The 121,896-nt window shown below is 57.0% G+C and overlaps 2 protein-coding genes across 3 annotated transcripts; one reads left to right on the top strand and one right to left on the bottom strand.

The window, feature by feature from the left end:
* Positions 1–46,915: 46,915 nt before the first annotated feature.
* Positions 46,916–91,934, top strand: CASTOR2 (cytosolic arginine sensor for mTORC1 subunit 2). The gene is made up of 9 exons (XM_062180025.1): positions 46,916–47,062; positions 76,082–76,152; positions 85,127–85,320; positions 85,406–85,538; positions 85,864–85,987; positions 86,481–86,594; positions 86,860–86,942; positions 87,086–87,180; positions 87,416–91,934. Exons 1-9 carry the CDS (start codon positions 46,950–46,952, stop codon positions 87,488–87,490), a joined length of 1,002 nt encoding a protein of 333 aa, XP_062036009.1. The 5' UTR covers positions 46,916–46,949; the 3' UTR covers positions 87,491–91,934.
* A 3,916-nt stretch (positions 91,935–95,850) lies between these two features.
* On the bottom strand, positions 95,851–121,510 carry RCC1L (RCC1 like). Of its 2 annotated transcripts, none has more exons than XM_062180524.1 (11): positions 121,184–121,510; positions 115,191–115,320; positions 111,323–111,451; positions 110,574–110,640; positions 109,609–109,660; positions 108,668–108,752; positions 107,279–107,460; positions 102,066–102,153; positions 101,158–101,331; positions 98,364–98,449; positions 95,851–96,529 (listed from the first exon to the last, which is right to left on the bottom strand). In XM_062180524.1, exons 1-11 carry the CDS (start codon positions 121,508–121,510, stop codon positions 96,452–96,454), a joined length of 1,398 nt encoding a protein of 465 aa, XP_062036508.1. In that variant the 3' UTR covers positions 95,851–96,451. The 2 variants fall into 2 exon arrangements, with proteins under 2 accessions (XP_062036508.1, XP_062036509.1); XM_062180525.1 differs by lacking the exon at positions 121,184–121,510 and adding an exon at positions 117,789–117,958.
* Positions 121,511–121,896: the final 386 nt, after the last annotated feature.

Genomic DNA, 121,896 nt, shown 5'->3' on the forward strand with positions numbered 1-121,896 from the left:
TGTGACACCCCCATGCCGGGGCCCAGGCCGACGGAGCAGCTCCCATTTCAAGCTGTTCTGGTCCCCGTGGTAGGAAAAGAGAAGCAGGCAAGACAGGTGCTGACTCTGATGGCCTCTGCCCCCAAGCAGGACACAAAACTGTGGCCACACCGCCCTGGCTCATCTCAAACATGAGTGGAAGTGTGGTTCTTGGGGCTCCCAGGAGGTGAGTGAGCCAGGGCTCATCCTGATGCCTACCAGGGATCAGGGAGGGGCAGAGAGAGGAGAGAGAGAAGATAAAATGCTGTGATATGGTAGGCTAATTCTCCACCTGTGGTGACCACCGGTGATGCTACTTGGAGACAAAATTTCTACAGAAATAGCCAAGTGAAAATGAGCTCACCCAATATGGCTGGCATCCTTGCTGAACCAAAGGGGAGTCTGGACACAGAGGCAGGCGTAGAAGGAAAGGGAAATGAAGAGACAGACAGAAAAGATGGCCACCTACAAACCACAGAGAGGGGCCAGGCGCTGATCCCTTCCTCACAGCCCACAGAGGGAAGCAGCCCCGCCCACACCTTACTGTCAGAAGGCAGCCCCCAGAGCTCACAGCCACTAGGTTGGTAATCTAATCTACATTGCAAATGAGGCATGAGGGTGGGGACTTGGGGGAGCAATGGACCTGCCTCTTGATGAGGGTGGTGTTGACATGGTGTATATTGTATTTATCACATCTCATCAGAGTTAGAATAAGTAAATGTTGCCACGTACATGCTACACCCTCATAGAGCTGCTTATAAAGTTGCTTTTAATTTATTGGAAAGGCAGGAAGAGAGCAAGATAGGTAGAGATGCATCTACCAGTTCACTCCCTAGATGCCCAAGGTGGACCAAAGCCAGGAGCCCAGAACTCGATCCAGGTCTCCCATGTGGGTGGTAGGGATCCAAGTCCTTGGGTAGGGACCCAAACCCACATGTCCGATACGAGATGTGACCACCCCAGTGGTATTCCCACATCTAGGGCCAAACACTCACCCCTAGAAAGTCTTTTAATATTTCACTCCAGGGCCCCTAACTCAGGTGACGTGGAGAGGCAGGGAGAACCTCCCTCCCAAGGCCATCATCTCTCCTAGCTGAACTGAAGCCCTTTAAGGGGCCGGGGAGGGGGGGGTGATCTTCTTGTACTAGAGAGGAAGAAGCAGGCTCAGAGAGGTCACTGACCACAGGCCACACAAGCCAGGAGCGGCAGAGCTGCACCTGGCCCCAGTCTGTCTGACTGTCCGCTGGCCTCAGGCCCCGTCCTATAAGACACACAGTGGCAGAGTTGCTACCATTTAGTGTCTTATCATGGACGCTGTCAGGAGGCTATAAACAAGGACAGCGCCCAGGCTTTCCACCTGCAGACACACACTCTTCAGATAGCCTCTCATCAATGCAGTTAAGAGGTTGGGGGCGGGGATCAGCACTGAGGTGTAGTAGGTTAAGCCTCCAAAGGCAGCGCAAGCATCCCACATGGGCACCAGTTCGAGTCCCAGCTATTCCACTTCCAACCCAGCTCCCTGCTGATGGTCTGGGAAAAACAGTAGAAGGTGACCCAAGTGCTTGGGCCCCTGTGCCCCCATGGGAGACCCAGAAGAAGCTCCTGGCTCCTGCTTTTGATCAGCCCAGCTCTGGCCATTGCAGCCATTTGGGGAGTGAACCAGCAGATAGAAGAACTCTCTCTGTCTCTCTCTCTTTCTGTAACTCTGCCTCTCAAATAAATACTTGAGCCATCACGGGTTCATATTAGCAGGAAGTTAGAATCGGATCCAGAGCTAGGGTTCAAACCCAGTCACTGCAATATGGGCCATCTTTTGCTGCTTTTTCCTGGGCTCATCAGCAGGGAGTTAGATCGGAAGCAGACCAACCAGGACTTGAACCGGGACTCCCATGAGGTTCTGGCACTGCCTGCAGTGGCACAACACTGACCCTCTGGGGTACATAGCAGCAGGAACTGATTAAGACATGACCCCAGGAAATGCTGACAGGGGACCAAGGAAGCAAGACCGGAGATGGTGGCCAGCCACTGAAGGGGGAGTCACCACACAGGTGGCCACTGTGGATGGCTGGGTTTCGCGCTGCTGGAGCCCATGGGAGACAGAGTAGAACACACATCTCAGCTTCTTCCAGCTGAGGGCCAAGGAGCCTGGAATACTTCCTCCTCCTGGGAGACACATTCAAACCCCAGCACTTATCAAATTGCAATCAGCTGGGGCACTTCCGGAGTGTGCCAATGGGTTGGAACAGCTGCACAGATCTGAGCATTAAGGCAACCTTAGCTTCCTCTTTTCCATTTAATTGCAGTGGGATGCAAGGTGGCCCCACTACCTGTCTTGGTGTCTGGATCCTGATATGTAAAACCAGGAGGCACGAAACCCACAAAGATCCTGGAGTACCCACCTCCGCCTCATAAAATGTCAATCCCATTCCACGGTTCAAGCACTTTACAAAACTATTGCACAGTTAGCAAGTCAGGCATGCTCCTTCCCTAAGACACGGCGATGCCACTCCTAGGTAGAAACCCACCAGAAATTACTCCAAAGGTCCACAACAAAAAGAGCATGAGACACCTTTGCCTACCACAACTGAAAAGGGGAAATGCCTAATGCCCATCGGCAGGTGAACAGATCCATCAAGTGTGAGACGCTGTGTGTGCAGAGGGCCTACCACATAGCTACAGGGGAGAGCATCACCCAGCAGATGTCAAGGTCAGATGTGTCTTCAAGTTCAGGGACCAGGCATCAATCTTTCCTCCTCCCATATTCCAGCACCCTATACAGAACAGGTGTACAGGGAGTGGTTTCGTGTGTGTGTGTGTGTGTGTCTGCCTGCAGAGCCCAGCCTGATAATCAAACAAGATCACTTCCAGCTGCCACCCTGGCCCAGGTGCCGGTCAAGGACCACAGGCTGCCTAAGCAACCAGCCAACCAGTGTGGACACCTTCTAATAACTCCCCCCCTCCCATCCCATCCAGCCTGCAGCAGCCAGCAAACGCCCATTAACCCAGCACAGCCCTGGCAGCTGAACGGCCCCAGAGATGCCCTTTGCCCAGGAGGCGGGCACGTCTCGGTCAGCTTCACAGCTCTCCAGGCACTAAATCACCCCCTACAGCCACTAGAGGTTTAACTGCCTTGTAATACATTTGTTCACGGATCAAAGTCATTGGCAGAGCTTCTAGAAGCTGACCCCCGCGCAGCAGTGGGCGGCTGGGGGTCTCCACATTCCGTCTCTCTCTGGGCAGATGGATTAGCAGCCACAGAGCACCCACCCCGGGAGAGCTTCCGGGAACCAGGCAGCCTCAAGACTCTTCTCAAAGCTCCTTGTCTCGCCTTGGCCTTGGAGTACAAATGCACCAGGGCTAAGATTTATTCACAGACAAGATTTCTCCCACCTCTCCCATTTATTTCACTGTCTCTCCTTTGTCCTGCTTGAAAAGAAAATCTCCATCAGTAGTTCTACAATACTCAGAGAGACCAAATGAAGTTAGAGGGGTCTTGGTGGTGGAGGCCTTAGCAAAGGAAATTAAGTTCACACACACACAGATAAAAATAAAAAAGCTGTGAGAAAAAGAGATGATGGGATGGGATCACAAACAACAAGACCTCTGTCCCCTCCCATTGCATTTCTTGGAGCTGGCACTGTGGCACATGGGCTAAGCCACTGCCTGTGATGTTGGCATCCCATATATCCCATATGGGCGCCGGTTTGAGTCCCTGCTGCTCCACTTCTGATCCAGCTCTCTGCTGATGCCCCTGGGAATGCATTGGAGGGTGACCCAAGTGCTTGGGCCCCTGCACCCATGTGGGAGACCTGGAAGAAGCTCCTGGCTTCAGATTGGCCCAGCCCTGACCATTTCAGCCACTTGGGGAATAAACCAGCCAATGGAAGACCTCTCTCTCTCTCTCTCTCTCTCTCTCTCTCTATATATATATATATATATATATATATATATATATATACCCTTCAAATAATTTAAGAAGAAAAACAAAAAAAAATGTTCCTTGGGACACCCACACCCCCTACAGGAGTGCCTAGGTTTGAGTCCCGGCTGCTCCGTTTCCAATCCAGCTTCCTGCAAATGTGCACCCTGGGAGGGAGCGGGGGATGGCTCAAGTACTTGAGTCCCTGCCACCCACATGGGAGACTTGGATGGAACTCCCTCTCCTGGCTTCAGCTTGGCTCAGTTCTGGCTGTTGGAGGCATTCAAGTAGTAAATCGACAGATGGAAGATAGCTCTCGCTCTCTCTCTCTCTCGCTCTCTCTCTCTCTGTCACTCTGCTTTTCAAATAAATAAAATCAGTTTTTTAAAATTCTTTTGCTGTTTGTAGTATGTGAAAGGAAACAGTGGCTTTCACCATGTCTGATGGACAGAGGAAGTTCAAGTGCATCCACTTTTCTGCCCAGAACTTCACCTGCAGTGCCTTGCTTCCTGGGGAGGATAATGTGGTTTCTTGGCTCCGTCTGCACAATCAGGCAGCTTTCTTAGCAAATGCCTCATCTCTCAGCTTTTACATATTATTTCTTATTCAGGCATTTCCAAGAGTTCTTGAGGGGAAAATGGAATTAAAAGATAAGTTTGGGGACGGCCCTGTGGTGCTGCGGGTTAACGCCCTGGCCTGAAGTGCCAGCATCCCATATGGGTGCTGGTTTGAGTCCCGGCTGATCCACTTTGATCCAGCTCTCTGCTATGGCCTGGAAAGCAGTAGAAGATGGCCCAAGTCCTTGGGCTCCTGCACTCACATGGGAGACCCAGAAGAATCTCCTGGCTCCTGGCTTCAGATTGGCATGGCTCCAGCCATTGCAGCCAATTGGGGAGTGAACCAGAAGATGGAAGACCTCTCTCTCTCTGACTCTCCTCTCTCTGTGTGTAACTTTAACTTTCAAATAAATAAATAAATCTTTTTTTTTTTTGACAGGCATAGTGGATAGTGAGAGAGAGAGACAGAGAGAAAGGTCTTCATTTTTGCCGTTGGTTCACCCTCCAATGGCCGCTGCGGCCAGCACATCTCGCTGATCCGAAGCCAGGAGCCAGGTGCTTCTCCTGGTCTCCCATGGGGTACAGGGCCCAAGGACTTGGGCCCATCCTCCGCTGCCTCCCGGGCCATAGAAGAGAGCTGGCCTGGAAGAGGAGCAACCGGGATAGAATCCGGCACCCAACCGGAACTAGAACCTGGTGTGCCGGCGCCGCAAGGCAGAGGATTAGCCTGTTGAGCCACGGCACCGGCCAATAAATAAATCTTTTTTTTAAAAGATAAGTTTATTTTGGTGCAAAAAGAAAAAGATTATTTGAAATCTGTGCATGATTTTTTTTTTTTTGGACAGGCAGAATGGACAGTGAAAGAGAGAGAGAGAGAGACAGAGAGAAAGGTCTTCCTTTTCCGTTGGTTCACCCTCCAATGGCCGCTGCAGCTGGGCACAGCGTGCTGATCCGAAGCCAGGAGCCAAGTGCCTCTCCTGGTCTCCCATGGGGTGCAGGGCCCAAGCACCTGGGCACCTGGGCCATCCTCCACTGCCTTCCCAGGCCATAGCAGAGAGCTGGAATGGAAGAGGAGCAACCGGGACAGAATCCAGCGCCCTGACCGGGACTAGAACCTGGGGTGCCGGCGCCGCAGGCGGAGGATTATCATACACATTTTCAGGAACTTTTTGAAGACAATTGTATGCATGGATTTCAAAATATTGTGCCAAAAATGAACTTACCTTTTCATTCTATCTTCCATGGATCTTATAAAAGTGCACTCGTAGGGCGTAGGAAGTGTTTGTAGCAATAAAAATTAAGATCCATTTCCCAGGGTGTAGTGAGAGAGAGGGATTTTGGTGGAGTCGCTGAACCGATACAAAGCATCCACTCTAGAAATGGATACAAGGTATTGACTGAACAGATACAAAGTATCCACTCTAGAAACAGATACACGGTGTTGACTCTGAATGGATACAAAGTATCCACTCTGGTTCATCACCAGGGGTCAATTTTCTTTTTCAATTTCTTATCTCAGTGGAAGCATCGTTTTCATAGAAGAAAAGAAACTGTTTGCCAGATTTTCTTTTGAAGGAAGGACACCAAGCAAAGAAATAAATAATTGCTGACATCGACCTGTTAATGACTTTGTGGCTCTCCAGATAAGCTTCTTAGAGAATTTTGCTTTTCCTTCCCAGCTTCTGAAGTTTAAACGAAGATGAGTCTGGTCGGCAATGCTGCAGGCTTGTCATTTCTCAGGAAAGGAAAGACATCTCCCCTCCTCACTGGAAGAGGGATCAATGTCACCACCAAGGCTCACATGTCATCAGTGTTGGCAGGTACCACTGAGTGCACCACAGAGAGGCAGCCGTCCCACTGACAGTGTCAGCTGCTGTCTCCCGTGTCCCCAGTCAGGATGTCGCATCCAACAGAAGGAGACGGCAGGGAAGAACCCTGCACGACCCAGGAATGTCACGCAGAGAATAATCTCAAGTCCCTGGCCCTCTGCCTCTCGCCTCCTGTTTACAACAGAGAAGCCCAGACCCCCTTGGCTGGAACCCTGGATGCGCAAAAATGAAAACCTAAATCTGTCTTTGAAGTGTCTGCCTCATTCACTCATTTGTTCATTCATTACTGTGTTGCTACAAAATGGCTTTGGTAAAGCTTTAGCTCCCGTGTCAATGTATGTGAACATAGGGCCCTTTAAAGAGATGGTTAAGTCAGAAATGAAGTCCAGTGGCCGGCACTATGGCATAGTAGGTAAAGGAGCTGCCTGCAGGGCGAGCATCCCATAAGGGTGCTGGTTCGAGTCCCGGCTGTTCCACTTCCAATCCAGCTCCCTGCTGATAGCCTGGGATAGCAGTAGAAGATGGCCCAAGTCCTTGGGCCCCTGCACCTGTGTGGGAGACCCGGAAGAAGCTCCTGGCTCCTGGCTTTGGACCGGCACAGCTCTGGCCATTGCAGCCATCTGGAGAGTAAACCAGCGGATGAAAGACCTTTCTGTCTTTCTCTCCCTCTCTCTATTACTCTGCCTCTCAAGTAAATAAATCTTGAAGAAGAAGAAGAAGAAGAAGAAGAAGAAGAAGAAGAAGAAGAAGAAGAAGAGAAAGTTAGAAATGAAGTCCAGTCGACTGATGCTCTCACACACAGAGGATGTCTGGACACACAAGAGACACCAGGACTTTTGCATGGAGGAAAGGCCCTGGGGGAGGCCACAGCGAGAAGACGGTGGGCTCCACACCCTGGGGACAGAGGCCTCAGGAGCAGCCAACCCTGCTGCCACCTGCATTTCTGACCTCCAGCCTCCAGAGCCCTGGGAAAACAGACTCCTGTGGGTTAAGCCTCATGGTCCGTGCAGGCTTGTGAAACTGACCAGACTATGACACCATGTGGCTAAGTAAAGCAGACCCCATGTGTCATAGTTTCTCCTTCAGGGAATGTCTTGGGCAGGATGTCAAAGCCTCCATGAGCCACCTTGGTTTGCTTCCCTGCCTGTGCAGGTTCCTGCTGCCCCCAGCCTCCTACCCAGCAGGCTGGTGCACGCCTATGGCTCCCTGCTCTGCCTCGCACAGCTCTCTGACCCCTACCTCTGTGGGACGACTCAGTCCAGCACTACCACCTCCTAAAGAGAAGCGTGGTGCTCCTCACCACTGCCAAAGCCAGGTTCCCATTACCCTGTCTCTACCCCAGCACCCCCAACACCATGAGCCCCAGGTGGGCTCCACACAGAGGTGCAGCAAGTCTCAGGGGAAGGAGGCTTTGTCACCCAGCTTCAAAGCAAGAAGCTGTGTTTGTCCTTTGGTCCCTCTCTGGGTATTTGCTTAGCTCTACAACACACAGGGTGGGGCAGGCCCTCCCCAGGCTCCCTGCTGTGTGGGAGAAAAGCCAATTGAAGTTACTAAGAGGTGGGTCCAACAGGCAGGTGCTCCTAGCACCCAGGAAGGGACTGGTGCCCTCTCTCTCTCTCTCTCTCTCTCTCTCTCTCTCTCCCCCCCTGCCTGAACAGGTCCTATGAGAAGGGCACATTCAAAGACAATCTACTGGTTCTCCAAGTGTGACCCCCAGGCCCCAGCATCCGTGTCACCTGACAACTTGTTGGCACTGTGCCTCTGGAGCCCTGGTCCCCACCTGCTGATCAGAAAGTTGGGGGCGAGCCCAGGGAGCTGCGCTCTAACAAACCCTGAGGTGATGCTGGTGCCTCGTTTGATCTCCAGTTGTCAAGTTCAAGTTCAAGAATCACTAGTCAGGGGGCCGTGAGAGGGACAGAAACTTCAGGGGCAAAGCGAAAGCATGGAGACATTTGGTGACCACAGCATGTGGGGGACCCTGCACGAGGCAGCTTGGTGACCCTGGACTCGGATGACTCTGATGACAGCGAGAATCCAGGTTAGGGCCTGTGGTCAGGACCCTGGAGGCTGCCACTCCCAGGGCTGGAAGGACAAGGGGGCGGAGGGTGGGGGTGGTCAGCAGAGCCAGGGGCACATTTGGGAGCCATGTCCTGGGGAAGCTGCTGGGTCTCCGAGAGGGGCCACCAGCTGGGGCTACAGCCACTAAGGACTAAGCTGGAAGCTGGAGTAACCGATGGAGCACAGCCACCCCCCTACTCCACCTCCCACCACCACCATGGATGCTTCCAGAAGCAGAGAGGAGGACAACAGCCTCTCCCTTCCAACCCCACTTTGTGATTTCCCGCCATGCCTCCTCCAGGCAGGGGCACCAGGAAGCCAGAGCATGGAGAGCAGTGACTCCTGGTCCCAGGCACAAAAGACCAAGGGGCCTGCAAGACAACAGGGCAAGGAAATGGCTCAGGGACCAAGAACCAGCCACAGGCACCCAGGGCTGCTGGGAGAGCATCCAGCCAAGGGTAAGAGATTGAGACCCCACCCCCTGCCCCATCCCAGCATGGGTGAGCAGGGCCTGTGGGTGTTTGGGAAAACCTCCAAGGAAACATGGGATTGAAGTCCAGACCAACAAGGAAAAAATATATAAAGACTCTCAGACTCTGCCACTGACACTTGGAAGGGGGAGTCCGTGGTGGGTGGGACTTTGCCCCCCCCACCCAGTCTTCTGGCTCCCGCCCTGCCCCCCTGCTGGGGGCACAGGCTGTGCTTGGACATGGGTGTGCCCACTCTGAGCAGGAGCCAACAGAGGTCAGACACCCCCATCAGGGGCTGAACTGTGCCCCCCACCCCAAATTTCCATGTTGACGTCCTAAACCACAGGATCTCCAAAGATCACTGAGTTTGCAGATGGTCCCTTTAAGGAGGTGGTAATTGGGGCGGGTCTTAATCCAGGATGATGTCATAGATTGGTTGTTAGTTAAACCCCATAGCCTCACTCCGCTGTAGTTTCTTCTTTCTTTTTTTTTTTTTCTTTAGATTTATTTATTTATTTGAAAGGCAAAGTGACAGAGATAGAGGGAGAGGCAGCCAGACAGACAGAGACAGAGAGAGGTCTTCCATCCACTGGTTCACATCCCCAAATGCCCACAAGAGCCAGAGCTGGGCTAGGCTGAGGTCAGGAGCCCAGAACTCTATCCAGATCTCCCCCATGGGGTGAGAGGGACCCGTGTACTTGAGCCTCCCAGGGTGAGCATTAGTTAGAAACCCAGGACCCAAGCCAGGCAGTCCAACATGGGATTTTCTGGCATCTGAACTAAACCTCCTCTGTTTATTGGGAGAATTTCTGATAAACCATTTCCCAAGCTTTCAGAGCAGGTAGGAAGAAGAAAAACAATAACTAATGAGAGGTGGTGAGAGCAAATGTCACATTAGCCATAGACCAAAGTACACCGGCGAGATTCAGACACAGCGAAATACATCACCCTGAACAAGAATATTAGCATTTACCATCACGAGCATATTGCAAGTCGAGCCTGCGGAAAACTCATTTAGAAGCATCCTGATTTCCATACAATCACGCCTGCGTCCTCCCAGCCACACACTGCGGCAATGTCTCTCCAGACTCGCTGATACACGGAGCGGCCGCAGCTGTCTCCAGCAGCCCTTACTCCAGGAGCCTCTGCACTACTGCTCCTGCCTTCCACACACAGTGCCAGCCTGGGACCTCAAAGCCGGCAGTGCAGTCTCCAGACCGGGGTGGGAGGTGACAGACAGAACCAGGACCAGGAGTAAACTGATTCCTCTCTGGCAATTCCGGCAAGAGATTGGCTTTCACGCAACCCAGACTCAGGAATGCTCCCAGTACGTTCCTCCCAGGTGCCCGGTTTCAAAGGCCAACCTCCAAACACTGAAGGCAGCCTTCCATCCAAATTGCAACTCCAACTTCAGCTGCTCCACTTCCGATCCAGCTCTCCGCTGTGGCCTGGGAAAGCAGTGGAAGATGGCCCAAGTGCTTGGGCCCTGGAAGCCATGTGGGAGACCTGGAAGAAGCTCCTGACTCCTGGCTTCAGATCAGCACAGCTCCAGCTGTTGCAGTCAATTGGGGAGTGAACCAGCAGATGGAAGACCTCTCTCTCTCCTCTCATTCTCTCTCTCTCTGTGTGTGTGTGTGTGAGTGTGTGTTTGTAACTCTGACTTTCAAATAAATAAAACAATGGCACAGGAAAGGCAGCTGTGAGCAAATCTGCAGCTGTGGCTCTCCCACCTGGAAACCAGGTCAGGTGGGCAAGCATAAAGATGAACCAGCCAGCAGAGCCCTTCCTTCAGCTGAACAGAGCCAGGGCCTTGTCCTCCCAGCAGGGCCAAGCCACAGACCATAGGGAGAGCTCCTGCCCGTCCAGAGAGCCACTTTGTGGATAGGAAAGAGACCACCCTGGAGCAAAATGACACTGCATGGCAGAAGCTGGAGGGTCTCCTGGGGCACCACGCTGGGCACACAGCTCCTGCTTGCTGAGGACCAGGAATTAGGGTTGTGCCCCTGTCCCCCCCCCCAAAAAAAATCCCTTACTTGTAGCATTTGCACCTAAATAGCAAAGTCTGTTGAAGACAGTCAGCTGGGGAGAGAGGAAGCTGAGAACAGAGAGGTCACTGGAATGCCAAGTCCTCTTCCTGTCTATACCCAGCCCTGCACAGGGGCTACAGTTTAGAGGCCCCAGGGCCCCATAGCATCAGGTCGTGAAGGGACACCCTCCCAAGAGAGTGATAACACTGGAAATGCCTTTGCAGGAATGAACAACTAGCAGAGTGGAGGGGCAGACCCTATGCCTCAGTTTCTCTGTCTGTAAAATGGGATAATCACCGACCCCAGCCAGCCCCCATGGAAAAGTGAGACAATACAGCCATTGCAGACATATGGAGAGTGAACCAAAGAATGGGAGCATTCTCTCTCTCTCTCTAATTACGTGTGTGTGTGTAATGCACATGGAGTTAGCATTTACCCATGTGCTACACACACACACACACACATGCATCAGATGGTGCGCCCCCATGAAAATAAAGTCCCCACTCTGTGTCACAGGCACTGCCACCTCTCTGATTACTATCACTGAGACCTAGCCCTAACTGCTTTGGCTTCACCCACATCACGTTCCCTCCCACCCCAGGGCCTTTGCACTGGCTGCCCCATCTGTTCTTCCCCCAGCTGGTCACACCTGGTCCCATCCCAGCCTCAAGCAGCTCCTGCCTCCCCTCCTGGCTCTCTCTTGGTCCTCTGACCACTATGACTTGAGCCTGGACAGTGTGCCAGGACCACGCTGGCTTTTACCTCTCTCCCAGAGCTCGGCAACGAGCACCAGAATGGACGGGCATGCCCAGGGCCAGCTGCCCAGGCCACCCACCCCCATCGGCATCAGGCAGAGCCAGAGGGACGCAGCCATCACTGCCCAAGGTCTCCAGGCGCGTGGCTCCCCAGCTACCCGGAGCGCAGAGCCCCCTGTCAATGCCACCAAGGGAGCATCAAAAGCCGTGCCTCCTGGGGCCTGCTCCAGCCACGACCTGGGAGAGGAAGCCCATGGTGAGAGGGGGGCGGGGAACTGAGCGCAGGGGGCCTGCAGCCGTTTTCTGTGAATCCACAGCGACACCTGCTGGCCAACAGGAACACTCCTGCCCCTTGCTCAGCCATGGCTTCCTGGGGGTGGGGGTGGTCTCCATCTCGGGCCAGGTGTGCGTGCCCAGCATGCCTGAGGCCAGCCAGCTTCCCAAAAGGAATCCGGAAAGTCCCACCAGGCCAGGACCCCAGCCTGCAAGGAGCCCTGATCCTCCAGCAAACGGGTAGCTCTGCACCCACAGGCACCCTGGGTGCCCTTGGCCCAGCTCTCTGCGCCCCTCTGCAGGCCTCCCACCGCCTACACCTCTGTCTGCAGCTGGAGGGGCAGCCTCCACAGATGGCCCACCCCCGACCCCCTTTCCCAGAAATCTATCCCTGACATGTGGATTCGGGATCTGATGGGTGCTTGAGTCTACCTTGGAGCTGCCTGGAATCTTTTTCAGCTTCTGGTAGAGGCTGAAATTGTGAATGAATCAGGTAGATGAAATGATTTTTTAAAGTTTTATTTATTTTACATATTTAAAAGAGAGGAAGGGAGAGAGAGGGAGAGAGAGGGGAGAGAGAGAGAGAGAGAGGAGAGAGAGAGAGAGAGAGACGCTAGGTTGAATGTTTTTTCATCTGTACCTGTTTGAGGGGCAGAGAGAGAAAGCTCCCCTGTGCTGGTTCACGCCCCAGAGGCCCAGCTGGGATCTCATCACAATCAAGAACCAGGAACTCTATGCAGGTCTCCCGGTGAGTGGCAGGGACTCAGGGACTTGAGCCATCACCTGCTGCCCCCCAGGGGGGTATCAGCAAGCAGCTGAACTCAGGAATCAAATCCCAGTTCTCTGATTGCAACAGAATCGAGTCTTAACCACGAAGCTAAATGCCTGCCCCCTGGGAGCTACTTTATGTGTGCATTTCCCAACATTCTTTGAGCTTCTATGGGGTCCAGACACCCACGCCTGAAGCCACACCCTTTGCACCTGACACTGGAACCAGGATCCAGGAACACGGAACCAATCATTACACAAATTTTGTTTGCTTTTAAAGATTGATTGATTGATTGATTGATTTGAAAGGCAGAGTTAGAGAGAGAGAGGTCATCCATTGGTTCACTCCCTAGATGGCTTCATCGGCTGGAGCTGTGCCAATCCGAAGCCAGGAGCCAGGAGCTTCTTTCAGGTCTCCCACGCAGGTGCAGGGGCCCAAGCACTTGGGCCATCTTCTACTGCTTTCCCAGGCCATAGTAGAGAGCTGGATTGGAAGTGGAACAGCTTGGGTCTCGAACCGGCGCCCATATCGGATGCTGGCGTTTCAGGCAGGGCATTAACCCACTGCGCACAGCACCGGCAACACAAATATTTAAGTAACTTTGCATGCATGCTGCTGTCTAACACCAGCCAACAAGCGACAAAGGCATACCTGGTGGGAGGAAGCAGGGAAGGCTTCCTGGAGGAAGCAGCGTTTCATCTGAGGCCTCCAATGTTACGGGAGCCACCAACATCGAGAGTTCAAACAACGCGGATCCACTTCCCCAGCAGGTGCGGGGGCTCGGGGGTCCTGAGGTCCGAGTCAGCAGGCTTTAGAGGAGGATCCTTTCTATGGCCATTCCCAGTATCCAGAGCCAACCTCGTTCCTTGGCTCATGGGCCCCTTGCTCTGGGTTCAAGGCCAGCAAATCTTCCTCCCTCGTCACACCTTTCTGTCGCTGGCTCTCCCTCCTCCTCCTTTCCTTTTCGAGGACTCTGTGGCTACACTGGACCTAGCTGGGTAATAGCCCAAGGCAACGGCTCCAGCCCCAGACCCTTAACAGGCTTCAGCCTGGTGGTCACAGACGCCCACACCCCATATCAGAGTGCCCTGGGTTCGAGTCCCGGCTCTGCTCCCAATCCCAGCTCCCTGCTCATGGGCACCATGGGAGGCAGCAGGTGGACGGCTCAGGTACTTGGGTCCCTGCCGCCTTGTGGAAGATGTGGGTGAGTTCCAGGCTCCTGGCTTCCGCCTGGCCCAGCCCTGGCTCTTGGGGGCAGTCAGGGAGTGAACCAGCAGTTTGGAGAGCTCTCTCGCTCTCTCCCTTTCAAATAAACAAAGCCAAGTGGTTTTTTTGAAGCTGTATTTATTTCTAAGGTAGAGTGACAAAGAGAGATCTTCCATCCACTGGTCCACTCTCCAATGGCTGCAACAGCCAGGGTTGGGCCAGGCGGAAGCCGGGAGCCAGAAGCTTCATCCGGGTCTCTCACAAGGGTGGCAAGGACCGAGGCACTGGGCCATCTTCTGCTGCTTTCCCAGGCCATAAGCAGGGAGCTGGATCAGAAGTGGGAGCAGTTGCGACTCCAACCCTATGGGATGCCAGTGTTGCCACAGAACCTGCTGTGCCACAAGGCCAGCAAACCCAAATATGATTTTTTTTTTTTTAATACGGTAAAGCTCCCTGGCTGTGAGCTTCCCTTGGCTGAGCAGTGCAGTGACCCCACCCCCACTCATCGGAAGGGTGCCAGGCCCCAAGGGCATGGGGCTGTGAGGCCCTGGACCACAAGAAGCACCTCTAGGACAGCCCTGGGACAAGAATGATGCAGCTCGGCACCTGGCCTGTAGCAAGAGCCCAGCCACTGCTGGCTGCCATTGAGGTCCACGCGCCTGTCGCACTGGCCAGTGGACGACATGACCGGGTGTCTGCCAGCTCCCTGCACCCCTCCATCCTAGACCCTCCCCGGGCTGGACAGCTGTTCTGTGGCCTGGGTCAGCCTCTGGAGCAACTGGACTTCTCTGGGTTATCAGTGGGGGACTACTGCCACCTAGTGTTCAGAAGGATAAACAGCAAGGACATAAGGCGTCAGTCCCACCGGAGAGGAGCCTAGACCACCCACCACCCACACAGGTTGGAAGATTCACATGTCCCCAGGTTACAGACCAGCAAGGGGCAGGCGCTCAAAGTAGCCAAGTTGTCATAAAACTTGGTAAGATTCGAACCCAGCCCCTCTTACACTAACAAAATGGGAAGAAGTCCAGCCCCAGCCCATGGGCCCTGGGTCTCTCTGTAGTTGCTGCAACAAGAAGAAGTGGACAAATCCAATGAGAGCCATATACTCAGGGCCTCCCTGGACAGGTGGGCTCACCCAATTGAGGAAGGGCAGGTCAGGGACAGCAAGGGGACCAGCACTGTGGCGTAGCGGGTAAAGCCGTCACCTGCAGTGCTGGCATCCCATATGGGTGCTGGTTCGAGACCCGGCTGCTCCACTTCTGATCCAGCTCTCTGCTGTGGCCTGGGAAAGCAGTGGAAGATGGCCCAAGTCCTTGGGCCCTTGCACCCACATGGAAGATGGGAAGAAGCACCTTGCTCCTGGCTTCGGATCAGCACAGCTCCAGCTGTTGTGGCCAGTTGGGGAGTAAACCAGTGGATGGAAGACCTCTCTCTGCCTCTCTGTCTCTCCCTGTCTGTAACTACCTCTCAAGTAAACAAATAAATCTTTAAAATATATATATATATATATATATATAGCACATACGATTACACATAACACAGAATTCTTGGTACTGTGTGTGCGTCCCAATTAGATAAATAAGATGCCAGTCCACAAGACCACCTAGCTTTCCTCTTCTTTATGTTTGGAATGCAGAAACAGAAAGAGAGAAAGGGATCTTCTATCTCCCAGTTTATTCCTCAGTTACCTGCGACAGCTGAGATAAAGCCAGAGGGCACTGACCCAGGCTGAAGCCAGGAACCTGGGACTCCATCCGGGTCTCCCAGTTGGGTGGCAGGGAACCTGTGTGCTTGAGCCATCATTGCCTGCTGCGTCCCAGGGGACTCAGGATTGGAAGCGTAGCTGGGACTCAAACCTAGGGACTTCAATATGGAGGGCAGGCATCCCAAGCGGTGACTTAACCCTTGCACCTGCCCCAAGCCTGCTCATCACCTCCCACCGGGCGGACTCATGCTGTACCACCCCTTCTCTCACTCGATCAAGAATCTGGTCAGCACCCCCCTTCCTGGGAGGGAGCGCAAAGTGGCATGGTCCCCAAAGATCTCCCCAGGTGTTTTGTGGCCTAAGAAAGTCCCTACCCCACTGGCCTCAAGGGGTTTTTGCACCTGACACCTGAACCATTCATTCCTGGAGCTGAATCACTATTGAGGGTGGGAGGGGAGGGGAGGAATGCCTCCCAGGTTAGCCCAGAATTCAATCAGATCCCAGAAACCATCTCTGCCCAGAAGAGGCCAGCCCAGCTCGGGACCAAAACCAGTCAGCCCAGATTCCAGCTGAGCCCCGCCCACAGCTCATGAAAGCCCAGAGACCAAGACCAGGAGGCCAGCTCCCCTGAGGACAGGAAGGAACTGTCCGTCATGTCCTGCCAGGCCAGGGAGCAGGCCAGGGGTCAGCCCCGCCCAGCAACCAGCCCCGCCCAGCCTGACAGCCAGCCCCGACCCTCCCCCGCCTCCAGCTGGTGAGGGCAACCCAAACAGAGCTTTGTACTGACCACAGCCCAAGCAGGAGCTGAGCCAGGAGTCAGAGCCCAAGACTGGGCCAGCCCAGGAGAAAGCCACAGCTCAGCACTCCACCGCCACCACTCCCAGCACAGTCACTCCAGCCTGGGGCCACCACCCCCTTCCCAGGCCCCAGCTTGAAGCCCTATCCACACAGCCCAGGCCACATCCCAGGTCAGAGGCCTCTACCTAAGCACCAGCAGAGCTGATAACGCCTGGGACATTCCTCAGAGGATACTCAGAGCCTGGGCAGTGGGCAGGGCAGGCTGAGCCCAGAAGGGGAAGTCCCCCTGCTGGGGTCACAGCCCGATGAAAGCAGAGAGGGTGGAGGGCCCCGCCTGCCGGGCCTGGGCGGGGTCCTAAGCAGGAGTGGGGAGCAGCAGAGACCCCGCCCCAAGAGGCTATGGCTCCTCCTGGACCAGGCAGCCGTGGTCTCAGGTTCTTCCGAGCAAGGACTAAGCATCTAGTGATTTCTCTGCAGAGAAACAGCTAGGGACACTCACTCAGATCATCACTGCCCCAGACCCCAAAGCCCAGAACAACCCAGGGAGGGTGGAAACCCAGCCCAGTGGCCTCGAGCAACACCCCCGGCCACTCACCCTGGACTGTGTGCATCCTCCTGAGGCTGTGGAGTGTGTGGGAACTGTACTAGCTCTGGGACCTGGTCCTGGGAGTGAATCCTCACCCTTCTACTTCTGCCTGTGTGAGCGTGGGCCAGTTACACAGCCTCTCTGTGCCCACACCACCCTCAGCTGTAAGACAGGGATGCAGGGTGCCTCGTTCCTGCTCAACCGTGACGTCACACCTGCACCAGGCGACTTCCAGGTCATGCGCCCTCTGGCTCACTTTCGAGTTTTCCCTTTAGATATCTTTATTTATTTATTTTCATCTACTGGAAATGCCGAGCTGCAGAGAGAAGGAAAGAGAGACAGAGAGATCTTCCACCTGCTGGTTCACTCCCCAAATGCCCACAACAGCCAGGGCTGAGCCAGGCTGAAGTCAGGAGCCTGGAACTCCATCCAGGTCTCCTGTGTGGGTGGCCCAGACCCAAGTATTTGAGCCATCACCTGCTGCCTCCCAGAATGCATCAGCAGGAAGCTGGATTGGAAGCAGAGCAGGCACAACTCAAACCGGGAAACTCTGATACGGGGTGGGAACGTCCAAAGCAGCAGTTTAACCAGAAAAACAGAAACAGCGACAAAAAGATCATCCAACCGCTGGTTCACTTGCTTAATGGCTGCAACAGCCAGGTCTGGCCCAGGCTAAAGCCAGGAGCCTGGAACTCCATCTGGGTCACCCACATGAATGCAGGGGCCCTAGTACTTGGGCCATCCTCTGTTGCTTTCCAGGTGCATTAGCAGGGAGCTGAATTGGAAGTGGAGCAGCCGGGGCTTGAACTGACACCCACAGGGGATGCCGGCACTGCAGGCGGCACAGCTTTATCCGCTCGCCACAGTGCCGGCCCCTGGGGCCTAAAATTTAATGAACCACTTTTATTGCAAAGAACAGGATGAACCCAAGTGCGTCCGCCTCATCTCCTTTGTCACTCATCTTCTGGGCGGAGCCAGGAGCTCTATCCGGGCCTCCCTGGTGAGTGGCAGGGGCTCAAATACTTGGACCATCGCCTGCTGCTGTCTCAGGTGCCTTAGCAGGGAGCTCGGTTCGAAGCAAAGCTCAAACTCTACCTCAGGTATTCCAATATGAGATGTGAGCATCCCAAGAAGTGACCTAACCTGCTGCATCACAATGCTCACTTCACACCCAATCAGGTTTTTTTTTCTAAGATTTATTTCTTAATTTGAAAGGCATGTGGCCGTCGCTTTGGTGCAGTGGGTTAAAGCCCTGGCCTGAAGCGCCAGCATCCCATATGGGCGCCAGTTCTAGTCCCAGCTGCTCCACTTTCAATCCAGCTCTCTGCTATGGCCTGGGAAAGCAGTAGAAGATGGCCCAAGTCCTTGGGCTCCTGCACCCGCGTGGGAGACCTGAAAGAAGCATCTGGCTCCTGGCTTGGGATCGGTGCAGCTCCGACCATTGTGGCCATCTGGGGAGTGAACCAACAGATGGAAGACCTCTCTCTCTCTCTCTCTCTCTCTCTCTCTCTCTCTTCCCCCCCCCACTCCTCTCTCTGTGTTACTATTTCAAATAAATAAAAATAAATCTTAAAAAAAAAGAAAGGCAGAATGACAAAGAGAGAGAGAGAGAGAGAGAGAGAGAGAGAGATCTTCCATCGCTGGTTCATTCCTCAAATGGCTGTAATGGCCTGGAAGGACAAGGTCAAAGCCAGGAGCCAGGAATTCCATTCAAGCACTTGCGACATCACTGACTGCCTCCCAGGCACCTCAGCAGGAAACTGGATTGGAAACAGAGTAATCGGGACTCAAATCCGCACTCGGGATGGCAGTGTTGCAGGCAACACACCCAGGAAGGTCTGACACATCACACTCTCATACATTCTGCACTGCATCAAGACACAGAACAGGGAGCCAGCACTCGTGGCACAATGGTTAAGCTGCTGCCTGCTCGCCAGCATCCCATATGGGCATTGGTTCAAGTCCCGGCTGCTGCACTTCTGATCCAGCTCTCTGCTACTGCACCTGGGAAAGCAATAGATGATGGTCCACCTGCTTGGAGCCCCTGCCACCCATATGAGAGACCCAGAAGAAGCTCCTGGCTCCTGGTTTCAGCCTGGTCCAGCCTTGGCTATTGAGGTTTGAACCAGCAAGTGAAAGCGCTCTCGCTCGCTTGCTCTCTCTGTCTCTCTCTCTCTCTCTAACTCTGCCTTTAAAAAAAAAAAAGAGGGGGTGGTCGGTGCTGTGGCGCAATGGGTTAATGCCCTGGCCTGAAGTGTTGGCACCCCACATGGGCACCGGCTCGAGACCCAACTGCTCCACTTCTGATCCAGCTCTCTACTATGGCCTGGGATAGCAGTAGAGGATGGTTGGCCCAAGTCCTTGGGCCCTGCACCCACATTGGAGATCCGGAAGATGCTCCTGGCTCCTGGCTTCGGATCCGCGCAGCTTTGGCTCCGGCCTTTGCGGCCACCTGGGGAGTGAACCAGCGGATGGAAGACCTCTCTCTCTGTGTCTCTACCTCTCTCTGTAACTCTGTCTTTCAAATAAATAAAATAATCTTAAAAAAAAGAAAGAAAGAACACTCCATCCTCCCTCCACTTGAACCTTGTCTGTATATCAGGCACCAACACTGAGCTATGGACTGCTTTCGCCTGCTGCAGAATTTAATCTAAACGAAATCTTGCATGTCTAGGAGGTGAGGCTCCTCTCTCTGGGGCACGATGCCTTTCAGATTTATTTGCATCGTTGTGTTCTATGGACGTTTTTAGTACCTGACTTCCATCCTGACTTTTTTAGTGCCAGGGACTTTATCACTCTCTGCCCAGAGCCTGTCACAACAAATCCAAGGACGCGTCCTGTGTGCAGTGTTCATGGCGGCCTCGGTTCGCACCCTGGACAAGTGAAGTCTCGGACAATTGCCACGCTTCGGTTCGCTTTGATTCAATCTAAGGGGAATCTGACAGTTGCTCCAGCCATGGGAAGAGACGGGAGGCCAGCTTCCTCTTCCTTAGCTCATCCAATCTGCACCAAGAGGAACTGGAATAGGACTCCCGTGACAGGTGCAGGTCAGAGAGGAGCCCTTCCCCAGTATATCTGGGCATGGGGAGCATTATCTTTCTGGAAGCAGCAGGAGTGGTTTTGCGTGATGGGAGAAGTGAGCCTATCCTCCAGCGTGGTCACTCGGCTTTGCCGCTCTGGCAAATCACTTAACCTCCGCTCATCTGGGACCTGTGGACATCATAACTGCTACTGTAATGGGACTAAGTATTTGGACATTGGCTCCCGGAGCCAATGAAATGATGGAAAGTAGCACCTGGGGAAAGTCAAATACACGGTAGCGGAAGTGTGTGGTAGGAGTGGGCATTTAACCAAGCAGTTAAGACACCTGCCTCCTACGCATCGGAGTATTTGGGCTCAATGTCTGGTTCTGGTTCTGGCTCCTGGTTCCTGTTAATGCACACCCTGGAGGCAGCAGGTGATGGGTCAAGTAGCTGGGTCCCTGCCACCCATGTGGAAGACCCAGCTTGGCTGGGTCGGATTGGTTTGGCCCCAGTCATCGTGGGCATTTGAGGAGTGAGCTATCGGATGGGGAGCTCCGTGTGTGTGTGTGTGTGTGCCTCTCAAATAAATAATTTTAAAGGACTCAGAATACTCAACATCAGCAATTCTTAAGCCACCTCCCTGCCTAGGGACCCCACCCCAGATGTTCGCCAGAGCCCACAGCCAAGCAACTGGCCACCCATTCAGCCCCCGCCGTTGCACCCAATAAACATTTTATGGACCCACTGAACTGCAAAGCGATGCAGGCAATTAACTTCCATCACAGTTTTATTGTGCAAAGACATCGCAAGCTCAGGCCATGAAAGCTGAGCCGAGAGTCAGTTCAGGAGACCAGGCTGCCAAAGCCCAGTGGGGTTGCTCATCAGAGCAGGTGCACACACAGATCGGCGGCTCATGGCTAACGGTCGGCTGGCATGGAGCCCCGAGGCTCCGTTCTCCCAGCAAACATCCTGGAATACGCCGGACTGAGCCAGCCCCACCACGTAGTAGGCTGAATGCTCCCTCAAGGGGATGCATGGCCATAAAAAACCTGCTGTGTCAGCTGTCCTGGCTTCAGCCTGTGTCTGCATAGACGCACTTCCTGTGCCTGCCAAGGCAGTTTCACGACAGCCATCTGTGGGGTAGCACTCATTTGTGGAAGGCAGAGCCTCCGGGAGGCCTGGTGTGAAAAGCAGAGTGAGGGCAGTGGGCTGACTGATGCCCTGTCCCTGGGTTTCCCCAGCACCAGGCTCCAACAGATCTCCATCTGCCCACCAGCTACCACGGTCCGTCCCCCTGCCACTCTGGGAGAGCCAGCTCAGCCATGCGGCTCCCGCTCCACTCCCAGCCCGTCACCTGTGTGATTGCACACAATGAGCTGGTGCCTTCCAGGACACCAACCTTGCCTTGCTGCTGGAAGGGAGAGAGCCTCTTTCTTGATTTTTCTGATTGCCAATCTCTGTGGATGCATGCCCAAAGTGAGCGCCTGCCTGTCCCTTCACCCGGGCAGCTTTGCAAGAGGCTATGGGTGGGGGAGGGTGTGGCTGTGTTCCCCCCCACACACACACCCCTGCCTTGTTGGGCCCTAGTTCATCTCCTCACCCCCTCTTTAGGCTTTATCTGCCCCAAAGCTCCTCCCTCTCCCTCTCCCTCCCTCTCCCTCTCCCTCTCCCTCTCCCTCTCCCTCTCCTCTCCTTCTCCCTCTCCCTCTCCCTCTCCCTCTCCCTCTCCCTCTCCCTCTCCCTCTCCCTCCCTCTCCCTCTCTCTCTCTCTCCCTCTCCCTCTCCCTCTCCCTCTCCCTCTCCCTCTCCCTCTCCCTCTCTCGGGAAAGCCCCCAGAGACAGGCTTTTCCACCCCAGGGGAACACCTAGGTGAGGGACATGGCCAGCCGCCCTATAAGGGCACAGCAGGGCAAGCTCGCACTAGAGACAGGAAGTCGAGGGGTGGAACGGGGAGTGAGATGCCCGCAGAAGCTGGGCATGAGGCGAGAGGCCCGTTTGTCACTGAGGGTACTTCTCTGGGTGCCCACCTACCAGGCCAGGTCCCAGCAGTGGGGCAGACAAAGCCCAAGGGCCAGGGGCCAGCCCCCACCATCACCCCCACCTCTACCACCTCCATGACAAGTTCCTTCTAGGTGCCGGCTGTTCCCATGCAGCGTTTCACTGGAGCCACACAGCCAGCCGTCCACCTCCTCACTAAGGCAAAACTCAGAAAGGTTCAGCAACTTTCCCAAGGTTGCACAGCCAGGAAGTGGGGAGCCAGGATTCAAACTGAGTCTGTGTTCTTTCTCAGTCTTGCTACTTCCAGGAAGGGGTTGGAAGGAGAGCAAAAGTGGCCAAATACACAGAGACCAAGGAGACTTGGTTCACTCCCCACATGGCCGCACCAGCTAGAGCTGGACCAGGTCAAAGCCAGGAGCCAGGGACTCCATCCGGGTCTCCCATGTGAGTGGTAGGGATCCAAGCACTTGGGCCATCCTCAGCTGCTTCCCCAGGTGCACCAGCATGGAGCAGAGCAGCCAGCACTCGAACCGGCACTCTGATACGGGATGCCAACCTTACAAGTGCACCACAACGCCAGCCTCCATCATCTCTCATTCAAAAAACTCCAAATTCCAGCAACAGAATCCTCTTCCCCCCTCCACGGCGTGACCGGGAGCAAACTGCTCGGCCCTGGGCTCTTCCACTCCCCGCACCCATACACCAGCAGCCGTAGCCAAGCAATAAAGTCATGCTTTTCCTAACAGCAGCCAAGGCCTCTGAGGCCCCCTTGGGTGCTCTGAAAACTGTAGCCGTTTAAATGGCCGGTGCAGCCGCCGAGACGCCGGCACATGTCCAAGGCTTCACCGCACTCGTCCAAATCCACACTTGGGGAAAATAATAAAGAGCAATTGTTCTTCCGGGGAGATGATGGCTGGACTGCGGGATGCAGGCTCGGTTAGCTGGGAGGGGAGCGAGCCTCCTGCGGCTCATCGGAGCCGTCCTTGGCTTCCCTGTCATTAGCAGTTTGCAGCGGTTCGGCTTAATGACGTGTTGTGTTAATATTTGGCACTGCCTTTAGGTACTGGGTGCATAACCCACATTCCAAACTGGGGATATTCAGACCCTCAAGAAGCACTTGGAGAAGCAGCCAGCTCTGCCCTGGCTTCCCTCGCCCCAGGAAGGCACATCTGTTCATTGGTGGGTCAGCCGGTCAGCATGAGCTTGGCCAGTTCCCAGGGTGACGCTGTACGGTAGGTAGGGCTCATCTCTGTCTTAACAAAGGAAGCCGAGATCCCCAGAAAGAAAGGCAGCCTGCCCAGGGTCTCAAAGCTACTCAGAGAGGAAGCCAAGATGAGAACTCAATCCGTCTACCTGGTGGGGCCAGCACCCTGGCTCACTTGGTTAATCCTCCGCCTGCAGCACCAGCATCCCATATGGACGCCGGGTTCTGGTCCCGGTTGCTCCTCTTCCAGGCCAGCTCTCTGCTGTGGCCCGGGAAGGCAGTGGAGGATGGCCCAGGTGCTTGGGTGCCTGCACCCGCGTGGAAGACCAGGAAGAAGCACCTGGCTCCTGGCTTCGGATTGGCATAGCTCCAGCCACGGTGGCCATTTGGGGAGGGAGGACCTTTCTCTCTGTCTCTCTCCCTCACTGTCTAACTCTACCTGTCAAATAAAAAAAAATTGTCTACCTGGTTTGTGATTTTTTTCCATCACACAGAGCCAAGATCTGCTTAAGGGGGCAGGTGTTGTGGCACACTGGGTGAAGCCACCACCTGCAACCCTGGCATCCCACATCGGAGCACCAGTTCCAGTCCTGGCTGCTCCACTTCCAATCCAGCTTCCTGCTAATGCACCTGGGAAAGCGGTGCAGGATGCACAAGTGCTTGGGCCCCTGTACCCATGTGGGAGACCCAGATGGAGCTCCAGGCTCCTGGTTTCTGTGGCCATTTGGGAAGTGAACTGGAAGATGGAATTCTCTCTGTCTCTCCCTCCCTTTCTCTCTGTCACTTTGCCTTTCAAATAAATAAATAAGTCTTTATGGGGCTGACATTGTGACATAGTGGGTTAAGCCTCACCCTGTGGTGCCAGCATCCCATATGGGCACTGGTTCAAGTCCCAGCTGCCCCACTTCCAATCCAGCTCCCTGTTAATGCCCTGGGAAAGCAGCGGAAGACAGCCCAAGTGCCTGGCCGCTTGCACACACATAGGAGACCTGGATGGAGCCCCTGGTTCCTGACTCCAGTCTGGCCCAGCCCTTGGTCTCTATGCTGGCTCTCAGGGGTTCTTGGTTGCCGAGGCGTGGCATGGCCCTCCCAGGTCATGACAGTCCTTAAACGCCACCTGTATGACAGGCCAGGGCCCTGCCAGAGGGACTACATTCGCACACACCAAAGAGCAGCTTCCAAAATGTGCGAGTGGATCGTGTTCACCAGTGGTCAGCAGAAAATGGTGTCCTTTCCTGGAAAACCTAACAGCCATCAGCCTGGGCAAGACTCTCCTCAGGTTACAGGGACTGGTGACCTCAGCGTGCCGCTTGCACGTTCTGATTGCACAGATTCTGCAGGAGAGCTGGCCGTGGCAGACCCACGAGGAAGCATCCTAGCAGCTTGGCCTCACCTGCCACAGGAGAGCAGCAAGGTTCACTGGTCAGGGCAAGACCCAGGCTCAAAGGGCTCAGGAAAGCCGGCTCCTGATTGCACAGCAAGACAGCTGCTTCAAATGCACCTCTGGGCAACTCTGGCCATAAGCACGAGAGTAAACACCATGCACGGCATTTTCTTTGTTTTAACCAAAGATTGATTGATGCATGGATTTGAAAGGCAGAGCTACAGAGAGAAATGGAGAAAGAGAGAAAGACACAAGAGAGAAGAGGGGAGGAGAGAGGAGGGGAGGGGAGGGAAGAGAGGAGATCTTTCATCCAATGGTTCACGCCCCACATGGCTGCATCAGCCATGCCTGGACCAAGCTGAAGCCAGGAGCCAAGAACTCCATCTGGGTCTCCCACATGGGTGCAGGGGCCCAAGCACTTGGGTCATCTTCCACTGCTTTCCCAGGCCATTAGCAGGGAGCTGGATTGGAAGAGGAGCAGCCGGGACTCGAAGCAGTACCTATGTGGGATGCCAGCATTGCAAGTGGTGGCTTTACCTGCTACGCCACAGCGCTGGTCTCCTGCATTTTAGTTCTCAAGCAGATACCAGGAACCTGGAGCGCATCAATCTAGCCCCAATGTTGCTGAGCCCGTGAAAATTTCCTCTGCTTTCCGGTCTGCTCTGGGAAGGACTGGGATGAGAAGCTGTCAGTAGGGCTCTGTGATCTTTGAATTAAAAAAAATTTTTTTATTTAAGAAGCAAAGAGAGAGATTAGAGAGAGTTTCCAATCTGTGTTTCACTGGAGCAGAGACCCCCACCTACAATAGTCTGTGGCAGCAGGAAGCTGATGTCAGGAGCGGGAGCCAGGCATCAAATCCAGGCACTCTGGAGCCAGCGCTGTGGTGCAGTAGGTTAATCCTCTGCCTGCGGTGCTGGCTCCCATCTGGGCGCCGGTTCTAGTCCTGGCTGCTCCTCTTCCAGTCCAGCTCTCTGCTCCCAGCTCTCCCAGCTCTCTGGGAAAGCAGCAGAAGATGGCCCAAGGGCTTGGGCCCCTGCACCCGCATGGGAAAACAGGAAGAGGCACCTGGCTCCTGGATTTGGATCGGCGCAGCTCCGGCTGTTGCAGCCATCTGGGGAGTGAACCAATGGACAAAAGACCTTTCTCTCTGTCTCTCCCTCTCAGTGTCTGTAACTCTACCTCTCAAATAAATAAATAAAATCTTTTTAAAAAATCCAGATACTCTGATGTGGGGCACAGGTGTCCTAACCAGGGACTAAAACCCCTAGGCCACACACTTGAACCTGTTTTGGAGTTCCTCCTCCGGGTAAGGCTTAAACAAGCTTGGTCAAAGAGTCTCATGGACCAGGCTGGCACTGTGGTACAGTTGGTTAAGCTGCCACTTGCAACGCCAGCATCCTGTATTGAAGAACTGATTCCAGTCTCCCACGTGGGAGACCCGGAAGAAGCTCCTGGCTCCTGGCTTTGGCCTGGCCCAGTCCCAGCCATTGCAGCCATCTGAGGAGTGAATCAGCAGAAACGGGATCTCTCTCTCTCTCTCTCTCTTTCTCTCTCTCCCCCCCCCCCCGTGTCTTTCTTTCTCTGTAACCCTGACTTTCAAACAAATAAATAAATATTTAATTAAAAAAGAACTAAAATGCAAAATACCACAAAGATACCAGTAATGCTCCAGTCCTTAAATCAAATCATGGGTTTGTAGATATTTGCTTTATGTGTTATAAGTTATGCTTACAGGTATTCTTTTACCTATATTATATTATTTATTTGAGAGGTACAGAGACGGAGAGACAGACAGACACACACACACACACACACACAGAGAAAGAGAGAGAGAGAGAGAGAGATATCTTCCATATGCTGGTTCACTCCACAAATGGCTGCAATGGCCAAGGCTGGACCAGACCAAAGCCAGGATCCTGGAACTTCATCCGGATCTCCCATGTGGGTGCAGGGACCCAAGCACTTGAACCATCTTGTGTTGCTTTCCCGGGTGCATTAGCAGGGAGCTGGATCGAAAGTGCCACAGCTGAGATTTGAACCAGTGCCCATATGGGATGCTGGCATCACAGGTGGTAGCTTAACCTGCTGCATCACAATGCCAGCCCCTTGTATATATGTTTTAATTTTAAGAATGTAGGGGCCAGTGCCATGATGCAGTAGGTTAATCTTCCACCTGCGGCGCCAGCATCCTATATGGGTGCTGGTTCTAGTCCTGGCTGCTCCACTTCTGATCCAGCTCTCTGCTATGGCCCAGGAAATCAGTGGAGGATGGTCCAAGTCCTTGGACCCCTGCACCAGCGTGGGAGACCAGGAAGAGGCACCTGGCACCTGGCTTCAGATTGGCGCAGCTCTGGCTGTTGCGGCCATTTGGGGAGTGAACCAGCAGATGGAAGACCTTTCTCTCTGTCTCTTCCTCTCACTGTCTGTAACTCAACCTCTCAAATAAATAATAATAATAATAAATATCAATAAAAAAAAAAGAATGTAAAGGTGGTGCTGGTGCTGTGGTGTAGCGGGTAAAGCTGCCTCCTGCAATGCCGGCATCCCATATGGGCACCAGTTCGAGTCCCGGCTGCTCCACTACCAATCCAGCTCTCTGCTATGGCCTGAGAAAGCAGTAGAAGATGGCCCAAGTCCTTGGGCCCCTGCACTACCGTGGGAGACCCGGAAGAAGCTCCTGGCTTCGGATCAGCCCAGCTCCAACCGTCACAGCCAATTGCAGAGTGAGCCAGTGGTTGGAAGACCTCTCTCTCTCTCTCTCTCCTTATCTCCTTCTCTCTCTGTGTAACTCTTTCAAATAAATAAATCTTTAAAAAAAAAAAAAAAGATTTGGCTCTTTGAGTCTCTGAGGGCAGAAGCACCTTCCAGCAGGTGGCGCCCAAGTGCACCCATGCAGGCGAAAGCCCAAGTGAGGGTGCATGGTGGTCTTGGGGGCCTCACGCGGTCTTGCCGGGAAGGATCTGATGCACTTAGCCCAGCCGGGAACGTGGTTTGCACCCACGTGCCTCGGTCCGTAATGTCTTGCCATCACACAGTACCCTGGACAGGGCAACTTAAAAAGAAAAGAAATCCTTGGAGTTCTGGGGGCTGGGGAGACACAGCACTGTCAGCGGTTCCATCACACACGTCACCAGCTGTGGTCTCCAGCCCAGGCTCCAGCGTCACTGTGCCCCTCGGCCACCCCTGCCCTGCCCTTCCAGCCCTGATGGAGAAAGCCACGCACGGTGGACAGCAGCATCGCGCGGCCATGGAATCATCGCTCCCAGTAAAAGCTCCCTCTGACCCAAGGGGTGCAGACCTAGAAGTGGGGCTCAGGGGAGGAAAGACCTGGTAATCTGGAGCAAGCCTGCTGTCTGGGGGGTGGGGGCTCTCCTAAGGCACTCCCCACCCCTGGCCCCATTCCTTTATCCCTGAAAGGGGAAGGGGCAGCCCAGCCCCTGGATCACTGGACGGTCACCTGGTCAGAAGCCCTTGTGACTCCAGCTGTGGCAACTCTGAGTCGTGTGTTTCCATGGCAGCCCTCCGAGGGCTCTCTTCCTGTTTTGAACCCCTTTTTGTTTGCTTTTGATTATCTTTGCTCCTGTTGAGAATGGAGCTCTGAGCAGGACTGTTTGCAGAATGTCAAGTCCTTGGTAGCCATGGAAAGACGAGTGAGATGGGCCGAGAGAGGGGCCAGCGCTAAGGGGTCAGCTGCCACCTACACCCCATATACGTGCTGGTCCCTGTCCCAGCGTCTCCACTTCCCTACCAGCTCCCACAAATGCACCTGAGAATGAACATGGTCCAAGTAACTGAGCTCCTGCCACCCACGTGGGGGACCCGGATGGAGCTCCTGGCTCCTGGCTTGAGCCTGGCCCACCAATGACTGTTGCAGCCATTGGGTGAATGAACCAGAAGATGGAAAAACCTCTCTCTCTCTCTCTCTCTCCTCTCACTCTCACTCTCTGCTTTTCAAATGAAAATGAAAATAAATAAAGTTTTGTATCTCTTTAAATCAACCAAAGCTGGTCAATAATGGAGTAGAAAGGAAACAAAAGCTCATGAAAACAGTTCAGTCAACAGCAGTGTTTCATTTGGGACTTTCAGTAACAAAGAGACAGATCCACACTTACTTTTTTTTTTTTTAACTTGTTTGTTTGTTTGCAAGTCAGAGTTACAATGAGAAGAGGGGAGAGAGAATCTTCCATCCACTGGTTCACTCCCCACATGGCCACATCAGTCGTGTCTGGACCAGGCTGAAGCCAGGAGCCAAGAACTCCATCCAGATCTCCCCGATGGGTGCAGGGGCCCAAGCACTTGGACCATCTTCCAATGCTTTTGCTGGAGTGGAAGAGGAGCAGCCGAGACTCGAACCGATGCTCCTATGGGATGCTGGCACTGCAGGCTATGGCTTAACCTGCTGCACCACAGTGCCGGTCCTCACACTTAGGCTTTTTTAAATCTTAAAGGCAACCACCAGTAGAATTCCAATATGATGGATGTATTACAACATAAATATAAAAGGCAAAAAAGTGGGGCAGGCATTTGGCCGGGTGCTTCATGTGCCCACGTCTCATATCAGAGTAGCTGAGTTCGAAGCCTGGCTCCCGACTCCAGCTTCCTGCTAATGCTGACACCAGAAAGCCATGATGACGGCGCAAGTAACTGGATCCGAGTCAACCACGTGGAGGACCCGGATTTGCCTCCCAGCGCTGGCTTTTGCAGGCATTTCAGGAGTGAGTAACAGATAGAGGATCTCTCTCTCTCTCCTCTCTCTCTCTTTCAAATAAAAAAAAATAAATAAAATGCTAAAAAAAGAATTTTTAAATCATGATAGATGCCGGGATCATGCTAAGGAGGAGTAAGAAGGAAAACTCCCAGCAGATGACAAAGCCCAGGCATGGGCTCTGAACGACAAGGTGCCCAGGACAGAAACAGGGGCATGGCTGTGCGGCTTTGGAACAAAACCCAGCAGGTTCATAAAGCTGACAGATGCGAGGCAGGCAGGACGTCCACGAAGCACGGCTGTTTTCACGAGCAGAGCAGCCAGGATGGAGGCGGCCAGAGAAGTCCTGCTTTGGGGCCCCGGGCACTCATCAGCATCCAAGCCACTGGCGTGTTTGGAGGAAAGCATGATGGGGTCAGGGGCTATGACCCGTGTGTTAATAATCCACGCCTTCTGTCAGTCCACGGCGGGTGGCGGCCGGCTCTGGGCTCTGGGGGAGGGAGGGCAGGGCGGCCCCTGCTGCTGACTATGCCATGACAGAAGGTGAGTGGATCACTCTCTGACCACAGAGGGGTCCCACGAGGGCCTGCTGCGAACTGATCCTGCATCCCATCCCGTGAAATCCGCGTGAAGCCAGCCCCAGGGGGGCGGCAGGCAGGGCAGGCTCCCCACAGTGCCCCACTGAGCATGGCCTGCCATTTGTCTTGGGGTGGGGGCGGTCTCAGGCTCAGCCTTCCTGGTAGGGACCAGGAGCTGGCCTGTGAGAGCACGGCTCGCGCTCTCTCTCTCTCTCCCACCAAGCCCCAGTGGGCTTTGCTCTGAACGGGCAAGCGCCCATGGAGCCCAGCCTCGCCCGCACATCTTTGATTCAGTGCTTGGCTTTGTTTTAGTGTCGATGTTAGTTTCCTCTTGCCGTGGGTCATGAATTCCTACAAAATCACAGAGGCTTAGAGCCATATGAATCAGAACGGACAACCAGGGGGCCCATGCTGTGGTGCTCCACCTGCAGCACCGGCATCCCATCTGGGTGCTGGTTCGAGTCCCGGCTGTTCCACTTCCAATCCAGCTCTCTGCTATGGCCTGGGAAAGCAGTGGAAGATGACCCAAGTCCTTGGGCCCCTGCACCCACGTGGGGGACCTGGAAGAAGCTCCTGGCTCCTGGCTTCAGACTGGCCCAGCTCTGGCCATTGCAGTCATTTGGGGAGTGAACCAGTGGATGGAAGACCTCTGTGTCTCTCTCTCTTTCTCTTTGTAACTCTGCCTCTCAAATAAATAAATAAATCTTTTAGAAAAGAGAGAGAGAAAGAGAGAGAGAGAGAGAGAGAAAGAAAGAAAGAAAGAAAGAAAGAAAGAAAGAAAGAAAGAAAGAAAGAAAAGAAGAACTGACAGTCAAGATTCAAACACCTGGACTCAAACCTTTGCTGCTGTTGGCCCCACGCAACACCAGGGCTGAAGCCACCAAAATGTCCACCTGCTGAAGAACGGATCAGTGAGACACGCGGCCCGTCCACGCTCCACAGTGGTATTTGGTCAGGAAAAGCAACGAAGAGCTGACTCAGGAGAAAAAGTGGATGAACCCCGAACACATGATGGGATGTGAAAGAAGCCACACACCAAAGGCCACCGATTGTTCAACCCTATTCCTATGCAAGAGCCCAAATAGGCAGAGACAGAAAGTGGAGTCGTGGTTCCGAGAAGCTGGGGGCGGGGGCAGGGTAAGTGGGAATTTCTCTGTGGGGAGATGGAAATAGAGGCTGTGGTTGCACAACCCCGAGAACGAGCTCCAAGCTGCCAAGGCCACCCTGTGTTGCACCATTAGATGGCTACTTTCATCTTAAGTTAAATTTCTCTCCATAAAACTCACCAGGGGCCAGTGTTGTGGTGCAGGGGTTAAGCCTTCCCTTGAAATGCCAGCATCCTGTATCAGAGGGCTGGTCCAAGTCCCAGCTGCTCTGCTTCCAATCCAGCTCCCTGCTACTGAGATTGGGAATGCAGCACACGATGGCCCAAGTACCTGAGCCACTGCCACCCCCACATGGGAGGTCTGGATGGAGTCCCTGGCTCCTGGCTTCAGCCTGGCCCCTGGCCATTGTGGCCATTTGGGGAGTGAACCAGTGGAGGAAAGATCTCTCTCTCTCTCTCTCTCTCTCTCTTCCTCTCTCCCTCCCTCCCCCCCTCCCTCTCTGTAACTCTACCTTTCAAATAAGTAAATTTAAAAAAAAAAAAAGCAAATTGAAATAAAATAACTAAATAAATGCATATAGAAATGTGTTATCTTATAAGTTCTGGAGATCCAAAGTCCAAAATCAGTTACAGGGCCAAAGTCAAGAGGGTGGCAGGTAGGTTCCTTCTGGAAGCTTCTGGAAGCTTCTGGAGGCTTCCATGCCTTCAGCAGCCTCTGGAGGCTGCCTACTCTCCTTGTGTGGAGACTCTTTCCTGCATCCTCAAACCCAGCAGTCTTCCCATCTCTCTCTGCTTCCACCCTCACATGGCTCTCTCCCGACTTGGACCCTCCTGCTACACTCTTATAAAGCCCTTGTGACAACAGACAACCCAGGTTAATCTCCCCATCCCAAGATCCTGTACTCCGTCACACCTGGAGTCCCTTTGGCCGTGTAGGATGACAGCCAGCGGTCCCAGGGGTTAGAAAGCTGGGGTCCTTGGGCAGGGGAGGGAAACGTTAGCACCAGAGTCTCGCTGCCTTGCTCTGTACACTCCTCGGGAGCAGGGACCCTCTCCGTCTGCCGGCTACAGCCTTGTCCCAGCCAACAGCCCAGACCCCCTCTGAAGGCGCCTGCTGGCCCTGAGGCCTGTGGGACAAGGTGGACCTTGCCCAGTCTTTTTCCTAGGACGTGAGCCAGGTGGGCCTCAGCCCTGGGCTGGGCTTGTGCAAGGCTGGCAGAGGGTGTGACTTCACAAGGAGAGGCCACGTACAGCACAGGGAAAAAAAGAGCTCCCCGTGTCTCTGCATCCCGCCTGGTCATGTGGCCCCGCCTCCCTCTACCCTCCTCCAGCCTCACCAGGTGCCTAAAGCACCAGGGCCGCCCAATCTCCGACTGGGAACCTCCAAAACCGTAAGCAGCAATCAACCTTCTTCTAGGGGTATTTTAATGAATCTGTGTGAATGTGGGCAGCCAGCATTCATCAGCTTGCATCTCTACTCTCTCCAAGGAAAGCAAAAACAGAGGGAGTGGGATCAGAAGGGAGTGGGTTGAGATGTTTAGGTCAGTTAAGAGGGCATTCTGATGATGCAACTTCTTTGTGGACAGGGTTTTGTAGGATGCTCTTGCATCATTGTAACAGCAGGTGCATGGCCGGCGCCGTGGCTTAACAGGCTAATCCTCCACCTTGCGGTGCCGGCACACCGGGTTCTAGTCCCGGTTGGGGCGCTGGATTCTATCCCGGTTGCCCCTCTTCCAGGCCAGCTCTCTGCTATGGCCCGGGAAGGCAGTGGAGGATGGCCCAAGTCCTTGGGCCCTGCACCCGCATGGGAGACCGGGAGAAGCACCTGGCTCCTGGCTTCAGATCAGCGCGATGAGCTGGCTGCAGCGGCCATTGGAGGGTGAACCAACGGCAAAAAGGAAGACCTTTCTCTCTGTCTCTCTCTCTCACTATCCACTCTGCCTGTCAAAAAAAAAAAAAAAAGAGAGAGAGAGAGAGCAGGTGCATAGCCTGGCCTTGAACATGCCAGTTAAGGTGCCAGCATCGCCTAGCAGGGAGCCTGGGTTCGGTTCCCAGTGGAAGATCCTGACTCCAGCTCCCTGCCATAGAAGCACCTGGGAGGCAGTGATGGTGGCTCAAGTAGTTGGGTCCCTGCCATTCATGGGAAAGACCCAGATCAAGTCCCCAGCTCCCAGAGTCCCTGGCTCTTGTGGGCATCTGGAGAGTGAACCAGTGCATAGAACCACTTTCTCCCTCTGCCTCTCTACCTCTCAAGTATATGATTTTTGAAAAATTGTTGGAAATATCACTTTAAAAATAAAATCCTTTCCTACCAATGACTGGAGCCCTGCCATTTGATGAGAGGGAACCAGCAGAACAGAAAGGATCTTATTTAGAAATACGTTCTGGGTTGTAATTTTTATTCTGTTTTATTTTAAAATTTTCTTTTTATGACATGTCTATGATTTGCTTTAAATCATTCCATCCAAGAGAGGAAGCACACTGGCAAACTATACAGGCTGCTATTTAAGCTGAGCGGAGGATCCGTGAGGGTTCACTGCTCTCTTCTCTCTTCTTTTGTGAATGTTCAAGATTTTTTCCATTATAAGGGCTGGCGCTGTGGTGTAGTAGGCTAAGTGGCTGTCTATAGCACAGACATCCCATAAGGGGCCAGTTGGAGTCCTGGCTGCTCCTCTTCCTTCCAGTCCATCTAAGATGGTGTTGTATAGGTGTAAGTACAGACAAGTAGACCTGTAAACTGGATTAGAATCCAGGCTTATCTGAGTCAGTGGTAAAGTGATGGATTCTCCAATAAATGATGTAGGGTTCTGCCCATGCAAAAAATAAAATTGGATCTCAACATCATACATTTGATCCATTCCAGGACCAGCAGGTTAAGTCACTGCCTACAACACGAGTATCCAATATGGGTGCCAGGTGTTGTCCCAGCTGCTCCACTTCCAATCCAGCTCTCTGCTATGGCCTGGGAAAATCAGCAGAAGATGGCCCCAGCGCTTGGGCTCCTGTACACATGTGGGAGACTTGGATGAAGCTCCCAGCTCCTGGCTTTGGCCATATGGGGAGTAAACCAGTAAACAAAGGATCTCTCGCCAGTGCCGCGGCTCAATAGGCTAATCCTCCACCTGCAGCGCCGGCACACCAGGTTCTAGTCCTGGTCGGGGCGCTGGATTCTGTCCTGGTTGCCCCTCTTCCAGGCCAGCTCTCTGCTATGGCCCGGAGACAGAGAGGGAGGGAGAGAGATCCTTTTTTTAATTTAATTAAAAAAAATTTTTTTTGACAGGCAGAGTGGACAGTGAGAGAGAGAGAGAGAGAGACAGAGAGAAAGGTCTTCCTTTGGCCGTTGGTTCACCCTCCAATGACCGCCCGCTGCGGCCAGTGCATTGCGCTGATCCGAAGCCAGGAGCCAGGTGCTTCCTCCTGGTCTCCCATGCAGAGATGGCCCAAGCACTTGGGCCATCCTCCACTGCCTTCCCAGGCCACAGCAGAGAGCTGGACTGGAAGAGGAGCAACTGGGACTAGAACCCAGCACCCACATGGGATGCCGGCACCGCAGGCAGAGGATTAACCAAGTGAGCCACGGCGCCGGCCCCTAAAATTACAAATGTCTATCAACAAGCTTTCATAAAAAGGGTGAAACAACAACCCACACACTGAGAGAAGACATTTGTTTCCTATCCAATCCAAAGGATTGTAACCCAGGAGCATTGGAGGATGGAGGGGAGAATTCACATAAATCAAGAAGAAACGTGTGGTCATCTGGCACAGAGGTTAAAGTCATCACCCGGGAAGCCCACATTCCATAACAGAGTCCTGGTTTGAACCCTGACTACTCTGCTTCTGATGCAGCTTCCTGCTATGCACCTGGGAGGCAGCAGACAATGGTTCAACTGCTCGGGTTCCTGCCAACCCCATGGGAGACCCAGAGAGAGTTCCGGTTTGCTGGCTTCTGCCTGGCTGTTGTAGGTCTTTGGGGAGGGAACCAGTGAATGGAAGCTCTCTCTCCATCGGTCTTTCCCTATCTATCTGCCTTTCGAACAAAGGGAAAATCAATAAAAACAAAAATTAAAAGAAGAAAATACATAGAACACAACGAGAATAAGTAAGGAAAATAAAGTCATTCACAGAGGAAAAACCCAAATGATCCACAAACGTGTGAACAGATGGCGGTGATCACTGGTGATCGTGAAATTGTGAAGAAATAGGCCGGCACCGTGGCTCAACAGACTAATCCTCCGCCTAGCGGCACCGGCACACCGGGTTCTAGTCCCGGTCAGAGCGCCAGATTCTATCCTGGTTGTCCCTCTTCCAGGTCAGCTCTCTGCTGTGGCCAGGAGTGCAGTGGAGGATGGCCCAAGTGCTTGGGCCCTGCACCCGCATGGGAGACCAGGAGAAGCACCTGGCTCCTGGCTTCGGATCAGCGCGGTGCGCTGGCCGCAGCACACCAACCGCGGCGGCCATTGGAGGGTGAACCAACGGCAAAAGGAAGACCTTTCACTCTGTCTCTCTCTCTCACTGTCCACTCTGCCTGTCAAAAAAAAAAAAAAAATTGCGAAGAAAACAGCAGTGAGATACTATTTTACCTGTGTCACCTTAGCGAAAGTCCAGGTCTGTTAATACCGATTATTGATGGGGATGCAGAGAAAGGAAATTCTCTCTTATGTTGGCTGTCAGCTGTTATACGCCCCTGGAGAGCCAAGCGAGGGTGCTCAGAGCCTTCCCTCCCCTATTCCAGGTAAATATCCTACAGAGGCCAGCGCCGCGGCTCACTAGGCTAATCCTCCACCTGTGGCACTGGCACTCCGGGCTCTAGTCCCGGTTGGGGCACTGGTTCTGTCCCGGTTGCTCTTCTTCCAGTCCAGCTCTCTGCTGTGGCCTGGGAAGGCAGTGGAGGATGGCCCAGGTGCTTGGGCTCTGCACCTGCATGGGAGACCAGGAGAAGCACCTGGCTCCTGGCTTCGGATCAGCGCAGTGCGCCAGCCGTAGCAGCCATTTGGGGGGGGTGAACCAACGGAAGGAAGACCTTTCTCTCTGTCTCTCTCTCTCACTGTCTAACTCTGCCTGTCAAAAAAAAAAAAAAAAAATCCTACAGAGACATCCCTGCACTCAAGATGGGAAATACATGTGCAGGAATGGTAACTGCAACATTGTTTAAAACCAAAATTGAAAACCAAAAAAAAAAAAAAAAAAAGATACAAAGTAAATGTCATCCATATAAAATGGTTAAATAAATTAAGGTATAATGTTATTTCCATTAAAATGAATGAATGAGAGCTATGTGCATTGATGTGGTCTACAAAGCATTAGTTGGGATAAATCTCAAAACACCTTCACTGGAGAGGTAGAGAAAAGATGGGTTACAGAATGATATATAAAATGATACCAATTAGATAAAATATTTGCGATTTAGGTTTTTTGGGGTCTGGTTCATGGAGCTATTATTTGCAAAGAGTAAAACTTACTCATCTTAATGCACAGTTCTGTAGGTTTCAGCAAATACTCATAATTGTGTAGTCATCATTGCAATCAATATAGAGTTCTATCATCCCCATAAAGGGCCTGGGGCCGCTTCGGAGTCGATCTCTCTCTCTATTCCACATCTCCTGTAATTCGACAGTATGCAGGCTTTTGAGTTCTTCTTCTACTTAGCAAAACTGCCTTCAAGGTTCATTCATGTTGCTGACTGTAGCAACAGGATTTTTTTTGTTGTTTTTTTCTTTTAAATTGCTGAGTAGTACTCCATCATGTGGTTGCACTGATTTATCCATTCACTACTGATATTTGAGTTGCTTCCAGTTTGGGGTAATTCTGAATAAACCTGCTGTACATACATGTGGACTGGTTTTTGTGCAGATACAAATTTTCATTTCCCCTAAGTAAATACCTAAACTATGATTGCTAGATCATGTGGTAAGTATATGATTGCTTTAAAAATTTTTTTTTTAATTTTCATTTATTTGTAAAAGAGATAGAAGCAGACAGAGGGAGGGGAGAGGGAGGGAGGGAGAGAGAGAGATCCCCAAATGCCCACAACATCCAAGCCCGAGCCAGGCTAAAGCCAAGAACCTGGAACCTAATCTGGACCTCCCACATGGGTGGCAAGGAACCAAGCACTGGAGTTTTTAGCTGCTGCCTCCCAGGGGACACATTAGCAGGAAGATGGAATAGAAAACAGAGCTTGGACTTGAACCCAGGCACCCTGATATAGGATGTACACATCCCAAATAGCTTCTTAACCACTGTGCCAAATGCCAGCCTGGCATGGTTACTGTTATAAGAAATTATCAGTTTTTCTATGTACTTGCAGGGAGTTCTAGTTGATCCACAACTTCCCCAGCACCTGGTATTGCCAAGTTTGTTTGATTAATGTTTGTTATACAGACACAGATACAGAGCTCACACCCCCACTGGATCACTCCCCAAATGCCCACAACAGCCAGAGCTGAGCCAGGCCAAAACCAGCATCCAGGAACTCAGTCCAAGTCTCCCATGTGAGCAGCAGACCCCTAACCACCCAAGCCATCACCTACCTCCCACCTCCCAGGGTGTGCACCAGCTGCAAGAGTTCTGAACCCAGGAGCCAAGCACCCAGCCCTGCGTGCTCTTTAAGTTGCTATAATTAATTGGCATTCTTTAAAAGCTAGTGATGCCAAGTGCCTTCTTAAGCACTTCAGATATGTTCTTTGTTGGAGGGTGTGCTCAATCTTTTGGCCAGTTGTAACTGGGTTGTTTGTTTTCCTGAGTTTTAAGGAGGCCTCACATTCTGGGTACAAGTCCGTCATCACATATGTGTTTTGCAAATATTTCCTCCCAGTCTGTGGCTTCACTTTCCACTTTCCTACGAATGCCTTTTGCAAATGAGACGTTTTTAATTTGGACGAAATCTAATCGAGCATATTTTTTCGTTAATGGGCTCATGGGTATAGAAGTCATATCTAAGAAACATTTTTGCCTCGTTTAAGATCACCAAGATTTCCTCCTATGTTTCCTTCTGGAAGTAATTTAATTTTAGAGTTTGCCAGGCCTAGGATCCATTTGCAGACCATTTTGATATAAGTTGTGAGTGATCTTTTTTTTTTTTTTTTAGCACTCAGATATCATCCACTGTTTCCAATACATTTGCTACAATGACCCTTTCCCCCACTGAATTCTCATTGGCTCTGCAAAAATCCACTGACCGTGTATGTGTGGACCTATTTCTGGATTTTGAAATCTCAAAAGAGAAGCAGGCATTGTGGCGCAGCAGGTTAAACTGGGGCGTGGGTTGCCCATGTCCCGTATCAGTGCGTCTGGCTTGAGTCCCTCCTACTGTGCACTTCCCATCCAGCTCTCTGCTAATGCCCCTGGGAGGCAACAATGATGGCTCAAGTACTTGGGCCCCTGCCACCCACATGGGAGACCTGGGTGGAGTTTTTGACAGCCTGGCCCAGCCCTGGCTGTCACGGTCACTTGGAGGGTGAATCAGCAGATGGAAGATCTCTTGCTCTCTCCCCTCCCCCCTTCTCTTCTCTGTCTTGCAAATAAGTAATTGTTAATACTTTCTATAAGGATTTATTTACTTATTTGGAAGTCAGAATTGCAGAGAGAAAGAGGGAGAAAGATCTTGATTCACTCCCCCAGATGGCTACAAAGGCCAGGGCTGTGCCAAGCCAAAGCCAGAAGCCAGGAACGTCATCCGGGTCTCTCACATTGGTGGCAGGGACCCAAGCACTTGGGGCCATCCTCCATTGCTTTTTTCCCAGACCATTAGAAGAGAGCTGAATCCAAATTGGAGCACCCAGGGCACAAAGTGGCACCCATATGGGATGCTGGCATCACAGGCAACATCTTTACCCACTACGCCACAGCATCAGCCCCAATAAACACTTTGAAGTCAAATGAATGAATAAGCTCTGGCCACGTCCAGAGGACATCCAGTCACACCCACAGGACCCATGCAGTGCCCCCATGAGCCAGTGGGCAAGAGGGACCCTAGTGTGGAGGAGGCCACCAGCCAGCCACTGGCTGCCATGCGCACTCCGGAGCCTGGTCCCAGCCTTCTGTCTCCTCCGGCTTGGGCGTGGATGCTGCCTGACCCACTCACCCCATCTGGGAGCTATGCAGTCAGTTAAAACACTTCCCAATCTTATTTGAGAGTGGAATAAAACACTCTAGAAAGGCCGGTGAGGCCATAGCAGTCATGTGCAGGAAGGCTCTCGGTGGCCAACAAGGACAGCCTGTGACAAACTTGCTTTTTTCACACCCAGACGCGGCTTCTGTCCATCTCGTGGGCGACACCAGCGGCAGCCACTGAGACATTTGCTGCCTCTTCCCAAAGGATTTTTAATTTATCCATTTTCATTGCATTTGAAAGGCAGAGAGACATCTTCCTCCACATTGGGTTCACATGCCGAAAGACCACAACAGCCAGAGCTGGGCCAAGACGAAGCCAGGAGCCAGGGACTCCATCCAGGTCTCCCACAAGGGTGGCAGGGACCCAAGTCCTTGGGCCATCACCTGCTGCCTCCCAGGGCGCACATTTGCAGGAAGGTTAATTCTCCAGCCTCACTGGTAACAACAGAAACCTTCAGGCAAAAGGGCAGGCCCTTGGCATTTGCCGACAGGTGAAAATGCTCCTTTTTGGCCCAAAACAGCTGCCATCTCTTCCCTGCCTTGGAGACAGCCTGAGACACCCAACAGTGCCTGTGGGGAAAAAACTCAATGAAAGCTTTAAGATAGAAGCTTCCTTTTAAATATGTTTTACAATCTTTTAAAATATGGAATGGTTGATTTCATTTTCATTTGAAAGGGAGAGACAGAGAGAGTGAGTTCTTCCATCCACTGTTTGCCTCCCACCCACCCCCCCAAATGCCTACGACAGCCAGAGCTGGGCCAGGCTGAAGCCAGGAGTCAGGAACTCCATCCTGGTCTCCCACATGGACGTTAGGGACTCAAACAGCTGAGCCATCAGCTGGTGCCTCCTAGGGTAAGCATTACCAGGGAGCTGGAATCAGAAGCAGGGGAACCAAGACTCGAACCCGGGCATTCTGATTCATGATGTGGGCATCCCAAACAGTGACTTAACCCCGGCACCACACACCCAACCCACAAAGAATTTGCGGTGTCCAGAAAGATGCTCTTGGCACAGCTCCCTCTGCTGGTAGCTACTGGGAAGGGGCGCCAGGGCTGCTTGGGAAGGGGCTGCTTCTCCAGCCCCCAGCTCCCTACACCTGCCAATCAACAGCCAGAGGACGGAAGTCATTCCACAGCTCTCACTAAGCATCACTTTGGGGAAGGTCACTGCCACGGTTTGAACATGTCTTGTGCCCACTGAAGCTTGGTTCCCTAGTGTAACAATGTTGGCTCTTTTAGGAGGTATTAATGTTTTTCTCAAGACTAATCTAGCAGGGGCACTCAGTGGCTATCTCAAGGGGGGGGGGGGGTTGCAAAGGCAGGTGCTGGGTGCAGGGGTTAAAGCACTGCTTAGGATGCACACATCCCGTAGCTGGAGTCCTGGGTCCAAGCCCTGGCTGGCTCTGCTTCTGATCCACCTTCCTGCTGATGCGCACCCTGGGAGGCAGCAGGTGATGGCTCAAGTGCTTGGGTCCCTGCTGCCCATGTGGGACACTCGCATGTGGCCCTAACCCACCCCAGTCACCACTCCTGCCCCTGCCTGTTCAGCCCTGGGCTGGGCCCTTAGGAAACCCAAAGAAAACCAAACTCTCCTCCCCCCTCACCTCAGTCTCCCCATCTGGAGAAAGGCCACACGCATCCCCACATCTGCAGAGGACTGGATGTGACCAGGTGGCCAGAGGCCCTGACACTGACATGGGCTCTTCCTCCCCTTCCTCCTGCAATGCAGAGACCACAAGTCGGGAAGTTTCCTGTATGCCACGCTCTTCACCCTGGAGAGACCACGGGGCACCTGCAGGCCAGGTCCCCGCGCATGGATCTGCAGCACAGAGGCCGGCGTCTGGTCCTTGGGGCTCGTGGCAAGGCCAGATGGGCCCTCTCCCCAAGGTCAGGGTTCCGCTGGTGTGGATTAAGCCATGCCTGTTTCCATTCATCCGGCGCCCTGCACTTTGGGAACCAGCGGGGAGGGAGGAGGCCACGCGAGCAGAGCACTAGAGAAATCTCCTTTTCCTGCTGCCCTTGGGGAAATGTGGAAGGGGGAGGCTGCTGGGGCCTGGAACCCCTCACAAAGGTCCATGGGCTCCTCCTCCGTGGCTCCCCACGCTGGCCTTCAGCATTGTCTGTCAAACTCAGGGGAGGAACCTCAAAGTCAGCTCACCGGGGGACTTGAAAAAAAGAACCCGAGCCCCAGAAACAGACATCCCCTTAGCCAAATGGCATTGTCCTGACCCTCTTGCCCTCTCTCTTTCTGTTCCAACTTCTGCCTGAGTGGCTCCTGGCTTCCATGCTGGTGTTCAGCACTTCCTAGGACCCTGGGAGGCCTCAGGAATTCCTTGGGCTCCAAACCCAGGCTTTCAGGGTTCCGCACAACTTGTTCCACCTCCCCAACACACACACTTCTCCTATCTAATCTCCCCCTGGAAACTGCCCCCCGCCAGTCGCTGGCCAGTATTTGCTCCCTCCAAGCTACGGGGAGCTCACTACCTAAGAAGGTGGCCCAGCACTCAGGCTCTGGGGCTCACCTCTCCTTCTCCCTAGATCTGTCTGCTTTATCACCCAGTCTCAGCTCCGATGTCCCCAGCTGGCTCATCTGACCCCTCACACGTCACCCCGGGGGTCCTTTCTGGGCCTCCAGAACAGAACCGCCTCGGGCTCACCCCAGAGTTTCCAGCAGAGCCCTTGACCCCACGGTGTCAGAATCCACCTTGAAGAGCAGGGACCTGGGCCTGTGTGACAAACGCACGGAGAGGGCTCAGCACTCATCTACACAGCACGAGTTCAGATGAGGGAGCCACGTGTCTTTGCACTTAGCTGGTGCCGCCCAAGTTCTTAATCCCCAGTGCAACAGCATTAAGAGATGAGCCCTGGGACCAGCGCTGTGGTGAAGCAAGTTAAGTTACCACCTGCAACACCAGCATCCCATATGGGCGAGTCCCAACTGCTCCACTTCCCATCCAGCTCCCTGCTGATGTACCTGGGAAAGCAGTGGAAGATGAGCCATGTACTTGGGCTCCTGCACCAACATGGGAGACCCAGATGAAGCTCCTGGCTCCTGGCTTTGACTCAGCCTGGGCCATTGCAGCCACTTGGGGACTAAACCAGCGGATGGAAGACCTTTACCCAGCTCCCTGGGACAGAACTGGCCCGATGAGGCACCAAAGCTGCCCTTGCTTCTACAAGCCACGCCTTCTACAGGACCACCTGTTACTAGGCGGCAGGTGTGGCAGGGTGGCTGCAACAGGGGCTGGCAATTGTGACTCAGCGGGTTAAGCCACTGCTTGTGACACACTGGGGTTCCACATAGGAGTGCCAGTTCACTTTCCACCTAGCTTCCTGCTGGTGCGGCTGGAAAAGCAGCAGAAGATGGCCCAAGTGCTTGGGCCCCTGCCACCCACATGAGAGACCTGGATGGAGTTCCAGGGTCCTGGCTTCAGCCTGGCTCAGCACTGGCTGTTGCAGCCATCTGAAGGGTGAACCAGCAGATGGAAGAGAGCTCGCTCTCTATCTATCTCTATCTCTGTCACTCTTTCAAATAATTAAATAAATCTTTGGAAAACAAACAAACAAAAAAGTGAACTTTCCCCTTGTTTTAAGTTCGGCCAGTGGCTGTTCCTACAAAGAATGCTATGTCCCAGTGATTTCTGAGCTTAGGTCATAAAAGGCTATGCAGGTTGAAACGGACTCTCTTGTGCCTTCACTCTCTGGACTCGCCTTGCAATGACCCACTGGGAGGCAGCCACCATGCTGTGACAAGCCCAGGCCACGTGGAGACATGTTTCAACCTGCAGCCCCAAGCCGGGAAACCTCCAATCACCCTAGCATTCCTGTCTTCCCAGGCGAAGGCTGGATTGTCACGGAGCAGAGGTGAGCCAGTCCCATCCGATTCGCTGACCACAGAAAGTCATTGGATTCCATGAAGTGTGGGTGGAGTGTTCCACAGAGTGAACCCCGGCTGCCCCTCCTGAAAGACCCACACCTCCCTAGCTAACAGTGCACCTGCTGCTCACCCTGAAGCCGAGGCAGAGGTGTGTGCCCCTGAGCCACAGGCAGGCAGTGGACACTTCCACCTTGTGAAGACACAGGGCTCACAACATGGGAAATCGCCAACTTACATGTTGGGTGGCCTCCGTGGACAGACGGTCACTGGGGCAAACCAAATGAACACAGAGAGTAGCCTACTGCAAATGTGACCTCAGCCCCACACTTGGAGCACTGTGCTATCCAGGTCTCCCAGTGGTGCTAACTTTTCAATTCGAGATGCTCACGGGGGATCAACTGGGGAACTCAGATTACAGATGCCTGGGCTCCAGCATCAGCCAGGCTGGGCACTGTGGTGTTTGGGGGAAGGCTGGGGCATCCCCATAGAGGGAGAGAAGACGGGGGGTGTATTAGCTGTTGTGTGATAAAGCACTCCAAATGCTGGAAGCTGAAAACCACCACCAGTGACTGTATCAACAGCTGTGCACTGGCTAACTGCTTCCTTTTTGGGTTCCACCTGAGGTCTGGTCTCTGCTGTGGCAGCATTGAAGGGGTGGAGGCCTTCAGAGTTGTTTAGCTCATTGGAAGGCACGGCCCTCAAAGAGACTAATGGAGATCTCAAGGGATTCCAGTTAGTTCCCAAGAGAACAGGTTATAAAATATAAAACAAATCTGTAATATAAAATAGAATATACATAATATAAAATTCAACGTACAAATTAAGGAAGACCGGTCCCTCCCCAGTTCTGGGCTCCCCTCTTGGCCAAGTGGCCCCTGCCATGTTCCCGCCACTGTGATGTCACCGCCACGAGATCTTCACCAGAGGCCAACCCAACGGGGCCACCCAATCTCAAATTTTTCAGCCTCCAGAAAGATGAGCTATATAATCCTCTATTCTGTATACATTACCCAGCCTCGGACTTTTAGCTATAGTAACACAAAATGGGCTGGGACACCCGGGTTCACGGCTCTACAGTCAGCAGGACAGTTGGCTGGGAAGTGGAGGATGGCCTCACTCACTCTCCTAGTGGTTGGCGCTGGCTGTCGGCAGGGGGCTGGGTACCACTGAAACAGCTGGAATACCCAGCCCTCTCCATGGGGTCTTTAACCCAGGCTCCTTGCACAGCACCACAGTCTCGGCCTTCAAGGATGGCAAGTGCCATTGTACAGGGCTAGAAAGCCCAGCTGCTAATGCCTCCCTGATCAAACCCACAGAAGCGGGAGTAACGTGGGAGGACTTACGGGGAGCACAGTCCTTGGTAGTCATCCCCATGACAATACACTCCAGGAGGGAACAGCAAGGGACCCCGTGCTCAGAGAAGAAACCAGGGTTAGCAGCCCAGAAGACTCCAGAAGCAGCCCAGGGAACACACAGCTAGGACCCAGGAGAGCGGCCTGGGACAGTGCCCACCAGCGGAGGCGTGACCTTGAATGGGTCCACGGCTCTTGAACCTCAGGGCACAACCAGCGACAGCTGCCTCAGTGTCAGGCTTTGGCGACCCAGAGGTCAATTTTCTGCCTCCATAGTTAGTTTCCACAGCAATTGTAAGCACAAAACACAACTCATTCAGGGCCATTGTGCAACTCGAACCCATGTGGGCGAAATTTCCAGACTTCCTGATGCTCTGGCCTCATTAAATAGAAAACCCAAGGGGGCCGGTGCTGTGGCGTAGCGGGTAAAGCTGCCACCTGCAGTGCCAGCATCCCATATGGACGCCGGTTCGAGTCTTGGCTGCTCCACTTCCCATCTAGCTCTCTGCTGTGGCCTGGGAAAGCAGTGGAGGATGGTCCAAGTCCTTGGGCCCCTGCACCCACATGGGAGACCTGGAAGAAGCTCCTGGCTCCTGGCTTCGGTAATGGATAATGCTGACCCAGCTTCAGCCATTTGGGGAGTGAACCAGTGGATGGAAGATCTCTCTCTCTCTTTCTCTCTGCCTCTGCCTCTCTGTAACTCTGCCTTTCAAATAAAATAAATAAATCTCTAAAATAAATAAAGCCCGCAACATTTTTAAATGTTTTGGACAGGAACAGACCCCTTTAAGTCAAGATCCAGTGCACACATGCATGTAAACACATGTCAAAATGAAAAAAACTAACAATAATCTGCCCTTACAAGGATCTCTATCTTCTAGTCTTAAAAAAAAAAAAAATTCATTTATTTGAAAGGTGGAGTGACGGCGGGGGGGGGGGGGGCCTTCCATCTGCTGGGTCACTCCCCAGATGGCTGTCAGATTTGGGTCAGGCCAAAGCAGGAAGCCAGGAACTCTATCCAGGTGTCCCATGTGGGTGGCAGGGGACGGAGTACTTGGGCCATCAGCCGCTGAACAGGAAGCTGGCTGGATGGAGGCAGAGCAGCTGGGATTCGAACTGGCGTCGCTGCAATCTGCAGCTTACCCCGGCTAAACGGACTTCCCCAGCCGCTCTTGGGTCACAGCCTGCAGACTGGAAAATACTCACAGGCCATCCAGAGCAGAAGTAGGCAGACCGGCCAAATCCTGCCTGTAGCCTGAATGCTATGCCTCTGACCGGCTGGGACCCAGCGGCTGCACACGCCCACGCTATTTGGCTGGCCCGGAACGCCTTGCTCCTAGAGCCTTGTAGATCGTGAGACTCCAAAGGCCGACACCAACACTGAACGTGTGTTTTCCTGACTGCCAGCCCTGGGTCAGCAGCAGAGAACAAGAAAGGGAAAAAAAAAAAAAAAAAAATCAGTGAGATTCTACGGGGGTGGGGGGGTGGGGGGGTGGGAGGGAGTCAGAGAAGCAATCAATCAATCAATCAATGAGATTATTAGAGGGTGCTCAATTCCTTAGTAAAAGATGAAGTGGGGGAGGGGGCAGGTGCGCTCCAAGCTTTATCTCCACGGTGCCCACCCGAGACCGTGGCTGTGGCGAGGCGGCGCACAACAGGCACAGCGCCCGCCCAGCCCGTCGGTCCGTGCGGGCAGATCTGACCCCTGGCCTCGCCGGAGGGCACCGCACCGGCAACTTTAACCCAGAAAACGTCAGCACCCGGCAGCCGCTAGGGAGTCCAGGTGGACGGCCCGGGTCCAGCCCCCGCGGGACCAAGGCCCCCGGGGCCACCTCGCTCCCTGCGCGCACACACGCACCCCGACTCCCGGTCCCCGCGCCCGCCTCTCCTCCCGCACATTTCCCGCAGCAGCTAGGGGGGGCTTTCCCACTCCGGGGCCTGGGGCCGGACGGGAAGGCCCCAGCCGGCCCCCTAGCCCCAGCCCGGGGGTCCCCGCCCCGCCTCCGCCCCGCCAGGGCCCCGGGGCGTCCCCAACGCGCCCCCTTAGGACCAAAACCCGGGCCTCCCGCAACACTGCAGTCTTTTGGGGTGTCGCTCGGCACACACCCCCCACAACACACCCCCTACAAAGCGCCGAGTCCCGGGCTCCGCCAGAGCGACGCACCGCGCTCCCAGGCTCGGGCGGGCTCCGCCGGGGCCCCGCCGGGCCCGCGCCGCCCCGTCTCGCGCGTGCCCAGCGCCCCCCACCCCCACCCCCGGAGCCCGCCCGGCGGCGGCGGTGGCGGCGCTCGGACTACAACTCCCGGCAGGCGCCGCGCGGCCGCGCACGCGCAGCGCGCCGGCCGGCGTTTGAGTGGCAAGTTGTTTGTTCCAGCGAACACCAGCTGCTCCCCGCGCCGGGCGCTGCGAGCCGCCGCTCCGCCGCCGCTCCGCCGCCCGGCTGCCCCCGGCGCCCGCCGAGCCCCCCTCGCAACTCGGCGGGGAGGCCTCCCGAGGGCGCGGCGCGGCCCGGCGCCCAGCTCCGGGTGCCCCCGGGCCGGCTGCCCGCCGCGGCTCGGTGCCGGCAGGGCGCGGAGGGGGCGGGGGCCGCGGCTCGCCCCCCGCCGATGCGCCGCCGCGGAGCGCGCAGCGCGGGCGGACGATGGAACTCCACATCCTGGAGCACCGGCTGCAAGTTGCCAGCGTCGCCAAGGAGAGTCTCCCGCTCTTCACCTACGGCCTGGTCAAGCTCGCCTTCCTGTCCTCCAAGACCAGGTGAGCGCGCGGGGCCGCGGCGCCGGCCGGGGACAGACAAAGGCGCAGCCCGGGCGCCGCGCCTCGGAAAACAACTTCGGGCCCGGAGCGCAGCGGCCCGCGGGGCCGGGCCCCCGGGAGGGGCTGGGGTGGAGGGGCTCCCCGCGGAGAGCCCGGGCCGGGGCTGGGGGGTGGGGGGGTGCGGAGTAGGGGGCAGGGCGAACCCGCGGATGAATGAGCGGGCGAACGAACGAATGAATGAAAAACAGGTGTGAGGACGTGGGAACAGCGCACTAGCGCCCCCCCGCCCCCCTCCCCGGTGGGGCCGGGCCCCCCCACCCCGCGGCGGGGGCGGGATGGTGCGGGATGGGGGTGGGGGTGCCGCCGAGCGCCGCTCCTCGGAGCAGGAAAAATCATACAATCGTTCGTGGGTGTTGATGTCGGGGTGCCTGCGGGGGCGGTGGGGGAGGGGTCCGGGGAAGGGTCGCCGTGGTACTTCCTGCTGGGGGTCCAGGCCAGGGGTGGGGGCTGGGGGGGGTGTCCAGGGTTGCCGAACCGTGGAAGGGGAGGAGCAGGCGTGTTTTTATGAAGCTGCCCCGAGGCTGGGCCTGGATGCTGCAAGGTGGGGGGGTGGGGGGGTGGGGGCACTTGGAGGCCTTGGAAGGCAAAAGGAAAGGGGGAAAAACTTGAATTTTCCCAGCTCCAGGTAAAGATAGGTGACAGGATTTGGGGTGGGGTGGCTGGGTTTTTGTATTTTTAAGGAGTCCCGTGCAGTGTAAGTGCCAGCCGGCTGCCCTAACTTAAGTCTCTGGTTTGCCACCATTGTGACACTCTTGGTCCCAAGAAATTGGTTTGAAGTTTCGGGGTTCGGGGTGGCCGCCGTTCTCCCCGGCTGTCCGTGACAGGTCAAGGTTAGCATTACAGTGACAGCCCCCCACCCCCACCCCCTCCTCCTGGGCAGCCCCTGTGGCTGTGAGCTCTTTGGAGTCGGAGGAGCCTGTCATTTGCCTGTGAAAGTTCTCGCTGGGAAATCTCACTTTGATGTGTGTGTGTCTGAACCGGGAGCTGAGTCCGGCCATTGTTTGGAGATGGAGCCAGATCTGCCAGGGGCATCTTGTTTACTTTCTTCTCCGGGCCACGGCGGTGGCTCTGGGCTGTGGGGCCACTGCTCGCTGGGGTCCGGAGGTTGGAAATCCTCACCTTCACGGTGAGGATTCTGAGGATTCTCAGATTGCAAGAGAGTAATTATTAAACAGGTCATTTGAAAACAAAAGCCCATAGCGCAGAGTCAGGACTGCCCCTACCCCCCGACAAGCAAGGTCCCCCTCTGGCTAACCGGATCCCCTCGCAGCCTGCCTCCACCTGCCCCCTGGTGCCCGGCCCCCGGCCGATCCTGCAGGGCCCAGGTGGTGGAGCATCCTCAGCCCCCCGCAGCCCCCTGGCTGCCTCCTCACCAACCACTCAGATGAGGGTGATGACTCAGGCTGTGGCTGTGCACCGGGCCTGGGCTCTGGGAGGAGGGGGCATTTGGGGGCTTCTCAGAAAGGCAGCGTGAGGTGGGCTCTCGCTGGAGGGACTGGCCGTCTTCCAGCCCCCACACCAGATCCAGTTCCAAGCACTCCTAGACAGGCACGGCCCAGCGGGGAGCTCCTGCTGGCCTGTGTGCGGGCCGCAGGAGGCCCAGGTGACAGGTCCAACCTCCAAATGACTCAGAGGTCAAAGGTTAGCTCCCTGTCTCCAGGGTCTGGCTCGGGAGGGTGCTGAGCGCGTTTGCCCAGTGATCTCAGGCCAGGCTTTGGTTGTCATGGGCTCTCTCTCTCTGCCCGAGTGGCCCGGGAAAGGTCCCTCTCCTCTGGCTGTCACTCTGTCCCACTGTAGAATGGACAGTGCACCCCATGGCCCAGAGTTGCTGTGGGTGTGTGTGTGTAAATGATGTCAAAAGTGAGTTTTTAGCAAGTGTCAGATGGCTGTTTTCCATCCTATCGTTGGTCGCCCAGGAACAACTTTGGGTCCCCTGGCTCTTCCTGCAGCGCCTGCCCCCAGGTGGTGGCCTGTGGCTCTGTCATCGCTCCCAAGAGCCTAAACTTAGCACAGGGTCCTCTCAGGGTCACTGTGCCGCCTGTGAAAAGTTTTTCAACCAGTCTCCGGAGGACTGAATCCTTGGCCTGGCATGCAAGGCCTTTTAGGACCTGGATGCGGAATTCTGGTCGGAAGCCACTCCCCAGGATAATCTTGCAGGGACCCTCTCCGGTTCACCTGGTCATTCCCTTCACACCTCTGTACCCTTGCACCTGCAGGAGGAATGCACCCCACCCCCACCCCCCACTACATTCCCATTCAGCCCTTAAGATCTGGTGATATCACCCTGAAACCTGCCTGAACCCCCTCCTCTCCACTCCCCAGCACACTTAGTCACTTCCTCCCTCGCATCTACCTGGGGTGGAGGCGTGGGAAGGGAAAGGCATTGGGAGAGACCCGCTCCGTGCTGTGCCGTGCAGGGGGTGAGGGGGAGAGATGCCGGTGGGAAGAAAGAGGTGAGGCCGTGGCCCCCACGATACAGCGGGGAAGCGGGGAGGGAGAGGGCTCCGGAACTGCCTGAGGGTGCTGGGAGGCTTCCTGTAAGAGGTGGCACCAGCTCTTAGGGTGGTAATAGGAGATGGCTGAGTGGCAGAGGAGATCGGGACCCCCAGCACGCACAGGACTGCTCTGTGAACTGGCTACTGTTGCAGCTGCTTTCATAGCAGGAACCTGCAGCATGGGAGGGCCCAGGCCCTCTGCTGGCAGCACACTGTCCTGGAAAGTTCAGGAACCCGGATTTGAACCACTGGGCCTTCTGTGTTCTGCCCGCCCACCCAGGAATGCTTGTCTGTCAGCACCTCCCACCCGCCTTCCTCCACCCCTCCCCCTTCCCCTCACATCCTAGCTTCCGCCTGGGTCCTGCCCTCCTGGCTGCACCAGAAACCCAAGGTTTGGGCCTTGTAGCCACCGCCACCGCCAAGAGCTGGAGACACCAGGTCTGGAGAAATCAAACGGCTGGCTCAAGGTCACGCGTCTGGGCAGACACCGAGCTGGGATTTGAACCAGGCCCCGCGCACACTGCTTTGTCGGTGCTTAGCTGACTGTCGGTTTGATGGATGGCCGACCCGTGCACAGAGTGACCCAGATTTCAGCCTGGGATCGGCCGGGAGTCTCTGACAAGTGCCCCGGGGGCCACAGGAGGCTCTCACCTGGCAGCAGCAGGGGCTGGGGACCCCGGCCCCGGCTCTGCTGAGTGGGCTTCTGTCCCTGACATGTGGGGCTTTGTCTGGGTGAGACTGGACTCAGGCTTGGAGGGAGGCTGAGTAGACTTCTGTTTGGGTACAAAACTGGAAGGCGAGATCCTCTGTGAGCCTGCCTTCCTCTCTACCCTCATGTAAACCTCTTCAACCCAGCCCCACCTGGCCGCCTGGTAGCCCCCATGTCCCCAGTGATACCTCTGTCCCTCTGGATTCGTACTCCTTCCTTGTCCCTGGTCCCACCCCTTTTGTCTGCCTGCTCACTCTGAGGTTCCTGTTTTTTTTCTCTCTCTCTCTTCACCACCTCCAGGAAGCCTCCCCTGCACGCACAGCTGGGCTCAGACCCTGCCTCTGGTTTGATGAACTTAATCTCAAGGAGATGAAATCTAACCATGGAATCTCACCCAGATGCCTTAGGCTGGAAGTAACAAGAAGGCATTGCCTAACTGACTCAAACAATAAGAGGCTTGAACTTGGTGAGATAAGAGGTTATGAGTGGTCTGCCCCAGGGTTGGCCGTGGCTGGTGTGGCACTGTACAGCATTGCGTCCTGGCTAGGGCAGCACCAGGCATCGCGGGTCGGCAGGAGGAAACCCAGCAAAGAAAAGGGCTGTAGCCTCCAGTGTGACCCTGGAAAAAAAAGACAAACCTTCCCAGGGGCGCTCCCAGCTCCCTGGAGGCTTCTGGCCCCAGGGAGGTAGAGGACCCACGAAAACAGCTGTGTGGACCCCACCCCGCCCAGTTCCACACAAGGGTCACAGTACTGCCCCTCCACCTGACTTGCCCGGATCCCACCAGAACCTGTACCTGCTGCAGACAGGGCCATGGGCTGGGCTGGCCCAAGCCTGGGGGTCCGGCCGAGGGGTCCTGGGAAACTGGGGTCCTGCTGGCTCTCCCGTGTGTAGTGTGGCTCGTGGAGGACCTGCAAGGCAGAGCTGGGAACAGATAAATAAATAAGTGTCCCAGAGAACCCCTAAAGGTAAAGCCCTCAGTATATCCCAGGCACTTCTTTTTCTTCTCGTCCTCCTTTTAAGAGTCATTCATGAGTTTGAAAAGTAGAAAGAAAGATTTTCCATCCGCTGGTTCGCTCCCCGAATGGCCACAGCAGCCGGGCCAGGCGGAAGCCAGGCACTCCATCCAGGTCTCCCACGTGGGTGGCGGGGACCTGCTGGCTCCCCAGAGCACCTTAGCAGGGAGCTGGATCAGGAGTAGAGCAGCAGGGACTTGAGCTGACGCTCTAAATGTGGGACACCAGCGGCCTCACCCTCTGCACCACAGCGCCAACCCCCAGAAACTCTCCCAGTCACCACACATCTGCCAGCTCACGCCCTCCCAGCAACCCTGCAAAGTAGGAGCCGGATGGTTCCCATCCTACAGATGGGAAAACCGAGGCAGCTGAGCGCCAAGGCTTGAACCCAGGACGCATGGCCGAGGAACCCGTCTCCGTAACCGCTTGGCCAGGCAGGAGGCCACGGCTTCTTCTTTATTTTCCCTTAAATTGCTGACATCTTTAAATTCCCTCCCCAAAAGCCCGTCTCACTGGATGGGCAAAGAAACCCCGTAGGCGAGTGTGCAGTCAGTGCCTGCCCCGGGACTCCCCCGCCCTGCCTGTCTGCCGGACTCTGGCCCGTTTGGGCCTGCACGCGTGTCCTCGTGTTGCTGCCTGCGGAATTTCTGGCCAAGGGCTCCAACGAGCACCTTCCAAGGCATCCCCGGGAGAGAGGCTTAACATGGCCAGGAGTTCACCTGCTTGGGCAGGTGGGCACCTCAGCCTGGCAGTGTGACCTTGGACAAGTTGCTTGCCTTCTCTGTGCTGTCGGTTCGGTACAACAGGGATCAGAATCGTGCCTCTGCTTGGGTTGCTGCGAGGGGCGGAGTGTCCACCTGAGCCGGCCAGCTGCAGCCTGCGAGGCAGTTTGGACTTTAGAAGGCTCCTTTCGCAAACAATCGCTGTCTGATTCCAGATCATAGAGATTCTGTCACCACCTTGGGGGGGGGGGGTTCCCGCCTTGGAGAGGGGAGGGCCTCAGACCTGAGGCAGGCTTCCTGGAGGAGGCGGCCCCACCACAGGAGCCGAGATGAGCCTGGCGTGGAAAGAGGTCAGGAAGCACCCGGGGCGGACAAGGCTCAGATGGGTGGGGGGACACAAGTGAGCCCCACAGCCGTGCAGGCAGCCTGCACTGCAGGATTCCATCTGTCTCCAGGGCAGGTGCCTGGGGCAGGGGGAGCTGCCCGAGCAAAGGCCTAGAGGCCTGCACCTGCAGCCTGGGGTTGCTACAAATTGGTGAGTTTTGTTCCTGCAGAGGCCCCGCAGCGTGTGCACCTGCTCCGTTCCCGGGGGCCCGGTGAGGGTCACAGAAGCTTCTATCCAGTGGGAAGAGAGATGCCGGGTTCCCAGCAAAGAGGGGGACTGGGAGGCCTGTGGGTCCGGAAGGAGGCGCCGTGGAGGGGTGCTGGGGTGGATTATGTGTGTGCGTCTGGCTTTGTGATTCTTCTAGAAGGTGGCAGAAGCGATAGCTCAGGCCAGCATTGTGGCGTGGTGGGTAGAGTCACTGCCTGTGATGCTGGCATCCCTTATGGGTGCTGGTTTGCATCTTGGCTGCTCCATTTCCAATCTAGCTCCCTGCTAATGGCCCAAGTGCTTTGGTCCCTGCCAACCCACATGGGAGACCTAGATGAAACCCCTGGGGCTGGTGCTGTGGTGTAGCAGGTAAAGCTGCCGCCCACAGTGCCAGCATCCCATATGGGCACTGATTCTAGTCTCGACTACTCCACTTCCAATCCAGCTCTCTGCTATGGCCTGAGAAAGCAGTAAAAGATGGCCCAAGTCCTTGAGCCCCTGCACCTGCGTAGGAAACACAGAAGAAGCTCCTGGCTTTGGATCAGCGCAGCTCTGGCTGTTATGGCCATCTGGGGAGTGAACCAGCAGATGGAAAACCTCTCTTTCTCTCTGTGTAACTCTGTCAAATAAATAAATAAATCTTTAAAAAAAAAAAAAAGAGTGGATTCTACCTGGTGCTCTCCTTCTTGGCCCCGTGGGTCTGTGGGAAGGCAGCTTCCTTGTTGTGCGGACATTGGAACAGACCCGTGGGAGAGGCCCGCAGGGGACAGGACAACTGAGGCCTCTCCCAAATAGCAAACAGCCAGCACCAGCCCTGAGCCCGAGCCCCTTGGAAAACATGTCCTCCTGCCCCAGGCAAGCCTGCTAAGGGGTAGACCTCTGCAACCAGAGCTGCCCAGCTGAGCCACACCCGAATTCCTAAGCCATGGGAACCGGGAGTGATAATTTGTTCATTGAACTGCTGCTTCCAGCCCCCAAGATTTGGGGTAATTTGTTATGTAGCAATAGATAAGTAACGAAATGACTGTCATTTATCATCCAAACGGGGACATCTTTTGAGAATTGCAAAAAGGACTAAAAATAACTACCCCGGACAACCAGGCAAACCAGAACGTGTGGCCGCCCTATCTGTCGTCCAGCCAGATCACTCTTCACGCGGCCCCTCGGGGTCAGATCCAACGTCACCACCTCCAGGAAGCCAGCCCCGGGGCTGGGATCGCCCGCATCCTCTGTCCTCGGCGCAGGTGCGTGTCCAGGCCTCAGCACCCGTGTTCCACAGCGTTAACACATCACCCAGGGATCCAGAAGGGCAGTTAGGAGAGGCTGGGTCGGTTCTGAGCCCGCACGCGGCTGGCCAGGTTTTTTGTCCTTGCACACTTCTGGTCTGAGAAGCCGCCCCAAACAGAACACCCTGGTTTCCTCCAGTGCTGGGGGAGCTGGGTCCGTGGCTGCTAGTGGGCCTGGGCATGAACAGATTCCCCCCACCCACCTCAGTATCTGCAGCTCCCAAAGGCTGGCCTATGCCTTTAGCCACCCAGTTTGTTGTGAAACCAAAACTTCTATGGAGAAACTCATGTCTCGTTCTCACCCTGGATGTAATATATTGCACATACTCCAGTCTCCAGGCTAAATCTAGGCTGAAAACTCTGGGGCCCTGGGGTGGGTGTTTAGCCTAGGAGTGAAGACACCAGTTGGGACGCCTGCCTCATACCTGACTGCCTGGGTGCAAGCCCTGACTCTGCTTCCAGTTCCAGCCTCTTGCCGATGGGCACCCTGGCAGGCAGCAGCTGATGGCTCAAGTATCTGGGTCCCTGCCACCCGTGTGCGAGACCTGGATTGGATTTGGCCTGATCCAGCCCCAACTGTTGCACGCATTTGGAAAGTGAATTAGCAAATAGGAGTGTGCTCCCTTGCTCGCTCACCCTCTGTCTCTCTCTCTCTCTCTCTCAAGTAAAATAGATCAGTGGTTTTAAAAAGAAAAACGGGTGGCTGGCATTGTGGCTCAGCGAATTAAGCTGCCACCTGCAGTGCCAGCATCCCACATGGGTGCTGGTTCAAGTCCCTGCTGCTCCACTTTCAATCCAGCTCCCTGCTAACGCGGCTGGGAAAAGCAGCAGACGGCTAGGCTCCTGTACTCACATGGGAGATCTGGATGAAGCTCCTGGCTTCAGCCTGGCCAAGCTCTTGCTGTTGTAGCCATTTGGAGAGAGCCAATGGATAAAAGAGCTCTCTCTGTTTCTCTCTGTGTAACTCTGCCTTTCAAATAAATAAATGGATCCTTCAAAAAAGGAAAGAAAAAAAGGGCTGGTGTTGTGTGCAGTGGATTAAGTCACTGCCTGTGATGCCAGCATCCATTTCAGAGCGCCAGTTCAAGGCCCTGCGGCTCTGCTCCGATCCAGCTCCCTGCTAATGCCCCTGGGAAAGCAGCAGAAGATGGCCCAAGTGCTTGGGTTCCTGCACCCACATGGGAGACCTGCATGAAGCTCTTGGCTCCTGTCTTCAGCCTGGCCCAGCCCTGGCCATTGTGGCCATCTGGGGAATAAACCAGCTGCTGGAAGATCTGTGTGTGTGTGTGTATCTCCCCCCACCCCTTTCTGTAACTCTGCCTTTCAAATAAATAAATCCTTAAAAAAAAAAAAAAAAGTCCCTCTGTGTGAGCAGCTCAGTGCTTGGAGACAGAAAGCAGAGGGCTGGTGGCCGAGGGCTGGGCAGTAATTGTTCCAGCAGGTGGAGGGGTGGGCGTTTGGTCTGGGGGTTAGGATGCCTGCATAGCTTCTCGCCTCACCCAGCTGCACTTGCGACATCAGCTTCCTGCCAGTGCAGACCCACGCCGTCACAGGAGGCAGCGGTGACAGCTCCAGGGACCGGGCTCCCAACACCTGTGGGGAGACCTGGGTTGAGCTCCAGGCTCCTGGCTTCAGCGCCAGCCAGGGGCCATGGTGAGCATCTGGGGAGTGAGCCAGCAGCTGGGAGCTCCCTCCATGTGTCTGCCTTTCTCTGTGGTTCTTAAAGAGAGAATTATTTAAATGTTATGGAGTTTCAGCGTTCGGCAAGAGGAAGAGGCCCGGAGATGGGTTCTGAAGGCCACAGAACCAGGGGTTCATGTTCTGGATCTTAACACATTTTCAAAAATAAGTCTTTTTAAGATTTATTTATTTATTTGAAAGTCAAAGTTAGAGAGAGGAGAGGCAGAGAGAGAGAGAGAGAGGTCTTCCATCTGCTGGTTCACTCCCCGGTTGGCCACAATGGCCGGAGCTGTACCAATCCGAAGCCAGGAGCCAGGTGCTTCCTCCAGGCCTCCTATGTGGGTGCAGGGGCCAAAGGACTTGGGCCATCTTCCACTGCTTTCCCAGGCCATAGCAGACAGCTGGATCGGAAGTGGAGCAACGGAACTCGAACCAGCACCCTTATGGGATGCCGGCACTGCAGGTGATGGCTTTATCCACTACATCACAGTGCTGGCCCAATGAGTCCTTTTTTTAAAGCTTGGGTTCTCTGAGGTGGTGACGCGTCCCAGGTCTGGAGGTGTCGAGGTCGTTTGTCCCTGCACACCATGGCCCAGGCGACAGTGGGGTCTGCAGCTTTTCCTCCTCACTGTCTCCTCATGGCTGTGATTTGCTGCCATCGGCAGCCTCGAGACCTGTGTGAGCTTTGGGTCTACACAGACTGAGGTTTTGATCCTGATCCTGACCCGGCCGGTTGTTTGTCTGATGTTCCCCAGGCACTGTCCTCACCCTGGGTGATGCCAGAAGGGAACGGGGAAGGGTGCCCGAGATCCCGGGGCTTCTCACGTTGTTGCCAAAGACAAACGGGACAGATCTGCAGAGAGTAATGAAGTGGGCTGAAGCCACTCAGCCGGGGGCGGTGGACGCAGGAGCTGCCACCGAGTGACGAGAGGGAAACTGGGGAGGGGGAGCCTCCCCCTCCCCATTCAAGTGGCCACTGTTTAAAAAGTGTCAGCAAGGACGGGGCGAGATTGTGGCGCAGCTGCCACTATGGAGAGATGAGCAGACTTCCCATGGGGCTCAGCGTGGCCTCCTGCTTCCGGGTGCACCCCCAGAACAGGGAGAGGAGGCCCTTGAAGGAATGCATGCACAGCCAGGTTCACGGCCGCCCCGTGGTGGAAGCGACCCAGGTGATGCACACCTGCAGGTCCAGGGAGACAGCCTCAGAAAGGAGGGACATCCAAGACCTGCCCTGGTGTGGAGGAACGTCGGGGCCACGACGTGGTCCTTAGAACAGTCAGGGAGACAGCCTCAAAGAGGAGCTGGTGGGGGCCGGAAGCTGGGAGGCTTCGCTTAATGGGGAAAGGGTTCCAGTTCCCCACTGTGGAAGTGGCCCGGAGAGCGGTGGTGGAGAACAGCGTGGCTGTCCTGAGTGTGGCAAAACCATACGCATAGAAGTGATGGTGGCAGGCTTTATGTTGCTTGTGTTATAGCTGCAGTTGAGAAAATAAAAAACCAACGTAGGGGCCTGGCAGGTGTGCAGAGCTAAAGGGCTGTGTGCACAGGCGTGAGCCAGGAAGGAGGTCCGAGTGGTGGAGGCTCGGACCAGGAGAAGGAGCTGGCGGCACCCCGTAAGGCGGCTGCTCCAAGCCTGTTGCATGAGCTCATCCTGTCCTCACAGCCACCCTCCATCAGGGTGGAGCCTCTCCAGCCCCATTTTACAGGTGAGCAAACTGAGGCACTAGATGTTTGAATCTCTTGCGCAAGACCACGAAGACCAGTAAGTGAAGTTTTGCTGGTTTTCTGTTTTAAGGTTTGTTTATTTGAAAGGCAGAGTGACAGCAGTACAGGTCTTCCATCCACTGGTTCACTCCTCAAATGCCTGAAACAGCCAAGGCTGGACCAGCCCAAAGCCAGGTCTCCCGGACTCAGTCCAGGTCTCCCACGTGAGTGGCAAGGACCCAAGGAGTTGAGCCAGGATGCACATTAGCTGGCAGCTGGATCAGAAGCAGAGCGGCTGGGACATGAACCCAGACACTCCCAGGGGAAAACTCGTCCTCCACGTTCGGTCCTTTCACCCCAGAGAGCTCCAGAGCCACCAGCGCCGCATCTGATGGGATGGGTGTAGAACCAGCAAGGTGTGGCCCCGGCAGGTCTCCCTCCATAACCGGCTGGCAGCACATCCACAAAGGGAGGTTGTGTCCCCCCCCCCCCCCGGGAGCTCAGAAGAGGCGGCACAGGCCCCCCACCCCCAGCTCTTGTCTGCCCATGCCTGCCTCCCTCATGGGCCCTGCAGCTGCGGATGGAAGCCCCTGTGCCAAGTCAGGATCACAGAGTCAGGAAAACGCGTTTCATTCAAATGGCGACCTCTTCACGGAGCCTGTGGCCGACTTTGTAAGACCCTCAAAGGCAGATCAGTTTTCCTGTCTGAGGCGGGTGCTAACCTCAGCCTGTTTGGATGGTTGTGGGAACCCAGCAGGAAGTTTTATGCCCAGGACTCCTTAGGTATCCAACACTTAGTGAGCCGGTTTTCTCACTCATCAGGCAGACCCTTGGGTCCAGGGCCCCAGACGCACGCAGGGCCCACAGCCCATGCCACTGTAGAGTCGTCGGATGGACCCACCCGATGGCTGCAGGTGGAATGACTGAGTCAGGGGCAGGTTTTTTGTTTGTTCCGGTGTGCGCTGTGGGCCCCGGGAAGGGTGCGGCCAGCAGGAAAGGAGTGGGAGACGGGAGAGCCGCGGGCAGCCCTGCGGGCAGAGCCGAGTCCAGAGCTGTCGCATCCTCCCATCAACTGTGCGCTGGCTGCTCCAGGCAAGGTCCAGGGGGCGTGGACACCCTGGACCAGGCCTGGCCCACGTGGTGCTCCCACACTACTGTCCCAGTGTGCTGTCATCCAGCCCTGTGCCACATCTTTCTGCTTCACCCCCAAACCTCTCTGTAGCACCTCAGTGTCGTGGCACAGCCCATTAAGCCCACCGCTTGCAATACCAGCAGCCCGTACCAGAGCGCCAGTTCAAGTTCCACCTGCTCCACCTCCGTGCTAATGCACCTGGGAAAGGAGCAGAGGATAGCCCAAATGTTTGGGCCCCTGCCACCCACATGGAAGACCTGATGGAGCCCCTGGCCCAGCCCTAGCTCTGCAGCCTTTGGAGAGTGATGGAACATTCCCTCTCTGTCTGCCTGCCTGTCTCTCCCTCTCCCGCTCTGTTGCTAAGTCTTTCAAATGAATAAATAAATAAATCTTCCCCCAAAAAATCGTTCTCTGAGCTCCGCTTTGCACATCACCTGCTCCCCCTTGGCCCCCTGCACTCCTGGCGCCTGACCCCGGCCGGGGGGGGGGGGGGGCAGGCAGTCTCCTCCCTGGCAGCCCCTCCTTGGCAGAGCGGCTCCAGCTCACTTTGGAAATCTGATCTCGTCCTGTGCACCTGTGAGCTGCTGCTTGCTCCAGGGTGCCAGCCAGGCCTGAGCAGAGCCCCCACCCAGCCTTCCCGCCTCCCTGCTGCCCCTCCCCTGTGGTGCACCTTGCCCACATCTCTGGCCCCTGCCACAGCCGTCCCAACTCCGCCTGCTGTGAGCTGTGCAGCCTCGGCTGAGTTCCTTTCCATCTCTAGTCCTTCGGTCCTGACCTGTAAGAGAGTCATTGGCAGGCGATTGGCCTGGCAGTCAGGCTGCCACTCGGAGCACGGCATCTGCTTTCCAGTCCAGCTCCGCTTCTGATCCAGCTCCCTGCTAGCGCGCACCCCAGGAGGCAGCAGGTGATGGCTCAAGTACGTGGGTCCCTGTCACCCACACGGGAGACCTGGATCGAGTTCTGGGCTCCCAGCTTCAGCCTGGCTCTGGGATCTGGAACAGAGATGGGGGCAGGGGGAGGTGATTTCTTCCCCCTCCCCCACCCTCACCTTCACCCCCACCCCCCAGGATCCAGGTCTCTGATTCACTCCCACCTGGCTCCTGGGTCTCTGTATCCACAGCGTCACCCCAGGCAGGTGTCCAGGCGTCCCTCTACCTGGGTGACTCGTTTGCACCTTCCCACGCCAGGTGGGCCCCTGGACCGGGTTGGGGTGGGGGGTTCCTGGGTATGAGCAGTAAAACCCGTGTTTCTTTTCTGTTTTAATCTGCTCTTTGCAGACGCTCTGCGGACTTGGTTCTGTCCCCTCCTCCAGCTTTCCTTCCCTGCAGCTCAGTCCAGTGAACCTGGCTTCATACCGCCCCAAGGATACAGATCGCCTGATAGTGCACCCAGGGGCGCGCCCGGCCCCTCCCCAGGGCTGGCATCCGTCATTTCTGGTCACTCCCGGGTCACAGCCAGCAGGGAAGCGTCCTCTCTCAGGCACCTGCTCGGGGCCCCGACTGTTCCCACCATGTGACCCTGGGCAGGAGACCGGGCCCTTCTGATCCCCGAACCCTCACCTGTGAGGCGAGAGCCCCTGCAATTAAGGCGACACAGGGAGGCCCTCGCATCCTGCTCCCATGTGGTCCCGGATAACCGAGTCCTCGCCCAGTCTCTGGGCACTGGAACTTGGAAAGAAACTGACCCCCTGAGGCAGACACGGTGTCACCCAGAGGCGCTGGAATTGCGGGAAGAAACTCAGGGCTGGTGCTGTCCCAGGAGGTGGGCTGTGGTTAACAGGACTGTCCCCCGGAAGTGGGAAACCTGAACTCCACTGGAGAGGCTGAGGTCAGGGAGGTGGGGAACCTGGCTGGACCCCGCTGGGTGGCACAGAACAAGGAGCCAGTTCTTGTCCCCCATCATGGGCAGGGCACCTGGGACCCCTGGGGGAAGAGGTCCTAGTGCCCCCACTCTCTTGCTGGTCCCCCTCTCCATTGCCTTTGTGGACGCTGCTGGTGGGGGCACTTCCCCTGGTTCCTGCAAGCCAGGTGCTGGCCCTGCGCTGGACGTGTGTACTCAGCTGAGCTGGGCGTGTCACCTCGCCCATTTTACGAAGGACGACACTGAGGCCCCAGCAGGCCAGGGGTGTGCCCGGCGCCGGATCACTCAGTGGAGAAGCCAGGCGTGGGCTCGCAGCCTGGTTTCAGAGCCATGCTCCTCTCGCCATGCAGAGAGGATCCTTCTGCGGGAACATCGGGGTCTGGCCCCAAGGACCTGCAGCAGAGCCTCGAACCACGCTCACGGTCAGGGGCTCCGAAGGCTGCCCTGGCCCTTGGCAGCCGTGGGATCACGGGCGTTAGTCACCCCTCCCCCGAGTGGGCTTCAGTTTCCCCATCTGCACCAGGGCCTGGCAGGAGGCCTCTGCTCACAGGGGCCCCACAACGGTGGCTTTGCTCTCATTTGTTTTGAATCCTTTCAGCCAGTTCAGCCTCTCGGGCAGCCGCCCGCTCAGATTCGGTGCCGTCTTTGGGACGTTCTCGGCTCCAGAGCCCACAGGGGCCCTGCCCCTAGCCTGTAGCGCTTGGGCCACCTGCTTGCTGCTCAGCGGCCACTCCCTGGGATGCAGGCAGGGAGGATGAGGCCAGTGTAGAAACAGCGTCCATCTGTGCTGCACGCTCCCCGAGTGACCAGGGGAAAATCAGACTGTTAGTAGCTTGCCCTGGGTTGATGTCCCATGGAGCACTCAAGACCCCGAACCCCTGATTGTTCCCGTAGGGTGGAGGCCCTTGTGGTCACTCTCACAGCCAGCCCCTCCTCCCACAGAGGACACGGAGCATGAGGTCAGGGGGCTGGAGGGAGTGACCCAGGCAGGTGCAGAGCCCAGGAAGCTCATGCCCATCAAAGGCTCATCTGTCATTGCTGATGGGGACTTGGGCCTGCGGAGTAGAGGCTGGGCACCAGAAGCACCTGGGCCCTCGAGACCACCTTATCCACTCGCCCCCCCCTCCCCCCAATGCTGATTGCAGGTGCCCTCGGAGACCCAGACCCTGGACTCCAGTTGTCGGCGTAGGGGAGGGCAGCTCAGCAGTGTGATGGCAGACACCAGGGAGGAGGTGTCTCTTGGTCTGGGGGAGGGAGGTTTGAGCCCGGCGTGAAGTGTTAAGGTAGGGAAGGGACAGCCAGGAAAGAGGACTGGCATGTGCAGGGCCATGGAGCGCAGAGTTGGGTGGGTGACAGCTCAGGGGGACAGCAGCAGCGCGGCTGCCGTCTGACCTGACCCCCTGTCTCTGACCACCTCTGTCTGCCTCCTGTACCTTCCCAGCAACCGCTACGACCCTGCTCTCCTGCTTCTCCCTCCCCTCCTAGTCCTGCCACCTCCTGCAGGAAGGCCTCCTTGCCTCTCTGTTTTTAGGTTTGTTTTTTTTTTTTTCCTGCTTTAAAATTGCTGAATAGATACAAAGTCACATGGCTCAGAATTCCAGAGAGACACAAAGGGGAGCCCAGTGCAAACCCCCTTCCCCTGTGGACAGCCAGACTTGGGGGGACTTTGGCAGTGCTGCTTGGTGTATCTGTGTGCAAGTGTCTGTGTGTGTCACTGTCCCTCTTTTTCTTCTTCTTTTTTTTTTTTATATAAATTGTATTAAACTCTGTTCCCCTCGGCATTTTCAGAGGATCCTCGTCTTGACAGCAGTTCCATACTCTTTATTTTATCTGTTTTTTTGGTTGTTTTTTTTTTTTAAAGATTTATTCATTTATTTGAAAGGCAGAGCTAGAGATCGTCCAACCACTGTTTCATTTCCCAAATGACCACAACAGCCAAGGCTGGGCCAGGCTGAGGCCAGGAGCCTGGGACTCCATCTGGGTTTCCCATGTGGATGGCAGGGACCCAAGTACTTGGGCTGTCCTCTGCTGCTTTCCCAGGCGCATTGGCGGGGAGCTGGATGGGAAGTGGAGCAGCTGGGACTTGGGCGGCAGTTTAACCTCCTCCCCAAGTGCCCACAACAGCCAGCCCTGGACCAGGCCATAGCCAGGAGCCAGAAACTCCATCTGGGTCTCCCATGTGCGTGGCAGGGGCCCAAGCACTTGAGCCATCCTCTGCTGCTTTCCCAGGTGCATTAGCAGGGAGCTGGATTGGAATGGGAGGTGGGGCTTGATGCCAGGCACTCTGACATGGAATTCAGGGCTCCCAGGCAGCAGCCCAACTCACTGCACCACAATGCCCATCGCTCCCGTGATGTTCTTAACGTGTGTCCTGCAGATGGGCATTTGCTCCCGGTCCTTTTTACTGTGATGCGTAACTCGCCACGCGGACCTTACCTTGCACACGTGGGCATGTGAGCGGGGTCTTCAGAAAACGTCATGGAGAACGTGCCTTCTGAAAAACTGTGCTTGGATTTCATTTTTTTTTTTTTTAATTTTTGTACCAAAAGAAATCTTCAGTTTTAATTGCATTTTTCCACAAACACTCTGCAGTGCTTGGTTGTTTGTAGGCGAATGTCTCAAAGCAAAAACCAGACTGATCTCCCCCCACCCCCCACCCCCACCCTTGAGATGTTCTCTTGTGTAAGATAGCCTGTTAGTTTGTTTTAAGAGAAAATGTGTCAGTGTTTTGGGAGGTTATACCACCACTGAGAACCACCTGTACACTGCCTGGTGCATGGGAGCTACATGTTCCCGGTGTGAACTGGGGTCAACAGGTATCTGAAGAGTCGGAGAGCAGCAGAGGGGATCGTGTTTGCTGTCACCCCTCATGTGACTTTGAACAACAGTGCCTTCCATTAAAAATTCAGGTTGCTTCCAGCGCATAGGAGTCCCTTGCTCCCATAAGCCAACCCCAGGCTGCTGCCCCAGCCCCAGCAGGCCAGCCAGGGCAAGAGGGCCTCCTCTGTGTGTCTGTGCACACATGGGTGGGCCCAGCACAGCCGGCGACTTCTTGCCACTGCCCTCTTGTTGGGGAGCTCTCCGCCACGTTCTCCCCACTGCTGGGCAGCCCTCCGGCCCCCACCCTGAAGCTGCTGGACCTCAGAGTCTTTGGCCTCTGGTGTATACTGAAAGTTGCACCTGCTCCTGCTCATTTCTGACTGGCACTCAGGGAGCCCCAGCATGCCCAGTGCTTGGAGCTGGGTTCTCCCCAACCAGGGGCAGCCCCTTCGCAGCTCCAGAACCATCCCCTCCGGGAACACTGGGTCTTCAGGCTCTGGGACCAGCTGGGCCCCAACAGCCCCGTCCTGGGTCTGCCTGGAGCATGGAGTTCACAATGGCTCAGAGGTGGAATGTGCCAGACAGCCTGAAACTCCTCCTGCCCCAGGAGCGTGCCGACCCTTAGGTGGCTGTCACCCCTGAGGTCCCCAGCTCCTGTGTGGGCAGAGAGGATAGTGGCCATGGCAGCTGAGCCCCTGCAGCCCTGGGCGTCTCCTGCCTCACGTCCCGTCACAAGAGGCACGTTCTCTCCCGGGGGCCGGCTCAAGAGTGTTGACCTCTCTGGGCCTGAGATTGTCCATCTATAAAATGGGGGTGGTAGCAGGGCCATGACCCACACGTGAGCATGGTGTGTTTTCGCATCGTTACGTTCTGAAGATTTCCAGGCCTCCTTCGCCCTCTCTGCCTGGGCCCCCGTCACACGGGGCCTGGGAGGATTCTTTTATTAAGTGCAGGGTTTGATCCGAATCCCCTCAGAAGCTCCAGGGGCCCCTGGACCTTTACTGAGCCGCTCTGGGTGGCCCCCAGCGGGGACGAGGGCATCCAGGAAGGGAAATCAGTGTCTTGGGCTGGGCCCACAGCACGACACCAACATTGCAACAGCGAAGTCTGGGTTTCTTGCAAAACTGGAAAGTCTGGCAGCCCAGGGAGCTCATGGCAGGTGTCTAGGGGCGTGTCAGGAGCAGGTGCGCCCCCTGCAGCAGGAAGGGGTCCTCAGGCAGCCTCCCCTCTCCCCGCTCCAACACACACACACACACACACACACGGATCCCTTCACCCACGTGTTGCAGCCGCCCGCACTACAAGCTTGCAGGAAGCCCTGCTCTGGACGTGGCCAGGCACCACCCGGATTGAGGTCCTTCCCTCCCACTGGGGGAACACAGGTGCATATGGGCTGGAGCCCCTGTCTCTGGGGCAGTGCAGGCGCAGCCGCTGGCTCTGTGACAGTGGCAGCTGGGACACCTCTTCAGGGGGCTCCCGACTGTCCTCGGTGCCTGCCCTGACACAGCCAGACTCAGGGTCCAGCCTCCTGTGGGGACCCTCTGTGAACCACAATGAATGGAACCATGGTGGTTAATTCTAAGGGGCATCTTCTTTTTTTCCGGTTTCATACAGTTTATTCTTTTTTTTTTAAATATGTATTTATTTATTTATTTGAAAGAGAGAGAGGTCTTCCGTCTGCTGGTCCACTCCCCAATTTGCTGCAGTGTCCGGAGCTGTGCCGTCCAGAGCTAGGAGCCTCCTCCGGGTCTCTCACGTGGGTACAGGGGCCCAAGGTCTTGGGCCATCTTCTACTGCTTTCCCAGGCCACAGCAGAGAGCTGGATCAGAAGTGGAACAGCCGGGTCTTGAACCGGCACCCATATGGGATACAAGTGCTTCAGGTCAGGGAGTTAACCCGCAGCGCCACAGTGCCGGCCCCTCATACAGTTTAATCTAATCTTTTTTTTTTTTTTTAAGTTGTAGTTATTTGACAGAAAGAAGAGATCTTCTACCGATTCACTCCCAAATGCCAGCAGAGCCTGCCTTGTGGCAGGAAACTCTGCCCTTTATCCAGCCCTCCCTGTGGGGAGGAAGACACCCCAAGACCACAGTGGGTGCCTGCAGCCACAAACAGTACTGAACCCTGTATATACTATGTCTTCCCTATCCACGCACACACATACCTGTGATAGGGGGCAGCATTGTGGAGAAGCAGGTAAAGCCACCATCTGCAACATCAACATATGGGCACTGGTTTGTGTCCCGGCTGCTCCACTTCTGATCCAGCTCCCTGCTGATATGCCTGGGAAAGCAGTAGAAGAAGCACCCAAGTGCTTCAGGGTCTCCCTGCACCCACGTGGGAGACCCAGAAGAAGCTCTTGGCTCCTGGCTTTGGCCTGGCCCAGCCCAGGCAGTTGCAGCCATTTGGGAAGTGAACCAGTGGCTAGACAATCTCTCTCTCTCTCTCTCTCTCTCTCTCTCTCTGTGTAACTCTGACTTTCAGATAAATAAATACATCTTTGTAAAAAGTACATACCTCTGATAAAATTTAGTTGATAAATTAGACACGGTAAAATATTTACAGTCACCAATAATAAAATAGAACCAGTGATGACAGTAGCCACACAACCCTGCAGGTTGGCTCTTGAGGGATGGGCCAGGGGGAGGGATGCCTCGGACTTGATGTCCTCAACCCAGAATGAAAATGTCAGTGTCTCCACTCTGGGTGCTTTGGGGCCTTTTCATCATTCAGTAAAATAGAGGTGACTTGAACATAAGCCAGGTGAGCTGATAACCCAGACGGCAGCTTAGGGACTGGCGGGTGGGTAGCCTATACTGCATGGATCCGCCGCATCTAAGAGTGATCGGCCTGGCTCACAATTTCATATGTGGGAAAGCTATTTCTGAAACTTCCCATGTGATGTTTTTGGACGATAGTTGTTCATGGAAGGCTGGAGTCATGGAAAGGAAATGCAAGGATTAGGAAGCACAAGTGTTTTAAGGAGGTGGGGAGTGGGTGGGCTGTCACCCCTGTAAGGACCAGAGAGATGGCCCAAGCCCGTCACCTCAATGTGGCTGGAGGCGCTGAGGCCGAGACCCCACGCTCAGCCAGGGTGCCCCCCCCGTCCCCCACAACACCCAGGCGCCCATCTTCAGGGCAGAGGGACAGGGCGGGGAGAAGAGAGGCAGTGTCTGGTGTGGAGGACCTCACACACAGGAGCACTCACGCAGGAGCTGCAAGTGGTGTGGCCATGTCAGAGCCCACGGTGGCTGAGCAGGGACTGGAGAGGAGCAGCCCAAATCACTTTGCCCTGGAAGCAGAGCCAAGGCCAAGGCTTAGGGTGTTGGTGCTAGGGAGCCACAGGAGGTGTGTGACCCGAGCGGTGAGAGCATCAGGTCTGTGTTTAAAGAACTGTCCTTGCCTGCACTGTAGGGAGTGGAGGGACAGGGGCAGAGACGAGTCCCAGGAGGAGGGCTGGGCGGGATGGGGGGTGATAGGGGGCCTGGAAAGGGCCGGATCTGAGCTCCCCAGGTGGTCTTAGAGAGTCCAGAGTCTGACTTTGGGGGGCAGGGACCAGTGAGCTGGAAGCACCCGAGAGGACCTGTCGGGGAGGATGGGTGCCAGCTCTCCCCAAAGGCCCACTGTCCTCTGAGCACCCACAGCCCAGGCCCTTCTTCCTGTGCAAACCCACACATATGACGCCTGCAGACTGTTTTCCTGTCCACAGCCACCCTAGCAGGGAGACGTGACTGGCCCCGTTCCGCTTATACCTGAACTGAGGGGTTCAGAGAAGGTGAGCAGCTTGGCCCAGGTCACACAGCAGGGCCAGGAGTTGAACCCCAGGAGACACCAGGGCACCGGGGCCATCAGAGGCAGGAGAAGCAGCAGCCTAGCATCTGCCCAGGCCCCTCCTGCACACTGTGGGAGGCTGGGGCTCTGCCTGGCCTCTCAGCCGAGGCGAGAGCTGCGGCCGCCCGCCTGCCCGGCCCCGCCGGCTGCTGAACCCAGCCACACAAAGCAGACTGACGCCAGGAAGAGAGAGGGCTCAGCGGCGTGGGCAGCTTGAGGTCACCATGCTGCAGGCACTCATTCTGGTGGCTGCAAGGTCACCGTATGACCTTGAGCACATCCCCCTGCTCTTCTCGGGTTTGGTCTGAAGATGGATGCATCCAGTGCTGGAATTCCCCCTGGACCAGTCAGCGGGACCATGGGTCCTTTTGGACTGTCTGCTCTGGGCCACCCAACCCCTCCTGGCTAGCTTGGGCCTAAAGGCACTTCTGATACTGAAGCCAGGAAAGTCCCGGGCCACCCAGGACAGCCGCTGTCCATGGGGTTCCACCTGCTGGCACCGTGGAGACCAGGCACCGCCTGTGCCTTGCAGCCACACAGCCAGCAGGGCCACAGTCTGCAGCTTGTAACTGAGGGTACAGAGGCCCCCAGGTGTGGTTTAATAGTCACAGAAGTGAATAAAAATTAAGATTTCTTTGAAAGGTGAGAGAGAAGAGAGGTCTTCCACCTGCTGGTTCACTCCCCAGATGGCCGCAACAGCCAGGGCCCGAGCCAGACCAGGGCCAAGAGCCAGGCGCCTCCTCCAGGTCTGCCGCATGGGCGGCAGGGACTCAAGCACTCGGGCCGTCTTCTGCTGATTTTCCAGGTACATCAGCAGGTAGCAGAGCAGCCAGGACTTGAATGGGGGCTGGAAGTGGACTAAACCTGCCTGAGGCGGCCCCCAGGAGGGAGCGAGGGGGCAGGAGGGACACCACCGAAGCCTGGCAGTGCAGCTCCTCGTCGGGAACCCGGCATCTGGGCAGGAAGCTGCTTCCCGAACCCCGGCTCCCCGCCTCACGGGCTTGCAGCCGGGCAGGAGAGCAAGTGCTTTTAGGCGCTAGAGGGCTAGGAGTCTGGGCCGCGTTGCTGCCCCCGAACCCGCTCCCCGGGCAGCTCTAAGTGGACGGCCGTGGTGTTGCCAGGCTCCCTTCCCACTCGGCCGTTGTTGAGGGAACCAGCTGCGCGCCCAGGCGTCACCTACAAGGAGGCCACATCCGGAAGTCAGCCTCCTGACTCCACGGGGAGCTTGCTCCCTGTCCGTACAGGGGGTGTGCAAATGGCCCCCACCTGCCCAGACTCCTGATCCCAAAGCAGGCAGCCCAGAACGGCCTTCCAGCCTTGGTTCCATGCTTCCCCACGTTCCCACCACCCCATTGGCCCGTCCCAGCAAGGTCGCGCCCTTGTGGTTTTCATGGGGACTTGGGATGCACAGATTCAAGGAAGAAGCCCCTGCTGGTTGCTCTCACGCGTGGGTTTCACTGCGGCGAGCCCACTCCCCCTCTGCCCTGTGGTTCAAAGGTCTGGCTGGAAGAGGGCTCAGATGGGGCCCAGGATCCCCGGGCGGGCGGGCGACGGGGCGAGGCCTCGCTCCAGGCTGGGTCAGGCGTCCGACAGTAAACAGATCGCGTTTCCAGCGCCGGCTGGGCTGTGCACAACAGGCAGCCACGGCCAGGGAAGCTGAGATGATTCAGCTCCTTGGCCCCCACGGAGGGGCTGTGCCCTGGTGGCTGGCTCCAGGCCAAGTGCCGGAGGGAGCCGCAGTGGGTTTTTCTAGTCGGACTGGAGTGCAATTCCGGTTCATCCCATCGGGATGAGGGCGTGTCTCATCTGTGAAATGGGCAGCCACAGTCTCGTCTCCAGAGAGTTGGTGTCAGAGTCTGAGAGTGTCAAAGCCAGGGCACAGGAGGAGAAGCCCAAGTGGGAAGCAGGAGCCCAGGCCACCGGGACTGGAACCCCACCACCACCACCACCCAGAGGTGGGAGAATTTGGGGAGTGTATCACGTGGGCTGAGGTGTTTCCAAGAGCTCCCGCATGGCAGAGACCAAAAGAGAAGCAGCCTCTGTGTTGGGGGAAGTTGGAGAGACCCCTGGGAGACTCCAGACCCCAGGAGAAGGCCTTGGCCAGCCAGGTGGGGCCCAGACAACAGGTCAAGAGCAGGAGAGTATGTGGGAGACGCCGGCTGGTTTGGCAACTGGAGGTCATGTTGAGCTGAGCCAGGGCCTCTGCAGGGCTGGGGGCCAGCCAGATCGGCGGGGAGGGGGTGGCCCGAGGAGGGGGAGGGGGAGGGGGAGAGGGGGCTGAGCGAAGGCTTTATTTTAGCATGGAAGAAACTTGAGCCTGGAGGCCGACGAAGCCAAGGAGGAAACGGCGCTTGTACGAGTAGGGGAGGGGACGAGCTGGCCAGGGAGAAAGCACGCAAGGGTGGACAGTCCGTGGGGGTTTGAGAGAGGGGTCCTAAGCAGCCGGCCTGTGTGTCTTGGGGAGTCCGGGGTGCAGGCTGGGGGGCCTACTAGGGCAGATGGGAGCAGTGGAGGAGGCCAGGGCAAGGGAGGATGCACATGGGTCAGGGCCGTTGGTGAGCCCAAGGTCACCCTGCTCCTCAGGCCAGTGTGGACAGTGGCACTGGAGTGGGCAGTGGGCGACAGGACACAGCTCCAGGCAGGGCCCCCACGTGGTCCCACAGCCCTGCGGTGGCAAGCCCTCTGGGGAGTGCTGACTCCCAGTTAGTAGCTGGGAACCAGCAGGTAGCTTTTGGGAGCCCAAGGGTGGGGGTCGGGGGTGGGCTCAGCATCCAAGTGTCTGAGGCAGGGGTGGGGAATGTCCAGGCCGACATTGTTTGGCCTGGCCCTGCCAACGCAGCCGCAGGTGGGACTTGAAACTCAATACGTCTATAGCAGGCTCATTTTTTTTTTTTCTTTTAGTTGGTAGTTTTGCAGGGCCCCAATGATGCTCCAAATATCCACATGGCCCTGGGCAGAAAAGGTTCCCCACCCCTGGCTAAGGCCAAGCCCTCCCACTCCTAAGTCTTGATTGCTCTTTCTGGGGCGTTCGCTGTCTACCTGAGGTGAAGGGTGTGTGTGTGTGTGTGTGTGTGTGTGTAGACACATCTCTGACCAGCCCAGACGGAAAGAGGGGAGATGCAGCCCCAGGGCCCGTCCCAGGATCCTGGCCTGACTCTGGTGCCTGGGCCCTCGCTGGCCACTTCCTCCGAGTGGCCCTCCCGTGTCATTCCCTGCCTCTTTCTGCGGCCTACAGAGTGACCCAGGCTCCAGTTCTATGGCTGGGTCCCCACGCCTTGCTGCCAGATTCCAGCCCCGCCCCCTGCTGTCTCCACTTCCTTTATACCCAAGGTCCCCAAAGAGCAGGACGCACCTGCCACCCTCACTCAGGCCAGGTTCCTGACCCTTATCCCTCACCAGCGCTCACGTGGCCTGCCCTTATGCATCCCTCTACCTAGTGAATGCTAGCAATGTAATCCACACCCCACGCTGGGGAAGTAGACTCTGGACAGCGGCCGACACTGTCGCCTCCCCACCCAGGAGAAGCCCTGTTCTCCCCTCCCTCGCTCTTTCTTCATCCAGTGCTTTGACAACTGGATGGAGTCCTTGAGGGATATATATATTTTTTTATCATAGCTGCTTTTTCTTTGAAGATTTACTTCTTTGAAAGCATAGCAACAGAAATAAAAGAGATCTTCCATCCAAACAGGAGCCAAGAACTCCATCCTGGTCTTCCCACCGTGGGTAGCAGGAACCCAAGCACGTGGGCCATCATCTGCTGCCTCCCAGACGCACTGGTGGGGAGCTTGGATGGGAAGAGGAGCAGTCAGGACTCCTGCACAGGATGTGGGGTGGCTAGGCCTGCCGCTCCACAGTGCCCACTGCTGGTAGCTATGTGCAGCTCGGTGCAGCAGACATCACCCAGTGTGTGGGGACTCATGGTGCTGGACATGGTCGTGTGGGTGTCACCTTCTGGGAACTGCCCATCTGCCTTGCACCCTCGGCTCCTGCTGACAGGTGTCTGGGCTGCAGCCGGCTGGGTGACGGAGAACCGGCCATTGTGATTGCTCCTGTTACGTACCGGTAAGAGGGCGGACATCTCCTAGTGGAAGACGTGAGCCACGCAGAATACACTCAGGCCACCGTTGCCTGTGCGGGAGCCCGGGCTGGGCGCTACCTTAACCGTTTGAGCCTCGGTTTTGCTGGATGACAGCACAGTTTGTTCCTCCAGATGTACGGGTTCCGCCGTCCCAGATTCAATCAACTGCAGAGCAGAAAAGCCGCAGGGGAAAAGGAGTTCTAGAAAGTTCCGTAAAGCCAAACTGGACGTCGGCAGCTGCTGAGCCCTGTGCTGAAATGCACACATATGCAGGGATGTGTCGGCCTGGGGTCGGGTTTTCTGAGGCATGCGGAGCTGATGTCAAAGGTCTTACAGGAGGGTGTGGGTGGCTTTGAGGCCATTCCGCGCCATCTTCCAGAAGGGACGTGAGTATCTGCAGATGTTAGTGTCTGCAGGGGTGTGGGCACCCATCCCCCATAGGTACCAAGGGACCATGCCGACACGGTCACTTGGTGCTCACTGACTATGCAGCTGTGCTAGGGACCGGGCACCCCAGTGGGAGAGACGGAGCTGTCTGCCAGAGGAGCAGGTGGCTCCCTGACCCATACAGACCTGGGAGTGGACGATGGCAGTGCTGGGGCAGGTCTTGGCATCCTGGGGGAGTGCTTGCCACGCGACTTGCTCACTGGGATGGGAGGATTTTGTGCTGCCTGCAGGAGGGGGTAGGGGCAGACCTGGTATCGGCGATCGTTTTGTACCAGAATAGCTAGGAGCCCGCAACAGAGGACAGCGAGATCCCCTGGAGAGAGCCTGAGCTCCCCCGGCTTTGTCTCCACCTTCCCGCCTCCTCCTCAGGCCATCCCACCTCTGTGTCTCACCCCGGAATCTGCCCCAATGCCACCACCCTCACAGTCAGATTGGAATTTCCTGGTAGCCTGTGACAGCAACAAGTCTTATTTCCCACCTTAGTGCAAAAGAGGTCTTCCTTCTAAGTGTAAAACCCACACAGGGCTTTCTGCTAACAACAACTTGACACGGCTGCCAGCTTCTCATGGGAGGAACGAAATATCAGTAGCGCGAGAGACCTGTGGAGGACCCAGGAGAGACTGGTGAAGAGGTGGCGGCTGGTTCAGAGGAGCAAGCCTGGCGCCCGCGGGCTCCATCTGCTCTCCCTTTGGGGGAAGAGGCCTGATGGAGCTTTTGCGAGAAACAGCTTTGGGGGCCTGCATTGTGGCGTACCAGGTGTTACCTGCCACCTGCGACGCCAGCATCCCATATGGGCTCCAGTTCACACGTGGCTGCTCCACTTCCGATCCCGCTCCCTGCTGATGCACCTGCGAAAGCCGTGAAAGATGGTCCAAGTGCTTGGACCCCTGCACCCACATGGGAGACCCGGAAGAAGCTCCTGGCTTCAGACCGGCCCAGCTTCTGCTGTTGCAGCCATTTGGGGTGTAAACCAGCAGATGGAAGACCTCTCTATCTCCCCTTCTGTCTGTAACTCTGAATTTCAAATAAATAAATTTCTCAAATTCCACATAGGTGCAGGGACCCAAGCACTTGGGCCATCTTCTGCTGCCTTCCCAGGCACATTAGCAAGGAGCTGGCCGGCACCGCGGCTCACTAGGCTAATCCTCTGCCTGCGGCGCCGGCACACCAGGTTCTGTCCCGGTTGCTCCTCTTCCAAGCCAGCTCTCTGCTGTGGCCAGGGAGTGCAGTGGAGGATGGCCCAAGTCCTTGGGCCCTGCACCCCATGGGAGACCAGGAGAAGCACCTGGCCCCTGCCTTCGGTTCAGCGCAGTGCACCAGCCGCAGCGCACTGGCCGTGGCGGCCATTGGAGGGTGAACCAATCGCAAAGGAAGACCTTTCTCTCTGTCTCTCTCTCTCACTGTCCACTCTGCCTGTCAAAAAAAAAAAAAAAAAAAAAAAAAAGCAAGGAGCTGGATTGGAAGTGGAGCAGCCAGGACTTGAACCGGTGCCCATATGGGATGCTGGTGCTGCAGATGGCTGCTTTACCAACTACACCGCAGCGCTGGCTCCAGATAAATCTTTTAAAAAAAGAAAAGAGCAAGGCAAGGCATAAGGCATGGAGTGGGCTGGGGATATTGCATCCCTTATTAGAGTGCCTGGTTCTAGCTCCAGCTCCCTCCTGCTAATGCACACCCTTGGAGGCAGCTGGTGGGGCTTCCATCACAGTGACAGAGGGACAAGGGCCTGATGTGCTTCGAGACCCCACCCACCCCCGCCCCCGCCCCCACCCTGCTGGCTGCTCCTGGCTGCTGCGTCTCCTCCATGGCACAACACACAGCCACAACAGGTGCCTCAGGGCCTCCTCCTGCTGCTGACCTGGGCCCCTGCCACCCATGTCAGAGATCTGGATGGAGTTCCTGGCTCTTGGCTTCAGCCTGGCCCAGCCCTGACTGTTGGGGCCATTTATGGAGTGAATGAGTGGACAAAAGACATTCTCTCTCTCTCTCTCTCTCTCTCTCTCTCTCTCTCTCTGTCTCTCTCTGTCACTCTGCCTTTCAAATAAATAAATAAAGATTTCAGAAAAAAAAAAAAAAAGAAGAAGATGGTATGAAGCTGGTGTAGTCTTCCCGGCCAGGGTCCCCTCTGGGGGCAGGGTTGGAGAGAGAGAAAACATCTCGGAGTGACACCGAGCAGGTAGCAGGAGCGGGAGACCAAGTCGGTGACCAGAAGAGTAGTGGCAGGTCACCTCTGGCAGGTCAGCCTCTCCGGGGCCTGCCCGTGCCAAGGTGCACATTTCAGGACAGGCATCCGGCAGCTGGCAGGGCCCCAAGGCCACCTGCCCCAGGGGACTGGTCACTTCAACAGCTTACTTATTTATGCCCCATGCGCCCAGCCAATGCACGCTGGCCATCTGCTGATGTTTATGTCCCACGGCCAGAGCGGTTCCTGGGCTCTCCATCCAGAGCGGGCCTCCCAGCCAGGACAGTCCTTGGAACAAGTGTCGCATTTGCGCTTACCCACAGGACTCTCGGGCGGCTGGAGGGGGCTCTGAAGACTGGGGGTGCTCGGAGCCCACGGGGGTCCCTAGGAAGGAGCCAGGCCCATGGTGACGGCCATGCAGTGTGAGAGGTTGCGTCTGTCCAGGCAGTGGCTGCAGATCCGGGACAGGCAGGGAGGGAGATGGGATTGCAAGAGTCCGTGCTGCTGGCTAAGCAGGTGGTCAGAGGGGACCAGGAGCCACCTCAGCGCCGGCTGCCACAGCTTCCCTGTGAAGTCGGGTTTATCAAAGTCTCATTCACGTCTCATTCAGCCTTTGGAGCCGGCAGTTCCTTGAGTCTTGGCAAACGTGTGTGATCTTGTAACCAACATTGTCCCCAAGAGACCAGGCAGGCCCATCACCCCCAGAATAGCCCAGAACCCCTTGATGCTCAGCTCCTGCCCATCCCCTGGCAGCCGCTAACACAGTCACCCTTCTGTGGAAATGTGCTTGAAAGGCTGGCATTGTGGCTTAGCGGGTTAAGCCCTTAGCCACTTGTAATGGCGGCATCCCATGTCGGACTGGTGGTTCACGTCCCGGGTGCTCGGCTTCCCATCTGGCTCCCTGCTGATGGGCCTGGGAAAGCAGCAGGTGATGGCCCAAGTGCTTGGGCCCCTGCACACACATGGGAAACCGAGATGGAGTTTCTGGATCCTGGCTTCAACCTAGCCCCATTTCAGCCATTGCAGCCATTCGGGGAGTGAACCAGTGAATGGAAATCTCTTATCTCTGCTTCTCTTTTGCCACTCTGCCTTCCAAATACATGTATTTGAAAGACAAAGACAAATCTTAGATCTGCTGGTTCACTCCCCAAATGCACACACCAGCTGGGGCTGGGCCAGACTGAAACCAGGAGCCTAGAACTCCATCCAGGTCTCCCGTGTAGGTAGCAAGGACCCAAGTACTTGCCTCCTAGGGTGCGCATTTGCAGGAAGCTGGGTCAGAAGTAGAGCCAGGAGTTGAACCCAGGCACTCTGCAGAGATCAACTGATACACTCACTGCAGGGTGCTGTGGAGGTTGCAGAGTTGCAGGGCGGCTGATGGGCGAGGATGGCCGGGCCTGAGAGAGGGACCTGCTGGCTACCCTGGCCCCTTCCGCACTGTCCTCACCACCCGTCGGTTTCCCTTTCCTCTTGGGGGAAGTGAGATCTGGACCCTTGCCTGGGTGGCTTGCTGGGCCCCCTGCTGTCATGGCTCCCGAGATGCATGGGTTTCATGCACTGGGCACAGAGCCCGAGCCTGGCAATGCCCCAGAAGTGACCAGAGGCCATTTTCTTGCGAGCCGCCGCCGGTGCACACTCAGGCTTGCTACTCCCCTGCTGCGGCACCCCAGGTGCCCTACGGGGGGCAGCTCTGGCTGGGCAGGGAGCAGATACAGGCATGGAACGGGGTGATGACCTGCCAGCACCGGGAACCAGAGCTCTCATACCCCAGCTCAGGGGCTGCCCGGACCTGGGGCCACGCTGCCCAGTGTGTTTGCTGGGCCCCAAGAGCACCCAGCAGGCAACAGAGAGTCCTGATCCCTGTCTTTGGGGGCAGTAATGGGTTCATTGTGGGGGAAATAAGGCAAAGTCATTGCCAAGGGTGACGACGAGTGGCAGTGTGAAGACCCAGGCCCCCTAGAAAGTCACCGGCGGCCACACCTCTGTCTTCCACATGGAAGTCAGCGAGGGCTGGGCTGGGTGGGTCGCGTGGAAGGGAATCAGGCCTTCGGGGACAGAGACTGCGAGGTCACGGCAAGAGAAGCCATCTGACCTGCCCAACCTCTGCCCTAGCTGCCCGTCCCCCTCTGAGAGAAGTGGGATATCGGGCTCGGGCCTGGCTGCCTCGGGCCCCCAAAAGTGAGGGGGTGCAGCAGGGACGATCGGCACCTCCAGGCCTGCATACAACCCTCTGAGTCAGAACTGGGGGGTGAGGAGGATGGAGGAGAGACCAGCAGCTTCCCCGAGGCTGCCGGCACCCCGGGGTCAGAGCCCCGGCAGACTGAGTCGTCTCCCTCCGGGTCGTGGGTGGGCACAGGAGCCTGCCGAGACTGACGGGATGCCCTGTGTCTGTGTGTCTGTCCGCCCAGGTGCAAGTTCTTCAGCCTGACGGAGACGCCGGAAGATTACACCATCATCGTGGATGAGGAGGGCTTCCTAGGTGAGCGTTTCTCCCACCTGGGCGCGCTGGGCTATTGGCTGCTCTACTGGACAGTCAATGCCAGCCTCCCGTAAGGGATCCTGACCATCTCTGTCCTTGTGACCCTGTGTTCCGGCCCCATCCACGCCTAGCACGGCCTGAGCAAGGCGTGGCCAGTAAGACACAGTGTTCCCCCACCAACAGTTCACGCCCGCAGGAAAGAAGAGGAGCATGTCTTATTGAGCACCTACTATGAGCCAGGTGCTTTAAAATACCCTCAGGCCTCATCATTGCCATTTCAGAAGCCTCATTTATGAAACCTTTATTATTTACATTTGCTTTTGGTCCACTTGTTAAGATTTATTTGTTTGAAAGGCAGAGTGACACACACACACACACACACAGACAAAGAGGGAGAGATCTTCAGTCTGCTGGTTCACTCCTCAGATGGCCACAACAGCCAGGGCTGGGCCAGGCTGGAGCCAGGGACCTGGAATTCCATCCAGGTCTCGCAGGTGGGTGCAGGAGCCCAAGCACTTGGGCCATAGTCTGCTGCTTTCCCAGGCGCATTAGCAGGGAGCAGAGCAGCTGGGACTTGAACCTACATTCCCGTGTGGGATGCTGGCATTGTAGGCCGTGACTTAACCCACTGTGCCGCACAACACCGGCCCCATTTGTCCACTTTTTAAATTGTTACAGTTTCGCGTGTCCTAAAATCCACTGCTTTCAAGTATACAGTTCAGGGGCTTTTGGTATCGCCGAGGTATGTGGTCATCTCTACCTCGGGATTCCAGAACTTTTCATGACCCCCGAAAGAACGTCTGTACCTGCTATGTCACTCCCCCACCCCCGCCCCACTCCCACCCCAGACTCTTGGAAGGTTTTTTTTTTTTTTTTTTTTTTTTCCCACTTATCTGAGGGGCAGTGAGACACAGAGAGACAGACAGAGCTCCTGTCCGCTGGTTCACTGTCCAGACGCCTGCAACAGCTGGGGCTGGGCCAGGGCTGGAGCCAGGAGCCTGGAATGCAATCCAGGTCTCCTAGGTGGGCAGCAGGGACCCACAAAATTGAGCCATTACCTGCTGCCTCCCATGGTCTGCCTGGGAGCCAGGCCAGGTGTTGAACCCAGGTATTTTGATGTGGAGCGGGGATGTCTCAGCAGCTAAGCCAGATGGCTGCAGGGGATGCTGGCGGAGAACCACTGAGTTACTTTCTCTCTGAGATGTATCCAGTGGCACATTTTTAAAAGCCACAGGCAGGACCACCCAGAGACAACTCAGTAACTGTAGCGTTTTTCCTTCCTCTTGTTTCCTTTGGGGATTGCTCAAGATGACAGCTGGATATGGAACTCGGGCTGCTTCCTGAAACAGAGTGAGACATAGCACTGGAAGGGACCCTCGGGTGGGTCTCAGCTTGGGTCTGCACAGCAGGCCGCCTCAGACCCCGCTGCCTGGGGAGAAGCCCCTGCCCGGCCTGCAGGCGGGGGCGGGGGTGGGCTCCACATGTCTCACCCTCCCTCCCCACCTCCAAGGAAGTGGCTGTAGCCAGAGCATGGACAGGGCTTCCCACTCCATAGCAAAAGGAGAGAGAGAGAGAGAGAGAGAGAGAGAGAGAGAGAGAGAGAGAGAGAAGGCTACCCACAGGGAGGCCCTGTCCCACCATCAAAGGCACCATCTCGTCATTCACACATTCATTCATTCAGCTGACATTTTCCGAGTGTGGAAACTTCTGACCTTTTTCAATCTTTCTTTTTTCTTTTTGTCTGGGATTTATTTATGAAAGGCAGAGTTAGACTAGGAAGAGAGAGACATGTTGCATCCACTGGTTCACTCCCCAGATGACCACAGCAGCCCTGGGGCTGGGCCAGGAACTCCATGTGGGTCTCACACTGGTGCAGAGGCCCAAGCACTTGGGCCATCTTCTGCCACTTGTTCAGGCAGGGAGCTGGATCAGAAGTGGAGCAGCAGGACACAAGCCAGTGCCTCTGGGTGACCTGACCTGTGGGTGAGGGTCTCCCTCGCAGGCTCTCTCACCTTGGAGCTGCGGGCAGAGAGGGGCTGCAGAGTGAGCCCCACACTGGACACCTGCTGCTCCTCGCCCTTACTTGGAGTGCTGGGCATTCCCTCCAGCGGCCTAGAGGGCAGAAGTGGGCGGGGCTTGGCAGCAGTGGGCTGGTTAAACTGCCATGGAGGGTCTCATAGGCGGCCCCACTCCAGAAAGTGAGTGCTGTCCTTGACGGTGAGCCTTCCCCGGGAGGGCAGGGGGTGGACCATAAAGACCATGTACCATTGCCCAGCACTGTGGCACAGCGGGTTAAGCTGCTGCCTGCTTCCCATACGTGCACCATACAAGTCCCAGCTGCTCCACTTGCAATCCAGCTCCATGCTCATGCGCCTGGGAGAGCAGCAGGTGATGGCTGAAGTACTTGGGCCCCTGTATCCACAGGGGAGACCTGGAGGACACTCCTGGGCTCCTGCCTTTGGCCTGGCCCAACCCCAGCCTTTGCAGCCACTTGGGGAGTGAACCAGTGAATACAAGATTCTCTCTCTCTCTCTCTAATAACAAGATAAATAAATAAATAAATAACAACAGCATGAGCTAGCAGAGGTCCCTGTTGGATGTGGAAGTTGTCAAGTGTTTCTTGGCTCCAGAAGGCACCGTGTGGCCACGCGTGGCAGAGGGGGCGTGCTCAGGGCGTTGGGAGCTTTTCTTTGAATGAGCACTACCCTGGTGCAATGCAAGGTGTTCTTAGGGACCCGCCCTAGAGTCAGAAGCCTCTGGGTAGAGGCAGGAGTCTCAGGTTTGGAGTTGGGGGGAAGGGCCAGTGTTAGTCCAGCCTCCAGGTCGCGGCCCCTCCCTCTGTATGTAAAGCAGGACAGCCGTGGGTCAGCGTGACCTGTGCCTCACCGGGGACAGAGCATGTGACCTGTCGGAAGGTGGAGGGGAGGAGCACGTTCGGAAGTTACCTCTGGGGACCGGTGTTGAGGCACAGTGAGGCAGCTGTGATGCCAGCGTTACCTATGAGTCCCGGCTGCTCCACTTCCGATCCAGCTCCCTGCTCATGTGCCTGGGAAAGCAGCGGAGGATGGCCCAAGTGCTGGGGCTCCCGCCACCCACATGGGAGACCCGGATGGAGTTCCAGGCTTCTGAAGCCAGCTCTCCGCATGAGCAGGAGTGGGGGTCACTCCCAGCCCTGGCTTAGGAGGGGCAACCCCACTGCTGACATTAACAGCCGGATGGGGAGAGGCAGGTGGGCTGTGAGCACTGGCGTGCCTGACATCCCAGCTCCTGCCCTTCCCCGTCCCCGTGACCCCTGCAGGCCGGCCTCGCGCAGGGATCTCCCAAGAGACCCCGCCGCTCGCTCGCACCTGCTGGATGGGGCAGAGTTGGCCTGCAGTGCGTGTTTGTGCTTTTATCTTATAAAATTGAGTCCTCTGCTTCTGTGGGGGCCAGAGAGACAAAGGTAGACAGAGTTCCCACTCCCTGATTAAGTACCATGTCCAGATGCCCACAATGGCTGGCACTGAGCCAAGCCAAGCCTAGCAGCCTGGAACTCAGTCCAGGTCTCCTGCCTCCCAGGGTCTTCATTTGCAGGAAGCTGGAGTTGGGAGCCAGAGCCGGGCTCAGACCCAGCTGTCCAGGGTGGAACCCGGGTGTCTGAACCAATAGGCTAAATGCTCACCACACTTTTTTATTGTTTATTTTACTTGAAAGAAAAAAATCTTCCATCCACTGGTGGTTTCCTCACATGCTGGGCCACGCCGAAGCCAGGAGCCTGGAACTCGGCCTGGGTCTCACGTGTGCATGGCGGGGAACCAGATACTTGGGCCCCCATCTGCTGTCGCCTGGGGTGCACATTAGCAGGAAGCTGGGTCAGAAGCAGAGTCAGGACTGGAACCCAGGCACTCTGATAGGGTACCCGGGTGTCCTGAGTGGCAGCTTAATCATTTCACCAAATGCTCATTGCCCCTCCAGACTGCACTTTTGTCTTTTATTCTGCTATTTAATTTCACCTTCATTTGTCAATACCAAATAGCATTCAAAAGCAGGCTTCTCCTCAGTAGCTATATTTTGAGGGTTTTTTTTGTTTTGTTTTTTTTTTTTTGGTTTTTTTTTTTAGATTTGTTTATTTATTTGAAATGCAGAGTTAGGAGAGAGAGAGAACGTGATCATGTCCAAGCCAGCGCCGTGGCTTAACAGGCTAATCCTCTGCCTTGTGGCGCCAGCACACCAGGTTCTAGTCCCGGTTGGGGTGCTGGATTCTGTCCCGGTTGCCCCTCTTCCAGGCCAGCTCTCTGCTATGGCCCGGGAAGGCAGTGGAGGATGGCCCAAGTGCTTGGGCCCTGCACCCGCATGGGAGACCAGGAGAAGCACCTGGCTTCTGGCTTCAGATCAGCACGATGCGCTGGCCGCAGTGGCCATTGGAGGGTGAACCAACGGCAAAAAGGAAGACCTTTCTCTCTCTCTCTCTCCCTCACTATCCATTCTGCCTGTAAAAAAAAAAAAAAAAAAAGTGATCATGTCCACTGGCTCACTATCCAAATGACCACAATAGCCAAGCCTGGGCCAGGTCGAAGCCAGGAGCCTGGAACTCTGTCTGGATCTCCCATCTGGGTGCAGGGGCCCAAGCACTTGGCCCGTCTTCTGCTGCTTTCCCAGGCACATTAGCAGGGAGCTGGATAGGAAATGGAGCAGCCAGAACATGAGCCAGTGCCTGTATGGGATGCTGGCATGGCAGGCAGCAGCTTAACCTGTGCTACAGCGCTAGCCCCACATTTTGTCAGTGTTCAAACCTGGAAAACAGCGAAGCTTCCTGCAGTAAATGCCTATACAGGAGCCGGTGTTTGGTGCAGCCCTTCAGTGCCGCTGGGGACACCCATACCCAGGTAGTGCCTGCTTTGAGTCCTGGCTCTTCTACTGCCGATCCAGCTCCCTGCTGATGTGCACCTGGGGGACAGCAGATGACGGCTCAAGTCCTTGGTCCCTGCCACACGCATGGGAGCCCCAGATGGGGTTCCAGGCTCCTGGCTCTGGCCTGGTCCAGCCCTGGCCATTGTAGCAATTCCGCAATGGGAAATGAACCAGCAGATGGGAGATTCTCTGGCTGTAATCCTCTGCCTTTCAAATAAAATGAAAACAAATAAATAATACCACTCTATTAAGAAATTAATAATAAAGAATAAAACCACCCATGTGCCCTTCAGTTGGACAGTTGGAGTTACACTCACCTGTGGTCCTCGAATGACAAGTGTCTCTTCCTCCATGAACACTGAGCATACACGCCCACGATGCAGGTGCACACTCACGAACACACGCCCACGATGCAGGTGCACACACACGAACACACACCCACATGCTCATAGGCACACACTTGCAGACACTCATGACACAGGGGCCCAAGCACTTGGGCCATCCTCTGCTGCTTTCCCAAGTGCAGGGAGCTGGGTTGGAAGTGGAGCAGCCGGGACTTGAACCAGCGCCCATATGGGGTGCCAGTACTGCAAACGGCAGCTTAACCCTCTGCACCCCAGCGCCGGCCCAGATGCACCTTTTAAAGAGGAAAACGCAGCAGCAGTGTTCACACCCACCGTGGAGGGACAGAGTCTCCAAGCGTTTTTCCAGCCCTCAGATGCCGAGCACTTAGTGAAGCGCTCGATGCGGATCCCTTTATGCAGTCCTCAGTGTCTCTTGGAGTCAGTCCTGATTTCCTGTCCCCTGGGGGCAGCCACTTCGCCCGAGGTCGCAGAGCTGGGTGGGAGTCCACCTGCTGGCCCGACCCCAGGACAGGGCAGTTTGGAGAAGCTGGAGTGGGGTGCGGGCTGGGTGCAGAAGACAGGACCACAGTGCACCAGGAGCTGCAGGTCTCTGACCGGGTACCACTGTCGGCTCCTCTGCCAGAGAGTCCCCCGCTCCGGGAGGTCACTGTTGGGACCTCAGACAATGGGCGGTGAGAGGCCGAATCCATTTGTGTTGCCGGGTGATCCCTTCCTCCAGGGGAAGGCACACTGGCTGCCTCCCGCCAGCCCCCTCCCCACCATGGCTCATCTCACCTCCCCAGAGCAGCGCCTTGGGCCCCTTGAGGTTTGGCCTGGGGTGGGGATGGGGTCCAGATGGACCTTCCCCTCCCCGAGGGTGTTGGTGCAATGTTTGGGGTCCCTGGGCTTTGAGAAGCAGTGAGCACCAGGGCCCCCTATTCTCCCTCTGCTCTGACCGAGCCCACCCTTCTGGAAGCCTGCAGTAGGCTGTGCCCAGGGCTGAGGCCGGGTCAGACCCTGGCATTGGTTGGGTTGGCTGAGCTGATTTTTCCAGGCAGGGTAGCTCCCTGCTCTGCATGCCCTGGTGCCCCTGTACTCAGCTGGCCTCAAGCTTTTTGCGTTGTTCCCCAAGGCTGCCCAAGATTCCCAGTGGCGGAGTTGAGGTGCCACCAGCACCCCCTGAAGGGGCACACGGCCCAGTGCTTTACCAACTAGGAGGAGATGCGCCTTCCCTACTGAGCCCCCAAGACGGAGCTCAGGGTGGGGATAGGGAGCAGAGATGGTGACAGTGCGGCACAGGGCAGGCCCTCAGCATCCATTCAGTGGATGCTAGGATTGGTGCAGAACACTATGAGCAGACAGCCCCACCCCTGGTGCCCCGGTACCCCGGCCTTCCTGTGGGGCTGACCAAGAACTGCACTGCCCTGGACAGTAGCCGCTTGCCACTTGTGGCTACTGCCATTGAAATGAATGAGAATGAGGGGCCGGCGCTGTGGCGTAGCAGGTGAAGCTGTCGCCTGCGGTGCCGGTTCGAGACCGGCTGCTCCACTTCCGATCCAGCTCTCTGCTATGGCCTGGGAAAGCAGTAGAAGATGGCCCAAGTCCTTGGGCCCCTGCACCCATGTGGGAGACCCAGAGGAAACTCCTGGCTCCTGGCTTCAGATCAGCGCAGCTTTGGCCGTTGCAGCCATCTGGGGAGTGAAGCAGCAGATGGAAGACCTCTCTCTCTCTCTCTCTCTCTCTCTCTCTGTCTCTGTCTCTGTCTCTGTCTCTTCTCTCTCTGTGTAACTGTGACTTTCAAGTAAAATCAATAAATGTTAAAAAATAATAATAAATGAATGAGAATGAAGCTTCAGATTGCTGTTCAGGTGCCCGGATGGGACAGGACAGGTACAGAGCAGCTCCGGCGTTGCAGGGTGGTGCTGGTTGGGAGCATGGCTGGGCCTTTGTGCTCCAAGGAAGAGAGGAAGCCACTGGGCAGTTTTGAGACCTGGGGAGCTTGGAAGAGGCAGGGCAAATAGTGGGTGAATTCGCAGAAGCCCGCGTGGTCCTGGGGTATGATCGTTCCGGGAGGTAAACAAGCTGCTAGCACTTTCCCACAGAGGCTGTAGGAGCTGGGGCTGCCGAGGTGGCACAGCAGGTTAAGCCACCACTTGAGACACCAGCGTCGCATCTGAGCGCCTGTTCAAGTCCCAGCTGCTCCATTTCTGGTCCAGCTCCCTGCTCATGCACCCGAGAAAGCAGCGAAAGGTGGCCCACGTGCTTGGGCCTCTGCACATATGCAGGAGACCCAAATGGAGTTCCTGGCTTCTGGCTTAAGCCTGGCCCAGCCCTGGCTGTTGCGGCCATTTGGGGAGTGAACCAGCCAATGAAACATCTCTGTCTCTTCTTAACCCCCATCACTCTGCCTTTCAAATAAATAAAATGAATCTTTAAAAAAAAAAAAAAAAGGCTATAGGGGCTTGGTGCATGGTCAGAGATGCCTGGAGTCGGTGCCTGGCTGGGGTAGCCACCTCCACGGCTCACGATCAGGGTCTCGGCGGCTCCTTGTTCAACTTACAGGTGAACAAAGTGGGGCTCACAGGGCCACCCCCACGCAGTGCCCTGCAGTCCAAGAACAGCCCCCGCTTAGAGCTTTAGAATCCAGAGTGCACTTGGGCATTCTCTGCTAGGCCTGGGGCTACTGCCTGGGGGTGACAGGTGGCTGCCCTGGGGAGCGGACAGCCAAGGGAGCCCCAGAACGAGGGCCTTGCCAGCCCATCAAGCAGTGAGCACCCCTCTGCTGTGAAGCCACCCGTGGGCCAGCAGGACCGAGGGGGCTCCCGAGGCTGTGGCCACCATGGCGACCAGAGCTGGGTGGCAGGGAGCCTGGCTGGTTCCTCTGTCCACCTCCCGTGCCCCAGAGCCACCTTGCAGGCACAGCCCTTCACTAGCCCCATCAAGTCGCCAGTCTCTGGCCCCTCTCTCCTTCGCCCCAGGTCTTCTCAGAGTGGTTTGACTTCTTTCCCATTTGCTGCTCAGGATGGGACCTGGGCTTTGCAGTCAGACTCGGGTTTGGTCCTGGCTGGACGTGACCTTGGGCCCTATCACCAGTCCCCTTTGCTGGCCCCGAGATGCTTGTGTGCACCCAAGGGAGTGTCGTTCTGCCTCCCCCGGACCCTGCTCCCCGCCCCACTCTGGGCCTGGCACAGGATGTGTGTGTACAAGGGAGTCCCGTGTGCACCCTGCACTCGCACTTGTGTCTTTGGGGACACGTGCACATGCGTGTATCATGTCCCACATGCAGGGGGCCTGTGGCTACGTCAGGTCTGGCAGCATCGTGGAGGGAAACCCCAGGGCCCCCCGCCTGTCTTTGTCCTGGCTTTGCCGCCACCACCCAGCACTCCCGCGGGAGGGCCCCAGGAGCTCGGTTTGCAGACCACGGGGCCGGCGCACGTGGCCCAGTGTGGGTGATGGCAGCGCCTGTGAGGGTTGTGAGAAGGAAGAAGTCAGAGCGCTAGCGACTGCCAGCTGAGGTTCGGTGCAGATAAACCACTTCCCACATGATCCACAGCCTTCCCTGCTCGGCCTCCCAGCAGAGGCAGTGGGTGGGGCTTTGCGGCAAGTCTGGTCCCATGAGCCCAATGGAAGCACTGAGACCACAGAGTATGGGCTGGCCAGGGTCACACGGCCCGGGCCTCCGCTGGGGACGCCCGGGACTCCACCAGCCACAGGGCTGCCTTCTGTCTCCCGCCCCGCAGAGCTGCCCTCCTCGGAGCACCTGAGCGTGGCCGATGCCACCTGGCTGGCCCTGAACGTGGTGTCCGGCGGCGGCAGCTTCTCTAGCTCCCAGCCCATCGGCGTGACCAAGATCGCCAAGTCGGTCATCGCCCCACTGGCCGATCAGAACATCTCGGTGTTTATGCTGTCCACCTACCAGACGGACTTCATCCTGGTGAGCCCGCTGCTCTCGCCGCCTCCCGGCCCCACCCACCCCAGGCCCTGCCCTGGCACTCACACCCCCCCTCCCCTGCACACAGGTGCGCGAGCGAGACCTGCCCTTCGTCACCCATACTTTGTCGTCCGAGTTCACTATCCTGAGGGTCGTCAATGGCGAGACAGTGGCGGCCGAGAACCTGGGCATCACCAACGGCTTCGTGAAGCCCAAGATGGGTGAGCTGGGGGCAGGAGAGGCTTGTGCAGGAGAGGCCCCAGGAAGCCAGGAGGTCCCGCCCCAGGCAGCCCCCTTCTCAGAGAGCGCGGGCTTCCGGCCACTGACCTGTGCAGCCGTCTGGCCGCTATCTGCCAGGGATGGAGGTCCAGGCAGCCAGCGCCGCATGTGCAAAGGCCCGGGGGCCCCAGGTGGACAATCCTGAGAGCCATAGATAGTAGTAGAAGCTGAGAAGCCCGCGTCTGGAGCAGCCGCTGAGTGAACCCAGCCCTCTTCCTGGGCTGCCCCGTGCTGTCCCGGCTGTAACATCCCTCTTCTCTCTCACAGTCCAGAGGCCGGTCATCCACCCACTGTCAAGCCCAAGCAACAGGTTCTGTGTGACCAGCCTGGACCCCGACACGCTGCCCACTGTGGCCACCCTCCTCATGGACGTCATGTTCTACTCCAATGGGTAGGGGCCCCGTCGGGCGCGAGGGCTGCCGGGGGGTGGGGGTGAGGGGAGACGTGCGTCTGTCTCAGAGCTCGGCTCTGAGAGTCTGAGGGGGGAGCCCCAGGCTCCAGGGGCTGACCCTTGGCTGAGGAGCCCCCAGCCGGGCTCTTCCCACTCCGTCATGGCCAAGACTAGCTGGGGCTGGCAGAGTCCAGTGAGTCGGCAGCGACCCCAGCCCGTGCCCTGAGGTGCGGGCAGACACAGGGACAGGGACAGCGGCCCAGCAAGGGCACATGTGGCCACGATGGAGGGCTGGCAGGGTGTGCCACACTGTGAAGTGCGGTGCCCGCCCCCGTGAATGCCGTGGAGTCATCCCCAAACCACACAGCTGAGGACACCCAAGGCTCCAGGCTGGCTTAGCCAGGCGGCGTCAGAGCCCGGGCCTGGGCCGGCTTCCTGACACACGGGGGCAAGGGCACCTCGGGGCCCCGCCCTCAAGGCTCCCCTCCCCCAGAGTGAAGGACCCCGTGGCGGCCAGCGGTGACGACTGTGGCCACATCCGCTTCTTCTCCTTCTCCCTCATCGAGGGCTACGTCTCCCTGGTGATGGACGTCCAGACACAGCAGAGGTGAGCTGGGGGCTCAGCCCAGGACGGGGCGGGCAGGCCCCCACCTTGCTGGTGAGCGGCCTGGCCCTATCGGAGTGGCCCGAGGCCCTGAGCAGGGCGGGGGCACAGTGGGGACCAGCCCTGCAGCCCTGCCCCCTGGAGGAGGAGGCCGCCCGGCCAGTGGGTCAAGGGCACCAGGATCAGGTGCTGCCTCCCTCCCTCTCGGGGGTGCTTCCTGGGGGGGGCCTGGGGGCAGCCTGGGACACCCCTCTCTCGCCCCGCGCAGGTTTCCCGGAAACTTGCTGTTCACCAGCGCGTCCAGGGAGCTGTGGAAGATGGTGCGCATCGGAGGGCAGCCGCTGGGATTCGGTGAGCCCGCGGGAGCCCCAGACCAGGGAGGGAGGCCTGGGGGGCTCCTGGGCGGAGGGCCCTGGGAGCTGAGCCTACAGGGGGAGGGCAGGGTGCGCGGGCCGGCCAGAGAGTCTGAGCGCACCCCGTGCCCCATGCCCTAGATGAATGCGGCATCGTGGCCCAGATCTCCGAGCCCCTGGCCGCGGCCGACATTCCTGCCTACTACATCAGTACCTTCAAGTTCGACCACGCGCTGGTGAGTGCGCGCTGGGGGCGGGGCCGAGAGGGGAGGGGAGGGGCTTATGGAGAGGGGCGGGGGCTCATGGAGATGGGCGGGACTGGGAGGGGCTGGGTGGGCGGGCAGGGCTCATGGAGATGGGTGGGGCTGGGTGGGCGGGGCTCATGGAGGGGGCGGAGCTCACTGGAGAAGGCAGGGCGGGGCCTCGGGGGTTGGGGCTCAGGCGTGGGCTTGTGCCTCCTACCCCGTGCAGGTTCCAGAAGAGAACATCAGTGGCGTCATCAGTGCCCTGCAGGTCAGTCAGGCCGCGAAGCACTATTCGCACTAGGAGGGCCTCTCCGCGCGCCGAGCCCGGCCCCCACCCCAAGATTGTTCTCGCAGTATTTCTCCACGGACTGGAAAAGCGGCCTCCGAGACCCCGAGGCAGGGGCCTCTGGGACACCCCCTGCCTCCCCCCACTGCGGCCCACACCAGGGCCTCTCCCAGGCCCCCCTTCCTGCCTTCCCCGAACCCTCCGGCCCCCCCAACCACGACCCGCCCCTGCTCGCAGCCCCACCCGCAGAAGACGAGCTGGGGGGGCAAGGAGCTGGGACCCCCCTCCGCCTCCTCATGCCGCCCGGAAAGAAGGAAGCTGATGGAGACACTGCGGCGCCCTGGGGGGCTGAGCGTGGGAGCCCCCGGAACCCCCCTGAGGCCCCCCTCCACAGCCTTGGGATCGTCAGCTCAGGGCCGGCTCCCTGGGACACGCGCGCACGCACGGCGGGGCTTGAGTGAGGGAGGCGGCCAGCAAGACTGTGCAGAGGGACCCTGTGCGGCCCCTCTCCCCGCGGGGAGGAAGGAATCCCAGGAAACCCACCAGCTCCTGTGCTCTCTGCTCCCCCCGGCCCCTCCTCGGGCAGGCACAGCCTCAGTTTCCCCCCAGCAGGGGCGTCCCCAGCATCCCAGACCTAGACCAGCACAGGGCTCCGCCGCGGTCCTGCCCACTCCCAGGGGACGTGGAAGGTCTCTGCTCCCAGCACCCTTGCCTGCCTGCCCCCACCGCCCGGGGCTGTGGGCACTCAGGACTGGCTTGACCTGGGAGGCAGCTTAACTGAGCCTTAATAGACGAAGTCGTGCTTTGTTTTAGTTCTTATTTAATGTATTTGCGCCCGGGCTGCTGTTGAAATCGAGAGATGAGGCCAAGCTGAGGTCTTCAGCCAGGGGGCCCCCCCGGGAGCTCCGTGTTGCCCTCCTTTGTGCGTGGCAGCTGGGAGCAGGGATCTGGTGCAGATCCCACAATGCCCTGGAGGCAAGTTGGTGGCTCTGACGGGACCTCCCGAGCCAGCCTGGTTGTGTCCAGGCATCCCGGGGGCCAGCCCAGAGGTGGGCAGCAGGTGGCAGCCCGCGAGGGGCGGGGGCTCTTGTCCAGGAGGACCCGGAGCTTCTGTGTGCGCTGTGTGGGGAGCCTGCGAGGATCTTGCTGTGTGGGGTGAGCTGGGTTGTGCTCTTCCCGGAAGGTCAGAGGGGAGGAAGTGTTGGCCTGTCCTCGCGAGGGGCTCCCGTGGGCCCCGCTGTCTCCCCTCTTCCCAGCTGGGTGGGACAGCAGGAGGGGCTGTTCTGTAGGTTCCCTGGGACTGCACAGGACCCACCCCACTCTTTAGGAACCCGCCCCCCTTTGACTCTAAGTTAATTCATTTTGCACAAAAGCTCCCAAAACAAACCAAATCTTGTCCGTTGTCTGCTGGTCCCCAGAGGTGGCCGAGTGAGCCCTGGCAGTGGCGGAAGCCCCCTCTCTTGACCTCGGAAGGCCTGGGTTGCCCGTAGCGTGGCTCTCCCAGCCCCATCCAGCCCTGGGCAGCCCCGGGCCCCGCCCCCTACCCTCCCCCCCCCCCCGTCACGTGTCCCTAGACCTCCTAGGACCTGTCCCTTGTACGCGCCTATGAATACCTGTGTTTTATGTTGATAGAGCTCTATACTGTAAATAGCATATATACTTGAGCAATATATACGTTAATATATACTGTGTGCGCGCGTGGGGGTGGGCCCGGGGCCCCCCGCCCGTGGTCTCTGCCGTGCACGCAGGCACGATTTTGAGCTGCCGTCTATTTTTAATTCAAGTATATAGGCAATACGATGACTAGAGAAACCCAGAGGGTCCCTGCGACCTGACCAGAGAGAAAACAAAACCAGCAAACCCAGGAGCCAGCATCCGGGACCCGCCGTGCTCTGGGTCGTGGGTCTCGCACCCCGACTCCCCAGCCAAGGCCTTTGGTCGGAGCGGAGTTGGGGGGATGGGGGGCAGGGAGACGTTGGTCCGGAGAGAGGAGCGGTTGGAAATTTTTCCTTCCACACAGAGCAGCCCCCCGCCCCTGCCCTCGGTCAGGGACCCCGCTTCACCTGCTGACCCCAATGCTGGCCGCTCACTCGGTGTGTGTAGTTTTGGGGTTTTTTTTCTTTTTTTTAAACCTGCAAGCTTAGAAACCTCAGGTTCTCCTCCCAGGTCTCCTGGGGACTGGCCGAGAAAGGCACACGTGACCTTGATGTTGTGTCTGGGAGGGGGCGTGGCATGAGAGCACCGTGCTCCGGCCTCCTGGGGGGAGCCATCGCCCCTGGGGACCCCACTTCTTGGCCACAGTGCACCCCGAGCTCTTCCCATGCCCTCCTCCTGGTTGTGTGAAAGCTGGCTTCGTCCTCGTCTCCATGTCCCGTGTGTAGTGTGGTCTCGCTGCGGGCTCTTAGGAGGAAGTCAGGGCGGGGGGTGGTCAGTGGCTGTCCCAGGGGCCGGCTGCCCTTGTCTGATTCCCATGCCACCTGCCATCTCCTGGCTTGTTACGTGAGAGGGTCTCTCCAGCTGCCCCCTCGGAGGACGCCTGGCCCTGCCCCAGCCTCAGAGGGGGCCCGCAAGCCTCCTGGCTCTGGCTGGTGAGGACTGGGGGAGGGGCAGGAAATGGGACCCCCCCCCCCTATTGAGTCTGCAGGGGCAGGGCAGGCTGGTGAGCCGGGAGCTGCTCCCTGGGCTGCAGGGGTCTAAACACCACCCTCACCCTCACCTGCTCCATCCCTGCACGCTGCAGACAGCATCGACCCCCCTCTCCCCAGTGATCAAGACCCCTTCCCGCTCAGCCCTATACACGGGGCTCCCCGAGCTCCCAGGCCTGACCCGGCAAAGGTTCTGGCATGGCCCCTTCCTCCAGGGAGACCTCCAGAGCCTCCGAAAGGCACAGCCCATGCTGCTGCCCTCAGTTCAGGGCACAGGGCAGCGCTGGGGGGCCCTGGAGCCTCCCAAACCAGCAGCATGTGTCACCTCCCTGGCCCACGGCAGCCGGGGACACTTGGTCTGGCGGGGCTTGTTCCCTGTCCCAGCAAGGGTCCCCTCTGCCCGATGCATGCTCTTGGGAAATGAACACCCCCCACCCCCGGAGGAGTCCCTGGGCCACCTTGCTGAGCCTCCAGATCTGGCCACGGGGGCCAGGAAGGCTTTTCCTGGCTGGCCCCAGCTACGAGGGGCAGGGGGTACAACAGAGCATGCCAGCCCTGGGGCGGGGGAAGTCGAGACCACCCCCCAAGGGAGACAGGCACTAGGGTCTGGGGTGGCTTGGGGAGCAAAGCCTGGTGAGGGGAACAGGGTCTCCGTCTTGGAAGACCAAGCTTTGGCTTCCAAAGCGGGGATCCGCCCACAGCTGGCCTGGAGGGAGGTGGGCGGCCGGGGCAAGGGGAGCCCAGCCCTTTTCCTGCCTTTTTTCTTTGACTGTCAAACCAAGACAAGTGGGACTCTCCCTCCAGGCCCCCCTAGGGAGGTGGCCGCCTTGGTGGGGAGGTGGGGCCGAGGGCACCAGGAGGGCCCTCACCCCCACCCTTGCCAGGGGCTGGGACACCCGCAGGGGTCTGTGGCGCTTGTTGTAAGTGGACGGGCGAATGCAGGAGCCACGGGTGCAGGTGGTCCTTGCTCCCCCGCGAGGGACAGGACACTGTTCTGTGCATGTTTAGACAAACACGGGTGTGTGTGAGCATGTGTGTGTGTGTGTGAGAGAGAGCACACGTGTGCTTGTGTGAAGCTTGCACCAGGCTCACTCAGTACAGCGGTGGTGGAGGGGGTGGGGTGGAGTGCGGTGGGTGGAGACCCTAGAGGTGGGGGCAGAGCTGTCCCCAGCAGGGCTGTGGCTCCCCAGCACCAGGCCTGCCTGCCCACGTGCACTGTTCCAGGGCCCCGGGTCCTGAAGAGCAAGGTCACGGGGCGGGGTTGCCACCTCGCCAGCAGAGCCCGGGCCAGCAAAAGGTGCATACCCCAGGTAGGGGTAGGATGAAAAGGCCAAGTTCCCCTCTGCTGCCTCGGTTTACCCATATTCAGAAACGGGCCACAGAGAGTTGAGCAGGGTTGGCTCCAAAAAAAAACAAAACCAAACCATCCCGAGCCCTCCTCTTGTTGCTGTATGCCAAAATCATTTCCGTTACCCCTGAGGTGGAGGAGCAGGGAGTGGTCCGTGCACTTGGGGGGGGTAGGGAGGCCTGTGTCCTGCCCCGGAAGTCGTCTTGGGGGGGGAGGTGGGGCACCTCCTGGCCACGCCCTTCCGGCCTTTGCCCCACCTGCCGTGCCCAGGTCACCAGCAACAGAGGATGCACCCACGGTAGGGGGGCCGGTGGGGGGAGAACTGGCGGGCCGCCCACAGACCCTCTAGACTCATGTACTGTATGATGGAGAGGAAAAAAAAAGTACCTAATGTTTCCCCCCCCAAAAAAAAAGACAGTATATTTTGTACTTTGTAAAGTGTTCATTAAAATGAAGACGAAAAAGGCGTGGTGTTGCCCAGTGGCTGTCTGAATCTGCGCGCATGTGTCCGGGCCCCTCCCCCCCATCTCGCTCCCTGTCTCAGTACTGGGGGACACAGGCCAGGGGTGTGGTCATGGACACTCACCCTGCACCCCTGGAACGGCTACCGGGACAGGCAGCACCGTGTCAGGCACCCGAGGAGGCAGGGAGCCAGGGGGACCCGGGCCAGGCTCGCTCTTACCACAGCTTGCTCTGGGGGAGCCCACTGGGGTCCACAAGAACCTGACCCCACCTCTGAAAGCTTCTAGCCCATGGACCTGTAGGAGACACGCTCAGACCCTAGCACTGGGCTGAGGGCTGCGTGCCCCGTGGTCATGCACACAGCTGGCAGCCTGGCCTGGCTGTTGGCTACAGGGCTCCATTCCTCCCTCTGTGGGTCTCCTCCCAGTATGGCGCCTGGCCTCCTCTGGAGCAGGGGATTCAAGGGCCCAGCTGTGTCTCGTCCTGAGCCTCAGATGTCTCCATGGCGTCCACCCTGCTCTGTGGCCCGGCCCTGGTTTGGCATGGGGAGGAAGGTTCATGAAGGAGGTGGGAACCAGCAGGGGACCATCTCTGGGAACTGGCTGCTCCTCCCAGACCTCTGGAGTTGGGCAAGGGCCTGAGGCTGGAGCCAGGCCCTGCTGTGGGCTTCACAGCCCCAGGAAGGGCTGCTTGAGGCTAGAAGCCCAGAGCAGACCTGCCCAATGGACAGGTGCACCTTGTGTTGCCGAGGCTGGGGACTTCATAAAGAGGAGAGGCTCACGGGGGTTCTGGTCTTGCAGGCGGGAGGCCCGGGACAAGCAGCCGTATCTTCTGGACTCTGGTGAGGGTCTTCCGGCTGCTTCCCAGCCTGGTGGGAGGCACTGTGGTGGAGGCACATGTGAGAGAGAGCGATAAGGAAAGATCCAGGGGCCAGCCTTGCTCTGTCACACTCCATGTCACAGGAGCCCCATCCAGAAAGCCAGTGTGAACCCCACCGAGGGCACCCCCAGAGACCTGACCACCTCCCACCAGGCCCTACTTGTTCCAGACCCCACCAAGCTTCCAGCACAGGAGCCCTGGGGTGCACACTCAAGCCGCACCCAGCACCCCACATCCCTTCCCTAAGTGCTCCGGTTTGGGGCTCCACCTGGGGAGGTGGCGCACTGCGGCTGCCCAGGCAAGAAGATGGGCCCAAGACCAGGAGAGTGTGGAGCTGGGGCAGCCTTCACTCTGTACCCCCTCTGATACTCTCCATGGAGGGCAGGTGAGAGCAAGACCTGAACCTGCACGTGGCCCCACCCCCCACACCTCACCTGGGACCCTCAGGAAAGGGAGCCCTGGAGATGCAGAACACTCAAAGTGGAGGCTGAGCAGACCCTGGCCAGCCCCAGCCCCAGGCCAGAGTGCTCTGGCCACTTTGAGGGCTTTTCTTGGGCCTGTGACAAGGCTGTCCCCTTCAGTCCCCCCCGGAGCCAGGACATCCATGGGGACCCTTGACTGATTGCACCAGACTCTCAAAACGGCTCCAAAGCCACCAGCGGCCACCCCCTAACTTGCCACTGTGCATATCCAGGTGTGCTGGGAGCTAGGGAGCCAGGGGACTCTGCCACAGCCCCTGCACCCAGATGTGGAGACCTGGAAAGGAGCTGGGGGGGGGGCGGCCACTAGGGGGCGCTGTGCTCTGGGACTAGACAGTGCCCAACAGGCTGGGTGGTAGACTTCAAGAAGCAGACTCCGGGCAGGCATCATGGCACAGCCGGTAAAGCCGTTACCTGTGATACCAGCATCCCATTCGAAGCTCTTGTTCAAGTCCCAGCTGCTCCACTTCCGATCCAGCTCCCTGCTAATGCACCTGGGAAGGCGGTGGAAGATGGCCCAGGTACTTGGGTCCCTGCACCCACATAGGAGAGACTGGGGTGAAGCTCCTGGCTCCTGGCTTCTGCCTGGCCCAGGCCTAGCTGCTGTGGCCATCTGGGGAGTGATTCAGCAGACGGAAGACCCCTCTGTCCTCTCCTCTGTAACTCTTTCAAAATAAATAAACCAGTTTACAAGAGCGAGCGAGCGAGCCGCCTGCACGCAGGGCGCCGGTCACACGCTCAGTACAGCGAGGGGAGGCTGCAGCCTGCTCAGGCTCATTTTTCCCAGGAACCCAAGGATCGCTCGTGGCCACCCAGCTAACAGCATCGCAACCTATGTGTGCCCTCGTCCAAATGCAGCAGGGGCTGGGGAATGCAAACAGGGAGGGGGCCTGGTCCGTGGCAGGGACACCCCAGGGACCCACAGAAAGCCCCACCAGGCCGGCGCCGCGGCTCACTAGGCTAATCCTCCACCTTGTGGCGCCGGCACACTGGGTTCTAGTCCCGGTTGGGGCACCAATCCTGTCCCGGTTGCCCCTCTTCCAGGCCAGCTCTCTGCTGTGGCCAGGGAGTGCAGTGGAGGATGGCCCAAGTGCTTGGGCCCTGCACCCCATGGGAGACCAGGAGAAGCACCTGGCTCCTGCCATCGGAACAGCGCGGTGCGCCGGCCGCAGCGCGCCTACTGCGGCGGCCATTGGAGGGTGAACCAACGGCAAAAGGAAGGCCTTTCTCTCTGTCTCTCTCTCACTGTCCACTCTGCCTGTCAAAAATTAAAAAATAAATAAATAAATAAAAATTAAAAAAAAAAAAAAGCCCCACCAAGGAAGCCCTGGTTGGGAAAAGGACATCTCTTACTATACATGGGCCGCTACATCCATGGTCAAATTTGTTCCTGGAGCTGCATCTCAGCTGCCATTCTGGGGGGAAGGTTTATAAACCCACCCCCTAGCTTTGATAGACATCTTGTGCCACCCACAGCAAACCCCAGCTGGCATGAACCAGGCCCCATGGGCACTGAGCGCCTGTCAGTACTGGGACTTCCCAGAGAGACACCCTCTTCACCTGACACTGCGGTGGTGACCTCAGATCTGGCCCAACTGCGAAAGGAAAGGACACACACAGTCTTCAACTTCAAGTTTATAGGAAAAAAAAATATAAATACCTACGAATGATCTTCACGGCTCAGTGAGGGTCCCTTGAGCCGTCCCCAGCGTGTTGGGGTGCAGCAGGTTAGGCCTCCATGTGGGACAGCTGCGTCCCATACTGGAGCGCTGGTTGGAGTCCTGGCTGCTTTGCTTTGGATCCAGCTCCCTGCTAACGCACCCTAGGAGGAAGCAGAAGATGGCCCGAGTCCTCGGGCCCCTGCAACCTACACGGGGCACCTGGACGGAGTTCCAGCCTCCTGGCTTCCCCCTGGCGTGGTGCTGGCTGTGAGCATTCGGGGAGTGGAAAATCTCTCGTTCGCTCTGAAGTCTTCCCCTGGACACCCAATTGGTCCTTACAGCCTCAGGGCACAGCAATGAACTGACGCACACCCTGGTTGACAGCAGGTGCCGGCTCAAGTGCTTGGGTCCCTGCCACCCACGTGGGAGACCTGGATGGAGTTCCGGGCTCCAGGCTTTCGTCTGGCCCAGTCCTGGCTGTGGAGGGCACTGGCATTTGGGGAGTGAACCAGCAGGTGGAAGTTCTCAGTCTCTGCCTGAGAACAGAGAAGGGGACGCGGTCCCACAGGGAATCAGGTGGCTCTGCCGAGGGGCTCCGGGCAAGACCAAGGTGGTTCTCAGGCGCAGCCTTCCCAGCACCCCCGCTGCCCGCCACCCCGTGTCTCCAGCTTTCCCCACAGCCCTGGTGTTTGCTGAGTGAATGACTGAGAGGCGTACGGTCCTGGCCGGGGTGTGCGTGCCGGCTGTCTCCCCACCGCACTCGGGGAGCAGGGTCCGTCCAGAGAAACACCATCTGCTGGAGTGGTCTTCGCTGGCTTTTTTGTGTCTTTATCAAAAGCCTTGTTTTTAAAGGTTAATCTCGAAATGATGAAGGGGGGAAAAAAAAAGATCTTCGGTTCTTAAAAACAAGAAAGGCACAAAATAGACTTTATTCCAAAAGACATTTTTAAAGGCTGTTTGCCAAGGAAAGAGACAAGGTGGGCCCTACATCAGACACTTTGTGATTTCTGGTTCTTCCGCCTCCCAGGCCCGGGGCTCCGCCCACAACACTAGGCCGGCTCGTTCCCTGCGGGGGCTTCTCCATGCTGCCAAGTCAGGCGGTGGGAGCGGCCACTCAGGGCTCACATGTGCTGCTGGCCCCATGCGGAACCCCCGTCCAAGCCAGTGTCCCTGCAGCGAGCCTGTGGTGTGGCCACTGAGCAGGGGCGAGCTGAGTAGGAAAGCCCAGCCTGGCCCGAGGCAGCCGCAGGTGCCAGGCTGTCGGGTCACCTCTGGCCTCTCTAAGACCACCCACGTGACGCCGGAAGCCATCCCAGGTCCCCCAGAGAGCAGAGCCGTGCAGAGTCTCCTCACCCTGCCCTGGCCCTCAGTAGGCTTCATCCTCGCTGGGGCACGGCCATCCCGATCCTCCATGGCCGGCATTGAAGACCCGCAGCTGCTGGCCCCGGCCTGCCCCTGCAGAGTCGCGCCTGTGGCTCGGAGCTCAGGGCCAGGCAGGAGACTCAGACGAACGACTTGGCCAGAGTCACCATGTGATCCACACCGCAGGCCACGGCCACGGGCTCCCCAGGCATCGTCACCTGAAACACAAGGCCCCGTGCGTGTGAGAGGGAACGGCCAGGACACGGGCAGGCTGCATGTCAGCCCTGCCCCCTCTGCCTCTTTGCAGACGTGGGGACGCTCGCACCTGCCTAGCCGGTAAGGGATCACGCCAGCTCGCTGTCACCAACACAGCCCGTGCTGCCCGGCACAGACTCGGCTCCCTGCCTGCAACACAGGAGCCCGGCCTTTCCCAGGGGTCGCCGCCATGGCTCCCTGTTGCGGCTCAAGAAGCCCTTTCTGTTTCCTGCCTTGTGGGCTTGGTTTGGGACCCGGGCCCTGCTGGCCCAGCGGCTTCGTTCACTTTCCCTGGTGAGCCCAGGCCAACCCTGGAGGCTGCGTCCAAGGTCATGACCGGCCTCAGGGAGGACACCAGGGCCTGGTCGCAAAGCTGATGATGACAGCACGTCCCCGAGGGAGACCCAACCCTCAGAGCAGCTTTGTGGCGCTGTGGTGCAGCGGGTTAAGTCACTGCCTGTGATGCCGGCATCCCATAGGGGTGCCGGTTCGAGTACCAGCTGCTCCACTTCCCATTCCAGCTCTCTGCTATGGCCTGGGAAAGCAGCAGAAGATGGTCCGAGTCCTTGGGCCCCTGCACCCATGTGGGAGACCTGGAAGAAGCTCCTGGCTCCTGGCTTCGGATCAGTTCAGCTCCGGCCATAGCAGCCATTTGGAGAGTGAACCAGCAGATGGAAGATCTCTCTCTCTCTCTGCCTCTCCTCTCTCTGGGTAACTCTGCCTTTCAAATAAATAAATAAATCTTAAAAAAAAAAAAAAAGATTATTTATTTGAAAGGCAGAGTTACAGAGAGAGAGAGAGATCTCCCCAGTGGCCACAGCAGCTGGGACTGGGCCAGGCTGAAGCCAGCAGCCGGGAGCTCCATCCGGGTCTCCCACCCGGACGGCAACTGCTGCCTCCCAGGGTGCACATCAGCAGGAGGCTGCAATGAACAGCGGAACCGGACTGGACCTGAGGCATCTGCTGAGGGCCACGGGTGCCCAGCACCCTCCCCGGGGACTGTTTTTTTAGTGCTTTTCCTTGTCCTCGGAGAGGTGCAGGTGCAGATCCCATGAAGACCCCGGGGAAGCCCCCACATGGCTCATCCTCAGACCCCGGCCAGGACGCCGATGCCTGCTCTACTGCCCAGACCGGAATCCGGCACTCGGACAGTGGAGAGGGGCCCCGTAGCCCGTGGTGTGTGCTGAGCCGGGGGGGGGGGGGGGGGGGCAACGCCTCAGCCAGACAGCACAGCCCATCAGGGATGCCAGGAACCGAGTCACGCCATCCTCCCGTGGCCCCAGGCAACCGCAGAGCCTGTTCCGGCAGTGGCTCGGCAAACAGTGCAAAGGCGCCCCAGGCCGGGGGCAGACAGGAAAACGTGCTGCCTCCAGGTGACAGGCGCGGATGGGCTCTTAGCAACCTGCCCAGGCCATTAGGAGTGCCTGGCGACCTTTCCCACGTGCGCCGGCAGAGTAACCCACCCAGCCCTGGCTTCCTGGCCAGGATGCGATCCCGGAGGCTGCAGCTCCCCCACCCCCCGGCCAGCGGCGAGCAGGCTCTGCACTGAGTCCCGGAGCAGGCCGCCCTGGGTTGCCGCCCTGGGTTGCCGCCCTGGGTTCCCGCTCTCAGCAGCCTGAGCGGCAGCACAGTCAGCACGGGATCACCTCCCTCCACCAAGGTGCGCTTCCCAGGTAAACGCCCACCAGGTGGACGGCAGGGCCGCACCTGCGCCACGGCCCGGCTGCCCCTCGTCTCCTCCCGGCGATGGGCGGCAAGCCTGTCTGCTCTCCCGCGGCCCGCCCGGCCCAGCCTTACCCTCCACGGGAAATACTGGTCCTCCAGGCGGCCGATGCCCAGGCACCCTCGGACGTTCTTGCCCCACACGAACAGCTCCCCCTTGTCTGCAAAGAAAGGAAAGCAGCAGCTTGGCGGGGGCGAGCGGGTGTCCAGGGGTACGGCCGTGAGCACAGCCTTCCAGGCCCAGGCACGCACGGAGCCCGCCGTCCAACCTGCCAGGCACAGACGGGAAAGGCGAGACTTCGACTCTGTCCTCATACAGTGCGAGCCCAGGACGTGCACTGCCCAGCCCCGCTGGGCACACGGAGCCGGGGCCACGGGAGGCACTCGGCTTACCCACCCACAGTGGCGGCCACACTCTGCCCTCCCCAAACCCTGCTCTGCCCTGCCAGTGCCGAGCGGGACGATCCGTCTTCGGCAGTTTGGGTTTCCCTGCCGCAGGTCGTGCAGTCACGTTGGCGGGGTTCCCGGGGCCTGTGTGTGCCAAGCCCACGTCTGTGCTGGGAGCCCTCTAGAGACAGGACAATGACTGGACGCACACGGTCCGTGACCCCATGGCACTTGACCTAGTCCAAGAGCTAGAGACAACTAAATGATGGAACCAGTAAGCCGTGTGCACAAACTGTAAAAAGTGCCACGAAGAGAAAGGGCGGGGCAGCCCAAGAGGCTCGCCCGGGAGACCAGGCTGGGGCTCCGGGATGCCTGGCTCCAGGGAGGGGCCCGGGGGGCTCCAGGTCAGACCCCCGCCTGCTGCAGCTCAGGCACCCCTTTGCAGATTCTCCTGCTCACCACCCACTGTCTGGGGTGTGGCAAGTAGGGGGATCAACCAGGAGACGCCAGCACCTACATCAACTGGGCTGCCTTCATGGGGAGCCTTGTCTGTCACGAGCGGTCACAGCCCCTCTGGTCTGACCCAGCTCACATCCGGTCAGAAAGGACAGCAGCCCCCAGCCACGTGGACCAGCTCCGTCCGCAGGCGTCCGTCTGCACGTGCTGGGCACACACGCAGGGGACACCCACAGCGGAGGCTCCTGCCCCGAGGGACGGTCCCTTGCACTGAAGGGGTAGGTGTTGGGGCTTGGCAGGCATCGAGGCAGGGACTGCGTGGTGTGAGGGCAGAGAGCAGACTCCACTCATGTCAAACTCTCCACGTGCACTTTCAAATTCTGACTGCGCATGGTTTGAGCCTTTTAGAACATTCTGGAAAAGCAGGTATTTGTTGTGTTCAGAATTAGTGCATAGGACTCACTCTCATTCGTTAAACCAAAATCGCTGTGACAGTGCACAGTGGGGTGGGCATGAGGCTGCCGGGGGCTGCCTGCTTGGAGTCCTGGCTGCTCCACTCCCAACCCAGCTGCCTGCTAATGCGCGCCCTGAGGCAGAGACGACGGCTCAGCACCTGGTCCCTGTCACCCACGTAGGAGACCTGGATTGAGCTCCAGGCTCTTGGCTTTGGTCTGGTCCAGCCCAGGCTGTTACAGGCATTTGGGGAGTGAATCAGCGGATGAAAAAAATCTCTGTGTCTCTCTCATTCTTTACCTTTCAAATAAAATGAAAATAAATAATAAACCAAAAAGGCCACAAGACCCAGACTCATCTGCAAATGACAACAGCGAGCCTGGCTGGGCAGTGGCCATCACGGCTGGGGGCCCCCGGCGCTCTTCTGCAGGGCGAAGAGAAAACTCCATGCCGCAGCCAGCGTGCGCTCAGGCCCCTGAAATCTGCAACTTGGCCAAGAGCTGAAGGGTGGACGGGGTGACCAGCGCTGTGGCGTGGTAGGGTAAGCTTCTGCCTGTGCTGCCAGCATCCCATATAGGTGCTGGTTCAAGTCCCGGCTGCTCCACTTCCCATCCAGCTCTCTGCTATGGCCTGAGAAGGCAGTAGAAGAAGGCCTAAGTTCTTGGGCCCCTGCACCTGCATGGGGGACCCAGAAGAAGCTCCTGGCTCCTGGCTTTGGATAGGCTCAGCTCTGACCATTGTGGCCCTTTGGGGTGTGAACCAGTGAATCGAAGACCTCTCTCTCTGTCTCTCCCCATCTCTCTAACTCTGCCTCTCAAATAAATAAGTAAATCTTTAAAAAGAAGAAGAAGGGTGGGCGGTCCCTGGTCGGGAGGCGGTCATCTGGTGGTCTCCACGTGAGAACGAGCCCGGGCAGCACGAACGCAGGCGACCCCAACTGTTCAAGAAACGGAGTCCTCACCATGGGCTGAAAAGATGCCTCCACTGGTTTACTTGAGAATCGGAAAGTGAAGTGAACGGGTACAGTTCCACTGTCAGGCCAGCCTGAGAGCAGCACACTGAACCAGCGGGAACTGTGGCCAACTCCAAGAGCTTGCGCTCGGGGCACCGCCGCAGGAACCGCGGGTTTCACGGCTCTGGCATTCGGCGAGCCCCGGACAAGGCCTCCAAGTCGGCTCCTCTCTGGTCTCGCCTCCCCCAGCACTCTGGAGGAGCCGCAGGTTCACCCCCACAGACCACAGCATGGGCTGATAAACCCGCCCCGGCCAGCCCACGTTCCCGGGTCAGAGCAGGGTCTTGGCTGGGCCGAGGAACAGGGCTGAGCTCCGCACGAAGCCCCTGCTGTCCACCCCCTTCCTCTCCCACCAGCCCGTGCCCTCTCGAGAAAATTGACTTCCACCTCCACTGAACCGCAAACCAAAGGAACGGAAGACAAAATTCCAGGATGAGAGACAGACGCGCGGTGTACAGCCTCCCGCGCAGCAGGCCCGGGACCGGCCACCCTCCCGAACGACCCACGCAGAGGCGCCACTCCGCGGGGCGGGCCACGGTCCGGCCAGGCTGGGGCACTTACTGGTGAGAGCAGCAAAGTGGCTGAGTCCACACCGGACCTGGGAGACCCGGACTTCGGGGCTGAACTCCGTCAAGCCGAAGAGGGTGGGAGGGATCATTTCTGGAAGAGCGCTTTCCACCAGGTTTGGTCCTTTCCCAAGAATTCCATAGCCCCAGACAAACACACGTCCTTCTCCTGCGTCACGGCACAAGCAATGGTCAGGGAGTCACACACCACGCGGGGCCCCTCCCCAGAAATCCAAGCTGCGCCCCTGCATCCAGCACGTGCACGTGGCCCGTGCTTTCTCCTCTCTGGGCAAGAACGGGCAGAGACTTAAAATAATTCTCCACCCCCTGCTTAGGTGCTTGCCTGGGGAGTCTGTCCAGCCACCTGGAGGGTGGGGGACACGGTCCATAGAGGCCCCCTAGAAGCCCACGTCAACAGAGGACCTGAAGACAGCTCCCCCTACTGGCAGCTCCAGGGTTCACACTGATCAGAACAGGCCAAATTCAAACACTTCTGGCCAGTTTTTTGGTTCTGAAAGTTTACTTCTCATCAGCGGTGCGAGACGCCTCATGCCAGGGGCAGGGGCCGTGTTGTCTAAGCTCGCGGGCTCTGCTCCCAGCTGCCTTTTACTTGCTGGCTGCAGACAGCAGAGCCAGGGTGTCTGGCCCCGGTGGCGACAGGAGGGGAAGGATGTGGTTCACGCCCCACTCCAGGGATCTGCTCTGCGGTGACCCGGGCCCTGTGGGTTCTGGGCTATCATCACCGTGGCAGGAATCTGACCCTCGCCCGTCCAAACAGCTCTTCCCCGGGGCAGGCCCCTTCCCAGGCAGAAGTCCAGAGCCTGGAAGCCCAGCGGACACCAATCCCTCCCCTCTCCGATCCTCCTGCCGCTTCCCCACGAGCCGCTGGGATGAGGGCCTCACCGTTCAGCACAGCACAGCCCGTGCCACCACACGCGGCCTGTTTCACCTTCCCCACTCCCGAGAAGGGCAGGCACCGGGGGACGTTGACCTGAACAAGAGAGAGGGCACGCGCTGTTAGAAATCACACCCGCAGGGCCCGGGGGGCCAGTCGTGCTGCAGTTCATTTGTTCGCAGCACAAAGACTGCCTGAACATCCCACACAGGCCAAGCATGGCAACCCTTGGGGACACAGTGGGGTGCAAATGGGATCTGGTTCCCACCACAAAGAGCTCTGGTCTTGGGGCTGGCTGATCCAGCTCCCTGCTCATGTGCCTGGGAAAGCAGCGGAAGATGGCCAGAGTCCTTGGGCCCCTGCACCCGCATGGGAGGCCTGAAGGAAGCTTCTGGCTCCTGGCTTCAGTCTGGTGCAGCTCTGGCCGTTGTGGCCATTCAGGGTGTGAACCAGCAGATGGAAGACCTATCTCTGTCTCTCCTTCTCTCTGTCTGTAACTCTATCTCTCAAATAAATAAATAAAATCTTTAAAAAAAAAAAAAAAAAAACACAACGGAAGACAGCCTCGGAGGCCGAGCGGCTAACAGAGAACCTGAGCAGGTGTGCAGGGTGGGAGCCGTCAGGGAGGCTCCAGGCCACCCTGCACCTTGAAAGAGAAGCAGGCGCCATGCGGCAGGGGAGGAGGGAAGGGCACAGCCCACTGGAGGCGCTGAGATGTCAGGGCGGCGAGGCGGGGGTGAGGAGGCGGTGGTTCAAGGAAACAGCAGGGACACGGGAGGCCCGATCGCCCCAAGATCACAGTCTGCAGTGAGGATCTGGCCCTGCTAAGCAGATGGGAGGGCAGGAAGGGGCCCAGGCAGAGCAGAGGCGGGACCACCGGAGCAGCACCCAGGAGGACATGGGGACCCTGGGGCACCCACTGAACCTGCAGTGTTCAGAATCCACTGGGCAGAAATGTCAAGGGCATCTAGGGCTGTCTGGAACCACAAAGAGACAGATGTAGGAGAGCGATTACAGAGATGGTCGCCAAAGCCCCAAGTGGCCAACCTCTCCAAGGGGAACCCGGGGAGGAGGAGAGCCAAGTGCAGGCCCCGAGGTGCACCGGGAGCCCACCTGTGTGCACAGGCTGAGACCTGAGCTCAAACATGCAGAGGACAGGAGAGTGGCTCCCAGGGGCTGTGGGGGCTGTGAGCTGGGGGTGCGGCTGGGAAGACGGGGTCACTTCTCACGCCGTACAGCACAGTGGGACAACCGTGGCTAACAACCCCCTGTGCATTTCAGATCAGCTGGCAGAGGACTGTGAATACGCCCCACACAAAGAAACAGGAACTCTGTGAGGTGACGGACACATGCCCATCACACGCTGTACACCTGCTTCCAAATACCACGGGGAGGGGGTGGAGTTGGGGGCAGTGGGTGAGGCCGCCGCTGGTGACACCAGCATCCCATACTGGAGAGCAGGTTCAGGTCCCAGTTGCTCCAGCTCCAATCCAGCTCCCTGCTAATGCACCTGGGAAGGCAGCAGAGGATGGCCCAGGTGCTTGGGTCCCTGTACCCACGTGGGAGATCCACATAGACTTCCAGGCTCCTGGCTTCCCTGGCCCAGCCCTGGCTGTTGCAGGCATTTGGAGAGTGAACCAGTGGATGCAAGATATCTGTCACTGTGCCTTTGAGATAAATCAATAAACCTCTTTAAACATGTTAAAAAGAAAAAAACAGGCTGGCGCTGTGGCTTAACAGGCTAATCCCCTGCCTTGCGGCGCCGGCACACCGGGTTCTAGTCCCGGTTGGGGCGCCGGATTCTATCCCGGTTGCCCCTCTTCCAGGCCAGCTCTCTGCTATGGCCCGGGAGTGCAGTGGAGGATGGCCCAAGTCCTTGGGCCCTGCACCCCATGGGAGACCAGGAGAAGCACCTGGCTCCTGGCTTCGGATCAGTGAGATGCGCCAGCCACAGTGGCCATTGGGGGGTGAACCAACGGCAAAGGAAGACCTTTCTCTCTGTCTCTCTCTCTCACTATCCACTCTACCTGTTAAAAAAAAAAAAAGAAAAAAGAAAAAACAAGCATCATGCTGTGCCTTATAAACATGTACAAATAAATATGCACAATTACCATAGTCAATTAAAAATGTAAAGAAAACGAGGGGTTGAGACCAAGGTCAGTGACAGAGGGGCAGCTGCGGGGGTTAAAGGCGGCGACACTCCACAAAGACGGGCGCCGTGGTCAGCACCAGGGGCGGCTGCGAGGTGGCCCAGAAAGGGAGACAGGGCGGCGTGCCCCAGACGGTCTTACTTTCCCAGTGCAGAGGCCACAGGCTCCTCCAGGAAGAGCCACCAGCAAGCTGGTGTGGGGCAAAGCCCGGCGGGGTGGAGACCAGGAGACAGACACAGGCAGGAGACGCGGCTCGCACAAAGCCTGGCCTGGACGGCAAGGCAGAGAGACAGCTAGGGCAGGGAGAGGAAACAGTCCGGTCAGGTGCAGAGCCGGTGGCAAGGAGCCAGCCCCCAGGGAGCAGGCCCAGCAGAGGGAGTGGGGTCTCCTTCTCCATCTGAGAGGCGGGCTGACAGGGCGCCCACCGTGGTTCACTCCCTAAACACCAGCCTTGGCTGGGAGCCGAGAATGCAATGCAGGTCTCCCAGGACAGCAGCGCCTGAGCGGACTGGGGGCAGTTGGGGACCTGCTCAGCTGGAAGACGCCGGCCCAGAGGAAGCTGGGCAGCCGCAGCTGGGTCCAAGACCCCACCGCGTGGCACTCGCACGGCGTCTCTCCCGCTGCTCTCTGCACGGTGCCCTGGACAGATACTGGGGCGGCCCAGTAAACCCCCTCCCCTCCCCACTGCCGCCACCGACAGGGTGAGGTTTGGGCCACAGTCAAAACTCGAGATTGAGTCAATTTAAAAAATTTAAAAAAAAAAAAAATCACGATTGTGCAGGCTGCTTCTAAGAGGGCCCCGGAGGCTCCCAGCCCCCCGCTACTCACACCCCTGCATGGCCCCCAAGCCCAGCCGGGCCCAGGGACTGGCTCCCAGCAAAGAGAACCCAGCACCCGCAAGGGGTTCGCTTCCAAGACTAAATGATGAACCACAGGCATCTGTCTTCCTGGCACCCTCCCCCTTCCCACTGCCTTGCTCCGAGGAAGCCAACGGCATGCTGAGAGCTGGCCTGCGGAGAGGGCCTGGCCACAGCCATTGGGTGGCCGGCTGCCAGCGAGAGCCGTGCCTCAGTCCAACAGTCCACGAGGGCCTGCACACTGCCAACACCACTGAGCAGGCCTGGAAGCAGCTCCCTCCCCGCGGAACCCGAACATGACTGCGGCCTTGGAGACTCGGCGCCCGGACCTGAACGGGTCCTCCAGACTTCCGACCCACAGGAACCGCGGCGTCGGAAACGTGGGGCGCTCTGCCCCACGACATTCTGGAGCCGTGTGATTGGCAGCAACAGGCAAGAACAACGTGACACCGGACCCACCGCCCACAGGAGAGGCCACGGGGGACGTGTTGCTTTCAGGACGAGCGGGCCCTTTGTGCAGCACCTCCTCCACTGTTTATCTTAGACAGACAAGGAAGCACCGAAACAACCACGCTCTCGGGGGGCAGGGGAGGAGCGTCTGGGTGCAGGTCCCGGCTTTGCGGCTGAGCCCAGCCTCCTGCGAACACAGCCTGGGAGGACTTGGGTCCCTGTCACCTACGTGGGAGACCTGCATGGAGTTCCCAGCTTTGCTCGGGCCCAGCCCTGCTATTGTGGGCATTTGGGGAGCGAGCCACAGGAGGGAGTTTCTCTCTCTCTCTCTCTCTCTCTCTCTCTCTCTCTCTCTCTTTCTGTCTCTCTCTCTCTCCCCCTCGCTGCCTCTCCAAACAAATATCAAAGCTGTTACACTGAAAAACAAGTTTTAAATAAATAAGCACCCATGCTCTCTTCTTTGCTCGGGCCGCTGGCGAGCTCACAGCGAAATCTGCAACCACGACGGCCGCTGTGCCAGATCACAAGGAAAGCTTTGTTTTTCCCATCTTTTTGGCTGATCCTTAGTTTCTTTTTGTATCGATTTCTTTCTGCACTAATATGTACTTAAAACCCTTCTGCGGGTTAGCGGAAATGTGATAATAATAAAGAATGTAAGAGGGCTCACTCCCCAGATGCCCAGAACAGCCAGGGCTGGGCCAGGCCAAAGTCAGAAACCTGGAACTCAACCTGGGCTGCCCCTGGGGGTGGCAGGGGCCCGAAAACTTGAGCCATCACCTGCTGCTCCCCGGGTGGGCATGAGCAGGAAGCTGGACAGGAAGCAGAGCCGGGACTCGAACCCAGGCTCTGTGATGGAGGATGCACCGCAGGTGACGACTTCGACACTGCACCAAGGGCCCACCTGCTATCTCAACTTTTAAAAAATGGATCCTTAGGGGCTGGTGCTGTGGCACAGCAGGTAAAGCTGCTGCCTGCAGTGCTGGCATCTCATATGGGCGTCAGTTCAAGTCCCGGCAGCTCCACTTCCGATCCAGCTCTTTGCTATGGCCTGGGAAAGCAGTGGAGGATGGCCCAAGGACATGGGCCTCTGTCCCCACATGGAAGACCTGGAAGAAGCTCCTGGCTCCTGGCTTCGGATCGGCACAGCTCTGGCCATTGCAGCCATTAGGGAGTGAACCATCGGATGCAAGACCTCTCTCTCTCTCTCTCTCTCTCTCTCTGCTTCTCCTTTCTCTCTTTGTGTAAATCTTTCAAATAAATAAATAAATCTTTAAAAAAATGGGCCCTTAGTTTGGTAATTGCCAGTGTGGGTGATGGTTAGAGAGAAATTACTTCTACAACAATCTGTGTCATGCTTCGATCTGCAACTTTCCTTAGTAAAACGCTAAAAATCCTGTATGGCCAGCGGCTCCCTCAGTGAGGCGGCGGCGGACTTGGGGAGGCGCCACAGGCAGGGCCTCCATGAGCAGCAGGCTCACCACCCAGGTGCTTTCGGCACACTTGTTCCCCTGCACCGCAGGACGCGCGGCGGTGCCACAGAGACTCAGCAAGTGGCCTCATGGCTCCTCCGTAGAAGCCAGCCAGCCCAGACACAGCCGCCCTCCACGGGGCCATCTCTGAGGGCGGATGACGACGGCTTTCCAACCGAACGAAGCCTCGGCCCAACCGGCACCCTACACCACAACCCGGCAAACGGCCCCTTCCGAACGTCTCTACTGCTCCGTGTCCAAGGCCGCCCGGCCCGAGCTGGGGGTGACCCCCTACCTGTGTGGAGTCAGTGACAGAGGCCAGCTGCCGGTACTCGGAGTTCCCCCAGCCGAAGACACCCCCGTCGGCGGACACGGCCAGGCAGCAGTCGCCATAGGTGGCGACCTGGACAACGTGCACTCCAGCGAGGTCTCCTCCCAGCTTGGTGGGGGTGCTGGTGATGTTATAGTGGCCGAGACCTAGAGCAGGAAGAGACTTCTCACTGCTGGGTTCCTTGAACCACTCTCGCAAAGCCTCCCTGGGGGCCAGGCACCGTCCTGAGCTCGTTACGGGCAGCAGCTCCAAAATCCTACTCCGCTCCCCTGCCTGCCCACCCGACTCCACCCTCCGGGACGGGACTGTAGAATACGCGTTTCCTAAACCCCTGGAGCCGCTCAGGTCTCAGGCCAGGGAGGACCTCTGCCAGGTGGAACGTCTCTCCTCCCAGCCCCTAAAAGCCGTGACTCAAAGCTGGCCCCCGGCCGGCGCCGTGGTTCAACAGGCTAATCCTCCGCCTTGCGGCGCCGGCACACCGGGTTCTAGTCCCGGTCGGGGCACCGATCCTGTCCCGGTTGCCCCTCTTCCAGGCCAGCTCTCTGCTGTGGCCAGGGAGTGCAGAGGAGGATGGCCCAAGTGTTTGGGCTCTGCACCCCATGGGAGACCAGGATAAGCACCTGACTCCTGCCATCGGAACAACGCGGTGCGCCGGCCGCAGCGCGCTACCGCGGCGGCCATTGGAGGGTGAACCAACGGCAAAAGGAAGGCCTTTCTCTCTGTCTCTCTCTCTCACTGTCCACTCTGCCTGTCAAAAAAAAAAAAAAAAAAAAAAAGCCGGTCCCTATGAACAGGGAACAGAGGACAACAGCTCCCCCCCACCCAAGGACACATGCTAAAGTCTGCAGGGCCCTGGGGGTGATCCCCACACAGCAGCCACAGTGCAACAGGCCATGGACCCAGGCTCTAGAGCGGGGCTCCCCGGAGGGGGCCGCAGCAGCGTCACGTTGGTAGCGTTCCCTCAGCAACACCATAAGCAAATCCTAGTCCTCTCTGGAGGAGAGACGGCCACCTCCGGTCCCTGGGGCTTTAATTCAGCGAGAGATCGGCTCACGATCGAAACTGACTAAACTCACGTGGAAAGAAGCCTTTAGGAGGCGGAGTCACACCTCCAGCCTGGGGGCTCCGGAGCCCCTCACCTGGTGACCAGCGCTCCCCGCGGTGCTCTCTGGGGTCAGTTCTGGGGGAGCCGCACATGCAGGGAGTGGATCAGCGGTACCCCCAACCCCAGGGTGGGAGGGCCAAGAGCCAAACGCGGAAGGTGGGCTCTGGCCCAGGAAAGCTCTGCAGCTCCGTTCTTTATGACACAGGCCGAGCCGCTGCACCATCCCAGCCGGCTGCCAGAGACACTACCTGTTTGCCCGTCGGCGCCCCATCCACAGGAATACACTTCTCCTCCATCTGTCACAAACAGACTATGATCCTGGCCACAGGCGACCTGGCAGACAAACACAGGAGAGGCTGATGGGAACCAAGAACCAGCATGGCTACGCCACCCCCGATCCCCCAGCGCCAGGAGGGCGAGGTCCATGTGGGCCGCCCGCCCCGCCCCCACGTCGTCTTCCTTCTGAACCCACCACTCCCAGCTTCCACCTCCCACTCTACAAAGGCCCCAGCCCTAGGGGCAGCCCCAGCCCTCCTGCCCACTGCGCTTGCTCGGACCCTGAGGCGCCACTGCCTCCGCCACACGGCACTGGGCTCCTGCCCACCCCCCATTCTCCGGGGCCTGCACTGCAGTCTCCGAGGTCTGTCTCCTGCCCACTCCTCCTCCTCCACCCTTCCCTGGGACACTGCATCTGGGCCTTACCTGTCACCCTACACTCTCACCTCCAGGCTCAGCAACTCCAGGGAGTCCCGAGCTTCTAAGGGAAAGCACCACTTACTGAACGTGAACTATGCCAGGGACTGTGCTACGTCAGCACCTGCGACCACCCAGGCAGAAAGGCAATCTGAAAGAAGCTTGGAGACCTGCCCCAAGTCACTCAGGCAGTGAGTGGAGGGCCGGGAACTTGAACTCAAAACAAGGTGACCCGGAAGCCCGTGAAAGAGGCCCTGCACGCAGGGCCGGTGCTGTGGCATGGCTGGTTAAGCCATTACTTGTGACGTCTACACCCCATATCAGAGTGTCCTGGCTGCTCCACTTCCAGATAAATAAATACATCTTTAAAAAAATGTTGTGCAACTAAAGATATTTCACAAAATCTCCCTGACAAATTCGCCCCCATCCCATGCAACTTCCAACCTGCAGAAGCACCCAAGGATAGGCCGAGCGGCTCTCCGACCATGGCCCTCACCTGGACCACCTGCCCATCGAAGTCCTGCAGCCGATGCACTGTGTGACTTTCACTGCCATCGGGAGCGAGGTGGAGAAAAGCAAGAAACACGGCCGTGGTAAGCGCTGTGCGGTACTGGCCCCCGCCCTGTGTCCGCCAGCTGGTGGTCAGCAGCCCTCCCCCTACACACACACACACACACACAGTAAATGTAACAGCCAGTCTCAAGATCGGATACAAGGCAGAGTTAGGCCTAGCCATGAAAACAAGGAAAAACCCTGGGTGACTTTAATATGCAGCCAGAGTTGAGACAGAGATGGAGACCTAGCAGTATGATGTAGGGAACTACAGAGAAAGGGTTGACGGGACAGAAACATGTTTAAAGTGGCCCTGGAGCTGTGGCATAGCGGGTAAAGCTGCGGCCTGCAATGCCAGCATCCCACATGGGCGCCGGTTCAAGACGTGGCTGCTCCACTTCTGATCCAGCTCCCTGCCGGTATGCCTAGGAAAGCAGCAGAGGATGACCCAAGTCCTTGGGCTCCTGCATCTCCTATCAGAGTGCCCGTTGCAGTCCTGGCTGCTCTGCTTCCTGTCCAGCTACCATACGCCTGGGAGAGCAGTGGATGTTGCCCCAAATACTTGGGTCCCTACCACCCACGTGGGAGACCAGTGGAGTTCCAGGCTCCTGGCTTCGGCTTGGCCCACTCCTGGTCACTGCAGCTATTTGGGGAGTGAACCAGCAGATAGAAGATATTTCTGTCTCTGTCTCTGTCTCTCTCTCTCTGCACTTTTCAAAGAAATAAGTAGGTCTTTAAAAAAAAAAAATCATAAAAATTCATTCAGAGAAGTGTCCCCTCCCAAGCCAGGCTCACCCACTCCCCCAGTACCGGGCCTGCCACAGCTCTGCGGGCGCTCACCACGGCAGTCGCTGGAGGAGTGGCCAGTGCCTCGCACCACCCGAGCAGGGCAGTGCTCTGGCAGCTCACCTGTAGACTTCGTCTTCCACCACCTTTCTTCCGCACTGCCCGTAGGAGTTGTTGCCCATGCTGAAGACTGAAGGATAAACACCAGCAGCCACTCAGTCAGTTCTGTGTGCTCATGGGTTCTCAGGGGGGATGTCGGCGCGGGGACCCGGGGTGCGGGGAGCCCTCAAAAGCAGCCCAGTCTGACCGCTCACCCTAACTGGCCCCCGGCTTCCTTCAACACGCCTGGCGTCTGTGGACACACTCACGAGGGTGTCGGGCCCACACCCGCCTCCCCTCCAGGCCCTGGCTCCACCCCACCATTGCCTACACTACCGCGAAGTTGCCCTTGACGCCAAGTCTGCTCTTGTAAAAGCTCCTACGCACTTCCTCTCCTACCATGGGCACGTCCCCAAGAACTCAGATTCGGGAAATGCAGGCACTCTGGCCTTTCCCTGGAAAAGATGCCTAGGGCCCTGGCCTCTGACAGCCCCTGCTACAGGAACAGGACTTGGCCAACCGGCTTCTTCTGGTACTGCCAGAAAATGCCACCTGTCATGGAGAGAAACACCCGCGATGTGCCGAGAACCACGGAGTGCACAGGACGTGGGGGCTGGCACGCTCCGACCGACCCGGCTCTTCTGAGCAAGCCAAGCGGTGTGCCCAGGGGACGTACAGGTTCATTTGTCGGACGTGGCTCAGCGAAATGAGCCCCAGGGCCCAACAGCAAGGACGCGGCCCCTCCCTCCGCCAAGCTCCCAGGGGGCACCCACCTCCTTCCCTGTCCGTCAGCACCAGCGAGTGAGCTCTGCCACACGACACCTGCAGCACCCGGGTCTCCTGAGGTCTGTCCAGGGGCAGCGGCACGGGCGAGGGCTCCAGAACGTACTCGTAGCCCCTGGCTGGACAACCACCCCAGGGTCAGTAACCACACACACACACACACACACACACACACACACACACACACGGAGAACCTCGGCGTTTCTAACGTTAGGGGCCAAACTGCCCAGCCCCCCAGCACACAGGTCCACTGGGGGAGTCAGGTCGAAATGACTCACTCAAAGCCCACTAACTAATCTCTTTACATGTTGATTAATACCATTTAAATGTTTAAACTGTTTATTTCATTTATTTGCATTTTCTTTGAAAGGCAGAGAGACAGGTGAGAGTGAGCTTCCATCCAGTGGTTCCCTCCCCCCAATACCTGTAACAGCCAGGGCTGGGCCAGGCCAAAGTCAGGAGCCCAGAACTCAATCCAGGCAACCAGGTGACTGGCACGGGCCATCATCCGCTGTCTTCCAGCAGGTGCATTAGCAAGAAGTTGGGCGGAAAATGGAACAGCTGGGACCTCAACTGGCACTCTGACACAGGCTGCCAGCATTGCAAGCCACCTGCTGTGCCACAAGGCTGGCCACTACAACCGTTCTCTAAAGTCCTAAAGAGTGGCTCCCTTGACCAACTGCTTCAGCACTGACCCCCAAGGGTCTGGGAGGCAGTAAAGAGGTAACCTAACATTTAAAGGGGTCTGGCTCCAGATCCAACAACTGACAGGCACACAGAGGGAGGGGGCACGTGGGAAATGACACCACAGGGACTATAAAGTCTGCAAACCTCAGAGCGGGAAATTCTACAGGATAAAGAAAACAAGTCTTCAACAAGTACGTTTCAACAACAACAAAAAAGATTAAAACAGGCTTAAAAGCCTTTTCAAAAATCTCAGCACCCAGCAGGGTAACGCCCTGGCCTGAAGCGTCGGCATCCCATATGGGTGCCGGTTCTAGTCCTGGCTGCTCCTCTTCCAATCCGGCTCTCTGCTATGGCCTGGGAAAGCAGTAGAAGATGGTCCAAGACCTTAGGCCCCTGCACGTGCGTGGGAGACCCGGAAGAAGCTCCTGGCTCCTGGCTTCGGATTGGCGCAGCCCGGACCGTTGTGGCCATCTGGGGAGTGATCTATCGGATGGAGGATCTCTCTCTCTCTCTCTCTCTCTCTGCCTCTCCTCTCTCTGTGTAACTCTGACTTTCAAATAAATAAATAAATCTTTAAAAAAAAATCTCAGCACCCAAGCACATATGGATCTTAAGGACATCTTGATTTAAGTCAATTTTTTAAAATTTAAAAAACTTCATGACACCTCTAAGATAATTGGCAATCTGAATACTGGCTATCTGATGATACTGAGGGATTCTATCATTAATTTTAGGTGTGATAATGACAGTATGGTTACTCTTTTCTAAAAAAAAGTCCCTTTTTTCAAATATGCGGTGAATTATTTATGAGGAAATTAATGTTGGAATTTGCTTCACGTTTCTTGAAAAGTAGAGGGAAGAAATGAATAAAACAAGGGGTTACATTGTGGCACAGTGGGTTAAGCTGCCGCCTACGGCACCGGCATCCCACATGGGTGCCATTCGAGTCCCGGCTGCTCCACTTCTGCTCCAGCTCCCTGCCAATATTCCTGGGAAAGCAAAGGAAGATGGCAAAAAGCCTGGGTCCCTGCACCCACGTGGGAGACCAGGAAGATGTTCCTGGCTTCCACCTGGCTCAGCCTCAGCCATTGCGACCATTTGGGGGCGAACCAGCAGGTGGAAGATCTCTTGCTCCTTTCTCTCTCTTTCTCTCTTTCTCTTTCTCTCTCTCTCTCTCTCTCTCTCTCTCTCTCTCTCTCTTTAACTCTGCATTTCAAAATAAATAAATAGATAATGAATAAAATAAAATGAGATAAGCACAAGGAGCCGATGGCAACTCCTGCAGCTGCGGACAGCCTGGGACGTGCTACACAGTTCTGTGCTCTTCCGTGTGTGTCTAAAAGTGCCGCTAACAGGAGGTACCGGAGGGCGCTTCCTGGAGTTCACGGGAAGGGCAGGAGTTGGCGCAGTGGCTGCGCGGCTGCTCGGGATGCCTGCGTCCCCTATCTCAGTGGCCGGGTTCATTCAAGTCCCACCTGCTCCGCTTCCAATCTGGCTTCCTGCTATGTGCACCTGGCAGGCCGGGGATTTGGGTCCCTGCCACCCACATGGGAGACTTGGATTGAGTTCCAGGCATCTCTGGCTTCAGCCTGGGTTGAAGGTGTCTGGGGAGTGAACCAGCGGATGGAAGATCCCCTTCCTCTCTCTCGTTCTGCCTTTGAAATAAACTAATGAAGTTTTAAAATACTGTTAAAGCTTGTGAAAAAATGAAACTAGCCTATTTTAGAGCAAAAAAAGTTGAAATCCATGCAGTTTTGTCATAGCATGCGTTTTTCATTAACTTGTTGAAGACTCCTTTGTTCGTGGATTTCAAACATTTTTTGCAACAAAATACACTTTTAATTCCATTTTCCACAAACCTTCTGAGGTATTTTCATATTTAACACATGCAATGTAGCATCTTACAGCTAATAAACACTTTTTTTTTTTTTGACAAGCAGAGTGGACAGTGAGAAAGAGAGACAGAGAGAAAGGTCTTCCTTTTTGCCGTTGGTTCACCCTCCATTGGCCACCGTGGCCGGTGCACTGCGGCCGGCGCACCATGCTGATCCAAAGGCAGGAGCCAGGTGCTTATCCTGGTCTCCCATTGGGTGCAGGGCCCAAGGACTTGGGCCATCCTCCACTGCACTCCCGGGCCACAGCAGAGAGCTGGCCTGGAAGAGGAGCAACCGGGACAGAATCCAGCGCCCTGACCGGGACTAGAACCCGGTGTGCCGGTGCTGCAAGGCGGAGGATTAGCCCAGTGAGCCGCGGCGCTGGCCGCTAATAAACACTTTAATACTGACTTATCAAAGACACTTCTGATATAAAATTAAATGAAAAAAGCAGAAAACAAAGATGTTCTATGACCAAAATTATATTAAAAGTAGATTTACATATGAACAGGGACACAGGGAAAAAAAACAAGAAAGATATGTTGAATATATACTCCCAGTAACCTTCCCTTTACAAACTGTCGCCTATTGTTATTATATCATTTGGCCAACGTCTACTTTCAAACAAGTGTCATTTTAACTTCTGCCTAATATTTTTATAATCCAAGTTTCCAATATTCAGAACAACCCTTCCCTCATTGCAAGGATCTCTCTTCTCCCACAGACCTTACTCTAGGCTGTACAGAGTATTACAGGCTGCCTCTGAGTTAGAAAAGAAAGTGCAGCTCTTTTTGGGCCAAAAAATGAACACCTAGGGGCTGGCCTCGTGGTGCTGCAGGGTCAAGCCACTGCTTGTGACAACAGCATTCCACATCAGAGCACCCAGTTCGAGCCCCGGCCGCTCCGCGTGCGATCCAGCTCCCTGCTAAAGAGACTGGGAAAGCAGTGGGAGATGGCCCAAGGACCTTGGGCCCCTGCCACTGACAAGAGAGGCCAGGATGGAGTTCTGGCTCCTGGCTTCCGCCTGGCCCGGCCCTGACTGTTGTGACCATTTGGGGAGTGAAGCGGTACATGACGGATCTCTCCCTGTCTCTCCCTCTCTCTGCCACTCCCCCTTTCAAATAAATAAATAATAATTTAAAAAGGAATGCTTTCACTTGTCTGCAAATGCCAGGTGTTTGTCCTTTTGCCTCAAGCAAAAGAGACTGAAAAAAATAGAGAATGAAAAAAACAACTGGCCCCGATGGCTCTAAACAGCACCCCACACTGCCTCCGCGCGGCCAGGGCCAAAGCTCACTTTGATCTCTGCGGCTCCTTTGAAATCCCAGCTGAGAGTCCTTGTTGAGGCCCATTCCCCAGACTTTGGTGACGTCCTTGGTCGTGGAGGACAGCAAGGTGAATCCGTAGCCGCAGGCAGCAGACGAAATCTGAAAGGGAGTTCCCGAAACCCATTAATGGGCCGCAACTAACGGGAATGAGCATGTACTATGTGTCTGGAGGTATTAGCTCAGCTCGTCTTTTCTAAAAGATTGGTTTATTATTTGAAAGGCAGAGTGACAGAGACAGACAGGGAGAGACAGAGATCTTCCACCTGCTGGTTCACTCCCCAAAAGGCTGCAATAGCCAGAGCTGGGCCAGGCTGAACCCAGGATCCAGGAGCTCCATCCTGGTCTCCCACGTGGGTGGCAGGGACACAAGCACTTGGTTCATCTGCCTTCCAGGGTCCATCAGCTGGGAACTGGACAGGAAGCAGAGCAGCCATGCTGGCCTCCATTCATTTCGTTTTAAAAAAAAAAAAAAAAAACAACTCACCTTACGAACCAGGTACAGGTTGAGCAATCCTTTATCCAAAATGCTCCGAAATCGGGGATTCGAAGAGTGCCAATGTGATGGCCAAAGCATTTTGGCTTTTGGAACACTTTAGATGTCTGGATTAGGGATGCTCAACTCAAAGTCTGTGCAAATATTCCCAAATTCGAAAAACTCTGAAACAGGCAACACCTGTGGTCCCAAGCCTCTCGGATAAGGGACATTCAACCTGCACTCCTGCCCCCTCACCAGGCCGTGGACGGCTGCCCGAGGCCGAGCTTGGCCGCTCCCTCACAGCAGTGTGGCCCACACAGATGACCTCACCTCTCTGCCCCCCTCCCCCCCCCCCCCCCGGAAATGCGGATGCTGATGGTGTCTCTCTCACTGGGTCATCGGAAACACTGAAAGACGTTATACAAATGAAAACCCTTACAATATGCAGTGCCTGACTCGATACAAAAGCTATCCATGGGGGCCGGCACTGCGGTACAGCGGGTTAAGCCACCACCCTGGAGGCCAGCATGCCCTATCAGTGCCTGGGATCGAGTCCCAGCTACCCCACTTCCAATCTAGCTTCTTGCTAATGCGCCTGGGAGTCAGCATTATGATAGCCCAAGGACTTGGGTCCCTGCCACCTGTCTTGGAGACCTGAAGTTCCTGGCCCAGCCCCAGCTGCTGGGGACATTTGGGGAATGAACCAGCAGATCAAAAAATCTCTGACACTCTTCCAAATAAATAACCTTTTTCCTTTTTTTTTTTTTTCATAACCTTCTTTGAAAAGGATGGAAAATGCACACATTACTACTGGCGGTGTGACAGTACTGGGCAGAGGGGCCACTCGAGGCTCTGCAGTTACATCCCTTGCCTGATAAGCCGCCCGGGCAGTGAGATTCCAGAAGGCACGCCCTTCACCCCAGTATTACACTGCCCAAGCCAGTCCCATGCAGAGGAGGGACCACCCTACAGCTACCGTGAGCTCCCTCTGACTTCCTGTCTGGCCATGCGACCCCCCTGCCCCACACACCTGCCCACCACGGCGATGCTCTCACCACGGTCAACCAATGCCACTGCCGTGCCCCCCGAGCCTCTGTAACTGGGAGTCACGTAACATTATTTTAGCCCATCTCGGGTATCTTGTTACACTAACAAGAAATGGACCAGCGCTTCTCCATGAGGAAGCGTCAGTCAAAACCCCATCTCCTGCATCAGTCAGAACAGCTCAGCTGGGGCCGGCGCTGTGGTGTGGTAGGTGAAGCCTCCGCCTGCTGTGCCGGCATCCCATATGGGCGCGGGTTCATGTGCTGGCTGCTCCACTTCCCATCCAGCTCCCTGCTGATGCCTGGGAAAGCAGTGGAAGATGGTCCATGTGCTTGGGCCCCTGCACGCACGTGGGAGACCCAGAAGAAGCTCCTGCCTCCTGGCTTTGGCCTGGCCCAGCCCCAGCTGTTGCAGCCATCTGCATGATGGCTGTATGAACCAGCAGATGGAAGACCTCTCTCTCTCTCTCTCTCCTTCTCACTCTGTAACTCTGCCTTTCAAATAAATGAACTAAATCTTAAAACAGAACAAAACAAAACCACTTTTGGAACAGCATTGGGTACAGTGGGTTAAGCTGCCACCTGCTGTGCCAACATCCCACATCAGAGCACCAGTTTGAGTCCTGGCTACTCTGTTTCCAATCCAGCTCCCTGCTAGTGCCCCTGGGAAAGCAGGGGAAGATGGCCCAAGTGCTTGGGCCCCTGCCATCCGTGTAGGAGACCCAGATGGAGTTCCTGGCTCCTGGCTACGGCCTGGTCCAGATCTGGCTGTTGTGACCATGTAGGGCATGAGCCAGCAAAGAGGAGACCTTTGTCTCTCTTTCTGTGTTGCTCTGCTTTTCAAACAAATAAATCTTTAAAAAAAAAAAACACTTTAGTTCTCCGGCCTCCGAGAGCACCCACACCTCTCCGTCAGGCTCCGGCTCCACAGAATGAGCTGCGGGGAGGGCGGGAGACAGCCTGAAAATCACACCCTATGCTCACTCCCACTGCTGGGTGATGCCCGCTTATTGAACATTCGACAAATATTTGGTGAGCACACACTTTACCGCTCAACCTGTCCATCCGTGAAAAAGCCGTGCAGGCTGCCGGAACCACCGTAGGGTCACGTGCCAGGAGCACTTCCAACCGTGACAGCGTGGCTGATGAGAAAAGCACACCTCTCCCCCGACGAAGGCGAGAAGAAAACTGGGAAAACGGGCAAAATCCAAACAACCCCTCTAGGGCTCTGGAAAAAAATCAGTCCAAGGCAAATAAACTGACAGATAAGAAGAGCAAGCACCTGTCTCGCAGCCCAGCTCCGTCAGCAAAGACCCCATCTCTCTATTTATTTAGGAAGGCAGAGGGAGGAGAGCTCCTGTGCGCTGGCTCATTCCTCAAATGCCTAGAAGGCAGACCTGGGCCAGGCTGCAGCCAGGAGCACAGAACTCCATGTGAGTCTCCCATGTGGGTGGCAAAAACCCAAGCGCTTGTACCATCACCTGCCCCCACCCGGGGCAGCCATGAGCAGGAAGTTGCAACTGGGAGAGGAGCGAGGACTTGAGCCCCAGCACGGGATGGGGGATGCGGGCGTCGCCACCACCATGCCAACGCTCGCTGGGGCACAGACATCTCACAAGGGAGGAGCTGGCTGTGAGAGCTGCCAGGTGGCTGCCGGAACGGACAGAGAGAACTCGTGTCCAGCAGCAGACACGAAAAGCCATCCCGATGAGGGCGGGAGGCGACACAGCCCAATGCGACACTTAACAGGAAGATCTCAGAATCCAGCGATCCAGGGGGCTCTCCACACATCCATGGACAAATGGACAGGGGAGAGGCTGGAGCTGTGGTGTAGCAGGCTAAGCCTCTGCCTGCAGTGCCGGCATCCCACATGGACGCCGGTTCGAGTCCCCGCTGTTCCACTTCCCACCCAGCTCTCTGCTATGGCCTGGGAAAGCAGTAGAAGATGACATAAGTCCTTGGGCCCCTACACCCACGTGGGAGACCCAGAAGAAGCTCCTGGCTCCTGGCCTTGGATTCTCGCAGCTCCTGCCATTGTGGCTATTTGGGGAGCGAACCAGCAAATGGAAGAACCTCTCTCTCTCTCTGCCTCTCCTCTCTCTGCGTAACTCCGATCTTCAAATAAATAAATCTTTTCTTAAAAAATGGACTGGGGATACCGGAGCACCCTGTAGAAAGCAAAGCTAAGGCAGACTGGGGAACTCTGTCTCTGTTTATCTACTTAAGGTTTATTTTTATTTAAAAAGCAGAGCGACAAAGACAGGCAGACAGATATTCCATCCGCTGGTTCACTCCCAAATGGCTGCAACAACCTGGGCTGGGCCAGGATGAAGCCAGAAGCCTGGAAATTCAGATGAGTGGCAGGGAACCGATACCTGGGCCATCACCTGCTTTTCCCCAGGGTGTGCATTAGCAGGTAGCTGAACTGGAAGCGGAGCAGGGTCTCAAACCCAGGCTCTCCATTGTGGGATGCACGTGACCCAAGCAGTATCTTCATCACTGCGCCAAATGCCGTTCCCAATGAAAACTTTTTTTTTTTTTTTTTAAAAAAAGAACAGGTCAGACACTGAGGCACAGTGGGTCAGGCCACGGCTTGGAACACGCACATCCAATATCGGAGTGCCAGGAGAGACGGAAGGAAAACAGCAAAGAAGGAAAGAAGGGGCGAGCAGCACACAGCCCACATTGGAAGACTTACAGTTCCCAACTTCAGAACCTATTACAAAGCCAGTAGCAAGACAGAGCCACTGCGGCATACGGACAGACGGACAGATCAATGGAACAAGACCGAGAACTTGGGGGCCGGCGCTGTAGCTCAGCAGGTTAACACCCTGGCCTGAAGTGCCGGCATCCCATATGGGCAGTGGTTCTAGTCCCAGCTGCTCCTCTTCTGATCCAGCTCTCTGCTGTGGCCTGGGAAAGCAGTAGAAGATGGCCCAAGTCTTTGGGCCCCTGCACCTGCATGGGAGACCCAGAAGAAGCACCTGGATCCAGGCTTCAGATTGGCACAGTTCAGGCCGTTGCGGCCAACTGAGGAGTGAACCAGCAGATGGAAGACCCTCCCCCCCCTCTCTCTCTGATCCAGCTTCCTGTCAATGCGCTTGGGAAAGCAGCAGCAAATGGCCCATGTGGGAGACCTGGATGCAATTCCTGGCTCCCGGCTTCAGCCTGGCCCAGTCCTGGCCATTGCAGCCATTTGGGGGAGTGAACAGCAAGTGGAAGCTGTCTGCCGCTGTCACTCTGCTTTTCCAGTAAATAAATAAATGTTTGAAAAAAAGAGGCAAAAACATAACATCCAGAACTTAAATCCTGCTTCTCTGATGTCCCCTTTTCTTTTTCAAGATTTATTTTGTGGCTTAACAGGCTAATCCTCTGCCTGCGGCGCCGGCACACCGGGTTCTAGTCCCGGTCGGGGCGCCAGATTCTATCCCAGTTGCCCCTCTTCCAGGCCAGCTCTCTGCTCTGGCCCGGGAAGGCAGTGGAGGATGGCCCAAGTGCTTGGGCCCAGCACCCGCATGGGAGACCAGGAGAAGCACCTGGCTCCTGGCTTCGGATCAGCGCGATGAGCTGGCCGCAGCGGCCATTGGAGGGTGAACCAACGCAAAAAGGAAGACCTTTCTCTCTGTCTCTCTCTCTCACTATCCACTCTGCCTGTCAAGAAAAATAAAAATAAAATAAAATAAAAAAAGATTTATTTTATTTATTTGAAAGGCAGAGTTACAGACAGATCTTCCATCCTCTGGTTCACTGCCCAAGAGCCAGGAGCTTCTTCCGGGTCTCCCACGTGGGTGCAGGAGCTCAAGGACTTGGGCCATCTTCTACTGCTTTCCCAGGCCATGGCAGAGAGCTGGATCGGAAGCGGAGCACCCGGGACTCGAACCTACATCCAAATGGGACGCCCGCACGGCACTCTTTTCAATCAAAAGATCCCTTGCAGTCCTTGGCGGAGCCATCAGAAGACACACCGGACAAGTCTGCTTCCTCCTCATTCCCCATCAAGACTCCCGCGATTACCCCAGACCAGAACAGACCCTGGGCACCCATGCCTGCACCCCGGGGCCGCCATCCTTTGCAGCCACCTCCCCAAATTGGGCATCCCCCACGGCGACCCGGGGCCACCAGGCGGCATGCCCGGGTCTCTCCCACTCCTCTCTCTTTCCCACCACTGCCTGAGCCGGCACTTCCTCTGGGGCTGTCCATCCATGCCACCCGGCCTTCGGGCTTGGCCCCGAGTGCGAATCCTGCCCTTCGACTCTGAGCGTCCCTTTCCTTCCGTCTAACTGGGGGGTGACAACCCCCCAACTCACGGGGGGCTGAGCGACGACGCCAGCCCCACACAGATCCCAGCCGCCCCGAGGGCCAGCTCGAGGGTCGTCCGGCCCGGGACGCTGCCCCAGGGCCGACCGCGCAAGGAAAGGAAGGAGGGGGCGGCCGCGGCTCGCACCTTCTGGTCCAGCTCCAGACGGTAGGGCACGGGCTGGATCCTGCGGCGCGGCCGGGAGCCGGCGCGGGGCTCGGGCCCGGCGCCGGGCAGCACGAAGCTGGGCACGCCCAGCGCCCCCGAGTAGCTGAAGCCCCACACGAAGATGCGGTGGGCGCGCGCCGCACGCTCGCCCGCGTACTGCAACACGGGCGCGGCCGCCTCGGCCTCGGCCGCCTCACGCCGACTCCGCGACCGTCCGGCCGCCCTCCAGGGCCCGCGCCCGAGCCCGAGCCCGAGCCCGGGTCCCCTCAGCCGGCGCCCCAGCCGCGCCCCGGCCGCCAGCGCCATCCTCGGCTTCACGCCTCAGCCGCTCCTGGGCGCCGCCATCTTGCGTAACCTTTCACCTCCCGCGGCGACGGAAGTGGCGGCGGCCATGTTTACTCCTGGCTGAAGGCAAAGGCGCTGAGGGCACATGGTTGCAGCCTCCTGGCAGAGCTGCGGCGAACACCTGTCCATCCGAGACAGACGGTTCCATCCATTTTTTTTTTTTTAACAAAAATGATTTATGTATTCATTTATTTATTTAAGAGGTAGAATTAGAGACAGAGACGAAGAGACAGAGAGGTCCTCCATCCACAGGTTCACTCCCTGCAATGGCTGGAGCTGGGTAGACCCAAAGCCAGGACCCAGGAGCTTCTTCTGGGTCTCCCAGGACGGTGCAGGGGCCCAAGCAC

The sequence above is a fragment of the Lepus europaeus genome, chromosome 21, assembly GCF_033115175.1.
Source record: "Lepus europaeus isolate LE1 chromosome 21, mLepTim1.pri, whole genome shotgun sequence".
Taxonomy (NCBI): domain Eukaryota; kingdom Metazoa; phylum Chordata; class Mammalia; order Lagomorpha; family Leporidae; genus Lepus; species Lepus europaeus.

Bases quoted from the DNA above. Each gene is read 5' to 3' on its own strand.
- CASTOR2 (XM_062180025.1), top strand. From the start codon at position 46,950: ATGGAACTCCACATCCTGGAGCACCGGCTGCAAGTTGCCAGCGTCGCC. The intron at 85,988-86,480 runs GTAGGGGCCCCG...CCCCTCCCCCAG, and splicing joins GTCATGTTCTACTCCAATGG to AGTGAAGGACCCCGTGGCGG. The intron at 86,595-86,859 runs GTGAGCTGGGGG...CGCCCCGCGCAG, and splicing joins GACGTCCAGACACAGCAGAG to GTTTCCCGGAAACTTGCTGT.
- RCC1L (XM_062180524.1), bottom strand. From the start codon at position 121,510: ATGGCGCTGGCGGCCGGGGCGCGGCTGGGGCGCCGGCTGAGGGGACCC. The intron at 111,452-115,190 runs GTGAGCTTTGGC...GTGGTTGTCCAG, and splicing joins AAGGAGCCGCAGAGATCAAA to CCAGGGGCTACGAGTACGTT. The intron at 109,661-110,573 runs GTGAGCTGCCAG...TCCCGATGGCAG, and splicing joins GTGGAAGACGAAGTCTACAG to TGAAAGTCACACAGTGCATC.